General features: G+C 43.7%; 4 protein-coding genes across 4 annotated transcripts; 1 reads left to right on the top strand and 3 right to left on the bottom strand.

Annotated features, from left to right (window-relative positions):
- Positions 1 to 732: 732 nt before the first annotated feature.
- Positions 733 to 2,519, bottom strand: nkx2.9 (NK2 transcription factor related, locus 9 (Drosophila)). The gene is made up of 2 exons (XM_037487366.2): positions 1,953 to 2,519; positions 733 to 1,643 (listed from the first exon to the last, which is right to left on the bottom strand). The coding sequence occupies exons 1-2, from the start codon at positions 2,110 to 2,112 to the stop codon at positions 1,075 to 1,077; spliced, it is 729 nt and encodes a 242-aa protein (XP_037343263.2). The 5' UTR covers positions 2,113 to 2,519; the 3' UTR covers positions 733 to 1,074.
- An 11,860-nt stretch (positions 2,520 to 14,379) lies between these two features.
- Positions 14,380 to 21,215, top strand: pax9 (paired box 9). Its single transcript, XM_037485748.2, has 3 exons — positions 14,380 to 14,510; positions 15,131 to 15,745; positions 20,947 to 21,215. The coding sequence occupies exons 1-3, from the start codon at positions 14,507 to 14,509 to the stop codon at positions 21,123 to 21,125; spliced, it is 798 nt and encodes a 265-aa protein (XP_037341645.1). The 5' UTR covers positions 14,380 to 14,506; the 3' UTR covers positions 21,126 to 21,215.
- Positions 21,216 to 24,672: 3,457 nt separating this feature from the next.
- slc25a21 (solute carrier family 25 member 21) lies at positions 24,673 to 98,775 on the bottom strand. The gene is made up of 11 exons (XM_037486270.2): positions 98,622 to 98,775; positions 98,443 to 98,533; positions 48,722 to 48,770; positions 38,500 to 38,583; positions 32,768 to 32,834; positions 32,052 to 32,111; positions 29,403 to 29,510; positions 29,140 to 29,304; positions 27,408 to 27,589; positions 26,390 to 26,442; positions 24,673 to 25,915 (listed from the first exon to the last, which is right to left on the bottom strand). Exons 2-11 carry the CDS (start codon positions 98,510 to 98,512, stop codon positions 25,854 to 25,856), a joined length of 900 nt encoding a protein of 299 aa, XP_037342167.1. The 5' UTR covers positions 98,513 to 98,533; positions 98,622 to 98,775; the 3' UTR covers positions 24,673 to 25,853.
- A 1,891-nt stretch (positions 98,776 to 100,666) lies between these two features.
- On the bottom strand, positions 100,667 to 127,206 carry plekhh1 (pleckstrin homology domain containing, family H (with MyTH4 domain) member 1). The gene is made up of 30 exons (XM_037486269.2): positions 126,853 to 127,206; positions 122,837 to 123,014; positions 117,274 to 117,336; positions 116,713 to 116,862; positions 116,536 to 116,619; positions 116,213 to 116,294; positions 115,732 to 115,905; positions 114,322 to 115,061; positions 113,763 to 113,841; positions 112,648 to 112,739; positions 112,399 to 112,546; positions 111,911 to 112,047; positions 111,647 to 111,757; positions 111,336 to 111,422; positions 110,789 to 110,947; positions 109,543 to 109,623; positions 109,165 to 109,344; positions 108,963 to 109,074; positions 108,209 to 108,321; positions 106,861 to 107,037; positions 106,635 to 106,732; positions 106,351 to 106,528; positions 105,577 to 105,732; positions 105,013 to 105,110; positions 104,639 to 104,780; positions 104,379 to 104,521; positions 104,138 to 104,267; positions 103,811 to 103,894; positions 103,134 to 103,280; positions 100,667 to 102,324 (listed from the first exon to the last, which is right to left on the bottom strand). Exons 2-30 carry the CDS (start codon positions 122,981 to 122,983, stop codon positions 102,172 to 102,174), a joined length of 4,245 nt encoding a protein of 1,414 aa, XP_037342166.1. The 5' UTR covers positions 122,984 to 123,014; positions 126,853 to 127,206; the 3' UTR covers positions 100,667 to 102,171.
- Between the last annotated feature and the right edge of the window lie 6,547 nt (positions 127,207 to 133,753).

Genomic DNA, 133,753 nt, shown 5'->3' with positions numbered 1-133,753 from the left:
TTGGGGACATTTATCAGCACAAATACTGTATGTTTCAAAGAAACTTTTTCAAATCAAAACTCATTATAAAATAAAATGCATCTTGCAAGACACTGTGTCGATCATACTAATTTAATGAGCCTGTTTTGCCCCCTAAAAATATCGTATTCTCTTCAAACCTACAGTACACAAACCAAAGGCCGAGTGTAACCGCTGTATTCATCCCACTAGCTTTAGAATAACAAAAGTTAATTGTATAAAGTGAAAAGCGGCCCAGACAACAACAGGGTGCTGTAGTGAAAGAGGCTGTAATGTTTACTGGGCATTCTTATGCTTAATCAAACCCAGTCCTTTTTAGAAGTGATGTTTGCTCAGCTTTTGGGTGCATAATTAGTTTTTTAACATTAGAAAGGCCTCCAAGCTCCTGTCATGACCTCCTACATATTTTACATTCAACAATCAAAATATGTTATGGACCGGAAAATCCCAGATGTAGAACCTTTGTTGAGTGTGTTAAAAGAAGTAAAAATATATGAACGTAACTTAAAGGAGAAGAATTAGAATGATATATATATATGTCTTTGTTTGCTTTCAGGAATTGATGCAGACGTAACAGTCGTTGAGGGGCTACACTTAAAAATAAGCACATTACCAAGTTAAAAGTATCATTCAAAATATGAGAAACTTTTTATTAATAATTTCGTTTACAAAAAGAAAGTTTTAACAGTTAAAACCTTTAAACAAAGCTTCCTCACAGACAACAAATAACATCATTTTTCCTTCAAACATTCAGGCTAATTGTGGCTTCTTATAGGCCTAAAGCCTATACATCACGTATACAATTATTGTGTAACAATTTCTATTACAAATACTTCATCACATGGTATAATTAAAAACCTACAGGCTACACCAATAAGCCCGAATTTGAGAAAATATTACCAGCATTTGTAAAAATAGTAAATTATCAAAATAAAATGTGCAAAATATCCATCGTTTTACAGTGAAAACTAAAAAATGTAAGTTGCTCGAAAATTGGCAAAAACATTCAGAAAACATTTGATGCAATTCTAAATGAGTTTGTGCATTGAAATGAGTTCATTTGAAAGAACTAAAGTGGACCGAGTCGCTCCAAAAGTCTCTCCAAGCGTATCTGGAGGCCGCCGCGGTGGGAAAGTGCTGGTGGTACCTTGGAGGAAGAGCTACGGCGGACGGGTGCTGAAGAGACGGGTAGGCTAAGGGGAAGTGGATCGCTTGAGAGGAAGGCAAGCAGCCCGCTTTCTCCGTGTCAAGTAAGCAGGTGTGAAAAGGTTTACCATCCCGGACTAAGATCGGAACAACGACCCGGCGCAGCACCGGAGGCTGCGGTATCTCCAAGTCGTGCAGCAACCCCTCTGCCCGGCCTCTCTTCATCTTGTAGCGGTGGTTCTGAAACCAGATCTTAACCTGGGTCGGGGTCAAACTCAGGATCCGGGCCAGCTGCTCCCTCTCCGGGCCGGACAGGTAGCGCTGCTGGCGGAAGCGCCTCTCCAGCTCCAGGGTCTGGGTCTTGGAGAACAGAACCCGACGCTTCTTACTCTTCTTGCTCTTGTCGGGCTCTGAGTCCAGAGACGAATCATCCGGCTTGGTGGAGTCGGGGGAGGCATCGAGGCTACCTTCGTCAGAAGCTGCAGGGGAAAATAAAGCTGGTTAGACCAAATTCTCGTTTTAATAAACCTCTAAATCTAGTAAGTAACAACTGTTGATTAGTGTGCATTGTCCCTGCAAAATAAATGTATACATAAAAATAAATACACCCCCATAAATCCATCTTTCTGCTTTTAAATTTAAACAACACACATTGAAAAGATTGCAAAGCCTTAATAGTCTATTCATATATTAATGGTCAATTTTTTTAAATAAGCTGCAATCTTAAAAAACTAAAGAAATATATATTTTTTAGGTAAGGATTAGACGCCTGATATGCATGCACTCACATATGCAAGGACTCCGGTCGCAGTCCATCCAGGAGTTGTATGGCGAGCTGGAGGAGCAGGTGGAGTAACGCGGGGAGGACCGCGACGCTGCCTCCGCATCCCGCTCTGGCAAATCCAGGATGCTCCTGACGGAAAAACTGAACTTGGTCGGGGTGGCCATCGCGTCCGAGTGTGCAGTCCTAGGTTTGTTTTGCGTTAGAATTAGGATAGATTTATCCAAGGAGGAGGAGAAAAAAGCAACGGATCCTCTTCACTTTACGCGCAGTCCAAACACCGACTCGGAAACCAATGTGTGCACTGGGCTCAGTGTTTACACAAACAGCACTCCATAAGCTGCAAACACAAGGCTGTCGTTTATAAAGACCCCTCCCACCGATGAGTACCTGAATGGCCGGGGTGTTGTCACCCAATGATGGTAGGTGCCGAAGAAGAAGAAGAAAAAAAACGTCAACAATGATCGAAGGAAACACTCGTCATCATTACAGATTCGTCCCGTATCGTCAAACTGGGAAACAGATAATGGGAATTGTTGGAGCTGAATCACGTCTTGGGTGGCAACTGACAACAGAGCCCGTCCCATCATCAACCCCCCCCCCCCCCTCCCCTCCTCCCCCCTTGTTCTCGCCCAAACAACGTGTCCAGCATTTGCATACAAAGTGAGCAATTAGCGAGATGCCCGCGAGTTGGTTTAACTAATACCTCCATTAGAGGCGTATTAATTGCTGCCGTGAGACGGTCTGACGTTTATGGATGGCGGAGATATACGGGATGCTCAACGGGAAATGCCTTTCTTCGGATTTCTGTGGATGATTTATGCTTAAACGTGTGTGGCTGTCAACGGCTACAACCAACTTCTGTATAAGTGAAGGCCTCTTTACAAACAATACGATATAATATGTGATAGTTAACCACAGTTGTGATGACACAAAGTACGGGTTCATGGGGGAAGTTTACAGCACAAGTAAAGTGCGAAAGTTTTTTAAAGTGTTACAGACAAACCTCCAAACACAGTGAAACTGTATTGATGGGTAATGACGTTAAATGGTTGGTGATTCCTCAGGCTTCACGCGCAGAAGGAATGAATATATGTGCCTCCTCGTGCGTTGGACGGCTTCAGAATGCGAAATTGTCATATTGGCGATCGTTCTCCGCCCAGCGGGACGCAGACGGGCTGATATCTCGGCTCCTTTTGTCGCTCCACAAATATAAAACGCATTAAATGCAAAACGTGGATCCAGCATTATGTGGGGGGCCTCTCCAGCCCGGTATTTGATATTGATATCGGCCCTCAAGCACTTCAGCGAGGCGCACAAGGCCGAGGAGGAGACTCGCGGCGGTGGACAAGGCCTCCCCAGTCGTCCTGGGTGGTCGGACGACAGGGAACACAAATACATGCCAACCAGAGGAGGGGAACAAAGGGGGGAAAATGTTGCCCCGCGTCCGAGACCCGTTGGAAGCATTTGTTCCAGTCAAGATTTTGCATTTGTTCAGTCCCGCAATAATGGCTGATTGACGCCCCGGCACAATGTCCTTTAACTTTGCAGGATAAATCCGAGCTTGTTCCGTGTTGTCATGGTTTTGAATGGAGCTGAATGGGATCTGGGATACTATCTACTGCTCTGCGTCCACTGCTGCCAAGTCTATAGTAAGAAGCAATAGTGCATCTTTGATTCCGGGCCTATTAGATTCCTGTTAGATTTTACAGTTGGACAAAGTCAGTGACCTGTACATTTATCTACATATTTTACGCACAGGTTGCAAAAACAAACCCATGTAAAGCAGCCTTTAAGATGAAATGGGATTTCAAGGACACTTCACGTCTGTTTGCACCAACCTCCCAGCGGTTGACAAACACCAGCGGATTACAGTAGCGCCGCTTTGCCTCTGGAGTGGACAGTTTACAGAAGGCACTCGATTGGAGAGCGAAAACACGCAGAGGCAAAGACAAGTCATGTCCAAAGAGCGGGCATTTCTCTGTCCACAATGACCCAGCAGCCACTTCATCTATTTAACACCAACAGGCTTCAAGCAGAGAGGGTCCTCTGCTGCTCCCAAGAGCTCTCCACTGCCAAATATTGACTCTCTCCATTCCCAATCCCCTTCTCAGCCAAATGGAGATTTTTGGTCACATGGTTCTGGATTAAGCATCAGAACTGGACTTTTAGAGTATGGGACTTTCAATGAATTTTCTGCAGACGGACGAACTAGTAATTCAACACTGATTTAGTTTCTTAAAATAATAAATGCAGCCAGAGATTCAATCTCCCTTCATTGAAAAATGTTCTTAATTCAGTTGGATCTTAAATTTGATTTCAAAACGTGTACTTTTGAAATCCACGGCTCACTTTGGGAAGAGGAGCACAAGAAGTTTAACTTTAAAAACTAAGAATATTTGCATTTGTAGTCTCTAAATGTTGTTATGTCTGAAAGTGTGTGTGATTGTAGAAATCTGTAACATCATAATTGTTCTATTTCTCCAAACAGGGACTCACAATCGTGTTATTTCTAAGCTGTTTATTCATAATAAAATATCTAGATGTTGACTGAAAACTGTTCACGTTCTGGTAGATTTGGTCAGATCAAAACGAGAGAAGCTCAGCACACTTTTATTGCTTTGGATTTGAATTCCTTTTGAAGATTTATAAAAATAATATACTTTGTGTCCTTTGTGGTGCAGGAAAACAGCATAAAAGACAATCCCACAAATCTAAAATAAAGTATAAAAATAATCCTTTACCTAAAAGGTCAACAACATTTAACCAATCTGTGTAGCTTAAATCAAATATTACCGATCATCTAAGTCAGTGTCCTTTAACCAAACATGCACAACGGCCCCAGAGTGTCCTCTATTTGCATGTTGTTATCCAGCTCTAAACACCATGTTAAAGGATCAAATGAAAGCCTAAAGCCCGGGACTTTATCTGATCTCAGCATGGTTATCCATCACATAAACACTCACAATGACCCCTCTGTTTACTCCTCAGAGCAGTCATGTATAAGCTCTGTGTAGCATGATGCTCCAGCAGCTGCACCTGCCGCTGGTGTCCTCTCCGTCTCCCGGTCTTGTAAATACCATTAGCATTTTGGAGAGGGGCAACAGGGGGATAATTACTTGGCAGCCACATCTTTATCTCTCTGTAAACTGGGGTCTCGTGAGGCTGCTTGATCATGTAGCAGCTGTGTGTGCTGCTTAGGCAAAGTGTGTCCAAAAAAAAAGTCAGGTTTGTTCATCCGGTGCTTTAAGACACAAAACTTAGTGTGTACCAACGAGATTGTCAACGAAGGAGCTACAAAACAGGAAAAAGTGGGACATCAAGAGAAGAGTAGACGTTAAGAGGAATGGCACTTGAAACAATACGTCACACAAATAGAAAAGACAATTATGTCCTTTGTCAAATTTAGTTTGATATTTGGGAATTTTAGGAATTGTATTTCAGACCAGTTTAAGAAAATCAATTATATTCCACTTGTTCTAGGAATAAAGCAAGAAATGAGATACAATAACCCAACTGGTTTACTCTAAGTTTGCAACAGTTATTTTTACATAATCGCCAAATAATAAAGTAAACAGTGATCAAACATGTCTCCAATTAGTGACATGATGTGTGTGATTAAATATATATTTATTTTTTAATTTTTAAACTTTATTTGGATATGGACATCCCAGCGGCATTAGAATTGTAAAATAAATTATGCACAACAACTACATGCACGGTGGTTAGTATTTGTAGCAAAACGCTCATTTACAACATCTGTCCATTAAGACTCTTTTTCAGAAAAACACAAAAAACATGTAACTGAATGAAATGCATCTTACCTATGAGCCATTGTCTCAGTCTTGTATGATGGCCATGAAACAAAGTTCTGGATTGTTTCAAACAACTACTGCATCAGGGGGTCAGTGAACAAGAAGTCTCTACAACGCTTTGATGTAAATACATTTCTGATCACTTACATGCTCCGTTAGAAGATCGGCAGCCCCGAGATGATGATCAGTGTTGAAATCAATTTATACAGGTTGTTGTTGTTGTTAGCAAAACGGCTTCAATAATAATCTGTCACATTCCATCTGCAGACATTTGATCAAGAGGATGAATCAGATATATTTGTTCAAATACGAGGGCATTAAGGAAAAAGTAGCTGTTACTTCATGTCTCCCAGATTCACCATGGAAACAACAGATGCATCCAATATAGCACCTATCCAGAAATGTAAAACATCTGTTTGTGTCTGACTCCCTGAACACCAAACATGAAACTTCTGATGGCCAACACCAGACTTCAGACCGTGTTTCTTCTGACTTGTTGGACTTGTGTGACACTTGGTTGCCCTCTAGAGGACACAGAGTCACACCGATGGGCCGACTGGGACCATCCACACCCAGGGATTGCTGCATTCATCTCTGTTGGCAAATAGATCCTCAGAGGTTTGAGAGTCGTTGGAGATGTGTGTGCTGCTCTCCATCCTCGGGCGGCTTGCTGCATCACTAAGGGAAGAGCAGAGAATATGAGGCTGATGATCCTACAGGAGGAAACAGGGTCCCTCATAGCTTCTGCAGTCAGTGTTCAATGCTTCAACAAATGGGGAAATTCTTGTTTACCGTCCAGACATCGACGACCAAAGGCTATCAAGGCCTCTATGTTGGAAAAATATATTCGATGTGACATTGGCAGACCTTTTATTTGGGTTGATGCATTTCAATGGGCCTAACAGGTGTAGTTAAAGTAAAAAATAAAACTCCAATATCCAACACAATAAAGTAAGATGCTGCTTGTTAAATCGTCATTTATAGTATACTAATATGACCGAATCTAATAGTTTTGTACCTGTACTTAAGAAAAGGATAAATACTTCAAGTTAAGATTCATACCGGTAAAGACAGGTGTTCTTTTTTGAAGAAATGATGAATACTCCAGTGAAAAGTGACTGGCCGTACACTCAAAAAAATAAGTCATTAGAAGAACTCCATTAATTTGTGTGCAGGATTTCCATCCAATGCATATGTGTAGACATAGCTTAATTCAAGAACATCCATAAAATAGGATTAAATTAAATTAGTCCAACTCATTTTGATCAAATGCTTCTAAATCATAATTTTTATTACAAACAGTTTTTATTTAACCCCTTGTTAAGACACATGAAACATAACATAGTTCAGGCGTATTTATTGCAAATGCTCACAGAAGTCAGAACTGAACATCCAATACAACAAATACATTGTACAGTGCATTGAGTGTTTCAATTATTGACAATGTAAATGAATATCAACCTCGAATCCGGATCCAAACCGCATTCCGTACACTTCCACAATACTATGAAGAAGAATAAGGATAATTAGCACACATCTCACTAAACAAATGACAGTGAAAAACATAAGATTGTGTAACCATTGAGCCTTTTACTTACTATCATTAAGAGGTTGCCTCAAGAGCCTTGGTGATGCTGAGAAAACTATAAAAGAGGAGATAAATGTGTTAGAGAAGTGAAATGCTGGAATACTCCAAATGTTTGCTTGAACTGCTCTCTGGTCTGCAACCGTAGCTAACGCTAGTTAACGCTAGTTAGCCAGTGTTAGTTAACCTTAGTTAACATTAGCTAGTGTTAGCTAACGATAGTCATCGTTAGCCAGCGTTAGCTAAAGCTACCCTGTCGATATCGGCAGGGATTGACCCCCCTCGCTAACCCATGCTCAGCTAACTAACGTTAGCTTGAATGCTGCCAAATAGGACATCAGTCAAATAGAGCAGAATTTCCCTGGTTTCACTTATTAAGAACGTTTCACAAGTTGTGTGCAAGCGTTATTTAACAGAGAGTTACATTATACACTACAACAAAAAACATTACCAACAACACTTACCAAATAACGGATTTCCACCCGTCCCAGAGATGATGATGACGTTGCAGCCAGTTTCAGTCAGAACAAAAGGCAAAACGACGCTAAAAGCGCAAAATGTGGCACATGCACAAACGGTAGTCCTCGTGTAATTAGTTTATTCGAGTTGACACATACACGTTTCAACACAAATAAATCTCACGAGTGAAACTTTTAAAACCATTGTATGTTGCTGCTACTGATTACATATATGTTTACCCTTTAATACATATATTCACATAAAGCAAACACCATTTAAACTTGTCACATCTAAGAAGGGCTTGAATTGAGTGTATGATCCCTAAATGTCCACCAGAGGACGCCACTGTACTTCCGACTGAACGTGCCGTCCGGTCGCAGGAAATCATTGACCCCCCGACTATTGAGGACTTGCAGAGACTTCACACAAAGCAAGGAGAAACCTTTAACATTTCTACTTGATTAAAAGTGGGATTTCAGTGGCGTCTGTTGATCAACATGTACTGAATGTTCCTCCTGGGTTTATTTCAGGGAAATCAACTCATCTATTTGTTATCCGCCCGGCAATGTACTGTGTCATGTTCCACTAAAGCTCTTATCAAAACCTTAAAACGCGAACACCTCTCTTACTTTCCGTGATGGGAGTGTCACCACGCTGCACCAGGCCTCAGTGCTGCTTCAATCCCGCGAATTCTGCTTTATTATTTTTAACAGAAATAGGAAAAGAAGCGATGAAGGCTCTTTTCTCTCATTCAATTTGTAAGTTGTATTCATTCATTTGTCCTGACTGTCGTCTTATTAAAACCAAAACTATATCAGTGGACACAGATATCACTGACATTATACTCTTTGTTTGTATTGAACTCTCCGTTAGCAATCTAATAACATTGTGTAAAAAATCATATGCTTGTGTACCGGACTAATTGCAGGAATGTTTCTGCGCTGACGCTGTCATCTTAATGGATGAGGAAATTTAATATAAATCCAATCCAGGTATGACTCAACCCTTCCTCAGGTTTGCCACATAACGCAGTGGTGGCCTGCATCAACACCCCATTTGCTGATTTTTTTGCATAAAGGAAACGCCGCGTAAAAGCGCACTAAAGGTACAATACTCATATTTTCCCCAGTGTCCATGGTTCGGGACAAAGAGCGCTCCAAATTAGGGCGGAATGAAATATCTAATACTAATGGATGCCAGCTGCCATACGAACAGATGTCAAGGTGATGTATGCTTAAAAGTGTCATAAATATTGTTTCTTTTTGTCCGTCTGCGCTGAAACCCGGACCTGGCCTCTGAAACACGACTACATAGTCGTTAACCCGCGTTCGTCCTCATTAAGGCCGCACTAAAGTTACCGGGAGAAGTGCTAACCTGCAGCGAGATTTTAATGGTGTCACCGTGGTTTTGGGCTGCAAAGGTTAGAGTCATCAATGCAGGTTATTTTAAAGGCGCTCGAGTGATGGCGAAGTCTTAAAAAAAAGTCACGTGGTCTTATATTATTTGCATCAACCAGCAAGAGGCCACTTATATATGCGCCTTCATAAATCAGATTAGTGGTGCTATTGGGTGACAAACTGCTGGGCCTTGAAAGCAGAGCATGCGCACACACACACACACACACACACACACACACACACACACGCGCGCGCGCGAGAACGCGTGTGTCTTATTGCAGATGTCAGTTTGCGGACACTTAGTAGCTTTCCTTCAGCGATCACCTGAACTGCTGTGAGGGCGCATGTATCAAATATGAAGGTCGATCCTAAAACAACGTGTTCAATTGTTTTAAACCACAAAGAAGAATGACTTGACATGATCCTGCATGATGCCACCCAGTCATTTATTTTTCTCAGTTCTCATCGCTGTATAATATGATAATAGTAATAGTGTAATTTTCAATATATTATTTATAATAGGGATGAGACTGACACAATTAAATACAGATAATTGAAATGACATAACTCGAAATACTGAGCTTTCTTTTCAAGCTATGGCTTTATTTAACTTGTTAGAGGCTCTTTTCTAAATCGTAAACTTATTGTCATTATTATTAAATGACAGCCGAGAAACTTGTTTTCCTTGAAAATCCCAAATGACTAACCATTATGTGTTTGAAAAAAACAAAATCGTATCAGCTCAGGAGTAATTGCTATTCATCATGTTTTTGATCTTAATGTAGGTTTGATGATCAATTAATCGTTAAGGTTATGCCTTAGATTGCCATAATTCAACTCCCCGCAGACGTGATGAATAAAGATAATATATAATTGATTGAGAGATTCAAAGTCAAAGACGAGATGTTTACTTCCTATTACTTATTACAAACTAATGAAGGAATACTTGTGAGCTGCATCTGATCAGAGCGTTTAACGGTTTGCTGAAACACTTAGATGGTCGATTGCGGATGGAGGAAGTTGAGACATAGACCCCCCTCCTCCCTTCCACATCATCAAATAATCATAATTATTCAGAGAAATTAATACATTTGACAGGTGCCGAATGGAAACAGCTTTAGGTTTTGAATTCTGACTGAGATTACTTTAGGTTTCAACATGAGAAAGCTGCTTATTTGCATCGTATTGAGTTATTTGCAGCGATGCAATAATCCGCTCCACAGATAGATGAAGAATACATCTTGTTAGGATTCATTTTCATGAAGTGAAAAGAAATGTATTTTCGATCCAAGATCCAACGATCCGCTTACGTTTGTTTTTTAGACTGTTTTTTATTTACCAGAACATTGCAAGATACAATCTCTACTGACCCGCTTGACGTTTTAGATGTATTCGTTCAGAATTGAACGAAATCCTCTTTTCAGTTTCTAATTCTACTCGATGGAAACAGCTTTGAGCCTCATTAAAGGTATTTTTGTACACATCTAAAGCCGCACTGCATCACTCGTTATAAACGTAACAAACAAAACGTTCCTCGAGTCCTTACTTGTTGGAAAATATGCAAATTCAAGACAAAAAAAGCAGTGACGTTTGTTCTCACATGAAATAAATAGTTGAGGTGTGAGAGAACGTTTCACCATAACCACAATGTATGTTGATTTTTTCGTTTTGGGAGTGTACTCTTCTCTCCTCGGGTCACATCTTTTACACTGAAGTCAATGTAGTATTTAGAAATGTGGATGTGGGCAACGCAGCACGAGCGCCACCATCCTTGGTGTCTATAACGTGTCATCTTTGAGATCGCTTCATTTGAGATGAACTATGACATCCGCTCACAGTTGAGCACAATTAGAAGAGCCTTTACTCATTATTTATGTCACGATGGATTCATCCTACTGGTGGGCATCTTCTCGATTCTTTTCAGCGTTTGGGACCAGCAGCACCTTAAAGACAGGAATGTAAAGAAAGAAAAAGGACACAAGCAGCAAAATCGCTTCAGCCAACGCGCTTCGTCCGTCATCTTGAGTCAATAAAGACCTTCTCTTGCGCATGAAATCAATCATGAGCAAAGCAAACACTTTCCCATGAAAGAAAGCTGTGATACAAACAGGTACGAGGTGAAGAAGTGAGAAAACAGCTGTTTGTGGAATACATTCCACAAAAGATAAATAGAATAAGAAATGTTCTGTAAACAAAATAAAACCCCCAAGATTCATTATTTAGAATAATTAAAACAATTATCCAGATATACATATTGACCCTGTTCAATGCTTATTTTCTACATCTACACTTCACATCTTCCTTTTCTCAGTTTTATCCTTTTATCTGTGCGGTGAGGTGCGTTTAATCTGAATCTATAATATCTATAATAGTTAAATTAATAGTTAATTTTCATGTTTTCGGAATAGAATCGGAAATTCTACTTTAAATATACATTAAATATAGAGATTAAATATACATTTTTGCAGAAAAAAAACAAACTCACGTGAGAGGATATTACATCATTCACAAACTGTCTATCAAGTATTAAAATAAAGATGATGGAGGCCCAATGAAACTCACTGCGTCAAGATCTCCATTGCTAAGATGCTAAGGACACAAACCCAAAACGCTCCAGTGGATAATTGCAGTAGTTCAATGATTCAAACATCCTTTAGCTAAAAATAAAATGTAGCTAGATTATTGTTTGCACTCAATTACCGTGCCTTTATGGAATACAACTAATCACATTTGTAGCAATTGTAAGCTAACATATGCACCAAATGTGATTATTAGTAAGTAAAGGCCTCAAGCAGCATATTCCAGAAGGATAAATCTGCAGCCAAATCCACAGAAACAGTATGAGCGGAGGAATAAATCTCCGCGTTTGTCTCCTGCAGAGAGCTATAAGCATCGAGTCCATCGTTACACAATTTGTTTGACAAGGTATGCGCTGCCTTCACAGGCAGTTTGAACAATTCAATTCGACATGGACGGGTTTGGGCTTGTGAGTTGCACAGTGTGACAGCCATGCAGAGTCTGGATATCATTATAAACAAACTCTGGCAATGCCCTCAACTCTAACGCATAATAACAATAATAATATAATGGCCTATAATATAATAATAATGATCGCTCTGCAACGATTCGTTCGAGTGCAATAATCACATCATTTGTCAAACTTTTGTTCAATAATTTCAATTACTTTTATGTCAACTGAATTTCCAAGGTGCGATGTCAAAGATGAAGACGTGTGGGAGTCGGCTATGTGGCCGCAGCGTCCTCATGTGGACTCTCATGTATAATAGCTCAGGTGTCCGTTCAGTCAAAAAAAAAAAAATCAGCTGAAGATGGAGCAGTTTGCTGAGACCTTTGATCTTTCACCAATGACCTTTTGTTATTTCAGCGCGCAGAGGAACCTCACTGGAAACAAGTCCAGCACGTTCCCCCCACGGTAAACATTATCCTTGACGCATTAGTGGCCTGGGAGCGGAGCCTGGTGGGCAGGTGGGGGCGGAAGCGGCGATAAATAAGACCCGAGAACCTCAGCCGATTTTTTTTGTTGTTGACTAAAATACAGCGGCGTATAAATACAACCACTTCCAGGAAAAACGCCTCTTATGAAGACCGGGCTGCTAATTTGTTTTGTGTTAAAAGGCGCGCGTTGTAATCTGACCACTTTCAGGAGTTGTACGACATCCAGAAAAGGTGCAAAACGCGGGTAGGTTAAACCCCGCTGCATCCACGCCACAGAGCAGAAACAAACACAGGAGCACGCTGCGTGCACGTCGGGCCCTCACGGCCGCTTCGGCGTGTAACAATATTCCTAATTGCACGGCTACACAGGAGCGCCCGTTTGATGTTTCCATGCACGTTGATCCCCTTAGCTTGCACAGAGATGAAGGTCAGTCATGCACCGCGGCCTTTTTAAAATATGACACGACAAAAACCCAAAGCATGTGTCCAAAATGTTGGGTGGGGGGGGAGTGAAGGCGCAAAATTATGGCGCGCGTTTGTTTCTTGTGTCGGGAAGCAACAAATCTTTTTGTTATTGCTCGCAAGTGGGGGTTCTGTACAAAAACAGCATGTAGGCAGAGTAAAGGTAGAACAAAATGATATTGGTCTGCACACTTTTAACCTGAAGGATAATTAGCTATAGGTTGGGAAAGAATTAAGGCGATTTCTTTATCACACACGAGCCTTGTGCCTGCAGAGCGTAATTTGATTTAAAAGAAGGGCAAAGAATTGCGACATTTGGCCTGTTCTCTGCGAAAACTTAATCCTGATGAACTAGACGTTTAGAAAATAGGAAAACTCGTGAGCGTTGTTCAATATTTACTTCAAACCTGACCCAAGATATTAAACTAACATCTGCCATGTATTTTCAAAATGCATGACCTGGGGTTATTTGAAAGGTTAAACATTTTGACCGCCTCGTTTTCTGTCGGGTTTTCGGCGTGTTTTACAAAGTGTCGCAGTCAGAGAGAAAGAAATAGGGCAACAAACTAAGGAAAAGTGTGATAATCACCGAAGACACCGAGATACAATTTGAAAACATCACGTAATTCATTCAAAACCAAATATTCATTTCCTCCAATTTACTAAATGAATCAATGTAAAGGGTGGCGGTGTAGAGGAGCCTAAAAGCCACCCAGGCTCAGGTGTGGCACCTTTTGGTTTTTGTTATAGAGCTTGGAGCATTTTTTAATGGTTAGGAAACGTTTAATTCCCGCCATAAAAATATATATTTTGGTATTAAAAAAAAATGTGTAGAGCATTCATTAACAAAATATGTTTCTTCTGATGTTTCCTTGTGATCTTCCCCCACTGGAGCTTTGACACGTTTTATTTAGCGCTTTAACTTTTTAAAAAGATCTCATCCAAAATCTCGATATTTTTTTACTTACCATATCTGTTTCAATAATAAACGCATTCATGGTGGTATGTCCCCAGTTTTCCCTTCTAATGGGTGCAGGACGAATAGGAGGACAGAGGGAGGGGGGGGCTCATCGGACTTGTCATTTCAAACTTTTGGACCAATAACAACGCAGTTTGGGAAAAATGTGAAAGTCCATCGGAAGAGTGAGCCAATCAGCGGACGAGGAGCGCTGGAAGTCCTGCCTCCTAATTTCCACAGATTGAAATGTAAGCCTGTCTACAGCGCCGTGAATAAACAGATCGCGCGTTTTGTCCCTCTTGTTCCTTATCGCGCAAGAAGCTTTTCTTGGACGCGGGTTTGGACACAGCGGACACGCTGGACGCGGAGCAGGATCCACGCAGGAGGCACAAACCGGACACCGTGTTCTTCGTTTGCGGCTTTAACACGATGGGTGAGTTCGATGCGGAATCTTTTTTATTAGTTTTTTTTCTTGCCAGGGATGCATGCGGCGCGGTTGGGCAAGTTTGTAATGTGTACACACTCAAAAATAGAGGTACCAGTTTGTACCTAAATCGGTACAAATGCTTGTCGCAGGGGAGGTACCTTTTTGAGAGACAATTGTGTGTAGCGAGATACCAACTGTCTGGAGTTTTGGTGGAGTCGGTTTATCAGATAGTCCAGTGGGAGGACACCAGCAGAACTATGACATTTACGCACGAGTTAAGTCTCTGCGCGCAACATCTCTGTCAGCATTTCACCGACACATTACTCATAACTAAAAGTTACACATGTGAGTTTTAGCGAATATTCATTTGCCTGCAAACACTTTAAAAAATGAGATTTTGTGCACTGATTTTTAAATGAACAAATGAAACGCGTTAAGATCGTATCAATGACAAACCTTTAAATAAGTAGATGAAACCACTTTTTGCCATACTTGAACCCAATAATGCGATTATTGTTTAAATACCAGGCCATTTAAATGTGTGGTTTAACCCGGGTTAAAGCAGTCTGTGGTCGGACAGTCAGTCTCATTGTTCCGTCGGTTTGTGTATTTGTTTTTAACACCAGAGCCAGCCTTCGGTGAGGTGAACCAACTCGGCGGTGTTTTCGTGAACGGCAGGCCGCTGCCAAACGCGATCCGGCTCAGGATAGTAGAGCTGGCCCAGCTCGGGATTCGACCCTGTGACATCAGCAGGCAGCTACGCGTCTCCCATGGCTGCGTCAGCAAGATCCTGGCCCGCTACAACGAGACCGGCTCCATCCTCCCGGGGGCCATCGGGGGCAGCAAGCCGCGGGTCACCACGCCCACGGTGGTCAAGCACATACGGACATACAAGCAGAGAGACCCGGGGATTTTTGCCTGGGAGATCCGGGACAGGCTACTCGCCGACGGGGTTTGCGATAAATTCAACCTCCCCTCCGTCAGCTCCATCAGTCGGATCCTCCGAAACAAGATCGGGAATCTGTCCCAGCAGAGTCAATATGAGTCGGGCAAGCAGGCACCTCACCACCCGCCCCAACCAACGATACCCTACAACCACTTGTACTCATACCCGACGTCCAAAGTGCCAACTCCCCCTGGCATGCCCACCATTCCTGGACACATGGCCATGCACAGGATATGGCCCTCCTCGCACTCTGTGACAGATATTCTGGGGATACGGTCTATTACAGAGCAACAAAGTAAGCACGGCTGCATGGAGGGCGGTTGCATTTGTTTATTGCACTACATTTAAGCTACGTTTGAAGAGGGTTTTGCGCACCAGAGTGCGAATATGTGTTTTCGGGGAGAAAGCGGATGCTGTGTTTCCATTGGAGTTGCTCTGTTTTTATAGGCCTTCGAAAGTAACGAGTGCGACTTTATAAACGCCAAGGTCTCAAAGAAGAGAACGAGCTTAAATACCAGTTGATCCGGTTGATATTCAAGCAAGTCAGTGCAGAAACAGATGGTCCGGTTTGCAGTAATAATTAAGAGGCGGATGTGGAATATTAAAGGGACAGCGGAGGGAAAGGCGGGGAGATGAAGTGCATCAAAATGAGGTGTTCTGAATGTTTGCCATGACTTGAAGGCAGACATCTTTTTTTTTTTGCAGTATTGCGTATTCAGGAGGTTAAACATTCGGGCCCAGAACCGCAAATCCGACTCACGTTAAGACGCGTTTTTTTTTGTGCCGCAAGTGTTGCGATTGTCGCTTACGTGTCACATGCAAATGTGGGCCCAGACAACGTTGGCTCGCGCGCAGCAAGACCACAACTGTTTTGGAAACAGTGAAACGGGATCGGGGCGAAATCAGCGTTAATGGTCGGCTCGGTGTTGTGGAAAGGGGGATTTTTTCTCAGAGCTGCTTTTTTTTCAGTGGCAGGAAGCGACTTGCTGTCATTTCCTTGCAAGCCGCCCTGCTGTCAGGCTACGATGCACACGAGCACGGCCGGGCTCCTCTCCACCTCCACCGCCACGCGAGAATGAACTCGGGCAATCCAAACGAATGCAAGGCAGATATTTTGCGAGAAATCACAAGAGGGAGGAAGCCGTTTTGAAAAGAGGAGCTTTTTTTTCTTCTTTCATTTCCAAATTATTAGCAGATGTTTGGGGCAGTTTTTTTTTCCAATGCTTAGTTTTAAGGTAGGCCCATACGCTTGGTGGGGTGAGAGCTCATGTGTAGCAAAGGGACTTCACCAGTCAGACTATTAAAAACACTTCCATAATCTCTATATTTAATGGGGAATAGCAGGTAATAATAAGGAACATACATGCATGGTTACTAATGAGGCCTAGGGATTTATGTTACTATTGCTATTCCATTTGACGCGCGGTGACACACCAGAATGCACATCTATAAGATATTGAATTCGGTTAAACACAACCAAAAGAAAAGTCAACATCCACAAAACGTCTATGTTTGAAAAGAAATATCTTTATCGAATTATGACTTTGGTGGGTTGCCTTTTCCCAGCGTAAACGTCGGGGGTCTGTGTTTAACAGAATATCCACGACGCACAAAGGAAGGAGACGGTGAATGTAAATCTAATTTGTCGCCCGACAGGAAGACGCTTTGGTGGGCTAAAATGTCCCTGACCCACCAGAGTCAGGGCCTCACCTCTCAGCTCAATCTGAACCAAACATTTGGTATCATTCACCTTCAAACGCACGTGGAACAAAACACTAAATCGCGAGGTTTTAGGTCAAAATGCAGAGCAGAGAAACTATAGGTCCGATCGCGTTTATTGTTTTGTTGGAACAAGGTTAGGTGTTTTATATTATCTCAAATGCGGATGATTAGAACGTGTTTCTATAGATAATATTTAAATTAATATTGTTTAAATGGTCCAAAATACAACCATTTCATTAACACTTTTACGCACACAAAACCCCATTTGACATTTGAGCTATTTGTGCATTAAATGACAAGTAATCGTGTTTCGGATCAAACTGTCTCAGGGTTTAAGGTCCAAAGCACCCTGGCTAACCTGAACCTGATGGATGCATGAGAGGCAGCAGCCGATGCGGGTCATCTCCCAATCTTAAAATCTCCTCTTCCTCTCCTCTCTCCCTCTCTCTCTCGTTTGGCCCCCGCCCCGACAACCTCTTTCGGGTGCAGAACAAAAAGAATGCAGCGCTAAACGGAATTAACTTCCTTCCAGCGGGCTGTCAATGCAATAGATAAGCAGCATTTACAACACTTAATACGTAGGTGTTTTTGTTTTTTAAAATATAGCGAAGAGACTAAATCCAATTTAATGGCACGATCTTTTAATTTAACGGATAAACTTCAGTCTTGAGTATTTCACAATATTTTAATTATTACGTGGGTTGAATGTTTCACAGCCTTAATGCTGCTTAGTCGGTAATGGTCCTTTATAAAGTATCTTATTATTGTTTCACTTCCTGTACAGCTTGCTGCATGGCCAGTGCTTGTATGAATTATCGGAGTGCATCTCTTTTAATATTTTGCAGGTTGAATATATTTAGATTAGCTCAGTTATTCTCTTGATTCTATTTTCCAAGCTTGATGTGTTTATTTTATTTTAATAGTTTTAGAAACTGGCTGGAGTCCAAAATGGTTTCCTGCTAAATTCTTCTAACATAGGCCTTCATCATTTGAATAGTTCTGCAAATATTGAACCGAGACATATAGCTTCATAGAATGAACATTGACTTATGCATCATTTTTCTTGTTCTGGTTTATTGCAAAATAAATGTAGCAGTTATATTTAGCCTAAAATGAACTGTGGTGCAGTTCTAAACTTTCTGCACATTAATGAGAATTATCCAAAACTCCACCAAACAAAGATTATAACACCAATCAACGCTGAATTTCCCACATTCACGTTCATTTCCCATTTTAAGTTTTCCTTTTTATAATTCGAATTAAAACAATGGATAACACTCGAAATATAATACGCAAACCTATATAGATTTACCTTTTTCTTTCAGAAAAGAATCTAGTCGTTTTCTTGGTTTTATTTGTGGTTTCCTTGAATAGGTGACAAAGAGGGGACTAGAAGTTTCCCATGTTTGCCTGCGCATGCGTCCTTGTTTCTCTTATTGTGACAGGGCGTGATTCTCGTTACATACCGAAATTATAATAAAACCTGAAAAAATGTCATTCCGCATAATTTATTTTGCCACTTTAAGTCGAGGGTGGGGGGGGTTCAAATGCTTTTACGCGTAAAACGGGCCGATGCTGTGACATCAGCAGCCCTCACGAGTTCTCTCCCAACGAGACACACTGAGTGTCTGAGGGGTTACAAAACCAACCGTACAAATGATCCATTAAATTAAGAAAATAACTATAAATTGCAGATTTTATTGCAGGAAAAACCAAAGGAAGCAGTTTTCGACCATAATTCTGGAGGATTACCTTTGTGCAGGCTGCTAGTGACCATTTGACGTTAATGTGAAATACATCTGCATTTGTAGGAACGCTGTAAGAGAGAGATGTCATGCACGAGCGTGCGGGGAAGTGTTCACACTGCTGTTCATTTCTTTCGAAATTCCCAAACAAAAGAACGTATTTTCCTCCCTTTTCATATTTTTTTCCGTAAAATTGACTGTATATTTCATTCAAATGAGACCCTGAACGCATCATCGCTGTGAATCACATGCACTGATTTCTTTGTGAGCCCAGAGGCTGCGGCTTGTAACATGTGGGCCCGTAGGTGCTGTTTGGAGGACAGACGCACCCATGGGACTCACAGGTTTTTTCTCTGAAAGAAAGAGGAGCATCATTAAAATAGATTTAAGGTTTAGTCACGCGGCGGCACAGACTGGAAGCGGTCGAAACTTTCAGTAAGATGGATTCCTCTTGAAAACAACCAGTTATACAGCGTTTTTCACAAGCTAAATAAAAATGAATTTTATAGTTTTAATAATTTATTTGAAGTATAAACAAGGGTATTAGAGTGACAGAGTAAAGAAGCTGGAGATGTAATTATGTGGACGAATGACGTCAAGGGTTTGATTTAATTTTCACCTCGGATTTCACTTGGTATTAATAAGCCTACTTGAAAAAAAATCAAAACACTAACACGTGTATTTATTTAGAAATATGTATTGTTATTAAATAAGACAAGATTAAAATAAAGGTAACGTTTTAGGTAACGTTTAATATTGAATTAATACCGATATATAACTTATAAGATATAGAACATATACCAAAAATACTAAATGCTGTTGACTTTGTGTCCGGTGTTGAGTCATCTCTGCATTTGTGTGTATAGTGCCTACATTAGTGGAAGATGTGATCATCCTTTAAAATTAAGAATGTTTCCAACCATTTTAATTGAGAAAAGAACTCCCATTATGTTTAGCTCGAAGCCTGTGTGTCTGCTTCTGAAATTAGCTTTAGTATCATTGAGCAAACTGAAGACACACAATGACCCACAAACACCAACAGACACACACACACACACACACACACAGATACACAGGCCCCCAACAGAGACCCACAGGCGTGTACACACACACACACACACACACACACAACTAGGTATCTCTATCGTTATGTTTTATAATTGCCACCGACGTCCCCTTAGGAGTAGCATTTATTTTATATCTATTTTAAAATAACAGCCAGTGACTCAGGTTCCCAATTTTAGAAATAATTCTCAGTAGTCGCGGACCACCCAGCGACAGAAATTCGGCCTCCCTGTTGAAATGCTTTGGTGAATTCCTCAAGTTAAGTCCTGTCGCTGTGCCAAAAAAGCAAGGCCCATTCATGCTCTGGATCCCATGTTTGCCTCATTCTCTATCATGTTTCGCCTCTTCCTGCCCTTTCACTCTCAATCTCTCATGACATCTGTTTTGTGGCGCCCCCCCCCCCCCCCCCCAACCAACCACCCAGCCTCCCACCGTCTGACATGGTATATCAACGCAGCCGGAGTAAACGTCCACTTTTGAGGATAGAAAACAAGTCTCATAGACAGACGGGCAATCACGCATGTATGGTTTTTATCCATCTTTAATATGTCCCAGGGGCACGAGAGCGCAAAATTGATTGTTCATGCTTTCATCAAAATTGGGAAAATGGTTTTTTTATGTGGTGGCTGTGAAGTTAGAATTATAGTTTCTGCTGTTTTTAATTCAATCACTATTCCTTTCACTTTCCTGCAGTTTACTTCAGCTTTTTTCCATTATAACTCAGCAGCTTTGTGTGTGTCTACCTGGGTCGTGGTTCACCAAACAGTATAGCCAGTCTTGCTTCTCCATCCGGTATAGACTGGTTTTTGTGGCCGATCATTTCAGGTTTCCAATTCTGAGGTAAACCACGGACTAAAAATCCCAGTCTTCTAAATTTCTAAACCGAGCCGGGAGCCTAAAAGACAAGTCGTCAGTGACATCTCAGACATTTAATGCTGACTTTTCTTTCTTTTATTGTTCCTAGACGCTGAATGGCTTGCCCACAGTGAGCAGCTATGCCACAGCACCCAGCATCCCTCCCTACCACCCTCCCACCACCCGAGTGTCACCCTGCACGGGGTACAGCGCCACCACGTCGGCCTGTGCGACCGGTCCCACATGGCAGCCGGTCAGTGGCAGTGCTCCATCTCCCCACAACTGTGACGTCGACACATCTCTGGCCTTCAGGAGCGCGGCGGCCAACCGTGACGCCCGTCGACCCCGTCCACCGGGTCGGCACCGTGAAGTCAGACTGACGAGAGCGAGGTGGGAGGGGGGAGGGAGAGAGGGAGGGGGGGGGGGGGTTGGGTGAGAGACAGCGAGGACAGGAGACAACAAGTCTGTCCCCTGTGGCTTCATTTCTTTCCCGCTGCCTCCTTTCCACGAAGGACCTGCCCCCAGGACCCATATTTGTACCCCTTGCTCCTCCTGCTCCTGCTACACAAAGTCAGACCAAAAGGAATAAACTTTTTTTCCTTGTTTGAAAAACACAGACAGGTGTACTAAAGGACTGATGTATGACTGCTTCTCCATCCATCCATCAACACATTTCCTCTGAGATACTTCGTTGCACACTTCTGCAAATGTCTTTGGGCAAAAGGGGGTAACGTATAACTTCACGAGTATGCAATCCAAGAGGGGGGGAACTTTGCATTAGTGTTTCAGGGTGCTTAATAATTCCTATTGTTTTTTTAAAAATATATATATATATGTTTGTATGCTAATTTTGTGTTATGTTTTGATAAAAGCAACCGTTGTACGGAGCGTTGTTTTCTCACTTTTCTAAAAATGTAGCTGTACGCAAGAGCTCCAGGGAGAAGTTTATTTATTAGCTAAAGGTACGTTGAATGAACAGTGCAATTAGTCTTGCAGACAGCATGGGGATCTCCACGTACGTTTAGACGAAATTGGCATTGGTCTTATGTTGGAGTCTAGAGCATTAACAATTGACAAATGTTGCACAATGAAATTGAATGTATCTTAAATAAATTGTTCGGCTGTTATTGGTCTTCATGGAGTTCGACGGTTGTTTTGTCAGGATCCTCAAGAGATTTTTTTCTGAGAACAATAGACATATATAATATATTCATTTTGTCAGGTTTTAACTTCAGGGAAACTGTAGCCTTGAGTATTGTAGCCTGCCGGCCCGTTTTACATGAGCAGGAAACTGCTTTTCATAAAAAGTATATGTCCACACTCACACAGGGCCTAAAACCATTCTTTAAAATGTTCACCTACTATGGCCCTTCCTATGTTCATAAACATTTACGCCATCTCATTATTATTAAAGAAATGAAATTTGAATAATTTATTCATTTATTCAATTTATTAAATACTTTTAAACACATTTTTTCTTGAATAAACCTAAGGTCTTGCACATATTTTATCTACACCAAAAAATATATAAACCACAGTAAGTACGATTAGAAAGTAGTAGATGTAGATGAAGAGAGGGAAATCAATATAATCTCACTTTTTTTATTTATAGAAGAGAGTTACTAAATATCTCACAAGTGAGAAGGCCATAAAAATTAAGTGTGCTACTGGATACTATATTTAGTAAACAATTATCACGCATTACACAGACAAAGAATTTATTAGATGCATCTAGGAGTGTGCAAGACACAGTAAATCAGAAAGTCACTGTTTAAATGAACATCTCTGAGTCGAGGTGGAGTCTGGGTGTGTTCAGAGAGCCACAAATAGGCTCATTGGCTGCGGTGTCCAAGGTCATCAGACATCTGACCTTCAGCAGCCACAAAAAGGCCACTTAAACGCATTCATTTACAACAACAAAAAAAAGCTACCACGTTGACAAATGACATGTTTGCAAAAATTATGGCAAAATACTTTTTTTTAAGTTTTGAGGGCAGGGCAAAGTGTAGTGTAATAAATTTAAGCAAGTGTTTCTGGCAAGTTCTGTCAAGCCTTGCCGTGGAAATTTGATATTTAAACAATCTGGGCTTCGGCGAGGACATGAAATCACAGACTAATAACTCGATAAAACTGCTCACCTCTTCTTTTACATAGCATTGCCTGCCACTAATGGTTCAGATGGTGGTTGCTTTAGTTATGTTTCCAAACCTCCTGTGTTACAGTGTAAACAGTCACCCCCCATGTGACAGTGTCTACATTCTCCCCCATGCTGGGGCTGATTTGACTTGGAAAGCACTCTTCCCCGCATCCAGTGGTCACGGACCGTTGCTCAGGGATCGTAGTGTTTCTTTGACCGTATGTGAACCACATCACAGGGACGTGATGATCATAGACTCGCTGCACCGGCCAGCCCTCACGGCCGCCCCTTTGCCATCCATCAGGTACACTAAATGATGGTTGGGTGGTAAAAAGTCGTTACAGGTTTCTTTTTTTCTCTGTTTACCTCAGCCTACACACAACAAGGCCAAAAAACTTTCAACTTAGCTTCACGATCTGAGCACAGCCTTGTTAGTGTCCTCTGACTCATGCACTAAAATTACAGTGTGGTTGTCTTAATTAAAAAAAGAAATCGGAACAGTATGTTTTCTAGAAGGGAGGAATAGCTTCTCGAAGTCTAATAATCTCTGCTCTTTTAGTCTAATGTTAGTCAGCTATGTGCAGCCGTTTTAAAAATAGGAGCAGGCACATGTTTATAATTAATTATGTTGGGTCTGACTGCAGTGTCATATGGTTATCTTTACTTCTCCACATGCAATCAGAAACAAGACAGCCATGCAGAGTAACACAGAGCAGAGTGCTGGGAGAACACAGTGCCTCGTGCGTGCGCCTGCTCAAAGAACTTTTCCAAAGGAAGCTGACAACAGCCAGAGTGTTTTCTTAATGCCTTAAAACAGCAGCGTTGAGCACACAGGTGAGCAAAATAGAATCACGACATGTCTGGTTCTGTGTCTTTAGTATGCACACACTAGACTGCCGTATCCAATCGCATTTGCATGAATCGCTGCTTCTGACATGTAGTGTAAATCCTGGACATTTTAATCTCTATTAATCATTAGCTCGTCTAACCGGAGCCGCTGAATTGAGATGTTGCCGTGGATCTTGAGGAGCCTACACGGACAGGGTGTGGAGAAGATGAAGACAAGGGGGTCTTTGCTACAGAAGATTTATGATGAGTGCGGTGTGGTGGAGGGTGGGTCCGTTGCTTAGTTATCAGCAATGCACGCGGCACACGTTGCACGCTGTCGGAAACAAACATAGACATTCAGGGCAGGTCAAGCGCATCAGTCTGAAAGCCGCGGTTGTTACTCTCTCAACACAGGCCCCTGGGCAAAAAACCAGGAGCCGCTCCATTTTGCCTGAGAGAAACATTAATGACGACTGTAAAATGCCAACGTGGCTCAATGAGAGCTACTGCCAGATGAGGTTGAGATGAGTCTCTCACAGAGCAGCCATTACCCCAAAGGCTGTGCAACAGGTGTGTGTGTGTGTGTGTTTGTTTGTTTGCATATTTGCGTAAGAGATAGAATGGCAGAGGGAGAATGTGTGCGGTAACCCCACACCACCATTCCTGCAGCCACGTTTGCATTTTTTGAGCTTGTTGTTTTTGCTCGAACTAAAGCTACACGCAGGCACCTAATGCAACTTCTGCAGCCGACAGGTTCTCAAACAACTAAGTGCTGTGATCGGGGTGTGTGGAGGGGGGGGGGGAGCTGAGACTGAGACACACACACAAGTGCTTGACCCATCACACAAACAGTGAGGAGCCCAATGAGGAGTTTTGAATGCTTCTTCTTTTATTTGTTACTGATACATACAAGTAACGTTTCACAGAAGCTACATTGAGATAAAAGTCCAATTAACAATTTTCTTACCACTAAAAGGTTTCATATTCCAATTCAAAGGAGGTCCATAAAAAAATCCCTCATGCAAAAAGATCTTAATAAAAAAATGTCTAATAGGCCATAACAATATCAGTTTATAAAAATTCTTATAGTAATTCTTATCAAGAAATGTCAGGCACTATTGCAGGTATTTGGTTCGTTGAAGATAGAAAGTAAGTCTTATTGGTGTGATCACCCTTTATTTAAGATGTATACGATGATGTGTACATCCACACATGCCTGAGAGTCTATAGGCCGTGTTCTGCTGTAACTTTAAATGCAGTTTGTATTCCTGTTACATAATAGTAAAAGTAATATATCTTAATATGATTAAGATTCAAGTTATGTTTCATAGATATGAATGATCCACCAAATCCAGAAGAGCTCAAAGTGAGACTCATCTTAACTTTGTGTTAGTATCTTCATATACCCCACGATGCATCTACACAATCATTATGTGTAGAAGATGCATACCTTTATACCTTCACTGTGACACTGTTTTGGTATTTTGTAATCATGGCTTTAATCCATTCTTTGAAACTTTACATTATGACCATTGGAAACTTAAAATATTTAACATGATGAAATTAAGTATTTATGACACAAGAAGCGACTTCATAAAAGCATTCTTAGTTATTATCCTTTAAAAGTTTAATTCAAAGATATCATTTGATTAAAGAGCTCTTTAGGTCCCCCTCTAATCAGTGAGAGCAGCACAAAATGCATAAATCTCTCACTGAAATATCCCAAAATGTTCTCAATTTGGAAGACAATTCTGAAAAGAAGTAGCACCGTGTTAAAAAAAAGTTTTATATTGTAAAAAAGTACTGGTCAATTTTCATATATTACGGCTGTTTTTAATTCCTTAAAAAATGACTTTTAGAGTAGAACATGACAGTTATTAAGTAAGGCTGATGTGTTTCTTTGCAGAGCAGTGTGGTAAATTCAAGGTAAAAATAAAGGACGTATTTGGTCTGAGGTCACTTGAAATCAGTCAACGATATTGGAAATGAGGCTCAAGCCATAAGGCACTTTCTTGGTTTTTTTATGCTGTGATTTCTTTTAGTTTTTTGGGCTACCAGTTCCTCTGTAGCCATCCGGACACATATTCATAGACCAGCAGCATCACAGCTCCACCTGTAACCAAACACAACACAGAGCAGCCGAATGAATATAACCTGCGTTTTAGTGTCATGCGTCAGCTGTCTGGGAAACACAAAGGAATAAATTGTATTGCAGATAAGAGTGGGATGGGCACATTAGATGTAGATTAGATGGGTATGCAGTGGTTGTAGCTAACAATATTTCCATTTAAACTGTACAGATATCAGAAAAAAAACAACTTAGATATTTTTGTTATTGATGACAATGGAAAATGATAAGAATTGATATATCTGAGCCGGAAAATGTACTTGCTCCTGACACATTTAATTGGTAACTCTCAAGTTGAACTTCAGATGGGAAGCTCGGTCTAGATTAATTATTTGTGTGATCCCAGATGGAACAAAAAGAGACATCTCAGTTATCTCAACCAATCTCAATATAATATAATATATTAACATTTTTGATTATATCGACCATTTAAATACTAGCATCAAAACTTGTTATTACCTGGTCCAAGCCTCATTATCTTGGGCACCAACCCCTTGTATAGTGCCAAGTACCTATAGAAAAAATTGGATGTTAATTACGTGCAAATTCAAAATAGTTAAACCTCAAACGCAAGTAGTTTTAATCGATGTATGCCTTCCCGGTGTGTACCTGTGAACGTGTATAGGCTAAAGCATGGCGGTGACTTCTTGCCCAGTCTGTCTCTCACCCTGTCGTCAGGTACATAGCTGGGGTCTAGCGGCCAGCGGGGGGCGAGTACCTGCCCCTTAATGCATTCAAGGTGATCAGTGGCTGCCTGCCTCCGCCTCGTGCTCCCTGTCCCGCTCCCGGGCCCCCGCCACTGATGGCGTTAATAAGGCTCAACCCACTTCCTCCCTGGCCCTCTGTCTGATTAGATTGACCCGTGGAGCGCCGTGCGGCTCGTTAGGGTTTGCTTAACGACGTCTCCCATAGGGACCACTAATTAGCTGGGACTGTGTTGTGTTAGAGCAGGGGACTTGATGTGGCGCAGGGGGCACCCTCCATGCACCCCTGCGACGACGACGTTTCAGTGCCGTTTCTGCAGCGGCCCCTGAGGCTCCTGGCTCGACTAACTACAAACATCTCCCTGGCTCTTGTCTAGTGGAGCTGCATGGGGGAAAGTGGAAAGCTAAAATAACATACACCTTTTCCCCAAAGCCTCCATTTCGTCCGACAGACTGCAGAAATGTATGTATACATGCGTGGGCACTACAGCCCGGAGTGTAACGTCACTATTTAGCTTTCAACCCAGCTTTGTATAAAGCTATTTGTGCACTTCTCCCAGAGTTAGTGCAGGAAACTCGTTGCACAATCAAACCGTGCTAACTTGTAGCTGCAGCTGGTACATTTGTCTTTTCTGACATCTAGTTTGGCGGTCAACCAGCTATCAATAGCTAAAAAAAAAAACCAGACAAACTGCCTCATTACTTCTTGGCCGCATCAGTGCCAGTGTTTCATTTTTTTTCTTTTAACTCATGATCCCCAACTTGTTTCTTACCCTTCCTCCCGGTACACTAGTGCCATGGACTGGAAGCAGGTGCGGTACTTGATCTCTCCGGGCACAGGCTGGGGACCCTGGATGCGGCTCTTGGCCACGTCGAAGGGGATGTTCACGCAGGAGGAAATGGTGCCTGACACAAGGCCAATAGCAAACTTCCTCATGAACTCCAGGGTGGGGTCCTTTTAAAAAAGGGGGGAAACCGGACAAAAACGAGGGAGGGTCATTCAACGAGTACCGCTTCATTCGCATCATTTCTGATGTGGTCACCAGAAATATAGCTATATCGTTGACCAAAATATAACAAGTAAATAAAATGATAGCGATAGAGAAAAGGAAGTGCCATGGAGTCGTTATGTATGGGAGCTGAAGAGGGGGGGGGGGGGGGGGGGGGGGGGGGGGAGCATGAGGCGGCTTGTGCATATGACTGCAAAGCTGGCATAAAAGCTCTGATCATTTTATGGTAGCAGGGGGGCAGATTAGTGCTTCCTGGCTGTGGCGCAGCCTTCTGATTGGCTGAACAGAAGCACATGTTCTTTGGGGAGCCAAGACAGAGGATTTATAAACAGGGTGCATGCAGGCAGACTGGGGAGGCATATGGGTACAATTTGGGTAATTGGGCTGTGACTCTGTACAGGGGTATTACTGTACCAAAGAAGCCCAGACTGAGAGAGCTCTGACAGCTAATTGGCCGGGATATTTTTACAAATGACAGCAACCTCTCTGGTCCAGGCCTTTCTCAAGTGGCTGGACACCCTGAGAGTTGAGGTAAATCAACATCTAATCCCACTTGTTTTTTTTTTTTTGTAAGTGGGATGTTGGGAAGGGGGTAACATACCCTCAGCCTAAGTACACCCATCAACCCACTTCCTAACAGCCTTAAGCAAACATCGCCTCACACATTTACTCGTGAATGATGCCAGTGTGCTATCTGCCTCCTCTGTACCATTCAAATTGAGATAGAAGAGAAGCCCGAGCTCTGCCAGCTCAATTTGACTACGGTCATGTTTGAGTTGCAAGCTCATCGCTCATGTTGCTGACAAATGGGCTTTGGAGATACGCCTCTATCAGCTCCGCCTGTAAGCTGTTCGGAGCCCACAATATTTATCCTTTTCTCCGTGGACAATAGCCGTTGTTAGCCTTTCACAAACAGGATCACATCATCAACGTACATGCTGGTGGGTAATTCCAAAAAGCGACAGCCAAAATCTAAGAAGAGAGCTATTTGGGTCATCCACATAATCATCACACAGAGGATGACCACTTGCTTCTCTTTATATGCCTCAATGGAAAAATGTTGAAAATTAAGCAGGACTTTGGCTCCCACTGTTACCGTTTTTTGAAAATAGTACCGTTGCCTGCTTCCAATTAGTTCATTGGAGTTAATCTAATGCCCCGGTTTGTACATATGGAACTGCCTTATGGTAACGTTTCCATTAAACAAAATTAACTTTTGTTTGGGCCATCAGGCCCTGCCGGATGTGTAATCTGAAACTTGGAGGATGTTATGACGAGCAAACAGCCGAGGTATTAGCGGTCATGCTCCTCTCTGATTTTGGCTTCCTCCCTTCTGTGGCCGTCAGGCTGACTAATCAATCTATCAAACACTTGCAATTGCCAGCTAGCCAGAGGGGACACGTGTGTACCTTATAGCCTGAAGTCATTTGGCGTGGACTTCATGTGTCCCAAAAAACAGCACTCGTGCGATTATTGATTTTGATTGGCACATTACCGGGCTGCTAGGAATCGCATCCTTGACATTGAAGTAGAAGCCGAAGTAGATCATGTTGAAAACCCCATGGCGTCCCAGGGTCGATGTCAGTCCTTTATTCAGGCCTCTCAGTCCGAATCCTTCCGAATTAATGATGCGCCTTGCTTGAGCGAATGAAGAGGGTTGCTGTATTGGGGAGAGCGATTCCAAAATGAAGGTCATGTAACGGCGAAAAGCCACCGGGCATGGAGAGAAACACATGGCGGTATTCTATATTCATGAACCTCGGCCAAGGAGTCTCTGTTGGCCTGGAGACTGACTTTCACAACTTCGAACGGATTGACGACAACAGCCTCGGTCAAGCCTGCGCCAAGCCCCGCCACAGACAGCGCCTGCAGGGGAGACGGACACGTTTAGGATGGAGAAGGTGCATGCAACATTGGTGTAGAGACAGTGCAGAATACACAATTGTCATTGTGCCCGAGCTACAAGAGCTTAATAGCAAATGGTAGTTTCGCTTTTACAAACATGTTCCCCAAGTTAGTTTTGTCTCTTCTGAAATGGACATTTCTGGCGAGCTTGTCAATGTTGTCGTGGGACAAATGTTTGAAGACACATGGGTCTGTTATCCTCCGACGAAATGTCAGATGATGGACAGGAGGGAGAGGAAGGTTAAGGAAAGCAATGTGAGCAAAGTAGCAAGCTGTGTAAGAATCATCTTTATTTTTCTCTAATAACCAAAACACTATTTTGTGACACAGGAAGAGTCCCTTACCCATTTATAGACGACTCTAAAATGTAATTAAGTGAGGATGTTGCAACAGTGGACGTATTTTATCTGGGCAGCATACGTTCGCATGCAAGTGAGTGAGTGTGCGTGTGTGTGTGTGTGTGTGTGTGTCTGCACGTGCGTATGCTCAGAGAAGTGTAATGGGAACATGTCAAGAACGTGTCTATAGCTCATTACTCTTCCTGCCTCTTTATCCTGCTGTCAGGGCCCCAGGACCCATCCTCTCAGACATGGCTCGCAATGTTTACACAGCCAGTCAGCCACATTTTAATTCCTTATTTGTATTATTGCTGTGTGTGTCCTCATTAATCAGAGTGAAGGCATTCAGCTGTGCCACGCTGGAAAGGGGCAGGGGGGGGGGGGGGGACCACCACCAATCTTTAATTGACTCACACAGGGGCCTCTGGGGGGGAAATGGGGTTTGGAGGCGCTCGAGGAAGAGTAAGATGAAGAAAGAGAGAAGGAGGTGGATAGCATGATGGATGGGACAGGTAAACGTTCCTCCACCATTGGCTGTGAAAACAAAACGAGGAAACTCGCCGTGCCGGGGCGGCCTCCACGTTGAGTTACAGGTAAGCCATCCATCACACCTGACACTTTGCTGCCTCCTGAATACATTGCGTGTGTGCGTGTGTGTGCGTGTGTGTGTGTGTGGTGACCGCACCCCAGCAACGCAGATCTGTCGAGCTCAAAACTCTGACTGTAACAGGAACCAGATCGGTCAAGAAGGAGGAAATCACTTTGTGCCGGACGCGTCTCCAGAACTAATGACCACCAAGCAAACATACGTAAGGGACTGCAGGGGTTCACGTCATTGTTCATTTTACACTGGGCACTACCCACTTTTTTGATGTCAGTGTGTCAAGACAAAGTCTAAATGAATGAATGGGGGGAAATATCTGAAGGCTGTCTTTCTGACCTTGTAATTTACTTCAGGAACATAAACTGTACGTCAGCCTATGCTTTCAAGTAAAACATCTCAGCCACAGCAGGGATAATAAACAAGGTGGTTCTTTGAAGATTAAAGACGCCATACTGGGTGTCAGTAACAAAAAGAAGTGATACATTATAATGGTAAAGATAATGATTATTGCCGACAAACAACACAGAAAGAAATGTCGCAAACACAATAATTTTTCTACAATACAGTGTGAACCAGGACATAAAAAAAATGTCATGCATGTTGCATCCTTAAAGGGACAGTGTGAAGCATCGGGTGGCATCTCGTGGTGTGGTTGCAAATTGCCCCCGGCTCACTCCTGCCTTTCCAAGACGTGAGGAGCCACCTGCAAATCTCGGTTCAGAGGCCATCCTTACAACACACGCGCTTTGGGAGTAAAGGAAGTCCAACAGCGGCTCCCATGATTTCACTCTGTGGCCCAGGCTAAACAAGTTTGTTGAACCAGAGACTATGGTGGCCTTTAAGTAAAAGGGAAAAATCAAAAGGCGCAGGCTATAGTTGTCAGTCCCTTCTGGGCTGCCAACTATAGATAACTGAGATTTAAATTCCCTTTTTGAGAATAGATCACCCAAAAAGCTACAGACTGTTTAATTTAGACTTAACTAAAGTTGATTATAGGGTTTCAAAAGTAAAAGTAGCATCAATTCTGACACCTCAGTATCTAATTAGGAGCGTTTGCATTAAGTGTACCATTTTTAAGTGCAGATTTCAGACAAGAAACAGACTTTGTGAATGTACATATGGTCATTAATGCTTTTCTGATCAGCTGATTTTAAAATAATACACTTAATTAATCCCTAAATCTAAATGGAACTGGAACTTTCCAGGTGGATAAAAACAATCTTAAACTACAACAATAGTAAACTAACAAAACCAAGCAAATTTCAGGTTATGGTCGCCAGGTAAAGACAAAGAAAAAAAAAATTAAGGATTTTCTCTTAATGTAGCCATGCATTGGCCATATGTGTACATGAAACAATATTGCAAACTGTGTGTTCACTCACTCACTCTGCATTGACAGGTAAATTAACATCTTTGGCCAGTCAAATTATTCTTGGCATTTGGCAGGTAAATGGAAATGTTGGATTTTTGACACTGGGTATAACGCTTTTCCTAGTCATGTGCGTGTGTTTATTTTCCAGGTGAGCGTGTATTCAGGTGTCTCTGCGTGTGAAGACTCACCAAACCAGGAGACAAAGGGGTCAGATTCAGCACCTTCTTGTATTGCTCAAAGGTGAAAAACTGCAGAGGGAGGATCAGGATAAACAAACCGTCAGAAAGTCACAGTGCATTCATGAAACCGACATCTGGCAACGCATGCACGCACACACACACACACACACACAGATACACGCCGCTAAACAGCAGCTACTTTAAAAACCGGATCCCGGATTTGTTTTCCGAGCAAAGGGACAGAACGACAGCAGAGGCCTTTTAATCAGAGCTTAAATTTGCTTTAATTCTTGGCTGCAGACATTTCTCACCATCAGCCAGCTTTGTTGGGTGTGCGAGCGATTAACCCGTCTTTTCAAGTGTGAGCGTTTATTTGTAAAGTTCACACATCCTCGTCTCCAGTATGTCATTACGGAGCAGCTCCAGGAGCGGCATCAAGCCCTCTTTGTGTCACCCCAATTACGTGTTGTAAGTCTACCTATAAACGCATAGGAAGAGACGGAGGCTTTAACAGCTGGACTGGTAAGATGCTCGTAAGTCAATATTTAGCAGACCAGGTGTACAAATGGAGAGGCTGGGGTCGAGGCAGACCTGACGGAGGACGTCACGTGTTTAATAAGCACGTGTGTAACACATTAGAGTGTTTTTCATACAGGAGCAGCAGCGTTGCATCATGGCGCAGGAAGCTGTGCGGGTCTCTAATTAACACGAAGATTGTTTCTCACCTTGACGGCTCTCTTCGGCGTCTCCGCCACAATCGGAGGAAGGATCCCTTTGTAGAAGCCAGAGATTCTGCAGAGAGAGGAATTGTTTGTTTATTTTATGATGAGGGTAACATTTATATAGACTTTAGACTTGTCAAATTCCACCTCGGTGTAGTCAAGAACTGAAACCCTTATCCGTCGGGGTTGATCAACAGAAATTTGATCAGCAAATACTTGGATGATTGATTCATTGCTTCAGTATTTTCTGAAGCAACATTGCAAAACTTGACCAAGTTCTAACTTGTTAGACGAGAAGATTTAGTTTTTCGTTGTCATGCGTGATGGTAAACTCATTATTCTGAGGTTTAAGACTGTTAATTAAACAAATCCAATCTATTTGAAGACAATATACTGAACAGATAATTGATAATGAAAATAGTTGTGTGTAGTTGTAAAGTAGTGGGTGAATTCAAAAAAGTTGGCTTTATCCATTCATACCAGTTGTTAAGCATGTTTTATTCTGTTTACATTAAAGACAACGTTTTAGATTTCTATCTGTATCAAGGCAGCCGTTGATTTCCAGTCATATCCGTCACATGTTAAAATCAATTAGCAGTGAAAAAATTCACAAATTAGGTATTTTTGTGAGTTACTATTGTCCAAAGCGATGCAAACATAAAGATTGAAAATCAAGTCTACGTCCATTTTTTTAATGAATATTATCGCAGAGTCTTTCAAGTTCATTTACACTTAAACCTAATGAGCATGCAACAATAACATCTGTTACAATGGTGCATTCAACAGTCAGTTCAGCAAAATGACAAAACATATACATGTTGAGATACTTTGTTGTATATTTATTAAGGTACCGATTAGGAAGTATGAGTCTAACAGAATCAAATCCCACCTCCTTAGAGGTTATCGTGCTCAAATAGTGAATACAGACAGCAACTAACAGACCAACACCGAGCTCAGAAAATGGCAACAGAAAGTATATTGCAGCCGTTCAGGAAAATAACTACTAAGATATATTTTCAAACCACAAACCCTGGCAACAAGCTCCCCAGGAATCTGCAGAGAAAATGATTTAAGAGTTTACTTCATCCGTTGATGTACTGAAGGCTTCAAAAGACGGCAGCAGTATAATTCTACATAATTTGGTAGTTTGCCTTAGCTCAATCATACGTGCAGCCATGATTTAAAACGTACTTGAGGGCAGAAACAATAATAAAATGATACAGTGAGTTATGTATGTGAAGATCTATGCCTACATTTTACACGGACTGCATTTTGTAAGCAGTCCATTTCATTGAGTGTATTTACAGTAAACTAAACGGTCAGTCCGGCAAGATTCTTACACGTAGACACAAAGTTAACTGAAGGGTTAAAGTATACAATGTATCTAAAAATAGATCAAATGTCATGCTACAAAACTATAATATTTAAACCTACCTTTTCCATTTTTGTTTCTATTCTCATTATTGTGGGTTAATCATGGAAATATCATGAGAAGTGGTTATAATTTCGCCTTCTAAAAGCTCTTGGTTGACATTGATCAACATTACGCCGGAGGCTCCCCACAAAATACGCTTGACCTGTCGCTCATGTTTACGTGACAGAAGTTGCAGTGTGTTTCCTGTTTTGCAAAGAGAGCACAAAGCATGTTTCGTATACATTCAGAAGTGCATACACATGCATGTTAGAAAATAGGTGCGATAAGTTCATTTGCTTGAAACTTTCAGTTGACACCGGCAGGGCCAGGCATGAGATGTCAATCACATCAAATTATACAGAAGCTTCTTGGCTTGGGCCCAAGTTTTGAATGGCAGCGCACCTGAAGCATCAGATAGCACTGAGTGATTAGCTGTTGTGTTGATAACAAACTGTTGCTGGGAGCAGCAAACTACTTTTCTCATTCCTGGTTGTTGTTTTAAGGGGTTAGCCTCATGGGGAAACCGGTGAAGCCGGTCCAAACATTCAAACAAGAACAATCACCACGTCGTCATCTTACGTTCGGGAACTGATAGAAATGTTCCGTATCGGACCATCGGTGCAATGATTATATGCAACTGTGTATTACATGTGATCAGTAGTGTGACGTGAGTTGACTTGAATGCATTGTGGTATATATTTTTTTTGTATTACATTATTTGTGTACTTGTTGCCTCAAGATGTTTCCTTCCTTTGCCATGATTGATGAGCTCAATGTAGTAGATTTCTGTTGCAATACCTTTTGGAGACATCTTATTTTAAATATAGAGACAACTCTACTCAATTCTAGCCACATAAAAAGGTATGAAAGCTCTTGGCTTGACCGTTGTGAATGCTCACTGGAACTGCAAATGAATATAAACATGCAGCTAAATGTAGATCCATTGGCATTGCATGGTCTTGTGGGTCAAAGCGACAGATAGCATGGGAAGTCGGAAAGAAGTGAGGGACCGGCTAACACACGATGAGATGTGTATGAGAGGAACAAAAATACAAACAATTTAACCAATTAAACCGATTTACAACATTCAAAATGAAAAGCAGAGCGGCAAAATCTGCAGACCTTTCCACTTAGCTGCTTGCAGGCTACAGGGAGAGAGAGCGAGTTCATATTGATACTGAACACAACTCTGAGGACAAAGAGGACAACGCGGCGTGACCAACTGTATCTTGTGAACTAGCAGCCCAAACTCTGTTGTGGCAACATTCTCTACAAGTCATCTTAGATGCTTTTGTTGGATCGGGTCCGAGAAGCACCAGCTATTACACACAGAAAAACACCACTAATATCAAAACACTTCTGATCAGGTGACAGAGCCCACACCTGAAGTCGCACACCTTGTACTGGCTCTGCTACGCCAAGCCATTGATATCATAGCAACGTTGGAGTAAGGGATTAAGGATAAGGAAAAAGCCTCCTCTAAATAAAGAATGAATCGTTTGTATTGTTTGTGTAAAGAAGTTATTTCAGTCAGACGGAAGACCCTTTCCTCGGCTCTCTTTGTCCATGCAAATGGTGGCCACAGATTTCCCGGGTGTGGTCAGGCTGGCGAGCCACCAGGTCAGGACCAGGAGTGAAATTTGTTACAGAACAAATACGGCCCCCTACTGAGTGGCCATCATTTGAATCCTCATTTGATTTCCAATGTAAAGTACACACTAAGTCCCTTTTGGGCTTTCCTAACCAAATGACCTCCTGACACGGAGCGAGGAAAGGTGTGTGTGTGTGTGTCTGTGTGTACTGGTGCGTTTGATTTGTCTTTCATTTTCATAAACCTTTCCTTTTTTAACAGCCTACATCCGTTTGGACAGGAGCGCAGCAAACACCGGAGCAATAAAATAAACTGACATCTGTCGACATTTTTTGGGGACTTCTTAACGGATGAAAGAATAGAATGGAAGACAATCATTTCCATCAGCAGACGGATTTGTTTTCGCACCACTTCAGTGTCGTAACATGAGCCACCCCAGGCAGTATTTTAACACGTAAACAACCGGCATGCTTCATCTGCAAATATTTTCTCTTTCCCAGAATTTAGGTAACCTTGACATTGTCACTAACCGACAAAAAGGCAAGGAGATGAGGTTTTCAAAACATATAAAGGCACAACACTAAGAAATGTATACAAAAATAAATATGATATTGATATATTTACATATAAAGTCAGCACACAAAAGGTTAAACAATTGCATGACTTTCTCATTCAATTGAAGGAGAAAGTGTGTACAAACTGACTGGACTGTATATAAAAACATGTGCTATTTATAGACAGGGAAATTGTATTTTCATAAATAATGAACTTACATCTTTTGCTTTAAGGATCAACTGTTCTTAGTATCATATTTTATGGTATGATGCGAGTTATACCATTTTTAAATTCCTACTTTTGCACTGAAGTAAATAAATTGTTTAGAATTACTTAAGCAGACATGGCCTTGTTTTATCATTTTTAAAGTGAGAAAATGTTGTTAAAATAAAGGTCTGGAATCTTGAAAAATACACTTCTATTACCCTGATGTCTGTGTGATATATATATATATATATATACAGTATATGATTAACATCTGGTTAGCTTCAGCATAGAGACTGGAAGCAGCCAGCATGGTTCTCTCCAGAATAAAACTATCGGCACCTGCTAAACTGAAATTATATAACGTGTTTAATCCATATAAGGAATTGTCTCCTGGCAAAGACACCCATAGCTAAACGCATATAATCTGATGGACCCCATTGACTGCACTTCTTCACATGAAAATGAAAATACATATTCTTGTATGGGTGGTCCCAGCTGCAAGGCCCCGCTCAACCCCGCACTGTCAGCTCCAGGCATTAGTCATTGATCTACTGTCCACGGGCCAACGCGCTCTGCTGTAAACCCAGGACCCTTTTAATGTTCCTGTGGCCGCGCTTTGGGTCCCGACCCATTCCCTGGATACCACACTGGTAAAGAATGCTCGAGAATAGAGTCTTTTTGTTTCCCTCCAGACGGAAACATTTAACACATGCTCTCAGTGGCTGCAGGAGAAACAGGAACGCGGCCTGTAAGGCAATACACCGACCAATAGCCAGGGAGCACAGTTCACACCGTCACACGCTTATGACCACAGCTACAGCATTTCATGCTAGATTTTCCAGTTTAGAGAACAACTTATTACATAATGAGTTTTTAACCAAAATAATACCCCATTAACCGCCCATTTACCAACGGGAAGCGTTTAATTCTATTCTGTATGAAAAGTAAAGTCTTTTGTGTTCAGGCTTCAAACTGTTTAAATATCTTATAACACATTTCCATGTCCTTCTTCAGTGAAATCACAGTGCTCAGGTTTCCCCCTTCATCACCTCAAAGAGAGAGAGAGAGAAAGAGAGAGAAGCCTGGTGTAAGCTGTGTCCTGCCATGAGCTGACGGGAAATGTTTATTTTTAATAATAATTCAAAACAGTGGGGCGTAACGCTATTTGTATAAATTATAACTAAGTGGTTTGGCCTGGAGGTAATCCGCAATGTGCTACCGGGGAGTCATTACAGCCTCAGCAAAAATATACCGTCAGTGATAATTGTTCAACAGGAAAGTGGATCTTCTGTCTGCAGGGACTCCTTGATAACCATGTTGTTGCGTCATGTAGCTCTCCTTCTCCGAAAGGAAGACACACCCAAAAGGCATTCACTTGCTCCATGGGAGCTTTAGTTTTTGCGTGTGTGTGTGTGTGTGTGTGTGTGTGTGTGTGTGTGTGTGTGTGTGTGTGTAGGGTTGAGGGCTCAGCTGCTGTAGCAGGGTAGCTGTGTCTGTTGGACTGCGGCCAGTGTGCGATACCCCACCATCCAGACGGCCTTTCACCTTGCGCTCACTCACACCTCGCAGCAGATCAACTTTATATCCGCCGTAAAGCTGTCGGCTCGCCGTAAACAGAGCGAGTGACACCTTCGCCCGCACCGTCTCACCGTGCTGTCCCAGGGCGGGCACAGGAGGAGGGAGCACAGCACGATGGCTGTCTCTAGTTAGTCGGGAAACACTATAACACAATCAGCGTTTGAGTCTGTAAAATTAGATCATACATCATATTTTATGGATGTATTCCAATCTTTTCCTCTGAAGATTATTTTTGATGATGTCTGAATATACTTATATGGAAGCTACAGCATATAAAATAAATCATTCCATGATGAATTATGAATTCATTGTTCCATTGTGTTTGCAGGTGTAAATTTCCCCTCGCCTGGTGACCTTTGTAGTTGCAAACGACTTTCAAGGATAACTTACCCCTCGTTGCGGATGACGGTCCGGAAGCAATCCCCGAGGCTCTTGTAGCTGTTGGGGTCACTGGTTCCCCTTTGGATCTGGAACCTGCAAGGACCAAAATTTCATTAAAGCTTCCAAAGTTTTAAAAGTAGTAAATACTACAGAGTCACATTGCTGTTACTTTGTTTTATTTCCCATATCGGGTAAATTACATTGGGACACCTGTCTGAAATATATACTAAGCTAATTTGACCTTTTGATACATGAGATCATCACCCTTCGTCCGCCGTGTTATTCTGCTTTGCCAAGATGAGAGGCTCCTTCTACCACTCCTCCCAGAGCAGGGGAGAACTAAAACATTTATTTAACCCAACCGATCCAATTAGCCCCCCAACTCCCCGTGACCAGGCCTTTTGCAGCAAGCCTTTTGACTACTAACATGCTAGTAAGCCAATTGTAACAGCTCTTTAGTTACGTGTACATTTTTAATATGATGGAGCCAGTCAAAGGAACCTTTTTCTTGTGTAGAGAACACGCTGGTAACTACCTAATAAAGGGTTGTGAGATGTGTGTAAATCTTTTACATGAGCGAACATTTGGGTTTGAAAGAATTAATACAAAAGGTTGCCTTTTGGAGATAAAGAGTTTCGGGTATTGCGAGTACAAGAAAGGATCTCATTATAATCCTGCCACATGGTTGAGACACGCAAACAACATTATTGAATTGAACGTTGCACAAAATAGTCTTTTGAGAGTACGATGTGACTATACACCCAATGATTTGAGCAATTAACAATAATAAACTAAAGCATGTTTCCAAACGTGATCAATGATAAACTTTAGTAAACATAATTAATGGAATCAATTTTCCTCAAATAGTGAAGGAACGTCACGCATTCTGAGCGTAGAAACCAAATCAGAAGTGAAAACAAGATTCCCTCCTCATATGGCTTCAACTGCTAGGTCACAAGGTCAGCAGCGAGTCGTCCATGCGGGTGCCTGGATCGGCCATAAAGGGCCCTGAGGTTCCAGTGGACGGGGGGTTTAGTGGGGTGAGCAGCCTTTCATATCGCTAACAGATTAACATCTTAGCGGGGTGTCCCTCGAATCCTATTTGGTGGATTCCCAAATCGCTTGTAACCCATTCCTGAAAACTAGTTAAAACAGCATAATAAATAGATGTCTGACACCATATTAAAAAAGAGGACGAAAAAGAAGGTCTTGAGGTATGAGACGATGGCAGAATACAGGGTACAGGGGGGGGCAATAACCCAAAGATTTAAGACTACTCGGGCTTGTAAACATATTCAAATCGGGCTTAATTAAAGGCACATGATGCCGGGGTCAAGGATGGAAGGGATTCTTTCCACACTCTGCCCTGGTCTCCTTTGCTTCGCCTGCCTCAACCCGAAACCGGCCCCGAGAGAGAGAGAGTGGGGTTGGCGGGGCCGTGGTCCGGTACCAGCCCCCTGACTCCACTCGTGACCCCGAGGGTCACCTCATTTCCTCATGGCCCTCTCTTACCCTGCCATAAAAGGCGAGGACCAAACCGCAAGGCCAAGGGAGTGGGAGATAATAGGGAGGAGCAGGAGATGTTGGGGTAGCACGGGGACCGTCACGCCCCCCCGGCTCGGAAGCTGCTCGTTTTGCTCGCCATAGCAACCGATGGTGGAAAATAAGACACAGATTTCAGTCCAGCTCGAATGTTCTGTTTTAGAGGATTTGTACAGACAAGTGGCTCTAGTTTCTGTTTATAAAACCTCAGTGACAAAGAAGATGTGCTGGTTGGCTGAAGAGGAGCACAAGATGGCCTCTATGGCGGAGCCATTTGGCCTTGGACTCAGCCATCCGGATTGTTTGATTGTTTTGTCCGCAGCGTTTACAAAGTGGGGCTTCCCCGTAAACACATTGTACAGCGGAAAGCTAGCAAAGATACAGCTCGGGTAATGCTCGGAGGCGATGTGATTTGTGAGTTCATCAAGAGTACTCCTTCCCAATCCATATCCAGCCCTGTGCTTGTGCTTTACAAGCCCGGAGCCGCCCAGGTGAGGGTGAGGGCGAGGGCAGGGTGGTGCTTCTGGGAACGAGACAAGCAAGTAAATAATCCCAAAGAACTTGCCCACCTGACCTCCACTGCCTTTAAAATTACAAATTCTAGGCGTCCACAAAGAAGTCAAAAAGGTAAATGATGGGGGAGTGCCAGGCAAGCCCCCCGTTCTTTATATTTTTATGGACCGGAGTGCTGCGTTTGAGGGTCTTACAAAGCCGTGTCCGCTCCCAGACCCCGGTGGTAATGGGCTTGACCCGGGGCCCAACAAGACGGGCTGTCACCCAACAGAGGACGAGATGTTGAGGTGGGGCTCATTAATGGTGGTGTTAAAATATATATGTATATATGGAAAAGGTGTAAAGGGGTTTGATCAAAAGGCAGAGGTTTGATGGGTCCAATTTTAAAAAGGGACCGGCCATGCTTTTTAGGAGATCTCTTAAAAATGTGCCCTGTTAAATTAGGGGTATTCCCTCGGTGCCATGTTTTGATGACTCGCTCACTTTAAATGTAGGATCTAATAAGGCTGATCATATTTATAGCCATTCAGACAGATTGATACGTCAACTAACACTCTATATAAACAAGTAATCACCCAACCCACAACAGGTAAGTATCCTATGACATTTTGCTGTAATAATTTAAATTGTGTGCCATTTACTTTTAGCTTTTTAGTTTGGACGTTCTGATTTATGTGTGCTGCTGTGTATTTGGACTGGTTGCTACAGTGAGAGCCTTGATCTACTCATGCCTTCACTCCAGGAATGCCAAGTGCTTTGACAACAAAATATAGTGAATCACCATGTGGAACGGCTGAAAGTATAGCAATTTCTCATGTTAGATCTAAAGTGCATAAGACAATCTAGAGGGCAACATAAAAGGGAAATCTATTTTTACAGCCACACAATTAATTTTAATGAGCAGGATCATAAAGATGGTAGAAGTCCATTGCATTTGCACATGAGGTTAAGAACCCTTTTTTCTATCCTAAACGGTCCAACGTGGCAAATGCGGCCGATCGTGTCGGTGTCCATCCATTGTGTTACGGGGTTAAAGAGTGAACCATAAATAAGGATCCCTTATGGATCCAATGGCGGCTACTTCTTGACACAGTGGCCGTCGGTGGTGACTGACACTCAGTGGGAGAAAAAGTGTTTCATGACAAAAAGGTAAATAACAAGTAAGACATATGAAGTCTGAGCACGGAGCATGCTTTTGTTTACAAAAATAAATAAAAGGAATACACTGCACTCCAAATGTTTGATTACATCCAGCCTTCCTCTGTGTGGTTTGCACTTATTGCAAGCTGCTAAATATGATGTAATAATGGTAATTTCATCAGACGTCCATCCTTCCATCCAACAACAACATGAAAAGAAGCAAGTTAGGAAAACATACATCGCTCAATGGAATCAATGGCAAAACAGTTTGAAGGCAACGTGTTTGAGCAGGTCAGGAGGATGCCAATAAAGGCCGACCCGCCTTGGAGAGAGGAAAGAAAAAATAAAGTTTAGGGAAAGAAGATGAAGATGAAGAAGAGGAAGTTGGGAGCAGAGGGGATAAACCTTTGGGTGCTTGTGACACGCCAGGCTGCCAGAGCTTGATCTGGATCAGGCCGGGTTGGGTTTCACCAGCACCCCAAACCTACAGAACCGCCAATGTCATAAAGCAGGTTGTGGTGTGGATGCTCTGTTGGAAGCGCTGCGACGTCGCTCTTCCACTGTGGATTCGTTCTCGCTCTGATCCAACGGACTCCCCTGAATCCCTATGGTGACGTTGGGACCAGTTTGTGGGTCCAGATGTGTGCTCATATAGTGTGACCTCTGTGACCCGAGATCAGGCTGTGTTAGTGTGCTGCAGCAGGAAAAGAGCCGCATAAAACAGCGTGAGGACAGGCTAGGAAGGCCCGGGACTCAGATGTTTTTAGCATTACAAACTTCTGGTTGACTGACAGATCCCTCTACGTGTTAAGAGAGGACTGTAGCAAATTAAGAAAGCTCCTAATGCAGGGGAGCAGATGGCAAAAATAAGTACTTAATCTGACATTTCCAGTAAGTGGTTGCAAAACAGAAAGGGTTTCTTGGGTGTTTAATCTGGGGTCTCTTAACCTCTGCCAAATGCTGTTAACTGAAACGATGGTGCTAATGTTGGAGAAATTGTTTTAGAAGTATATTTATGCTGTTTATTAACATTACCGCTCAACAGATTTAACAGTACATTCAATATTACACAACTTGTTCATCCAAATTTCTGCAAGTTTTCCCCATAGAACCAAATCAGCTTCAAAGTAGGAGACAAAAGCCGTCAGGACTACCCGGTGATAGACTGGTCCGGGCCAGCCACAGTAACGGCCACTTTGATGTGAGGACAGGCTGCAGGATTTTTGGAGACCACTGGCTATAACACAGTGAGCTCCAGACAGAAGACAACTGCCCTGCATGCTTCCAGAGAGAAACCTGAGAATCACCGCCACTTTGCTGCATTCAGCACCTTGTAATAGTTTTAAATCCATAAAAACGTTTGTAGCTTGATGTGTTAAAGTATTTGGTCAGACTTATATAGACTGGAGCCACATCATTTGGTTTTGTTAAAGCAGACTGTTGGGCAGGATGTAGTGAATCTCGCAACTATTATGGATAAAGAGGTCTCCAAGTGAAAGGCTACTACTACGGTTAGTTCCGTATTCTTTCTCCTTTTAACTTCCCATTCGTAGTTTATCCGACATATTCATCTTTCTCGGACAAATACAAATACTCTCTCGTCAACTAGTATTACTGGGGAAGAACAGAATGAATGCTGAAGGCCAGTTCAGATAGTACCCAAGCGGATCTTGTACCCTCGATCCAGTTATTTTAAGTGCATCATGAGTGACATTAAGTATTATGGTTCCAGTTAGTGATGAAGACTTGAACGCCATGACACAAAAATCCCTCTGGGAACGCATCGGCCACTGGTACAACCATGAGCACCCTGTTGCATTCTGTATCTGAATGTAGAACCTTTTTATAGAGAGTGTAGCAAGCGGAAAACATGGAACGTGGAATTATGGAACAAGTGATATTTCTTGTCCCTGTCTTTGCAATCTTCGCATGCAAGCCAACCTCAGCAATTACATGAGTAATTGTGGCGGGAATGTGGTACATCAGAGCCAATCATCCTCTATCCCACCATCTGAGAAAAAAAAATACACCAGCAACCAGATAGCCACGCCATTATAAAAAGACAAAAAAGAACAAAGAGGCAAGGAAAAGAAAGCAACACATGTGACTGAGTACGCCACGAGAGGCAATCTATGCGACAGTTTGAGTCTATGAAAGATCAGAGGTATTCCACTGACCACTGAGTTGTGCCATTTGAGATTGCCGAGCAACTGTGAGTCCTGCATCCAATGCAGCTTGCTCACACTGTGTTCAAGTAGCAATGCCCCAGTGACAAAAAAATGTTTTGCCAAGTTTTAAAGTGCCTTTATGAATGACTCAAAAGTCCAAAAAGCTGCATGCAAGAGGAGCAGCACTGTGGTTGCAGCACAGTCAGGGTCTAGAGAAATCAAAGCAGACAATGCCTCCACTCTGTAATTAGTATACTGGAATGTGAAGCCCTTCACTGATAATGATTACAGGTGCTCTCGTAGGAAGCTCACACAAACATTGAAATGCACATCTGCTCTTTATGTGCACCTCAATCCATTGGGGAAATCTCTCATTTAGTCGTCCAGTTGTGACAGCAGAAACATCTGTCACAACATTCAAATATATAGGTTGAGTTTTTAAAGTGTATTTTTATGGCATTTTGCTTTTATTAGATAGATCACTCTAGAAAGGTGAATAGGTAGTCCGTAAACAATTGCACTCACAATATGATCAAATATGGAAACACAAAAGAGTTGTCGGAGAGCAGTAGACAGAAGGGTCTACGATAGTTGTGTGAAGGATAAATCCAGGACATCAACGTTTATCCAAAGGAGCCCGTTAGCTGGTTGGAGCCGGCTGAAACCTTTATCTACACTGACTTTAAATGTTTTTAAACTCCACAGACACAGATAGCATTTGACTGTAAGTTTTTATAATGTCCAGGCCACGTGGAGCTGAAACCCGGAGTTACAGTGAACAACATTTTCATTTTCTAATATGGGATATGAACATGAACATGGTGACTGTGGGTGAGGGGGGAGCACGGCCGTCTTCCAACCAGAGGGTTGGCGGCTCGATCCCAGGCCCAGCTAACCCGCATGTCAATGTGCCCTTGGGCAAGACACTTAACCCCAGCATTGCACCTGTAGCTGTGGCTACAATCCCCCAACTCTTCCCCTCTTACTTTCTGTCTTCCTGCAGAGTCTACACTGCTTCCCGCATTGGCATTAAATGTAAATCAAATTGGATGTAACTCTTGGTGACAGTGGGCAGGTGGGTAGATACATAAGCCTATTCATTCATTCATCTTTCCCATGATCAAATATTCCCGTTTATCAATGTTATTGGACAAATAAACAAAGTCACACAATTTATACAGAAGACTGAGTTATCTTTTCAGAGAGTATACTCCAATGCCACGGCATCCTTTTTAATCCTGCCAACAATGTCTCCCTCTCCACCCTGTGCACCGGACTCGCCCCCCCACTAACGCTCGTGCAATGAAGCGCTGCACGGGCCGAGCTCGCTTCCTCCTAGATGTACGTGAAGCATGTGTTCTGGGCTGACCGCTGTGAGCCCAGTCTGTTGGGCTGCAGTCTCTTCAGAGCCGGAGGGGATTATGAGCCTGCCTGACAACCGCTGACCTGCCTGCTCCTTTACAAGGCAGGATCCGCCATCAGGCTGCTGCCGCTTTGTGGCCTGCTGTTTGAGGGTTTTGTTAGGGATTCCTCCATAAGTGCACTGGGGTTCACCGAGCAGTTGGGGGCAAACGGAGGTGGGAGGTGGGGAGGAGGGGTGAAGCCTTTGGGCCATCCTCAGCGCTGTCACGCGCTCCCCAAAATGACTGCACGTCATCTGTCAAAGCCCTCATCAAAGATCACTTTCAAGCCCCCCAAGTGGGACACACTTTCATGCATGCTGGGACCAAATGGAGGTAGTGTTGCCATGGATACTGCAGTGGCCAAGGCCCTGTACCAGGTTTTTCTAATCAGGCTTGAAACCGGCTACTGGCAGGCTTAGTGGTTTGCTATGACTCCGACAGCCATGTCATACAATACGATTACATAATTCAATACAAATCTTCTAAAAGCGCATGTAGAACAGGGATTTAAAACAACGTAACACAATCGCTCAACAAACTACAAATTCAGATGGAATGAGGGCAGACTGAACATTGCACTCGACAGGATGTTGTTACACAGTATTGTTCATATTAGCTGAAGTAGTGGCTAATTCAACCACAGGTGAATGAAGCTACGTGGGGACTGGATAACTGAGGGAGAGAAAAGGAATCAGAATGGGAAAGCATTAGAGAGAAAAAAAAGTGTGTGTGCACAGGAAGAGGCAGGGGATACGATTTATTAAAAAAAAAAAATCTGAAAACACATCGGATCAAGTGCACCACAAAAAAAGAATAACAGCAAAAGAAGTTTCACAATGCCAGGAGAAATGGCTCAGGGAGCCGCGGCCCACGAGGAAGGTCTCACTCCTCGGGCCGGAAGTAAAATGGGTGATGGGGAGATGAGCGCGAGTTTGTTTGCACATGCATGTGTAGAAGGGTGGAGCTCCATGTAATAGGATCTCGACATGAAGGGAAATGCAGGCTCAGTGCAACTCTCTAATGAGAGGGAGAACCTGATCAGAGTCAGATGGGGTGCCCCGAGCGCGCAGCCCCCTGCAGAAAGTGCCGCCCGACACCCTTTGTTACCTCCAAGTGAGCTGAGACCAGCCCATGAACCATGTAACTAGGTGGTTTCCAGGTTAATGAAAAGCTGTAACTCTGCTCTCTCTCCCTCTCTCTCTCTCTCTCCAACCCCACATTCCTGCCCAAAACCAATGAAGAAGAGGTGTGGGGGAAGGGGGCGGGGGGTGGGGGGGGCAATTAACGGTTTACTTTTCTGAGGAATGCTACATTGACATGTAGGGCTGATTATTAAATATTAGAAAACATTTTGGCCATTTGACTTCGATCCGACCAGGTGTGCTTTTACTGGTCCAGTTTGCTCAGAATCTCACTGTGTGTGTGCGTTGTCAATGAATAAATACTGAAGAATCAAATAGCTCTCTCTGATTTGACCTCTCTGCATTTGATGCAGCAAACAATTGGTTTACAAATGAAAACACTTGTCGAAGTTGTAATCCTACTACTTCTGTCATCTGTAATAAAAAAAGAGAGGACGCTTCACACTACACCTGATGCGGACACGGAGCCTCAACCAGCCTGTTTAATGCACCCCTGAATTATGAAACATAAATTTGTTCATGTTCCACTCTTTCACAACGATGAAAGAGGTACTAAGTCACACTGATGGAACGTGGGCTCTGCAGGAGTCCCTCAGATGTAAGATAGATAGACTTGTTAGCAAAGGTGAGTTACAGGGGTCATGGCTCAACTGGTCAGTGAGCCCACAGTAAAAGTGCTACAACAAAGGCAAAAAGTGTTTACTTTACATCTAAGGTAATGTCCAGTGACATGCATTCATTCATTCATTCATTATCCCTAATATCAAACAGTAGTTTTAATAAATATCTTAAGCTTAAGCAGTTTTAGCAGTATTCAGCTAGTGGCCTTGCCTCTGTACCAACTACTGCAGCTCAGTCTCAAAATGCACTGCCCCCACTCATCTCCCTCAAAGGAATAGGAGAAAGATAAACCCTCATTTGAAAAAAACATCAGCTCCCAGCCAGGTAGGCATTTAGTCAAGTTTACCATGCAAAAAAAAAAAAAGAATGTAAAAGGGGAAAAAAGAAAGGGGGAAAAAATCCCTTTGATTCTAAGTTGGTGGAAAAAAGTAAATTTACTCCAGTTGCTGTTCAATTTGGACCGGTGGACATTAAAGCAGGAGCCGGTGCCTAATAAGAGCCATGCCTGAGCGAGCGAGCGAGCGAGCGATAGAAAGAGAGAGACCCAGTGAAGGTGTGTCTGTGTCTGACTCTTGGCTCCAAGGTTCCTGCTAATAGATTTCCGCTCCCTCAGTGTCCTAATTAGCTGGTATGTATGCTCGCTTTATGAATTCACGTGTGTTAAAGTGTGCAAACATGCATGTTCGGTATGATTGCATGTACACACGGCTGCGCTGCGTCCGTGTCTGCCATCAAAACAATAAACCTCCTGCCGCTTGGACACTTTAATGATGTCATCAAAAGCTCCCAATTAAAAAAGAAGAAAGACCATTCTGTTTGTTCGCTTTGTTAAAAAACAAACAAACCCTGATCATGAGCAAAAGGAATCCATTTACACAGACGCGCTCTCAGCAGCAGAGAGCCTATCAAACTGAACACATGGCGACAAAAAACAGAAAATAAACAGATAAACCTGTCGAATTTTAAAGCGCCTTTTACCGCTTTTTAAGGAAGAGCGTTACAAAGAAAATAGTGGATGCACTTTTAACCCTGACCCCGTGTGAGGACGGACAGGCAGAGCGCCGGCCGTACCTGTAATAAACCCCCATGGTTTCTACATGGGACAATAAATCACACCGTGTGCCTTCAAAGTATCACGTATCGACTAATACGCCACTGCTTTTATCCCTGCGCTTCGCTCTCTGTGTTCAGGTGGTGGCACGGCCTTCAAAGTGCAACCATCTCACTTTCTTTTTTCTTTTTTAAAAGGCACGCCAAGCAATTTATTTACCAAGGAACCGTTGCCGTAAATGACAGAAAAAGCAGCACAATTTACTGACGAGTAGCGAACGGGGCAGGGAGGTGGTAAAAGCGAAGCCAGAGGTCTTGGCTGGGCCTGTGAATGACTATAAAGCTTTAGTAGAAGCCCACGACCTGTTTATGGCCGGCTGAGACACTGTGGTGTGCAGGCTCCTGATCACTCAGCGGCTCGACGCGGCTGCCACCCTCGCATGACACGCAAGAAAAGAGATGCTGACGCAACACCAGATATTACCCACAGTGAGTTCATTAAGCGGCAGACAATTGATCCCGCGAGTCCCTTTCTTATAATGAGGTTAAAATGTGATTTGCTGAGATAAAAAACGTCTAAAGTTAACATTGCGGAGGAAATGAAAAGGTCCATGATGCATTTCATCTCTACGGCTCTGGATGGGTGACTTACCTCGTCTTCACTACGTCGAGGGGATGCATCAAGCAGATCTCTACCAGACCTGAGGGACAGAAACAGTCAGGTTAAGTCACTTTAATGACCATGAACATTGAGGGGAATGCTGGTTGTTGTGTTCTCACATTTCATTGTCTCAAGGGAGCGCACTGGTGCTGATGCAATTCTAACTAACAAATCGTAGCACTTGAATTGTACTTATAATGGGACTTATCTATAACATGTTTTGAAACTGCTTATTTGATGAAAATTGTACTTTCTTGTTACTTGTTCTTCTGAGTTTGTATCTCTACGGTTGAAATGCAAGTCTCTTTGGATAAAAGCGTCTTATATTAGAGATACAGTATTAGATTCTTTTTTTTTTCAAAGGGCTTTAGTAGATCTTGTGGATTCATACATACAAGGTTATGATACATACTGTAGGTACCAGCAGTAAATTACCATGGGAGCTGTAGTTTGTCTGCGCTCACAAGGTAATCATTGTTCACTCATGAGGTTTACATTTGTAAGTGCTGCAGTGGATGCTGTTTGTCTTAGAAAATAAACAGGAAACCCCAGGAACATGTTAAATTATTTTCAGAAAGCCAGATGAAAGTAACACTAAATGGGAGAAGGGATATTAGTTACTCGCTTGGAGGTGACGCCGCGACTTTGTCTTTCTGTGAAGCATTATTTAAAGTTGGGATTTAAGTTTTAAGCCACTTCTCAAGCAAAAATCTAGTCGCTCATTCCAACATTTGAGGGTTATTGTGCAAATCTCTGGCTTAAATCATGTGAGGTGAATATTGTAGGATTTTGAACTTTTGGCAAGCAATATGCCAATGTTTTACTACAATAAACAACATATTTACACAATTGACAGATTCATTGATATTGACAATAATGAGTTGCATTCATTGGTTGTAAAGCGTCCTCCTGAAAAGTACTTGTCTGCATTCTGTTAGTGGCGGTGACAACTACCAGAGACCCAATATGTACAACTGAACAGTTCTTATCTTTTAAAGCCGTTCTGGATCAGAAAGCAAATAATCATGATGTTTTATGTCAAGTGTGACGGTTCCACTTAAGTAATCCTGGAAGTTGACTGACTGCTTATACGGACAGACGTCAGCCAAAGGAATCTTCAGGAGATTCTTTTTCCTTTACAAGTGGTTTCTAAAGGTTTAGTGTTTGGCAGTCTCAACTCATTTTGCTACCAACATCCAGTGCTTGCCAACCTTCTAACAAACCCCATCATCACGCTAATTGTCACTCTGCCCGACTTGAATGCCAACCACCAGTTTTGATCATTGGGCCATTTTTGCAAGAACATGGGTCTGAAAGCGTGACCCAGCGAGATGTTTTTACTAAATTCCCGTTGAATGACTATAATTTTTTTCAGCATTTGGGAACTAACTAACTATGTGCATCTGTGTTGAAAAAGCCACTGCTTTGGCACGGAAGCCTTCCAACTCAATCAAGGTTCTTTTTTAACTCAAAATTCTTACTAAATCCATTTCCTGATGCCGTGCAGATTCCACTGTGTGTGTACACAGCTGCTCGGTAATATGGAGTCTTTCTAATTAGCTCAATTAAATATATTGTCTATAAAAAGGGTGCATGCTTTTTTTTCTCCCTCCCCAGAGAAGTAATTATTAAGTAAAATACAACAGATAAAAAAAACTAACATTGTCTACAGATGCATCTTAATGTATGAAGAGAAAAACCACGAAGCATCCAGCAGACCAGAGTCAGACAACATTCCAGCTCTTACGGCTCAGTTGACGTGACTCCGGTTGCTTAATGACACTGTATTGAATAGCCAGCAGGACGGCTTTGGACGCATCACTTTCTGGCCCTGCAGTGAGGATGAGGCGCATCAGATCTTTCAGCAGGTAATCAAATTACACGATGAAACCAAAGCCGCTCAATCAGCCTGTGCAAACACAAAGATCCTGGGAAGTGACCAAACATGCTCCTACAGGTGATGGGGGCGGGGTCTGGTGGGGAGGTAAAGTCTGGGGAAAAGAAGAAAACCTCAAACTAATAGAAACACTTCTAAGGGGCGAGTCTCTGAAGACTAAGATAGCTTGTGTTTATAAACGTTTACGGATTACTTTTTTAGTCAAGTAAAAGTATTTGCAATAAAACTACTAAGGAGTCGAAAGTAAAAGTACTATTTAGGCAGCATTGAAATGCTGCTGATTCAAGCAATTATTTTTTCAAACATTACTATGAATGATGTGTCCGGTGGAGGCCGAGACATTTCAACTACGATACTTTACATTACTACTTGACACTTGACAACATATCCCCAACTTTACTGTGAAAAATGATCTAGAATAAAGAATAATAACAGCTCTCGGATAAAAGTAGAAAAGTAATGGAGTAAAGCTTTGAATGGAAACACTCAAGTATAAATATGTCAACATTGTAAATATATTTAGTTACATTCCACCAATGAGATTTACAATTGCTGCTATTACTGTAAGTGATTATTTGCAGTTTCTTTAATCCCTCTTGATCTATTATGATTAGACTACTTGGCTGGCTAACTAAGACCTGCAGGCAATGGCAGGCAAATTGTTAAATCACCTTAACGACAAACTGTTTTGTTTTTATTCAAAGGCCCATATTTCATCAAGAAAACGTTTCCAGTTTGATATAGATAGGATCATGATTTATTACATTTAGAAACATTGACTAAATTGTTTCTTGTCCTTTAATTGCAGCATTTCCTTTTCAGCCACTGGGTGAAGGGTCTCAGCAGGACATTTACAACACACCACACACATGATAATGAAATGGATCACAACTTCCTGCCCTTCTATTAATGATAATCTGCCATGAATTAGTAGTTATATTGGCCATTGAGGCTACTTTCCGTATAGTGCGAGTCTCAAGTTTGTTACATAGAAAAGCTATACAATAGGTAAGAAGATGGAAAGTAATGATAATACAGTTAATATAAATAATATAGTTTGAAATGATAGCAGCAGTAAAAAGAAACATAAGCAAGGTTAAGGTTATAGTCACATGTCTGCGTTTCCATCGTCAACAAGCTATAAAACAAGTTCAATATTATTTTCATCAAATATCAAAAGGTGTGCAGTGCCAGAGGCTTACTTTTACCTGCAAGTGACCAGAGCAGCTGTGCACATCTGGATACTTCACTTAACTTGATTCACACTGGATTTTGGGCCTCATCGTAAAACCTCAGAGTACAGGAACTCTAAAGCGTACAGGTTAGCAAATGCTTCATTAACTTAGAACGGTAACCGTAGTTAACACTCTTTACTAATTAACAGGCCTGCCCTGCAGCGCCATTCACATACGGTGATTAGTTCAGCGTGTCGACTCCCCGACTTCTCAGGCTGTCAAGAGTTTGTGTCTCTGGGTGCACGCCGCAGGTTTCCCAGGTCGACGTCAGTTACTAATGCATGTTGTATTTCCAGGATGTCAGATGCAGAAGGATTAAGTGATGACACGCACGCTAAGGAACTAGGTTGGGTTTATTTTGGCGTCAGACTAACGATCTTCCTCCTGAAGAACAGCTTATGGCAGATGAGCCGACGGGCCGAAGGGGGAAACTAAAAAGAACAGAAAGTGCAACCAAGATTGGGCGTTTTAAGTGTTGTAGTGTTCCAGAAGGCATTCTGACACCAGGCACAAAGATCCTCTCTGTTGTATGTAAATGTGCCAAAAGCAACAGTTCAATGTTTTTCCAGTCGAGAAAAGGTGCAAACAAATGCTTTTGTGTGCGTCGTCAATCATACGACGGAGAAACCTGCAGAGGAGGGCGTTGCATTTATTGAACTGATGAAAGATCAACAAAGTATGCGACCTGACGCTGCATTACAACTTGAACGTTTGGGGCTATTGTTAGTGAAGCAATTCACTAGCAGCCGGCCCAGCGACTCGAGAGAAAGACGCCTGACTTCAGCTGGAGCTTCCAAAGAAGCCATTTGACTACTTTGCCAGGTGTGTCTCGGTCTGTGTCGGAGTGTACTGACAGTTTATGTCATCGCAACACACCCACGAGCACACACACACACACACACACACACACACACACACACACACACACACACACACACACACACGTTTGCTGCTCAAGTTTTGCTAGAAATGTGGATGGTTCCGCAAAAAGTAATGTCACCCTTTATATTGATTCGGCCGTGGCGATGTGGAGAGGACGATAGCATTATATGCAGGTAATGGTGTCCATTAAATAAAAGGTGTGGGCAATGAAACATTTATTTCTTAACTAAATGCAAGGTCGTAAATGTAATATCTACTTCTGTTTTAATGCCAATTTGAGGGTTCTAATTAAATTGCTTAATTTGATTATTTGGATAAAATCCTGAACCCCAGGGTTGTGGAGGATAATCGCGCCATTAAGCGTCCCCATCGCGCCGTGTGTTGTTAACATGTCACGGAAACTGCATCACGGCTCTCGGGACACCAAAGGTGTCATTTCCTCGACACTCGGCGAGAGGCTGCTTCTCTGTGCACCCAGTGCGTCACGCTCTTCCACTCCAGCTGTCGGCACGTACTGCCGTTTAATCACAGAGCGCGGCGGCAGTGGAGCCGCACACTCGCGGGAGCACTTCACACCCCTCTACTGCCCCTCTACTGCCCCTGGTGCAGTGAGCACGGTGAAGGGCCAACCAATGACGATGATGATGCTGATGCTGCTGCTGCTGTGGCTACAGCTTCATCTGTAGTCACCCTTCCATGCCACCTTGGTGCCCTGCCATCTGGCCGTCATGCATACCTTTTTAAGGTTTAAGTGAGTGACATACTGGGAGGTTCCAGTATTTCCAGTCAGGCGCATGAGCTTCACACAAAAGAGAGTCTGCAGCAAAGCTGTTACGATTCCCAGGTACACTGAGACAAAGACGTTTTGTGCCAAGTCACCGCGGAAACATTTCAGTTACAAGAATGCAGTGAGCTTTCTGTAGCCTCATTTAGTGTTGACTGGACGCCCGGTTTTATTCTTATTGCTGACGTCATATTCAGGGTGTTATCGGCAGTGGAATTTCCCTTTTGCTTTGTTGTTTTGCTTGTTTTTTTATTGTGCTGCATCACTGCTTGTTCAGCTGGAGTGACTTTTGCAGTCGCTGCGAACGGATCCTAAGAGCGAAGCCTCACTAGTAGCACTGCCGAGGTACTGGCAAGACGATCCGATCCTCGTCTTCCAAGAGAAATGAGATCAAACCTGAAGCAGATGAGAAGATTATGGCGGTCGGTTTTATTCCAGGGAACGTGCACAGTTTGCTCCCACGCAAACGTAAGATAAAACAATGATACTGTTCCAGGAAGCCGATTGCTCAACGGGTGCAGGTGTCATCCATCACACGGAGACACACACTGAATGACTGTAATTCCCAGCAGCCACAGGGAGAAGGTCACTGCCACAGGAAGCACAGCCCCCCCCCCCCCAGTTAAATGGGCTAACACATGAGAGACATACTGGTCACTCGTTTCACACGCTTACTTCTCCCGTCTCATGTGATAGCTTAAACTCTTGCATTACACACTACGTGTCTCGGTTCATCGGGCAGAAAACAACCGTCTTGCTTGGTGCTGCAAGCCGTGAGATGAAGCTCCAGTGTGTCAGTGTCATGATGACAAAGCTTCACCTCACAGGCCCACTGCGGTTTTGCAAGGAGCTCCTGACTGAACCTGCAGGTGATAAGTCATGCCTGCATCTCCTCCATTAATACTTTTCGATGTGGAATGCTAAACAAACCCTGCGAGCTGCTGCTCCCCCGCAATTTGTCATCGGTGGAAACAAAGCCGACAGGATATCCATCAGCGACGCTGCAGCGATATAGAAACGCTGATTCATTATTTTTAAAGTTGAGGTGGAAGCACAGAAGAAGTAAAAAAATGAAGAATGGCGGGGTGAAGTATGAACGATGGACAGGATTAAAAAGTCTGGGGCTGTTTACACACAGAACCAACAAGAAGAAACAAAAACTCTGATTGCAAAACTTTGATTGCAAAGAGCAGATTTTTACCTGCAGACTTGAGTCTGTTATACAAGCCCAGCCAACCCCCCAAACATTATAACAAACTGTGTTGTTTTTAGTTTATCAAACAATTACCGCCTGTCTGACTACATGTTTATAGGATATTCATTGGGTTTCATACAAAATGAATGGACTGTGACAATATGACAAACACTGTATTTAACCCTTTAGTTGGCAAGGAGACAGATCGGCGACGTGGGTGTAACAAAATGTAACATACAGAGGTAATCCAAATAACAACAAGCTTGGGTGAGCCCAATAAACTACCTACTACCAAGTTAGGAAACTATACATATGAAATATGTCCTTAATCCCTATTAGTTTATAAAGCAATGGGCACTAGGAAGCAATTATATTATTACCTATTTTGTAAAATAACGGCACAAAAAAGAAATAGTTCTATTAGTCCTATGAATATTTGCAGTTCTACTAAAAATAAAACAAATTTAAAACGTTTTTAAAAAGTAAGTAAAAGTAAAAAAATGACAATATATTAGTGCAGAAGCAGGCGATCATTAACAAACGTGATTTATGGCCTCTGCTGTCCTAAACACTGCAGAAAGGGGAATGATTTTGTTGGAATTTACATATTTAAAAAAACCCATAGCTCAAGACATCTGGGAGGTAGCAGGGAGGGAGGGAGGGAGGGAGCGCTATTATTCACAGATATCACCAACATCAGGCTTCCTGTCCTGGGAGTGCAGAAGCGTCTTGGTTGACTCCCTAAACAGTCCCTAATTCTGTCCTTGGATAAGCTCAAAGGGTGCTTAAAAAAACAAGCGGGGCCATCTCCAATGACAGCAGGGGGGGGGGGGGGGGGTTAAACTGAGGGCCCCCGAAGTGAAGTGCAGGCACCCGGCGAGCCTGCATCGGCTGCTAGTGCTGCCGCTTCATCCGCTACCCCCTCTGAGGGCTCACGGAGCCACAGCATCACGGCATAGGGAGGACCGATTCTCACCCAGTTTGTATCAACATTGAAGGTTATTTCAGGTGCAGAGGATTTAAAGTTTCCGCCACATAATGAAAGTAAATGGAATGCTGCTTGAAAAAAATAAAAAAAGGGCTCTCCGTTAAGAAGAATGTATTGGTCAGGAGGAGATTATCACAAAAATACAAGCAGAACTTGATATATTGACTCGTATATCTTACGTGTATCCTGAAAAAAGGGTTGCAGAAGAGGGTTTATGAGTTTACGTCGTCTGATCGATAACAGTTGGTCAACACTTTTAAACATCTCCTTATTTGATAATCTTCCCAAAAAATCTGCAGATACAAATGCTATTTTTCTCATATAATAAGTGTACTAATATATGATAGATTCTAATCTATGGATTTGACAGGTGAGCGTGATGTACGCAGAGATTGCCCAGGTATGTCCCTGTCTGTCAAACTGGAGATGAACTGTGATGTTGATGGATGGAGTAAAGGTGTGTGACTGGGTCACGGCCCGAGCACACCGTGCTGATGGGCCAACGATAAACTAGTGACGGATTGACAGGCCGACCCCTTCATTACTGTCACTGTTTTCCTTAACACCTGTGGTCACATTTATTTTTGTATTTCTCACACATGCACATACTTATTATATAAATTGTATATATATATATATATATATATTACATTCATACATTGTTCAAATCAAATACAAACTCTTCAATTTAACCTTTCATTAATTGTTCGACGCTGGTTCTCCACCTACAATATGCAATGTGAGCTAAAAATAGTACGTGGAGGTGGAGGGCTGCCTCCAAGGGGCCAGGTGAGGTTCATGGTGGATGGAGGGGTTACACCAACACTTGACTTTTAGCCAGGAGACTGCTTTTAGTGTATTGTGTTCAAGCAAATGTCAACGTTGACCTATTTTACCTTAGTTTCAGTAAGGTACACACTTATAATACCCCCCAACCACAATCTTGGTGGTGCACGGGCATTTTCAGCAGCACTGATTGCTTCTGTTTGTAGGAAAATGCACAAATAATTAGAAAAAAACACTTTTAAAAAAAAGGTATAGAAACTGTAGTGTGAGGGATAAAGAACCCTGTGAGGGGGGATTCAGAAGTATGAATACCTTGGAACTGTAGTATTAATGATTGATGCTTTCACTAAATAAGTTAAGTGGATATAAGGAATAAGAGGGTAAACTAACTGAGATGGTTAAAGTAAAATAAAAAATAAAAACAGGTTACTCTAATGCAGCTTTTCTTCAAATCTAAGAAAATACTTTGCCATGTTACTATTTATCAGTATACAATTCTATCCTTATACTGACAGCAGCCCTAATATTGGCAAATAGTAATTTTCTGAAAGTTCACAAACATATATAATAATATAATAATAATAATATTAATAATAATATTTTCAAGATGAAATTACAAGAAAAAATATGGACATTTTCAAGAAGATACTAAAGGCAGGCTACTTGATTTCTTTATTAGCCTGAATGCGGACACATTTAAATATACTACACGGCACATGTAATTAGACTATAAAGTACCTGTATCTTAGCCTCTAAAATAGTAGAATGCAACTTCCAATCTCTATAGTCAGTTTAAAAATGTAATGGTATGGAAACACAGTATTGAAACGTCTATTTAATTAAAAAATGTATTTATTAAAAACTCAAAATGCACCCGTTTCTACGTAATTAGTCAATTTAAAAGGGATTATTCAACAGTGTTGGTAGACACAAATTGGAGGACCTGGACAAGAAAGTGTGACCTGTCACCTAACTGCAAAGTAGATGACCTGAATTTCCCAGTGCTTTACATCACCGACACAGCAAAGGTCTTAATGAAACACTTTTCAGGAGTGCTAAAGGGATTTCTCAGGCAGCGTCAGCCAGCCACACATTTAACACGGTGCCCCACAAGTCCTCACAACATTTCCTAAATCAGCAGTTGTAAACCACTTAGTAATTCAATTCACTTTTTATTCAAATAAAAAAACAGGAAAATCACCAAGACACCAAGGCATGTTTATTTCTCCCCCATGACAAGATACAACTACGTTATTTCATACGTCTACAAGTCAAATCCAGCTTGAAAAAAAAGACTCCTTCCCAAACTTCTTGGCCGCTGACAATAAAGCTGTGATTGCCAGACGCTAATTACGGGTGCATGATTCGCTTCATGGAATAAATCTCCCTGAGTGTTTATTTTGCCGCATCAAATTTATGGAAACACAAGGAACAGAAATGACACAGACGTGTAAAACGCTCAATGCGTCACAACTTTTTACATGTCAAAATGTTGTCTATTCATCCCAACAACAACTCAACTTGTCTCAAGTGTGTGTGTGTATGTGTGTGCGTGCTGTCACACATTAGACATCACATTGTGGTTATGAGCCCACACTGTTCTAGTTTGCACATGTTTGATGATTACATCACGTCATACGGAAAAGCAGAACAATCCACGGGCTCAAGAGGAAACACTAGTACCAATTCTCTATGGCATCGGGCAATCAACTATTGGGATGTAAACCTGCTCAATAGAGCATCAGAGGAAAATTGAACTTGAGCTACCATTACAACTTTATTTATAGACACCAATAAAGTTGGAAATAAGCCCAAGTGCAATTCAAAAATCTAAATATATCTATTATCTATATTATCATGTTATATTTTATTAGTATATTCAGTATATGTCAGCCCCCCTGTTCTAATGGTAGGGGAATAAATACTTGAAGTGTTAATCAAGCTATTTCAAATCATGAAACGTTACTTATTAAACGGATGTCTCGGATTCTGTGATAATAAGGCAAAGTGTGACCACAAACTGTTGTGGGGAGAAATGTGAATAGAAAAAAGATGAACAGTCTGCAGCCTGAAACAGCTCGCTTTGGACTTATGCGTCGGTTCTTGGCGAATTTAGCAACATGCAATAAATGGTTGAGATGTCTTGAGATAACTCAAACCTCACCAATGACTACTCACTATGTATTATATGGAAGTAACATTACAACATCCACTTGATGTTGGGAGGTGCAACTATTGCTGCTGCTAAAATAAGCGTAACATCTCTGTCCTGAGAGAACACATCACATGGGTTATCATGGTGAGCCTTTAAATGCTGCTGAGTAATGTGAAGCAGCATTGTTAACGGGTAGTAAGGGAAGTTCCCACTGAAGACGCCACCTTCATCAACTTCTCCACCACATCACCAGGACAAGACCTCTGCTGCTGCCACACCCGCCCAACTCACCTCAAAGAATGGACCTCTTCTCATCCCGAACCCCCCATTTTTGGGAGAACTGTGTCACTACTGTCACCTAGTGGTCGGGGGGCGGGGCGGACTGAGCTTGATTAACACACAAAGGAGTGAGGTTCTGTGTGTGTGTGTCTGAAGGAGACAGAGTGATTGAGTGAATGTGTGAGAGAGTGAGGGAGGAACACAAAGGAGGTCTCTGCCCGAGAGAGAGGGGGAAAGGCAGTTGTGAAAGCACATTGTGTTTGCTGTGAGAAGAAAATACTGTTGCAAACTATCAGTATGTGATATATCAGTATATTGTGTCACTTCAGAAACAATACTGTCTCTTTGTCACAGAAAACACACAGAGATTCAATCCTCTGAGCTCCATCCGGTGATTTTCAAACTGCTCGGGCCAAAACAAGCACGACTTTCTCCGGATGCTCACCTGAGTCCATAAAAGCTGATAATATAGGCAATAATTGGGAGGGAACAGCAATAATGATTTTTAGTGAGGCAGTAAATGATTTAATTAGTTGTTAACACCCTGTGTCTATATGAATAGTTGGAGGCTTTACAGCTGCTGCTAGGGGAGGCTGGATGGACATTCGGGCTGAGGGAAAGTGACTCGTCTTTAAAAAGGAGGGAACAGAGATTCAACTTTACTGTAAACAAGTTGACGAGCACCTGCATGTCATCACAGCGAGCTGCCGGGAGACATTTTCTACTACAAAAGCAGTCGTGTGCAAGCTCAGTTGTAACTTTGCAATTCAGGGGGTTGAAATCTGGCTTGAAGGTTGAAGACATTAGACACTGGAAGAGGTCTGATGTGGGCCCACGCTGGCTCAGATTTCGGGATGCATCGTGGCAGGGACCTTCTCCAAACATACAATCTTTGTGGGCAAAAGAAGAAAAGAAAAAACAAGGCTGCAAGGTAGATAAACGCAAGTGATGCAGGGATTGGAAAAACCAGCGGACATTTCAGACGAGTGACACCATCGTTCAGCTTGCAAACTGTCCGTGGCACAAGCGAATAATAATCGGCCCCCGGTGGTCCATGCTTTCTGTACCGGGATGGCGGACCGGCTTGGAGGGGGGGGGGGGGGGGGGGGGCTGCAGGAGTAGCAGAGGCGGGACCGGGGGCGGCAGCAGCAAAAGGGAAGTCCCCGCGTGGTTCTCTCTCGCCTTAAGCTGGGAGAGTTAAAGGCAGGAAGCCATTAGCAAAGTGAAAATGCGCTCAGCCATCACTGCTTAAACACAGTAGAAAGAAGTAGGCCTCTCTGGTCCCCCTTTAAACAACAGACTCCAAGACAAGTTAAGGCCCTACACGAGGGCCCCAGCTTCTCGCGTGCTGTTAAGAAGCTCGCCGGGTCTCTCTCTCTCTCCAAACATTGCATAATGCCGCTCCAGATGCACACCGGCGGTTGCAGCCTGATGAAAGGCTGATTATGTTACATACGCCGGGGGTTTGATGCAATAATTATGCAATCAGCAGCACAGCTTTGTGTTATGTCTATGATTTATAAACATTATTTGGGGGTCATTAATTGTCGCGGGCGGGCGGGCTCAATGGCTCACTGTGTGACGGGGCGTCTCTGACGGCTTTTGTTTTGGCAGATGGCCCCGTGCCACGGTGCTCACCCAGGGAAACCATACTGTGGCGTGGTCACAATAGAGGCCTTACCCTGCGTCTATCAGTGCTTTGTAAGACACACACACACACACAAACAGACAGAAACTGGTTCTTAACTTCCGGTTTGAGTGAAATGCAGAGGGGGGAAAAAAATCCAACAGAAACCTGCCCAAACAGGGCATTATTCCTGCAAAGGGTTAGAGACGGTTAAGCCGGCAGTCGTTTACATCAGGCTGGAGATGAGAGGCAGCGCTCTGTTGTTGTCAGAGACGAGCCCTGTAGCCGCTTCACTGCCACTGAATGACGGACGGACGTTCTGGAGCGTCTCATTGGCCGAGGTGATGCGGAGAAAGGGTCAAGCAAACATTCTTTGAGTCCATAAGTCTCCGATTCATCGTCAGTGGAGCAGATCCACGTTTTGTCTCGCGATGGCGTCAGATAATAGTCTTGGTTCTCTGGTTTCTGGCTTGTAGTTGGAGGTGGCGGAAGGGACTAGATATCACAGACCTTTAGGAATATGGCGCTGCGTTTAGACGGAACAAGTTAGAAACACGCAACAGTTGGCATATTTCAGCCAACAAATCCAAAGCTCCACCAGAGTTCATTCCACATGTGTGGATGCAGAATTCTTAATAAATTCAACCACACGCAAAAGAAAGAGCTCCATCATCCTGTAATTGAGGAGGTCAAGATCTGCACGTCCAACTGATCCGTGCGCGGGTGTGGTGGTCGCTTTTATCCTGCTTTTTGTCAGAAAAGCTGAAATAACTCCAAACTGTCAGCAGATAATTATCAATGGGAACATTGTATCACACAGTAACCAGATCATGAAAATCACAAGGAGGCTTTTGAGTTCCAAAACATACAACGCAACACACCTCATTTGAAATAAAATAAAAAGATTGGAAGGATCAAATTTGATGGAATTTTTATGACGTTTTAACTATTCATTCAATAACAAAAAGTAGTAAAAAAAATTTTTTTGCTTCAAATGGAAATACAGTGTTTTTTATATTTGGATATGTGAAGGTTCCTCAAACAGATGACACCATGGCTCTTGTGGGGGCTTGTGGAGGAGCCAAGTGGGACCTCGGGACGGATCCCAACACGTCCTGAAAGGATCCGTCAGTTTGCTTACGTTAAGCCGTCGCTGAGGCCGGTTTGGCGACGGTCGTTGCGTGGCCTGTGTACATTCGCAGCGCGAGCGCGAGGCGCTGCGGCGTGCGAGCAGCGAAGGCTTCTTGGGCGCTGGCTTTGCTATGACAGATGCTGGCGCTGAACTCTTGACACTGGCTCAACCGGTTTATGTTCAACATGTGTGTCTCTGTTACTGTCTCTGGTTTCCAGGAGGGCTGCCCTGGCCGGCTCACCGCGGACGTAGGTATGTGTGTGTGTGTGTGTGTGCGTGGGTTTGAGAGAGGCCTGGGGAGAGATGAGAGGAGCAGCAGGATCTGTTGCTATCTGGGAGGTTGAGCGTAATGACACACGGGGGACAGATTAGGTTCCCGTCCATCAGGGTTCCATCAGGGATACTCTGATTTACAGCCGTGCTGACCAGCCAGCTTGCCCTCCACCCAAAGCAAACACACACACACACACACACACACACACACACATGGAAAACACCGCCGCCTCTGTGTGGTGGCAGCTGGCCGGCTTGCACACATTTCGCCTTTGGCTTCCGCGGTCAGTTTTTCAAATTCAACATCAGCGACGGAGTGCGCTTTGGAGGAAAAAAGACCAGATTGAAACTACAATGAAGTCAATTTTGATATAAGTTTCTTCAAGTGAGTACATATGTGTACCTGTATATACAATTCTATGCATGCTGCCGGCTCCCTACCCCCCCCAGAACAGTGCAACAAGGGAGATGGACAGATCCATTAAACAAGATGTCACCCCAAAACACAACAGTGATTAATCACACACGGCAAATTATAAGCACCTGTATGTATGGACGGCAAAGCAAAGCCACTCCCACTGTCTGACTGCATGCTTTCACTCTCTCAGACAGTCACGGCACCACCTCCGCCCCCGCAACCCCCCCCCAAGCCCATTCTCTCATCACCAGCGCCCTGCCCCCCCTCCCCACCCCCCCGCCGCCGCCTCTCACTCCGGCAAAGAGGAAGTCGTCCTGAAAAGGAATAACTCGGCACGTACACAAAAGGCCATTTTGACTCCTCTCCATGACATGAAAGATCGATTTTGCCGCTTTTGTGGGGGGGTTTCTGAAGGAGCTTTGAAGCACCAAGTAAATACGGGGCGCTTAGACGTGGGGGGGGGTGGGGGGGGGATTTTCTATCAAAGATGTGAACCATTGACATTAGTTCAATAGCTTTGTTGCTTTCAGGGTAAGTGTAAAGGGACTCTCAATTTAAAAACCGGAAATGGAAAATTCAGCTTTGATGCTAAAATAAACCTAACCCCCCCCCCCAATCTTGATTTATTCACACCCAACATACTGAATTCACTTTGAGAAGACTGTGGCCCTCTGTGTGAGACCAACTGAATTCATTATGCTAACAAACTAGCCCTTCTGATCAGAACAGAGGCTGATGTGAGGAAATGTGAGTTTGATTAATGTGGGCAAAATTGAGCTGTGCAGACCGCTCCCCAGCTCCAGTTAAAGGAGTCGCCTGCCATCAGGCTCAAAAAAGGGCTCTCCGGCTCGCGCTGCTGCCCGACACTTCACAGCAAACCTGCAGCAGACTTTCCCTCCCCTGCCACACTAAACAAAAGTGGCCCCTGCCTGGACCTGCATAAATCATGCTGGAGCACAAAGCCCTAAATGAAAGCCATATTTTCGATATCCATCGATACACAATGAGGGAGATGTGCGTTGGGTTTTCTGTCCACTACATATTTCCAGTAGACCTGGGCCTAGCTTGTCTCTGCCTGCGACCCACCACTGTTTCTGAACTAGCCAGACCACAGCGGGCCTCGGGGGACGCACCATCTCACGGAGCCCGGTCGGATCCAAAAGCAGCAACTCTGGCAATCTGTAACCTTAGGGGAGCGAGGCCCACCGCAGAGCACGGAGACAGCATAGAGCTGGAGAGGGAGGGGGGGGGCGGGGCTGAGCAACTAACAGAGCCCCCAGGTACCTGCCTGTACACTCGCCTCTCTACAAATGTTTACTTTGGACCAGACCGGCGGCCAACTGGTTGCAATTGACCCTCTACCAGGACGAGTTAGAGAGTGAATATGAGACTTTTCCTTCCGGGGGAAAAAAAAAGATGGAGGAAAGCCACACACGTACACAGACTGTGGAGTGCGCGCATGCATATAAATGCATGTCAAAAGATGAAGAGACAAATCATTTTAAATCCCACACACAGACACAGGTAAAAAAAAAAAGTGTTACAAGAGGAACCAGCAAAAAGCAATAGTCGAAAGTGAGGACAAATAGGACTGAGCTGGAGAGAGGCCGATGTCAACAGCAGACCCAAGAACCTACACAAGTCCACCTGCCACAGGTGTTAAAGCTCAGGCATGCTGCCTCTCGCTCAGTCTGCTGGAGAACATACATGGGGGGGAGGGGGGGGGGGGAATCGGATGCGATGGAGGAGGGTCGCAGAGAACCTCCTCACACACTGCTCCAAGGGGGAGTGTTACATCCCCGACTCCACGAGGCGAGGGGTGGGATTCATTTCTCCTCCCGTTGCCGCCTGGCTCCCATAATACATCCATAATACATTGCGTGTTCTGTCCCCCTGCCTGCAAATATCGATGACAGAACGTGCTTATGATGAAAAATGCCCTGGAAAATGCAAACAGGGAGAATGGGAGGAGGTGGGTGGTGCGATGAAATGACTGCTGCTTATAAGTGAGCGTGCTTTCGGACAGGAAAAGCACGCTGCCCGTCATGTATACAGCATATATGTGCTCAAGACCTTTTGGGACTTGTTGCAGCAAAGAGGAAAGAGAAAACAAAAAAACAACCAAAGCAGAGACGCCAGCCGGCTCGGCCGACGTGATCGTACAGGCCAGAGTTACGATACGATCCATCAATACAAATCACATTTAAAATAAACACGCCGATGTAATCATTTCCCTTGTCAGCCGCTCTATTCATGCTCAGCACCCGAACCCCTCTCAGCGTACACCTGAGCAGTGTAAGCAAGCGTCGGGCCGGGCAGGAAACAAGGCAGGGGGGTGTGGGGGGGGGGGGGGGGGGGGGGGGCAGGTTGGCATTTGACTCCAGGCCAGTCATTTGTCACAATTGTCACTGAATGCACAAACAGCAATTACTGAATTATAACTGCGGATGTGTGTGTCCTGCTTTGGCCGAATCAAGACAGCGCTGGGAGCTGTCACAACACGGAGGGGTGTCTGGACCACCGTTTGGAGGAGAGTCCATTTCGGTGACTCCTGTTTTAGCCGTTTTGGTGTTTGAACACAATGCGAGTGCATGGCTGACTCACAGGGGAGAGGGAGGACAAAAGGGAAAATAATAGTGTAGTGGCAAAGTCTGGCAAGCGAGATTCAGATTTAAACCCACATCAAAAAGTATTGTTTTTTTGTATTGAGATTGGAATTTAAAATTACATTTTAAAATAGCAATGGCTCATTGTAACTTTGTGATATGCTACTTATTGGGATATATTGATGCAATCCATGAGAAAAAATAATCTCTAAAGATCTAAAAGCTTAGAAGTGAGGGACAGCGCTTATCTCTACTTGATGTGATTAAGCAATAGATTTCCCACATTACGCCTGCAATGCGTTGGGTATAACGCAATGACCATCCATCCTCTCAGCAATGTAGCCACAATTACTGCTAATTCCTTGAAGCTAAAGTGTAATGCTGCTGAAATACTACAACATAGTAAAGCCACAATAAGCATATTAGTTGATGACGGCACAGGACAAACCGTCTCAGCGTTACTGGTTTACAGCGTGCCGGGTGAACCTCACAGGTAGGGTGGGCCAGACACAGGAAACGTATTAACATGGACCACCGTTTACTCTCCTGACCACACTGCGTCCCACAGGGACGTGGATAACAAGCCGAAACCAAAGCCTCTTCACACACACACACGCACTCACGCAGACACACACACACGCGCAACCAAATCCAAACAAATAAATCCAGATGCATTAGGCAGTTGCCTGACAAACAATAATTTTAATATGTCCTTAAAATATTGAGACATAAAAAAGCTCACAGGCAGGCACTCGCAAATGAAATGTAGCTACATATAAATGCAAAAACAAAAACTAAGCCAAGCACAGACTAATTCAAATACAAATTCAAATAAGTAAATATATATATCTCTATACACATACATTTCTATACACACACACATTCAGACGTAAAAACGAAATACCACACACACACACACACACACACACACACACACACATTGTTTTTTTTCCCTCCCCTCCATGTTAACACCTGTCCACAAAGTGTCCATTATCACCGACATCAAACACCTACTGACACCCGTATTCAATTAGAGGTCAGCGGCGAGCTCCTCAATTTCATGGCCCATGCATGAGGACAGCGAAGGTGAAAGTAACGACAGGAGCGGCAGGCGAGCTGCACCGGAGCAGGCGTACACACACTGAAAGGGCACATTGGTGCATGGCCTTTACAGCTCTAATAAATATGGCTTTTACACAGAACACTAACGTAAGACTTGGATTCTCTCATCAATGTAATCCGGTGAGAATAAAATGTGGAAATGTATTATTTTGATGCCACTGGCCAATTGATTCATCAACTCCTTCTTATTCTTTAAATGGCGACCTCTGGTTTCCATTGTGCAGAGCGCGCTCTCTCTCTCTCTCTCTCTCTCTCTCTCTCTCTCTCTCTCTCTCTCTCTCTCTCTCTCTCTCTCTCTCATCTCCTCTCTCTCTCTCTCTCTCTCTCTCTCTCTCTCTCTCTCTCTCTCTCTCTCTCTCTCTCTCTCTCTCTCTCTCTCTCTCTCTCTCTCTCTCTCTCTCTCTCTCTCTCTCTCTCTCTCTCTCTCTCTCTCTCTCTCTCTCTCTCTCTCTCTCTCTCTCTCTCTCTCTCTCTCTCTCTCTCTCTCTCTCTCTCTCTCCGATCCCTCCTGCTCCTTTTCTCTCCCCCTCACCCCCTCCGTCTCACTCAGGAACTACGTCTCTTCCATGGCTGGGAGGTTGTAATTTGTTACAGGCGGCTGGGCCGGCATAGAGGTCTCCTTCTTATCTGGACGGGGGATCACCGGGAAAATCATATCAGAGGAAAGGCGTGTTTGAATATAGCCGTAATTGCAGCAATCATTTCTCGCTGTCTCTTCAACCTCCTCCCACCTCCCCGGTTTTGAAAAGGCTCCACCCTACGTTACCCAAACTTTCTCTTTTTTCCCCCCACCGAAATTCCCAGACGTTTTTTACCCCTGGCTTTTCAGAAGAGCCTCTCTCTTCAAGTGTTTCCTCCTCCAGTATAGAGTTAATCCTGGCGTGTGGTGTGGGCTCAGGGGCTGACAGTTGCATGACAAGGAATGTTTCCCTTTGTAAGAGCCTACTTCCTCCTTGCGCAGTTTTAGCCTAATTGAAATGTTTCCTATTGAGCTCAATCAAGGAGGCAATTACCTAATTATTCGCTTGTGCCTAACCCAACCCTGTGGAGAGAGCCAGGGAGAAGGATGGAAAGAGGGGCTAGAAGAGGAGGAGGCAAATAGAAATATTGAGATAAATGCAGAAAAAAAGGGAAGAGAACGATATGTGTTGATATCACTTGAGGGAGGAGTACAGATATAGTTTATGTTAAGTATTGAAATGGCCACACTGCAACAGCGTTAATACAACAGCGACTTTATAGATGCATAAAGTTAGTGATAGGAGCAATTTGAAGATATTGCCCTTAAGAAAATCATGAAAAACAAAGTGAAATCCAAGACTAACTCAAGATGCACATTTATTGCAGGGCACAAAGGGGAAAAAGGTGGTTCTCTGAGAAAGCTTCTCTTTTTATGGGCTCATAAGGAAAAGTATTATCAAAGAGAGGAGCGAGGGGGACGAGAGGGAGACATTAAAGGAGCTGGAATGTTTTGTCCCAGCTCCGCTGGTCTCCAACACATTTAATAATGAGACAGGTAATAAAACACACTGGCGGGCACGCAAACACACACACACACACACACACACACACACACACACACACACACACACACACACTTTCTTCCATACATTCCATGACATTAAAATAGATTGCCTATGTCATGTTCTGGACCATAATAAACAAGACTTTATAGCTCATTTGAAAATAGAGTATGTTAAAAAGCAATCAGTACATCATTAAAAGTATCCATCTTGTGTCAAGTAAAGCTTTACTTATGAATAATTTACTTCAGTTCCGTGAATAATGTCCCTCGGCAGCGCGATGGATGGTGTAAATATCACTGCCTGTGTGAGAGAGTCTGTGTGTGCGCTCGGATTTGAATTCTGTCCTTCTTCACTCTCGCCCTCTCATCTCAGTGAGCCCACCTCCATCTGCAGCTTCAACAAGTGTTGGCTGGATGACTCTTAAATCAATCATTTAAATATATGGATAAATCAGCGAGCCGTCTGGGTTTAAGCACACATGCCGTAGCTTAATTCACCCGAGCAAGCGAGCACAGCGACCATATTTCAGCCAACATGTGCACCACTGTTGTCTAAACAAGCGCTTCGAGGCAGGCTGCGGAGGAGGGTCCTGGCTGGAGGTCATGGAAAGCAGTTATAATGCATGCACACAAACACACACAAATATATACACACACACACACACAGGCCGTGAAGGGAGTGAAGGCCCTGGCTTGAGGTCATGGAAATCAGTCATAATGCTGCCTTTCACCAGAGAAAATGAGAGGAGCAGGGATCACAGGCAGAAGTTGCTGTCCTGTGACACATACTAGCGTGTGCGTGCACACGCTAACACGTGGGCGCGCGCACACACACACACACGCTCTGTGAAGTTTGAACACAAGCAAAAAAAAAGGAGCAAACATACGATGCTCTGATATGCTCATGCACACACTCACAGTCACACTGACCTCTACAGTCTGCAGAGAGAAGAAAAATGGAAGCCCACTCTCTCACGGGCTGGGTGGGCTGGTCAGCTGGACTTAGAGGGGTAGTGCGTTTGGGAATTCTGTTAAAACGCTGTACACAAAAATGCGGGCAATTTCTTCGAAGCTTGGTTAATGGCCATTCACTTCCTATGAGTGCAGAAAACAAAACCAAGAGGTGAAAAAAGGCTGAAAAGAGGTTTTAAAAAATATTTTAAATTAATTTGTCAACTTCTTAGTCAGACAACAAAGCATCAGAAGCTGTGCAAAGAAAAAAAAAAAGCAGTCTGTGCATCGCCCAGGTGGTCCTTACCCCCGGAGCCTGCACGGGCACTACACCGACATGAAGGGCAAAAACCTGAAACCCATGCAAATGTGATCACCAGAGCCGGCCTTGATTGGAGCGGCCGCATATAATTAAGTATAATTGCAAGGAACCTCTTCCAAATGCTTAGAAAAAGTAGGAAGGAAGGATTCAAAACCAATTCCAGGCTTTTCTTACTGAAACGAGATGGGAGGGATGAGGCCCGTGTCCTTGTGAGAAAAAAAGTGCATTTTTGGAAGACGGCGGAAGACACACGCAGAGACAAAAAAAAAACAACAAAAAAAAATACAGCGTCCGTTTGCTTCTTCCAGATCGGGCTGGTTTTTACACGCACACGCCGAGCGGGGAGGCTTTGCCGGCTGATAAAGTACGCTGGGGTTCAGGGGCACACCCGTCACACACGCATGATTGATGGCTCAGTCTGAATGCTTAAGTCAACAGAGCACGAGCACGTCTCAGCGGCCCGGGCCCTGCACTCAGCACCTATTTAAGGGTCAGGTGCTTCAGAACACGCTCACTGTGCAACTGCTCCCATTATCTTCTCAAAGCAGCACACTAAAGGAGGACTAAAGCAACCGATTGAAAGCTATATGAGAATTATAAGTGTTAGGTCGCACTTTTTACATCCTCTGGCAAAGCGATACACAATGGATCTCCAAGTCAGAAATAAACGGACAAGTTCACATTTTAGCTTTAAATGACTGTTGAAGAGCAAATTCCTCTAACAACAATTTAAACGTACATGATGGAGGAAAGATACTCTCAGTCTTGTTTCTGATCAGACAGTTATTCTAAATTTAGCCAAAGCCAATTTGACATTGCAGAGTTTTAACAAATTAGCCATGCGATTTATATTCATACTTTTACTTGGTCATTGCATTGTGCCTTGTTGGGCCATGAGCTTTTGTCTGTGCTTCACTGGCTGCTCATTTAAAGTGTCATCACTTCCAGCACAGGATTGTGGGTCGGAATGGACAGAAAAGCACGTTGGCTTGACAGAAAAAATAAATAAATGTTTTTGCTATTTTTAGTGGTTTTGCCATGACTTTTGGAACAAGGTGTCGTAACTCTGTGGATGAATCAGAATTTAGTAACATTTGATTCAAAATCTGGCGGCAGTTCTTTGAGTTCATCTTCATAAGTGATCGTTATGTTTTGTTCCCTGATGCTGTTTGGCATTCATGAAAAGACATCCTTGAGAGATTGGAAGCAACTCTTTCGGGAGCTCTGATCTCTCTGCAGCAGCAGAGAAAGAGGATATTGTGTCTGTGAATGTGCATGCATTGTGTGGGGAAGGTTCCGGCTCATTGGTTCCAGGGGGCAGGTGTCCACCCTGCTGATCTGTGGGCTGTTCCACTTCAACACCTTGTCATCAATCCCCCAAAAACCTCCTCCACCCACTGTCCGCTCTGTCATGTCATAAAGGAATCCAGGTGAGAAATATGTCTCTTTTCCAAAGAATTTAAAAGTACTTCAACCCCCGTGTCAGACAGGTTGTAATTACAGAGCTGTATTTCCTCCTCTGCATCTGGGAAGATGAACATGTTACAGTTTGGCTTCTCATTGTAAAAACCTGCATTTGCTTTCTTTTATGAAATTTCACTTACCACACACACACACACACACACACGCACACACACACACTTTACAACGGACTCAGGATGCATTCGGGAAAGTAACAGGATTGGTCAGACAAACAGATGATAATTTGATTTGTATAATAACGTTAAACTGGGGATTTGTTTACAACCTCTCTGGTCGTCTGTCCGCTTGTTCAATTGAACTTTAATGCTCTTTAGTTTAGGTTGAAGGCAAAGTCAATTGGTACTTTTTTTTAAATGACTGAAAAAATATAAAATCTATATGAACAAGACCGGAGAAATACAAATCTAACCTGACTTTCATTGAAGGGTGTTGAGAGGATTCAACCTTGGCTTTTCCAAATCCATCCTGATCTCTTGAACCCAGAAGTCAGGCTGCCATGTCAGAAGCATGTTGTGCAAAATATTTCACAGTAAAGGTTTCTGAACATTTTTATAGATGACGGACAATAACGAACGAGTTCCAGAAAGTCACCGATAAATGCCTCAGAGTTGCATGGGGATATTTACCCCTTCAGTTTCCACATGTCAAACCTACAAAAATGTAACGCAGATGCACCACACACACACACACACACACACACACACACACACACACACACACACACACTCGCATGCATCTGATTCTTCAGTGGCCTCGCTGCGGACTGGCGACATCGCCGAGGCAGCAATGCCAGTGTGTTTAAACAAAGTAAAATTCAATTGCTGGAGCTCAAAATTTAGTCCATGTGTTGTGCAAACATGTGTTTGGACTGCAGTAGATTTGCACTTGCACAATGGAGTAACCCTCAGAAAGAGAGAAGAAACAGAAAGAGAGACGGCAAAAGAAGCAGTCAGGAAGGGAAGAGGGCACGGATGGTCCTGTGGTCTGAGTCATTTTCATCAGTGTGTTTGTCTTCCACTCCAAATGAATGGCAGATGCTGCGAGGTACAGCGGCGAGGCCGCTAAAGCAAACAGCGCGCGCACACTCGTCCAGCCACAGTGGAGATTCGCCGCCGCGCTGCCTTTTGATTAGGAGCCGATCCTGGGTCAGCTGCGAGGAGATAAGCTTTGAGGGACGGAAGGACGAGGAAGCGGAGACAGCTTTGACGTGCTGTAGGTCTTGGCCGGAGCAAAGGCCAATAAATCGCCTGGATTTCAGGCTCCGTTGTGGTTCCGCCCCTCTCCTGTATGTGGGCATGTGTGTGAGTGTATGTCGGGGCCGATTTGCAGATGTCTCCCCAATAGGCTTACATGTCTGACAGGACCTACACACGCCTGCATGTGTGTCCGTATGTGTGTGTGTGTGTGTCTTCCTGTGAGGCCTGCAGCTGTGACAGGACCTACATCACAACACAAACATCAGGAAAACAGCTCAGAACACAATCACTGGATCACACAAGATCAGATTCGGTGACTCAGCGGGGGCCTGGGGAGCACTAACGAAACAATCACATGTAGACAAAACACACACACACACACACACACAGACCAACATACACGCACGTGACAGGAACAGCATTTAACCTTCACTCTACGGGGGGAAGTCTCAACTCTGATTTCCTCAATTTCCCCCCCGTTGATTCCCTCCCTGTTGGAACCAGATGAGGACGAGGATGGCACAACAAAGTACTGCGCTCTTGATCTTCCTCCTGGTCATCAGTGTCCACATCGTCATCGGGACAAAACACTCACACCCCCCCGAGGCCTCTCTCACTCATCCACCCACTCACCCGCTGCCACCCCGCACCGCCATGGGTTGGGTGCCTCCCAGCTGCAGCCCGGCTCGTCCTGATTGCGCCTGATTTGGGTTAAGTGATTATTACCCTGCTGCGGTTCGGGTAGGGTCTCCCCCACAGGCTGGAAACAAGGAGGGAGGGAGACCTCTCTATACAGCACACACACACACAGACACACATGCACACGCACGCACACCCTGTCTGTTTAGGTGTGTATTTAAGAAAGGAAGAGAAACACAGAAACTGCCCGAAGGGAAAAGATGACTGAAAACACACACGACAAGAGATCAGAGAAATGTGTCTGTGTGCGAGTCTGTCCAAATTAAACAAAAAAAAAAAAAAAGATTGAGATTGCACAGAAGACAAGATGAAATAATAAATATAAAAAATATCAAACGGTGAAAAAATGATAAATGATGGAACTATGAATGGAAAATGTATCGTTTTTGTTGGAATGTTGAATTCCACTTTCATCCACCACCATATTAGAGCATTTAACATTTAATTTTTGGACACCTATATTAAAACAGGTGGATGGATAAAGAGAGAGACGTAGGGAGAGACTAAAAGATGCAGGGAGAAGAATAGTCCGAAACTTGGACATCAAGAAAAAAAAGACATGCATCGACAAAATATAGCGACACAGACATGCACACACAATGTGCCGTGCAGCACGGTGACGAGGACACTACAGGAGAAGCGTGGAGAGGGAAAAAAGGGAAAACGTTCCAAACACATATTTATGACCCGTAGTTAAACTGTCTCTCACTCTGTAATTCTCAGAGCTTTTTACTGCGGGCTGGGGGTGAACAAAGTGCACGTTCTGTTATTGTACCGTCCGTCTCGGCTTACATCCACCCATCAGATTTAGGGCTGAGGTTTCAGAGGCTCGGGCCTTCGCTGCAATAGGAACACCCTGAAAATTGGGTTGAGTTCAGGATGGGTCTCTATTCATATTCTCGTCTTTTCTGATTTGCTTTTTTTGGAAAGACAGTGCCGTTTCCATGGAGAATTTCTGTCAGCACCTCGGCTATTTTCCGATACATATTCGGTTGAAAATCGTTTAGACTTTGAGTAATGACTCATGTTAGTATAATGACAGAATGGTGACTTTGGTTTATTGTGCACTTATAAAGGTGACTTGACCTCTCAAAAAGCTAAAAACAAATGTTTAACCACTCAACTGGTTTTAAAAAAAAAGAATTAACTGGATACTAGATTTTCTTTTCATATATTTCCCATTATTTTTCAAGGCTTGCAACACAATACAGAAATGTATCAGACACATTTAAACAGCAGTAGGATCCATCTATTAATCACTTTCCCATTTATCTGTGGTTATTTATGGATACTATGCCTTTCCATTCCTAAGACTCCCAAAATATTCCCATGTTTCCAGAAATCAAAAGCTGAATTTGGGGTACACCTACGATTTCTATCAGATGTTCCTTTTATTATGAATTCATGATGTCCCGAGTTCACATTGGAGATAATGAGTGGGCAGCTGCGGTCCAGCTTTGGCTCTCTAAGCCGAGCCTTTTTTCAAGATCGTCGGCGCAGCAGCATGTGAACAGAGAATCAGCAGCGAGTTCAAAATGAATCCACACAGAATCTCAAAGCGGCAGGGAGCCAAAAAACACATTATAATCTAAAACGTGTGGTGGGAAAGATTCCACAAGGCATGCACACCTGCTCCGCCGAGCGTTTCCACCCGCCGGGGATATTTCACAAGCCCGACAATGAATTTTAATCATGTGTCTGTAGAGGACAAAATGCAAAGTAACTGTCAAAACCAAAAATAGTTTAATGTATGGAAATATGTATGAAATACCAAAAATGAGTTTAAACGCAGCTGATGAGTGGAACAGATGGTGTTATTTTAAAACACAACATCTCGAACAGAAGAACCTCAGTAGAGTACGTGGGCCGCCGTGCTACCTTATTACACTCTGCAAAGTAACATGAAGCAAACATATTTCATCAACAGTGTATGCAAACTGACTTTAACATTATATAAGCCTGCACCAATATTGTATGACAAATTACATATAAAAAAAACAAACGGTGCATTGAAAATTTCCACACAGTTCAATCCAAATTAAGCTGCACTGCTCTTTTGCATACTTCCTGCCACAAACAATTTAATGTATACCCCCAATACATGTCTTATAATCTACCTCCCACAACTAAAAACATTTGGGATATGTAGTATAGCACATTGGAGAAAAGCAATTTCAAATTATTTAATTTTAATCAGAAAAAACAACAATAAACTTGATCAAAACATAAAATGTAGGTCGTCATATTTCATGTTACATTCTTTTACTTTTCACCTGCTGTAGCTCTGACTGTGTGATACGTACAGTATTTAATGATTAAAGACGGACTTCATATTCCATCAAATTTCACCACAGGTCAACCTGTCACACCAAGGAAATGCATAAGGAAGGAATCATTAAAAGTAGCGTACTTATTAGAAATCATCCATTAAGAGTAGGGAATGTAGAATGAATGCATTTAAAAACTACTGATTAGTAGTAGATAGTTACTGCCTGAAAAAGGTGCAACTCCTCCGAGTCACTTTAATCCATCATTAAATCTGTGGCATTTGCGGTGACACTGCTCAAATACTCGCTCACATAGCCGCTAAAAAACATGGAAACATGAAACGTGCAGCGGCGTAACGGAACAACAAGCCTCAACGAAGCACTAATGAGAGAGATGGGGATGCTTGAGAGGTGGAGCACGGCCACAGATCCCAAGGCCCAATTACACACACTAAAACATGGTGTGAAGTTTTTTAGGAAGCCCGATGGTCTGCTTTTAATTATGTAGAAAAGCAGTTGGACATTAAGGCTGGAATGCAGGGTGTGAATAGATTCTTCAGCGGCAACTAATTTCAGATGTTTACCACGCATGGGCTGCGTTAAAAGTTGAAAAAAGTGCATCTAAGTGGAAAACACAACACGTTTTCTTTTCCGTGGGGATATTGAGAAATTAATTATATTTGACACTGATCATTTGGCATACAGCTATAAACATATAAAACCATACAATAGCTTTTTAAACGTGCATTAGTTTAATATTATACGGCTTTCACTCATCAGACACCAAGTCCCACATCATGACAGGGTGAATTAAAAGTTACGCAAAAATATATTCATTTTAGATGACCATGGAAACGGGTGTTAGTATCCATAGCAACTTGCGACAGCATGAAACTAGACTGAACTAACACCAGTGGACTGTGAATATACAGTAGTGTATTCAAAGCAAACTACGAGACTGGGCCACTGGGGAAATCGCACAACACTGCACACTGTTGTCCAAACAAGAGCCCAGGAGAGAGAGAAAACATAAACTGAGAGGGGGGGGGACCCAGACCACCAGGATTATCCCCCCCCCCCTTTACATATTTACTTAAACTTTCATGGTTTGGCTCGGGTCCTATGGGGCCATCTTTCACCCCACGTTTTCCCTCCTTCACACCCAAACACAGGAGGTTTCCTGCAGGGCATGTACATCGTTCACGCAGCGACCGACCTACACACACACCAGCGCACGCACACACACACACACACACACACACACACGCTAATAGTCCTCCTTGGTCAGTCTGATCTGCAAATGGGAATGTTTCCCATCGAGGGCTTCACGGGGTGAAAGATGCTCTTGAAATGTTATTTTAGAGGATCTACTCCTTGTCGTTTGAAGTGGATAAAAGTAGTAGGACTATCTAGTATTTTATTTCATATTGAAAGCAGAACTGATCTGGTCAGGTACTAAATATTGCGTTTTATATTATTTTCAGAATGAATAAGCCACCATCGCCGTGAACAACTACGAGAGTGGAGAGGATGCGACGTGATGAAGAAGTGCGGGGAAATGAATCATCTGCAAAGTGCAGGTTGATATTACTACGCACTGGAGGAGAGATCTTAGTGTGTCTTTATATGGAACAGTTATTTCATAGCGCACCTTTTTGTTTTCAAAGTACTCGGGATCAACACCAAAATATTTGTCAGTGTTATTCCAGAGTTGTGAAACCCGATGTTCACATAGCGATTGGCGAGAGATCATGCAGGACTTCAAGATCTCACATTGTCCAAATATCTACTTTCAACTGCTTTTTTTTAACTGAGCATGAAATCTCGAATTCTTCAGACAGAAGACCGTTGGGTGGGTGGGTGCCGTTTTTTGCAGATTGCTGCGTGCTCCCCACCCCTCAGGAGACCCGAGACCAGGACGGCTGCTTGTTGTTCTATTCCCATCACTGCTTATGACAGCACCAGAACGACTAGACTCACCGAGGGGGATTCAGATCATGACATCACGCCAGAAACCACCAGTCTGTGTTTTCTTGTTTCCAGTCTGAAGTAACAACTGTCTGTGTGTGTGTGTGTGTGTGTGTGTGTGTGTGCACATCTTCACTACACATGCCTTCCGTTCGATACAGACTTCCAACAAAGGTCTTGTGCTTTGACAGGGACGACTTTTTGTTTTTTCTTCTTCTTCTTCGGTCTGTGGAAAATGGTGGCAAATTTTATGACCCATGTTCCCTATCCTCCTGTAAAAATCACACCACCCGCTTTGCAGCGTTGCAGCATCATTGGTTGCGTAGCCAATGAAAACAATGGGAGCGTGTGGAGAGGAAACAAGGCAAACAAAGAGAGAGAGAGGGGAAAAAAAGACATCTTGGAAGGAAATACCTGCAGGTTTATTTTATACATATCCATCACCCTTTCCCTCTGTGAAGACTGTGAGGTAGACCCCTCACCTCCTCACACACATGTAGAAATCTTTAAGACTCATAGCCTTAGAGAGGTTCTCATGGGGTTTCAGGCACAATCCAACGTGGCAATCTTCCAACACTCTGCAGGCAGTTATGCGGAAGGGGGTCTTTTGGGTCAAACCCAACCAAGATGCATCACTGCATGGGCCCACCACGTGTGGGCACGGTTTCGTAATTCCATTTTACGAAGGGGAAAGCTGCCCGCCTACTCTGCCTTCGCACTAATTGCGATTTTTAAACCTACTATTGAATTATGCGAAGAGAAGCAGAGTGCATGTCTCTACTAAGCCTTGAAGATGAGAGAGCAGGAAATGCCAAAGTGGCGGTCCTGTGAGGTCCTGTCTGTAGAGGTCGGACGAAGACATGCATTGTGTGTATGATTCACGTGCCACTTTGTGTTAGCGCACAACAAGGGCTGAGAGGAGGCAGATTGGCTCGGAGCGCTAGAGGAGCAGGGACAAGGCATTTGTATCCTCCCGTGCCGGTAATACATGGTAACAAGGGTGATTTGCACAGCTAAATCAAAACCACGGTGGGTGACGTTCAAGTCCAAGTCAAAAGCTCGGGGCGATGGAGCGCTTTGCTGCGTTTTGGATTGAAGGCCCGTCTCAGGAGACTCAGGAACACGAGGAGTCGTGTTGACCTGCGAGAGCGTTCTCCAACCCTAACGCCCTGCAGATGTGTCCATCTTAGAAGCCACACGATCTAATGAAGGCTCGCTGCCGCCGCTACGCCGTCTCTTCGAAGGATATGTTACAGGATGACAATTTATTTGGGGGGGGCGGGGGGGAGAGGTGTGAGGAATCACGCTGCAAGCACTTTGATTCAAAACGCACACGTTTCGCGTTACGCCGACATGACTTTTGGGTTACTTGAGCGCATGTAAGTGAGAACAGGCCGCAAGGCGCTAAGGGGCGGCGCAAATGCAGGATAGGCGCAAGATGGAGGCGTGATAGGGGGACTTCGGTCGAGGCTTCCAATGGACATGCCTGCCAAGCAGCCACATTACTCATCTAGTCCGACGGTCTATTGTGGAATTGGGCAATGCGTTAGAGGGACCTAACACGGGCTCCTGGCAGTGGTGCACACTGCCTGCGGTGAGGTTATCCAACACAGTCAGTGGGATTTATCTGCCGCTTCGATCAGACCCACAGCAGACCTGCCTAAACACAGCTTATCTGTCCCCCCCCCCTACCCCCTCCCCTCGTGCCCCAAATCACATCCAGACGAGGGGAAAGGAAAGAGTGAGGATGTGCTAACGGGTCCCCCAATCGGACGACTCACTCTTAAGTCACAAGAGAAAGAAAAATCTAGACCCGGCGAACACCCTTTTTCTCCATTGAACCCTCCCTCCTTAGAGGCTCCACCTCATCCCCCCCCCCCCCCCGCCTTCCCTCATCGAGAGCCCCCCCCCCCCCTCCCCGGCTCCATTGCTCCAGGAGATCCTATCATTTCTCCCGCAGTCTAGATTTCTTGGGTGACTTCAAAGAGTGTTCACTAAGTGTTTAGAAAAATGCAATGGAAACAGGAAAATAAAGTTCTGATTTCTGTAAACTTTATAACATCTGCTTTTGCTTAGTGCTGGTGCAGCGTGAAGCGGGGGCTCCGTACTGTATTCACTTTGGGACATTTCTTTTCCCACACAGTTGAAGCGGCATCTTGCACACTGTGCACAATGGAAAGGGTAGAAGTGCAATGAGTTAAAAAAAAAAATTGATATAATGCACTAAAGAGATTATTTTTATTCCCGATGGCGGGCGGTTTTATTTGCCGCCATTTTCAACCACGTGACAGTCCATTTGAAATGCAGGTGAGGATGAATACCACAAACAAAGGTAATAGCTTAACCCTCTAAGACCCAATTTCCATCAGTGTTTGTATAACCTTCATCTTCTGAGAATTCAGAGGATGCAATGAGTACATTTCCACTGAGAGGGGAAAGGAACCAGGCGAGGCTTTGCTCGTGTCCCAAAAGGCCTGTGAGTAATGTTGCTGGCACCGTACAAGCATACACACAGACTAACGCTACCTCCCTGTGTATACACAAGATGACAAGCCATTCTCAGGGCCAGGCCAGATAACTCCATCACAATCTCCCATGCTAACAGGGCAGCATTTTAAGAGCACACACACACACACACACACACACACACACACACACACACACACACACAGCATCCGACTGGCAGCCTTGGGGCTCCTGTCTCCTTTCCCCTTAACTCAATCATGCTCAGGTTTCACTCTCGCCCATCCGAGGCTAACTCGCTTCCTCTCTCTATTCCCTCACACCCCCACTCCCCCCTTAAAATCCTTAATCCACATCCCACCCGTACAGTATCTGTTCCAAGTCCAATGTTAAGTAGAGGAAAGTTTCCCAAGAAATTATTTTTTTGATATTTTGTCCCCGAAATTGTTGATATTTCTTGAATATTTTTGTTCTCAAGCCAACGAGGACAAGCGAGTGGCTTCACAGACTGCAGCGCTAAACACGGAATTCTTCAAAAGGGAATTATCCTCCCTAAATCACTCAGACACTACTGAGGACATTCATTTTGGCGATACACCTTGCACTTCTCAGTTTCATTGATTCCTTGTATATATCTTATATTCCAGTGAAAGTGCCAAAATAGTGAAAGTGACAACGTTGAGCTACTCCCAGTGGGGCTGCAAAGCCCGAGTCTGCAAGCAAGTGGTTTCAAACCACAGATTTTGGTGTCCATTCCTCACAATGAGGAGGATGGAGCTGGAGCATCTTTCTGCAGGCCTCATTTTTGCTCTGATGTATAACAATGGAACCTGGATGAGGAGAAATCCCCACTGACAGTCGCCTCCGTTAACCACAATGCATTGCAGTCAAAAGAGATACAGACACGTCTCTCTGATCAGTGTTGGAATCCTTTCACACAAGTCTCTCCCTCAGTGAGAACATTCATCAGGTGTGCTGGACGTTGATTGCCTTTTCACAATGACACACAAAACACAAAATGCTATAACTCACAGCCGAATGCCAGTCCAGGCAAGCCCCCCTCTCGGACTCGTCATTGCCAATTTGCAAAAGACACTGCTGACAGTTGTTTTTAGGCGTGTTACGGACATTTCCATCATACCAAATATTATTTCATGATTGCTGTAGGAACCTTTCAATTAAATCAACAATAGCTATAAATATGCAAAGAAGATACTTCCTGGAAGGAAGGAAGGAAGGAAGGAAGGACACACAGGACCCTAAACAGGACAAGCAATAGATACAAGAAGTGTCTTATGAAAAACAAGCTAAAATAACTCACTAAATGCATTGGAAAGTGTAGACGGGACCACTGGAGGTGTGTGTGTGTGTTTGAGTTTGTTTTTTCTTAGGAAAACGGTACAAAAAATAAAGCTTAACGGCGACTTTCTCGGTGGTGGTTGGGGGGGGGGGGGGGGGGACGTGGGGTTGAAAGGGGGGGGCAGGCAAGTTCATGACAAGTTCCTGTGTGAGGTTGAACATGTACTGCTCGGACCTGCTCTGTTCTCTGTTAGCAAAGACTTCACACATTCACTTGTAGAATCTGTGACAATGTCATTCTGTGTGCAGCATTGTTGTACTGCACGTGTTGAAGGGTTAAGGACTTGCAGATGCAGTGTCAGGTTTGTTTCTAAGACGAGGAACTAACAGGGTGAGGGTGTTAACCATCAGGACGGGTCAAAGGGTTAAGCATGTTGTGTTGTAAGACTGGAGGTCCAACTGCAGGCGATAGGTTGGGGTCCAATGAGGAATACCTACAAGTGTTCCAAAAAAAAGAAAATAATCACCTGTAAATCCCCAGTATTCGGGTAACTGTTTGTTTAATATAGCATGTACACCATGTTTCCGCGATCCTGTTGCATTGAAACAAAAGAAGTTTAACATGTCATAACTCAAAAATATCCTTCAAACAATGGTTTTGTTTCTCTCTCAAAAATGAATTCTGCAAGATTACACTAGAACTAAAATGTACCTTTCGCAATACTCATTATACCGAATGGAGATTAAACGCATCATCGTGCAAGTGAAGGCAGCTTCCATTGACAGCTGCTCGCCCTGTGAATTAGCCTAGCAGTACTGCTAAAAGCTAATGCTATCTCTGGAGGATTTGAACATTGAACATTTTATAGCTAATTGCCCAAGAAAGAGCAAAGTGTAGTTTACCACTGTGCACAGTTCTTTGTTGGAATGCACATCCAGTGTCACTTTCCTGAAAGCCGACTGCGAGGGAGCTGCTAATCATCCCTGGTCAAGACTCGCTGGGCAGACATTCATTTCCTGGCCATTTGGATGCAGGTTATGTCCTTTCTAATTGGCCAGGAGGAAGGAAAAAAAAAAGTTGACATCTTTCCTCTCCAACCGACGGCTCTACATCTGTCCCCCCCCCCCCCCCCCCCCCAAGGCATCCAGGTCCAGCCGCTTGTCTCCTGGCCTAGACGCCCACTTCTATGATGAATAGGCCCAAGCTCCATTCAATTACGCCCAAAGTGCGAAGACGCAGGAACAATGGGAACTGCCCTCAGCCGTGCGGTGCAGACCTTCGGCATTCTCCGCAACAATTTAGTCTAATTAGCATCAACTCCTGCACCATCCATCATGCTCCTCAAGAAACATAAACAAACTGTCAGCTCTAGCGTAACAAACAGATCGCCCAGCTACTTAGCACAAATTATTCTTACATGAAACGCAGCTTCTCAGGCAACGTCCCCCCCCCCCCTTCAGGCCATCTGGGGGAATGGAGAGCTATTAAAATTGAAGACATATGTTTCAGTCAAGTTCAACTCTCCAGAGTGCCACAGTGGACACAGTGACAGTTTCCTCTGTTGGCTGGGCTCTGGTGGGCGGGGGCTGCAGGACTGACTGAACAGTGGGATGATCGGGATCAGTGTGTGTAAAGGCGTGTATGCTTGCATAGATGTATGTGCAAGCATGTCACCATTGTGTGGGTTTGTAAAATATCTATGCATGCATGTGCAACTAAAGGCGTTACCAAAACGTTATGTATTTGCTTTGAAAGAATGAATGTTTTTTCTGACCGCAGATTAGAATGTTTGGAATATACTATAATGTCAAATAGATATTAAACATCAAGACCACACCATGAACAAACTGTTGATGTGTTTCATTTTTTAATAAACTTCATCTAAGCAATGATAACAAGGATGATATAGCCCATTACTTTTCGTTTGAGACTGTAGGCCTATATACACTGTATATTCCAACTTCAACTGAGTCACATTCAGTAGTTTTTATGAGTTCTTTTCAATTTTCAAGTAATGCTGTAAATTTGAGAAAAAGAAAATCTGTACATATTATATATATAAACAATGATCTCTCTCTATATATGTTATATACATAGATATATAGCTTTGTATAGGTATATATAGCTATAGATAGATATGCAACATCTAGATATATAAATTAGGGCTGACAAAGCTCGTTAATCCATGAGATCTATGAGATTTTACGCAGTTAACGCTTCTTTGTTTACTTCCAGAGTGCGTTGACCCCTGACCCCTGAAACCGCAGTGTGCTGCAGTCGGTTAGATCGGAGAGACCGAGAGCTTTTTGCATTTAAAGTAAAAACAAACAAACAAAGGTGCAACATACAGCAGAGAACTGTGCAGAGGAATTCCTCCCCGTGTCAAACAGAAGGGGGACGAGTGGCACGGGGCCACTATGGGACTGATAGTAACTGGAACATGTTGGTAGCTTCTAGGCTAAGCTAGCTGCTAGACTACTTCCATCTCAACATTTGCCCACAGTATCACATCACACGGTCTGCAGAGGACCACCACTCCTCCCCTAAAAGACAGCGTTTTGGAAAACGTCGCTGCTCTATGTGGGAGATTGTGGGCAGCTGGTCTGTCAAATGATGGACAGATGAGAGCAAACTGCACGAGGACAGCAGGAAGAGTCGCTAGTTCCACCAAATTCTGCCTGTGAGATGAACAAATGTGTGTAGTTTTGTGTTTAAAAAATATAATCAAACATCTACACGCTGTCTAAAGTGATCACTCATTAATTTGTAAGAGTTAGTCTTTAGAAGAAAAAAAACCTTTTGATTGCAATTAATGGGTTTCAAACTGTGAGATTGTTCGTTTTTCTTTTTGATTTATTGACAGTCCGAATATAAACATATCTATAAAGCCAAGTATTGCAAAAACTAAGTTCTTAAGTATTTGCTGAGATGGAAAATAAAATAATGTCAACAGTGTCAATGAAACATAATAATACAAAATATTTGGATGAAAACTCCTGAGTGATGCTATGAATTCCATGTTATCATGCTGAGTATCCAGTACCCCTTTAAATACTTGATTTATTACCTGCTGAGGATTGCAATCATTATGAAGGAGGCCATAATCAGAGTGTTAATTACCCACACAGGCACAGACTACACAAACGAGTAGGTCGAACACTTAACAATACTAAAGATCAGGCTTTATGTTTGATTGGGTTAAAGAGGCAATCCGACCCAATCTGGAAATACAGTAACCACGTTTAAAAACACATGAGCAACTCACAACGTTCACATCACACTTAACTTAGAGCTTATAATCTTTTAAGATATTATGCAACTGTAAATAAATTGAGATTTTAAAAAAAAGGTTTTTGAGTAGTAAACATTTGGACATTTAAAAACCCCACTGACTGCTGTAAATTGGACTGAGTTATACAGCGAGCCTGCTTTAGAGTGACCATGTGCGGCATTGGAGCTCCACCAACCCTACGCTTTAGAAAACCAACTCGCTACAAACAGACCATGCCTAATTTGTCAATTTTCCATTTCCTTTTTGATGTCCTGCACAGTGTGAAATGTTTCACTAATTATCTAGGAAGTTTGGCAGGCGAGGCACTTGCTGTTTTTAGAGAGCCGATGTTAAGCCTCACTCATCCCAGCGAAGGCGGAGCTCTGTAAACTCACCGCGACAAATAAACCAGACCTCCCCCTGCCTTTCTGTTAAAGGCAAAAAATGTCCAACAAAATAACATAATGGAGCTAAACAAAACGTCGGCGTTCATTTTTCATTCCTCCCTTTAAACGATGTCATTAAACGCACCACAAGCATCGGGGCGGAGGGAGGCTGTGACGGACAGATTGCAGAGGAGTTGGATGCCTGACCTAAGGTGAGGTGGAGGGTTATTCTAATCAAGCTAATTCCCCCCTGAACCTCAAAATGAAGTCATCCAGGGGTTTGCTCATTAGAGACTGTTGTCAGGAGGCCAACACCAATTCTCATTCAGTCGTAAATGCTTCTTCTACTTCTTCTTTAAAGACCTACACACTGCATGAAATAATGAAAGGGAGGGTATCGGCTCCACTAGAAGGACCGATAATCGGATTGAATTTGTCACATGATCACCTCACAGAGCCTCGGATGAAATGCCACTTGATTCGCCTTCATGCGAAGACGCCCATTTCCCGCAAAGCTCCGTTCTTCATGTACGTGGTTTTAAAAAGCGCAGCTTTCTGCCCCGTTTGTTTCCTGACGGACATCACAAGCCGTTAAGCTTCGGATCTGCTTGCTGGCCCGAGCTGTGACTCAGCTCAGTGGGGGGGAGGGGGTCTTGAATGGAGCAGAAGGAGAGTCGGATCATGCCAGAGCTCGCTCGCGCTTTCTCTTTCTTTCCACTGTTGCCACTCCCGACTCTTTCCGCTCTCTCATTTCTCGTCTCCTCTCCTCTGCTTGTCTTTTGTAGGCACTTTCCCATGAACGCACCAGGTCATCTGCTCTCATGGCAGCCGCAGCACTGGTGGGGGAAAGAGGGTAGGCCCACTCAGCTCTAAACTAACTGATCCATCCAACGGATGATTGATCCGTCAACGGTTTGGGCCGAGAAATCGTTTGTTAGTGGGCAGCCTGGTGAACATTATTCACATTTTATTTTTCTGAGATTCTGCTGCCGCCCCCGTATTTGGTTTCCTTGATGTCACCTTTTCATCTTGACTCCGGTTTGTGATCATCCAGGTGCACAAATGATTGTCTTGTCGGCTTCTGAAGTGGTTCTCCATCTCCTAAATGACTATTAAATTAAGATTCTTTTCACTTTCACTCTAGGAATAGGCCATTTAGATTTCATTGTGTAGAAACACAAATTGTTGGAATAGTGGGAAAAATAGCCTTGAAGAATAATGAAAGAATAATTTTACCGGTTAATAATATGGCAAAATAAGCAGAAGAATAACACTCAACTACCAACAATCTCCCTCCTCCCGGACCCGCCGTGCTGCTTGGTTATGGAGCGGCTCCGGTAAATCACTCCCTCTGCTGACGGGGGTGGTGGAGAGCGGCTGCGTTTTTGGGCGCTGTTCATCTGGCAGAAGTTTCCGAGGCCTGCGTCCGGAGTAAGAAAACAAACCCTGATCCACTTCCCCACCAGCGGCTCCCCGCGAGCCCACCAGCGGCCTCCAGGAGGCTGTCCAGCCGCTCCGGCCCCTCGGACCAGGATGTTTGGGTTAGAAAATGACTTTCCTACTCCCTCAGCCCCTTTCTCTAATTGCCCCACGGGTAATTACCATGTCTCCTTCCCACTTAAGAAGAGCCAAGAGCTTTACTGTTATTGTTTCAAGTAGAAAGTAGAGTTGTGAAATTAGCATGGCTAATATTTTTATGATCATCATTATAGTTAAGAATAATAAATGAATTCATTTAGAGAGCGTAGGTGATGTAAATATCAGTGAACTATAAAAATAAAGTGTACCGACATTTTGTGGTCTAATTGATGAACTTACGTTCTCTTTTTGTTTATCCAGCAGTTCATAAAATGAGTGAAGAACTCAAATTAAATAATCCTACAATTATTTATCTATTTTTTACTAACATTATTTCTTCAAGTAATCACAATAAAAACATCTGCAAAATTGCCACAGTCTGTGCGTGATCACTCATGACATTTCCTTCATGGAGAAAAAGAAAAACATACCAGTAATTCAAAGTCAATTGTGAATATGAAGGGTTCGGGGGAGGGGAGGGGGGGGGGGGGGGGCATAATGGCAGAGGCCTAAAATGTGTCATTCTGCCTTCCTCCGGCGGGGTACTGATAGATTGTTGCAGGGTGCAAAAGTCCCAGGGGTGCGATACATCAGGCTGCAACGGGCCGACACACCTGAGGGTACCGCAGTCAGGAAACACAAGGACACCAAGGGAGCCTCGAAAAGATTTCTACTTGTGCGGTTTAGACAAATATAGAGAAAAAAAAACAAAGAAAGTCAAACTGATAACTCCCCTCTAAACCACGTGCAATCCAGGGAAACCGTGGGGGGGGGGGGGGGGGGGGGGGGGGGGGGGGGGGGGGAGACCAGATCAGCTGCTGGGGCACAAATGCACCAGACTAAAGGGAGACTTGAAAAGAGCCGTGCTCTGCTGCAGTTGTTGTTGGACTCCCGTTCTCCTCTTGAAGATCTCAACATCAATACCTCGCTATGGAAACAGCTGGCTGCCTGTGTGTTCCTCCGAAGCTTCTGGGGGATTCTTCCAATTGAGAGAGCATCTGTTGGGAGCCTCTGATTACAGAGCGGGCCCAGCTGAGCGCTCGCCCCTGTCGGGCTGTGGAGACCTCGACCCTCCTCCCCAGGTCTCCAGTACCTGCTTCAGGACGCTGCAGAGCCGGCGCCCTGTGTGGCCTCCGTTCTACTACACGCATCTCAGCTTGGACTCCCGTCAAACAGGCCATAGAAAACACAGTGAGGATCTGGATCTCCATTGTGGGATAAAACTATCTGAAGAATCAGTGTGCTGAATAAAAGCCTGGAACCGTTCAGAATAAATACGCACTTGGTACTGGTAATGTTAACATTTCCAATGGTACCTGCAGCTAACTAAACACAGATGTGAGGGGATCATCTCATATTTTGAGAGCTGCAAGTCTCGGTGAAGTGAAATAATTTGTGCACACATGAGAGAGCATCAGCACAGTTATCCGTCTTTGTATTACCTTAAATCTACAATTTAAGGTGGATTACTCCTAAACGGGCTACTGGGACAAGTAGACATTTACAACTCAATACATTAAAAAGCACCAACATGGCTCTCTTCTGCCCTCTAGTCAAGTCGTCTCCGTTTCATGTTCACAAAAAACTTGGATCAGAATCTCCACTTAAGGCATTACACATTAACCCTCATTGTATAACTGTGCAGAAATGAATGCCAAACCAGATGAACGTTGAACATACTGCATCACTCCTGGGATCACAAAGCGATGGACTCGCTCTGGCAGCTTCCTCCACGTCACTGCTTTCAAAATAAAACGAGAACTGGTGCATCAGCTCCCACTGCTCTTCAGAAGCTCTTTGCAGACTTTGCAGACATCTGCTTTGGTTGTAAAATGACAATGAAGTAGTATACACATTTCCAACATGACCTTTCACTCAGTTTTGTTTGTCATTATCAAAATGCACCTCATTCTCTGCCAGCTCCCCTCCCTCTTAAGTGTGTCGTCCTCCCACCACTCAAAATCAGAAATAACACAAAGTGTCTAAAAATGTGAACTTCCCTAATTAAAACCTCACCCGGGGCCATGCTCTCCCACGACCACCAGGCACGCCATATTCCTCTCAAACGACACAAATTGGCGCATGAGCCCAACAAATTACATTATGATTACCGCGCTGGCCCAAATGCTGTTCATCTTGATAGAGTTAAAGTGGGCAGGCCTGTCTCCCAACTGTGCAGCTAAAAGGGGACCAAAAAATTACAGTTTTTGGCCGGGGCTTACTGTAAAAAACCTGTGTTATAAATTTCCAGCTCATCCAGAGAATCACAGGGCAGACACATGTGTACACACACACACACACACCCACGCACACACACACACGCACACCCGATTCAAAAATATGGACATGAACGGACAGGAACAGCAATATAATTCAGGGTTTTTTAGTTTGTCCGGTTTTGCTTTTGTTTTTACGACAGTACTTATGTTTATTTATACTTCAGCGCTTACAGTAGCACGGAGGCTTTGTAATTATTGTACCTAAAGTCCCGAAACATGCATCGCATTCACTTGAAATAACGCAAGAGTTGTCTCGGCCTTGACTTTTTCTTGTGAAGATTTCCAAAAAAAGAAAATAAAAACTATTAAATAAAAATGATGATGAAAAAAATGTTGAGGCTGAAAAAAAAAGAAAAGGAATGAGCGCTATGAAGCATCCGGTGGCGTCTTGCACCGCAGTGCAGCCGGCCCACATGTCTGACCTCCTTCCAACTGCGGCTAGGAGCTACAGGGCACGAGGTTAAATGCCCAATTCGAGACTTTTCAACACACATGTCAGTGCTCATGAGGAACAAGGTGGTAGAGGACAAACAGAGCATGTTGCAAACTTTTTCAACATCTCATATTTTTGCAATTCATATTTACTGGCATTTCAAAAAAAAAAAAAAAAACTTGACTTCCCATCAAAGATGTACGGCGGAGAGAAATGATGCGTCTGCTGGGATGACGGACGGTAAGCGCTTGTTCTTCATGGGATTTAATTACGAGGTTCAAGACAGACTGGCTCAAAAATATACACTGAAAACATAATCCAGACGCACGCATAGCTCACACACACACACACATACACACACGCTTAAAGTATATACATTTCCTTGCACAAAACACATAATGATAACCAATTTGCCGGCATAAATTTGTCACTGGCGCGCACACGCACGCAAGTACACAAAAACAAACGTGCACTCTTGACCACTTGGAGATTGCCGAGGCACGCACTCCGCCATTTTCATTTTGCACGCATACACAACCCAGATGCATGCAAAAACACACACGAAGTTCAGTCGCACAACTGTAAACTCTCATTTTCTTCCGGGGTCACTCTCTTTTTGCTCCTTGGCTACTTAGTCTGAGTGGTCAATTAAGCAAAGCTTGTTTAGCTGATTCTCCTCTCGGTTTTATTATTGTTGCCATGTGCCTGACCACGCATGCCTTCACTTTTCACTTCCACGGGATTTGTGAGTGATCTCAGAGCCTATACTGTACATCCTCCTCCATGTCTGACATGCGGCTGCCATTCCAATCACTCATATTACTATAATGCCCACTGGTGTCATGACCTTTGTCATCTCTTGTTCGCGGTATGAAATCTAAAGTGTCTTCATGAAATACTGTTTAAAAGTCAGCTTTCTTTCCCGGTTGTAATAACTAGTACCTCGAAATAGACCGCAATGAACCAGGGGAAGCCTCCCATACAGAGAAATCATAATCATCTGACTGAATGTGTGCTTACCATAACAGTATAATTATTATTATTATTATTATAGGATGCATGATAAATGGCCTGTGTGTGACAATTATATTCTCCATAAGCTGCTACAAAAACTAAGTGGTTCTTAGATCTGACAAACGGACTGTAAATTACCAAAATAAACGCTGCCAATGCTCAAAAACCATATCGCTGTTCTTACTGACAGTTATACTTCACTTCTTGGTGGCCACAAATCCTTCTTATAAAACATTTTCAAGTTAACCATTAACTGAAATTGAGAGTATTGGTCCCGCTCTTTTTGCCAGATCTATACGTGTGATTGGCCCAATAAGTGATCGGTTCCGTCACATCACCATCCTCATCCATGTGATCACATGTTCAATACGTCCACTTATTATCAACTAAAATCAAAGCCGTATGTACATTTGTAGGCCAAGTAGCATGCCAATGACATTAGACGTGATGCTACGAGGTCATCGGGTCATTAATCATTGAATCAAAAACCCACCAACCCACTCCGAGGCTCTCCTGCCGACCCGGTATGTTGAGCTTGGCTGGACGACAACAACAACAACAACAACAGAGCAGCCCCCCCCCCCCCCCCCACAGTAAACGGTTTGCCTTAAATCACGTCGTGAGTGTGACTGGGCCTCGTTGGTCTCGCTGAGCGGGGACCCCGTTTCTTCTTTTATTTCGGTCTGGACTTTCAAAGCGTCAACGTGTGCAATTATACGCCTATAACAGGCCATCGTCGTAAAAATACTACTACTGAAATACTAACTTGTTTTATTTTGGTTTGGCCTGACGTGTTAAGAAAAACAGACAAAAAACCCACGGTGGTTGTGGAATAGATTTGTTTCATTAGGAATCAGGCAGGTTAAAGGGATTCAGCTCTCTTGTTTGTTCCAACATTTGACACAGACAGATCTTCGTCCCAGGCAGCCGTAATTTAAGGGAAAATTGATGGCCCCTGTCAAATCAGGATGAGTCACACATGCAGCCTAAAGCCTGTAAAGAGGCCTCACCTGTAGACACAGCTGAAACTCAAATAAGATTCTCATGCGAGTTCCTGATGGTGCAGCCGGCGTGACATGAGATACACACTTAAATCAATAAATCATATCCAGGCTCGGTGTTTGCTGTAATATTCTCCCTTTTTGGGGGGCCTCAACATAGATTTTTTGTTATTTTCTTTTATTGGAGGAGGGCTTAACGGAGACTGCTGATCCAACAGGCAGCCGTTAGAGACTTGTTGTTTGACTGTATCCGACCTGGATGAATGAGAACCTTCGTCGGCACTTTGCTGTCAAAACGACGTCCTCAGCTACGCTGAGTGTAGCGCAGGAGATCAGCCAAATGGCCCACGAGTGCCTTTACCCGAAGCGTGAGCTGAGGGGCATCTGCCCCAAACCAAATAATGCTCCTCCGGGCCTGGTAATACTGGGAGTTTAGTGCCACAGGTGGAAGAAACGTACTCAGAACTTTTACTGAAGTAAAAAAGTAGCAATCCCAAAGTTTAGGAATATACTTTACAAGTAAAGTCCTCCAAAATGTCATTTCAGCACAAGCAGATTAGGATGGAAATATACTTTTACTTAAAGTAGTGCATTATGAACATTTTTAAAATGTATCCTATTGATAAATTAATTAATTAGCAGCTGAAGTTCTTACAAAAGTTGTTATAGTTTATTCCATCATGGTGCGTCAGGATGTATTGGATCTATTTAATTTTTAAATATTTTTTTTAAGTGAAATATATTTAAGTACAAATATAGTGGGGAAAAAATAAGTTGAGTACAAGTACTTGATTTAAAGTACTTGTCTGTTCATTTAACTGCACATTAGCAGTGAACCACTTGCATTGCTGCAAAAAGATTTTCTATCCTTATAAACCAGGAACATATTTCAGCTACAATGAAAATTCAGAACTATTCATTTAAATATGTCACTCATTTAAATATCTTAGCCAAGCCTCAGAAGTTGTGCCAACACATTCATCATTTTATTATTTTAGTGCCAATTAACATTTTGGGTCCACACAATCGATTTTTGGATGCCAGAGATTTGCAATACAATGAGAACACCACAAAACTCAACGCCTGTCTGCACTCAACTCATTTCTCATGACATTGTGATCATTTGCCGGGGACTGTATTTAGCTCAGAGATGATAAATCTCTTCTGTTGGTTTTAGAAATGTTGGTGTGTTGTAATTTAAATGAGGGCTTACTTTCATTGTAGTGCCTGATGAACCGTGCAGCATGCGATTCATTCATGAAGACACATCATGAGAAATCCACTCAAATAATGTCTGTGATTGAGTTAGCGTCACAAAGCTTCAAATCAACACATTTGATGACTAAAAGTTGGTGTAAAACACCTCGGGCCTTGACGGTACATCCACCTTATTCTGAAAACCGACACGTATAAAGAGAAGCATTGATAACAAAAGACAGATGTGTCCGGTTAAGTAGCCGTCCCTCAGCACCATCACGGCTCATTTTAACCAAGCCATCCACGACCCCCACGCGTGGACAGCTGTCTGTCAAGGGCGGAAAAGAAAAATGGAAATGGATGCCATTTAATGCGAGGCTAAGCGCACATTAAATATGAAGGGCGCGCCGTTCCGCATGCCCTCCCAGACTTTAACAAAAAAAATGTAAAAGATGGGAGGCAGCGGGAGCAGGTTTAAAAGAAACAGGCCCAAAATCACCCCATCCAGAATCAACATTTCTTCAAACATGAGCTCATCTAAACATCTGTCTTCAACATGTCCACCGGGAGTTCAATCAAAGCCCCACTGAAACACGCACAACTGTTTCTGGAAATAAATAGTAGGCCTAATCCGGCTGTGATTGTTGCAGCCACTCGGGAATATGTCCACTGCTAAGCGCAGTTTCTGTCAATGGTGCACACACACACACACACACACACACACACACACACACACACACACTTTGATTATATTTATTTGATTTCCCCCTCTCCTCTTTTCCTCCTCTCCTTCATTTGGGTTAAATGGCTTAATCTGTTCTTTCCCGACTGATTTCAGGTTCCCTGTTTTAAACCAATCAGATGAGCAGAGCAGCGGTGCAGTGGAAGGAGGCTCTGACTGGAGGCCGAGCGGCAGTAATCACATGCCGGCTCATGTCGTCACACTCCATTTGCTGGAGACGGATCGATTTACTCAAGGAGTGCAATGCGTCTACCGAGGAAATGACAAAGGATTTAGAGAAAACATTACAGCACTGAGCATGGGAATACATGTATTTTCAGTTAAAAAACGGTTTGCTGGGTGTTTAATCTGGCCATTATTTTAATGACTTTTTATTGCCTCTATGACGATCGATAAATGGACCATTATTTTCAGATAAGAGAACATACATTTAAATGAGTGTTTCCGAGCACACACACAACACTTTCAGCTAAAAGCTATGACTGTAACATGAACATGTTGTAACATCCCTTTACTATGGAAGGAAATAAAGCATGCAACTACTGCCCCCTTGAGGACCAAATAAGAAGGCAAGTTAAGGTTAAGTTTTAGTAGCCTACCCATCATGCACACATCCGCCGCAGAACGAAATGTTATTCTAGACGCTTTCGATTTTGTGTAAATACAATGTAAACAAATTCAACACATTCCCTGAAGACGATGTAATCATTTCGTAATTGAGAAGCCTTCCTGAGCAAAAATAGACCAAATTCCAGTGTCGCCCTTTGGGCCTCAAACCTGAACCCTTAGAGACTTATGGACGTCACCTGGTCAATGGTGGAGGGTGAGAGTCTGTTCGGGTTTGTAATGGTGTGAATACGAATGGGAAAGCACTTTGCACCATAACAACGTAAAAATATTTGAATTGTGGGTATTTATTGAATACTTCTGATTTCCTGATTTCAACGTCATCCATGCTGTGACAAGAGGTAGTAATTTCAGGTAGTGAATTCAGTATTTAATTTCAAGGCAAAATGATTTGATGAATAAATATCATCTTATTTCTTTATAATATGACAAAGTGAACACATGTGCCATTCCTGGTTATCCTGTTTTTAGCGCTACATTTGTTCATCAAATATTGTATTTCGTTGAAAAACATTTAAAGCGCGATTTGAAATCTCTCAACTTGTGAGGGAACAGCCTGGAAAATGTTCATATTCGGGAGCAAAACATATCAGATAAATATCCACAATTGTACATATTTTTCGACGTTGTCATGGTGACGTGACGTCACCATGACAACGTGCTGTCCCACAGTCCGTGGTGTCCCACAGTCCGTGAGGGTTGAGTCCAAGCATCCAAAGCTCAGGTGCTTCACAGCTCTCTCGCAGACATCTTGACCGCTTGATTCACACTCTCCTTAAAACACTTCTACAGCCTTTGCTTGAGGATATTAACCACCGTTGATAGCTTTGTGCCGTACAAACACAGGTCACTATGGGATGCCTGGAGGCTTAAAAAAAATTAAAAGTAAACAAAGAGGACGGCACCTTTGTATTACCACTGGCCCAATTTACACAGAAATCATAGCATGGTACATATGAACAGATTTATTACACACCTGGTTTAATTTATGACCCATTTACTTTAATTTTGCTGAAGGATGCCGTTTTGAAAAAAACAAACTATTAAATCATTTATTTGAACAATACCTCTTGTCTCGTGAGGAAGGAGCCTGGAAGACATTCAAATTGGGCAGTAAAAATACCTCAAATAAACCCCACAAGTGCACACATTTTGGCAGCGTCAACGGGGACGTGATGTCTCGCTGCCCCATTTGTATTTATTCCATTTCAAGCCTTTCACACACAATGCAAATGACGTCAGCTAAATCCCAAGAACCACTAATCGTGCTGTCAGAAAAATACATATGACAAATATAATATGTACATTATTCCCCCCCCCAACAGGTTGAAAAAATAACTGGTGCTGGCTAGCTGTGCTCAAACGCTGCTTCTGAATTCCCATTTGATTTACAGGCCCAAAGCTGGCATGCAAATGAACACCCGTCTGTCTGTCTGTCTCCATCCGCATGAACGCTGAATCAGGAGGAGAAAACACAAATGTCTGGAGGAAAGCTAGCGCGGAGGCTTGTAAAGACACTGAGGTCATTCTGCAGAGCGTTGAAAGCTTCTGTCCCATCACTCTTGGCGAGGACAGACGAGAGCCCCTTGAGGTTCAGGACCCACGGGCCTTGTGAGTTGGGACAGGGGACACTGCCGGAGTCCATACCACACCTTGCTTCTCATAAACACATCGTCTGAGACAGCTGGTGCCCTCAGAGCTCCTTAGTGAGTTGACCAGCCTGTGAAGAGGTGTCCTGAGAAGGCCATGAGCCCGGCACACGGACCCAGCCTTCAGCAGCTGATGAAGACAATGCAGCCTCCCCCCCACGCTGCCGCGGGACAAGAAGCGCCAGAACACCGCGCTTACATAAACCAGCCCATGAGAGCTAAAGTGTTGGAGTAAATCAGGTAAATATTGGACTTTTGGATCCAAAATCCTTAAAAGAAATCCATCCATAGCTGTAACTTCATGAGAGTGTCACTGTAACGCGGGATAGATGTAGACAGTGACATTTTTTTCTCTGAGGTAGGCTTTCTGTGCATCGCCGTGGTAATGCCTACGGTCGATGGCGGTTGGCACGTCCACCAGCGTGGAGGCTAGGCAATATGCTGCGGGACATATTTCAGCTGTGCTGCTAAAAAGAAAAGCTCACCTAGAAGAAAAGTTCACTGAATAACTAAACCCAGCAGAGTCCTTTTAACAGGAACATTCATTGTCCCTGGGGGAACATAAAGTGACAGCTGCGACGCTGGGTCGAGTCATGGCGAGGTTTGTTGGTCGCTGTGCAACTTTGTTGAATACGAATCGACCCGTTTAAAAAAAAAAAACACGCCTAGGTCACACAATAACACAAACAAACCCGCCAATCGAGTCGGCGGTAGACCAGAAACTCTTCTGTCAAAGGAGTCCGTTGGCTTTAAAGAGAGCGCCGATGGCAGCAGCTTCAGTTCCCCATCGGAGAGAGAGAGAGAGAGAGAGAGAGAGAGAGAGAGAGAGAGAGAGAGCGAAGCTACGCGCTGACGGTCCTGTAAGGCGCACACTTTGCAAATTGATGTCTAACGTTCCGCTCCGTAGCAGTACCTTGCTTAGCTCCCATTAGTCCCTTAGTTTGTCCAAAGTGGAGGCGTGGTGTGCAGGCCATAGGCCGACTGTACCTCAGACAACCACACGTCAAAAAACTATCACAAGTGAAACAGTCATTAAAGTCATAAAGGAACCTGCAACTACTAAATGTCCCAGTTACAGCGGACTGCAACTATCGGCAACATTTTAAAAAGTAGAAACAAGTAAGCAAGCAAAAGAAGAAACCAATAGAAGGGAAGTTAGTATAATATAACAAAATAACTGTTGTACTGCAGAAAGGTTTAAAGAGGAGAGAACACAGCGTGGAGGAGATATGCATTTCTTGAGTCATTATCACTGAATATGATTTTATAACACCCATTTTACACCCAAGTGAAATCAAATTCTATCACTAAGTCTATTTTGGACATTCTTGGAAAATGTATCATTTTGGCAACTCTATTGTAAGAGTAATGTATTACAATGTTAAACTGCAATATATAAACATGAACCAATACATAGTTAACAGAGACAGACTTTGCTGAAGACCTTGGACCTTGAAAAGCCCGAATGTGGCGATAACCTTGAGCGAGTGAGCACAGCGGCGGATACTAACACGAGGAAAGGGTTTAGTGGGCCTTATTGCTTCCAGCTGTTGGAGGCAGAACTACAGCAGAAAGTCTCTGCACCGCTACTCCCTTCACAGGCCCGTTAGACACGTCACATCCTCGCTGGCTCACAAAGAAGATTAAAGCAACCTAGATGTAACCTGTGTCATGCTTTGTCCAGTCCACAAACGAGCAGCACCAGAGGGACCGGACGGAGGAACAGCCGAACACACACTTAACAATTTAGTGGATGAAAAGAAATAATAAAATTATTTGGGGAAAAAAGGACTAACCGAAAGACTTGAGTTTGTGTTGTTGTAGAACGCACAACAGCTGTGCACTAAAACACTTTTTACTGAGCAACCACAATGTGTCATTAGCACACACACACACACACACACACACACACACACACACACACACACACACACACACACACACACACACACACACACACACACACGAAGCAAAGGAGAACCGAGGAGACACTAATGAAGGGAAGTGACCTGCTGTCCTTCACGGTCAGTATGAAGGGGGTTCAACAAGCGACGCCTTCCTACCACCGTTCTGTTCTCAACAATTATTACAACCCTCCTCAATGACTTGAGGATTGTGTAATGATTAACTCACAACCTTGACTGTGGTTTGGACTTCACAATGCATGCACGATAAAAGAAACATCCTTATCTTTTAATGCAACATTTTGCCTCCTGTAGACATTTACTTGAACTGTGCAACTGAAATGTCTTTAATGTGGGACTTAGTGGAGCGAACACAATAACGCAACAACGAGATGTAATATTTTATCCCAAATCTGTCCACGGCTCCTTCACTTAACTTAATATGACGATATCTTATAACTCTTTTCACATTTTTGGTATTTCGGGTCTTGCTAGTGGTTTCATTACTGCTCAGTAGGTGGGATCATTTGGGTGTTTTGTAGGTTATGCTGGTTTGTACTAGTTATGTGGAGGACGTAACCTCTCAAAAACATGTTTCCAAATGAAAGAAATTCTGCAGAAATGTGTGTCCTTCCTGTTTTTCCAGTCTGAAAGCCAGCAGTCTCTGTAAAGACACTAAACCGAGGTTTTTGGCGCGTTTCTTGCTTCACAACATCTGTTATCGGGGCTGAGCTGCCGGCACATTCTTTCCTCTTAGGTCGGCCGTCTCTGCTTTCACTCGGCACGAGTGTTGCTTCAGTCAAACACGAGTGGACAACGTGTCCTCCTTCGTGTTACGACATCTCGCTACAGCCCCGCCTGGAAGGTGAAGCGGGACGAAAGGAGGTTTTCATGTGAAAGTTGACAGCAGATAAGTGAGAGGGATGCCCTCGCTTCACTTCCTGGTTGGTTAGATGAAGCGTCACTTCCTGGTTGGTTAGATGAAGCGTCACTTCCTGGCAACTAACCCGGAAGATGCCGGGTTGATTCCATGCCGTTTACTGTCTGATTTGAATATCTTTGAATATCACTAAATCGACAAAAGCAGGTTCACCGTTTACCGTTTGCTTGATTTTAAAATATAGTTAAAAAAGAACAACTATGGTGCGGGATTTCTTTCTCATTTAGCGACTTGGTGCCACTTGCTTAGTGCTGCCACTGGTGGTAGGAATGTGAAGAGCAACAATAGTATCATATTATCACGACCACTAGTTGCCACATTCCATTCTCTCACGGTTTAATTCTACTCTAAAATAGACACATCTAACGTTGCCAACATTAACATCTCTCCAATAATGCTTTTGTAAATGCCTAACAAACCCACTGTTTGTTAGGCACTGCACTCAGTTACTTTCTTCTGAGAACCTACCTTACCTGTTCTCAGAAGAAAGCAACGGAGTGCATTTGGTCACGTATTTGTACTTAAAGTTCCATTTTAATTTAATAGATAAAAGAGACTTTTTGAAGTTTAAGAAGTAGAATAATTTTCTCAACCCATAAAAGGAACACATCCTCCCTTAGTGAATCATAAATGTTCAAATGTCTAAATGGGGAGATTTTCACCAGAGAGGAAAGGTAGGAACAATTGTCACGCAAATGTAGGAGTCTTTAATATTTTCCTGAAAATACTCAAGTAAAGTATACGTCTACCCCAATCTGGACTAAAGTGTACTATTCAAATGAATGTAGTCTTCCTATTTATATGTATTCATTCAAAGAAAAAGAACAACGCCCTCGTTGGATGGCTATACGCATGCGCAAACTGGCTCTTCCGCTTCACACAGTGTGTGAACTATCTTGGTAACACAGGTATCATCTTTGATCACCTAAAGAGGAGAATAAAAGAGTATACTGTTGATGATTATCTACGCATGTGCCTAAAGTTACCGCGATCCATCGAGGCGGACGTCACGGCACTGCTTTGTTTTACCGGTTACTGTTGCAACATGCACTCAGCATCATGCACGCTGCCAAAAAAAAAACGGTTGCGCAATGCGACCGGGTGGATTGAAGCAGCAGAAGTGAAGACTTTTAACTCACCAGCTGATCCACCGGCGATAATCTGATGAGACGCTTCCCGCAGCATGCTGCGCGGCTCTTTGGTTGTCATGTTTCCTCGAACAACTCTTCCCTATCAAAACAAAAGCACGTAAGAAACCCGTCACGTGGAAGGCTGCGTGTTTTTTTTCTTTTTCTCGTCCCGTAGCGTGTGTTCGTACGTCGAAAGGCTGGTTCTGCAGTGGTTGTCCCGCGCGGTGGAGGGCGGCGCTGTTATCGCGTCCCGCAGCCGTTCGGTGGGGTTTCTGTGCTGTGGCCGCAGCCCACGCAGGAGAACAAGTAGAGCCGTGAGTGCTCTCGCGCTAGGCTAACATGGGATCAATTACCAGCACACCCACACAAAAAATGAAGAAGAAGAAGAAAGAAAAAAAAAATAGAAACCCACTGTTTTAAATCGACCCTCCCATTGCACTCCGAGCCGAGGAGTATGAATGGTGTAAGGACACATTGGATGGACCCTGACCGGCTTCTGCAGATCAATATGAGGCAAACAAACAATCACAAGTGCATACAAGGTCATTTGGCTGTCATAATGTATATCATTTACTGCTGAGCTTACTGTACACGTTAAGGTCAAGGGCATTATTTTGATATTGTTGTGTTCACGTGGAAGCTGAAACAGTCTTTGTCTGAATGGATACTACACCCAAAATGTATCTTAGACAAAAGACAACTTAAAGCATTAAACACATTACACTTAGTTGTAGTTTGCAGGCCTCGACTAATGATCGCTTTCATTACGGATTAATATTTGGATGAACTGGTTAAATATTTGTTGTATCCAATCAGAAAATAGTGTTCTGATGGCCCAGAGTCCACAGGGATATCGGGAAATTGATCTTTTATTTTAACAAACAGTTTTAAACCCAGATTGCAACCACACAAACAAGAATTGAGCAGACGATTCTTCTAGCCGAGTGACTTGATGACCAACTAATCAACTCATTGATTCATTTCCAAAAAGCTGATTAAGAGTTTGATACCAATATATGATGGACAATGGACATGTCATAGCCCATGGCTTATACAGATTACATAAAACAATTACAAGGATCTGAATATTTACTTCATATGTAACTGGTATTTGCTCCTGAACAAAATCTACAAAAAACAGGGTCGTCAGGTTGTTCCGTCCGGTATGAGACCCCCGACGCACACCAGAGACACACATGGTCCCCGTCTTGCTAGATCATGCCACGTGAGTACCGTGTTAAAAAGACACACATTGTGGCGGAGCGGTATGAAGTAAGCGTGTCCCTCCATGTAAGACGGCCATGCTGTACTTTGACATGTGACCCCACAAACGGCTTATATAAGTAACTTTTCCAACCCTAAACAAAGAGCCCATCCATCCAACAACAGTGGAATATTTTACCCAAAGTTACATTTGGTTTAAGCTTTTTAAAGCATGTGGCTTGAACCTTTTAGTGCACCACAGAAAAGTAAGGAGTTATTTTCTTTTTTGACGAGCAATGAAGGGATGCAAAAATCTAGCAGCGAGCCCGATAACAGGCATTTCAACCCTACGAAGCAACAATGGCTTCAGACGAACTGTACAAATGTTGGATTTACGGCATGTATTTTGGCAGGAAAATGCCGTTACCACTTTGACCCCCTTTGGATAAGAAGCAGAACAGCTTCCACCCAAACGACCTCAGCTCCAGTAAAACACGGTGAACAAGCAGCACACACTGCAGTTCATGGATGTGTTGCATGACGGACGAAGGTTCATAGCGAAGAATACACGGTTCTTCTTTTCCAAGAGGAGCTTTGACTGAAGTATGGATTGTGTCACTGAATCCTGTGTTTGCTGAATGGATTTCAGGCAAAGCGTGTTTTGTGAAGGGAAAGCACACTCCAGCACAACAAAGATGATTGATGCATTAAAGCACAGCTGTTATTTAAAGGACTACAAAAAACACTGTGTTGTATCAGCGTTTTGGATTCTGTATTCACGGCATGGGTTGATTTCTGTATTCTTTATTTTTCTATATTCTAGTTAGTAATAAATACCTAAACAAATGCGTTTGTGATACTTTGGATTTCTCATAAGGGCTTAATCCACCAATTTCCACCACACTTATGATGCATTATGATGCATGTTGAAATTTGAGTTGAAGATCTTCATTTATTTCTGTATTGTATTTTGGTTGTTTTGTATTGTATATGTATTCTTTGTTTATAGATATAAGGAGACACACAGGAACACAGGATTATCCAGTTTATTCTATAACCACACACAACATTTAATACACATAAACACCTTCTAGTACAGATAACCAGGAGTATTCAGGTTTTAAATTACTCTGCTACACGAAGGAAACTAAGTTTTCCCATATGAACATAACAGTTGAGGAAATCCATTTAAGCAAAAAATAAAGCAGTAAAAAATAAATAACTAATATGGACACAAGTAAGAAAGTGGTTTAATCCAAAACAGTTCAAGTCCTTTTCATTTCATTTGTCCTCTTCCTTTTGTATGATGATTAAAACACTGGAGGACCTGATTATGAATACGCTGTATGTCTAATGACCATCAGCACAATGAACACAGCGACCTGTTGCACTGCTCGGCCCTTCAGACACACATCACTGTCTGTGGGCCTTTCATTCCCCATCGGGGTATTGTGTACCTCAGTCACATCACTTCAATAACCAACCACAATCGCTTTTTTTATTTTATTTAACTTGCATTCCGGTAGATAAGTGAGCTAAACAACAAAAGCAAAACAATAGAAAAGGATTAAAAAGGGCTTCTTAGATAGGGCCTTAATTTATATGGGGTAAAAACTGCCCCCGTTTAGAAGAAGAAAATCCAAATTGAATCAAGGTAAGAGTTGTCGGTTAATTAATTAGTTGAGAGAAAATAATTCTGCATCTCATCTGATAATCGCTTAATAACGCAAGTCATTTTAAACACAACCTATTGGTTTCAGGCTTCCCACATGCAGATATTTGCTCTTTTTCTGAAAGCCACTGACATCAAAGTTAAAGTTACTGTAAGAAACATTTTTTTAGTGATGAATTTAGCACTCCTTGTGGCCAAAATATTTAGAAACCTGATTTCCCTGCAGCAGGGTGGGACAGTCTTCCCCGCTCAGGTTCTCCAGAGCCTCATACACAGTAAGACGGCTTCATAACAAGTCAACAGCAACTTAAATGGCTTCAGGATTTGGACAACCTTTGTATTTCCTGACGTGCATTTCCTAATGTTATTCACAAATTAATCATCAGATGAATCTAAAATGCAAATAGTTTTTCATTAGATCTAGAGAACATTGCATGCTTATACCAGCCCCTTTCTAACTGCACAGCACCTCACGAAGGAGCGGAAATGAAACTCATGCACTGTTAAGAATGAGTGACCCTTTGTGGTATAAAAGGCAGCGACACACTACGCTGTGTTCCAGTGCACCCAGCTGGCAGGAGGCAACAGCCTACCACAGCAAAGAGGTCTGAAAAAATGGGAACTGTTAGAATGAAGGCAAGTAACGGCAGGAGATTACATGGATCCCGCTGCGGGGAGTAAATAGGTCCTCAGACCCCTGACGCATTTCAACATTAATTTCAACATTCAAATCTTAAATCTAAATAAACACTTGTTGCAGTAATAAATAGTCTAATAAGACCTGATCTCGTGTCCTCGTCGTCCCCTCCACATGAAAAGCGCCTGGCCTCCCTGTAGTTAAACGGCGTGTTGTCTTGCAGCGCTCACAGTAGCGTGGGGCCCTTGGTGGTGTAGTTCATGGCAGGGAAGTGTTTGCTGTCCACGTCCCAGTGGCCCGGGGGCTGCAGCGAGGCCGGCGGGAGGCTGTGGTTCCAGTGGTTGATGTAGCTGGCCATGAGCAGAGTCAGCTCCAGGATCTGAGAGAGGGGAGCACGCTTTAACGTGAAGCTATGACGTTTTCTTTTCATTCTGCGCAGCTGGACGCTCGATCCAGCCGGCATCATTTCCTCTACACCACAGCTGCTGGTGTTTTACAGACATTTAGTGTCAGGTGAAACCCACCACGCCTGCATCAACACCCCCTGCTGTGTGTATTTTAAACCACATGTTTTAATACACAAAAATCTATTTACAATATATTTTTCAGACAAACTGAACTTAGTGCTACTAGTGGCAGAAGCGGATGGTTTGAACCGTTCACAAGCTCTAAATTGCAATGTCCTGATAAGGTTCCAGCTGATTGTCTTCTAGTCTAATGGTGATTCTTCCTTCTTTGAAATCAGTCACTCAGTGGCAGGTGAGGGAGTCTCACAAGGAGGGAGAGCGGAAACTGAACATGTGTGCAGATGTAGGTGGACATTTATTAGAGCTTTTTGAAATTCACAAACTGAGGTTCAATCACTTTTCTTACAGTTTGTTCAGTGGGGCGATTCTTCTTAAACACAGTTACACTGACTGGACTTTTGTGTGATTTCGTCACTTTACTATTACTAGATTTTTATTTGTAGATTTGACAAAAATGTGTTTACTATGTTTGTTCCTGTATTTATTTCCCGTTTTATTTTTATTGTATGGACTGTTTTGATTGTAGCTTCATCCATTGTTATCCAGGTCTAACTCGGGCCCTGTGTTGACCTTTCTATCGTTATTATGTCTGTCAGCACTTTGCAAGCACTAAAGCACTAAAGCACTAAATAGGCGATGTGTACGTACTCGTGACCCTTACCTTTGGTTTGGCCATCGCAAAGAGCAGCTTCTCCACGCTCTTCTTCCCGACTCCAGGGTCCCTCTGCTGGCTCGTCACCACCATAAAATCATCACGGCAGCCGCCGAAGGTAATCACAGAGCTGTAGGAGTGTGTGACCAGCGTGTGCTGAAGAACAAAGGCATTGCCAGTGTGACATAAACAGGGAGCATGTTACGATTTTAGTGCCGCTCCCAAAATAGAGTGTGGAATTCTTTTAAGGAAATCGTTTTGGTTTGGGATTTTTTTAAATTGAGTGTAAAGAAGCGTGACATTACATCCAGCGACATCTTGTAATTTTCTCTTTTTCCCTCCGTGACTTTCATGAAAGCGAACGCCAGCCGCCAGAGAGTGAAATGGATCTACACGGGCCGCTGAAAATGACAGAGCTCAAGCTCACGTGGTTTACGCGTTGGAACGGCTGCCTGTCAGGGTCAAGAGCGGTAAGTCGGAGGCATTTTATTCTCCTGTGGTTTTCTGGTGTTTGAAACACAACGAAATGAAAAATCATTGCAGACCGGCGGCCCCGCAAAGCTCCTCAGCTGTGTGCCAGTTTTAAAGAGGGACGTCAGCTTTTAAAATGTTCTCTCTTTCCACGTTATGTGTAACAACACAGGGGCAGAGACTGTTGATGATGGAGCTATCTGTCTGAAACTCACCATTGCATAGTCCAGCACACATAATCCATCTTCATTGACTGCCAGCCACACCTGGCTCTGCTCAACGGGGGAGGGGGGGAGCGGCTGTGGACAGGGGAAACAAAGCCAGGTTATGTTACAGGTGAGCGGTAAACATTGCAGCCAAAACGGGTCCAGTCTGGGCTGGAAAGCTTGATGGATGGGACGCGTTAGGGTTCAGGCGCTCATGACTGAAGAGGACGCTTGTTTTCAACAAGACTTCAAATCAAGGACTGAATATGCACGACGTTGTGCAGAGTGTGACATCACATGCAGCAAAAAAGAGAGAAGTGGACTTTTTCTTCTTACTTTTGCACTGAAGAGTTTGGCTCCAAATAGCGGCCATTTGCGAGCCACGGTCAGGTATATTCTCACACACTCAGGCGCACTGCACCCACGCAGCAAAGACCACTTGGTGGCCAGACGCTCCGTGAGATCTCTGAGAGGAGACGGGGGAGCATTGGTGCAAGTTTAAATCTCACCTGACTCGTTAAACATTCAACAAATCTGTATAATAAAAAAAAAGAGTCAGTAGTTATCTTTGTTTTACCTGAGCTGCTCTGAGCTGCAGTCTTGTTTGTATCGTTTGGGGTAGAAACGCTCCAAGGCCTGAAGGAGAATCAGCTGAGATTTCGGCTGAGGAGAGCCAGTGGGAGAGGAGGACGCTGGTCTCTCCAAGTCCCCATGTTCCACCTGGAGGTCAGATCAAAGAAGAGAGATAGATTGAAATAGAGATGAGTTAAAAACATAAGAATTCCAGCTGACAGTAAGTATTTTCTGATCATGTTAATTGACACAAGCTCTGCAGACCTGTGCCATGAGGGCGGCCACCTCAAGAGCCAGCTCTTTGTTGACCGGGAAGTGGCCTTGCTGAACTTCGTCATTCAGCTGGTACGCCAGCAGGAGGCGCTCTCGGTCCGTCTCTCCTTTCACCTGAGATCTGAAACACAACCTGTGTATGCACAAATAAAAAATAAATAGTCGTCGTCATCATCGTCTTATAAGGGGCTGTAATCATGCGCACACACACACACACACACACACACACTCCTGGAAAATACGGATCACATCCCCATCTACTATTGTTTGATGCAAGTTTAGACAAGTGTCTGTGACCACGTCATGACAGATAATGAGGTAATGTGTGTTTTTGCTAAGCACAGATGTGACAATCGAAATCCTACCTGCTTTTGTATGTAAGACGAACTATCCGCGTCCCCTCATTCTTCCCAGGATGCAGCTCCTTTAGGGCCTGCTCCCACTTGGAAATGACATCACAGATCTGTCAAAAGAAAGACAAGTCAGTGTCCACGCAGACGTGTGCTTATTATTGTATCTACAGCAACAGAGAAAGACACAAGTCTGCCCTAAAATGGCCTGCATGCTGTTGGACAGAGTTATAAATGCCGTGGATCCACTTTCAGGCTGTTGAAACATAAGGATTTCAGTTTCAGTAACCAGAATGAAAACAAAGTGGAAGCACCACTTTCATCATGATTGAGGGGAATTGTATTACAGAGTAAAGCTTTGCTTCGCTGGCCTGTGACTGCACACACACATACACACATCCAAAAGTCACCACAAGGGACAAACTTAATTTGTCAAAATAATCTTTAACTATCAACTGCTGATCCTCTCAAATATTCAGCAACATGAGACAAATGATAGGAATCAATGCACCACAAAAGCCTCGGTGGTGTGGGGAGGTTTTCCTCCCTCCACTTATGTCTAGTGACCCAGACTTTTACCTTGGCAGACGGCTGCAGGCAGTGCTCCAGGTCCTTGCCAGACGGGTCGTCAGTGAAGAGAGCAAACCCAGAGAGCTGAGGCTTCCTCAGGCCGATCCTCTGATTCAGCGTATTGAGGAACTCCTCCACCGTGGTGGAGCCGTCGAAACCCACCACCTACATGGGAACGAAAAGGAGATGAGAAGCGTCGGAAACCAGAGCCAGCAGGGGGCGGCCTGTGGTTTTTAGTCCAAACTGCGCCGCCTATTAGTGAGCAAAGTAACCACAGCAGCAGGATAAAACTGCAGAGAGGAGTTGAGTCAGAAAACAGCCTTATAAAAATAAAAAGTTGTATAGTCTCAAGTTCCAGTGAGATGATAAAATGTGATCTAGGAAGTCCAGTTTGTTAAAACAGATCCATGAGTTTCAGGTGCCAAAAAATCTTGGAACAGGATGTTTGCAATTCTAGAAAGTTACAACAGTGATTTTTGTTGTCTAATCAGTTCTATCAGCAAACTAGGCTAAACTAAGAAATACAGAGTTGCAAAGTACAAAGTAATCGATTGGATAGATTAGATTAGAAAATCACGGCCCAAACACAAATATTGTGGCAGCAACATCAGCACGTCTCCTCACATCAGCAGAAATGTGCTGATGCTGCTGTTCGTTTAGTTTGTTGGAGATTCTTTGATTTGCTTCTAAAAGGGGGCCGATGTAACGGAGCCCACGAGAGGTCAATGAGACGCGATTACAAGGAAGCTGCAGCGTGGGTCAGGGATTGCGCTTCGTTGTTACCTGGTAGGTGTTGTTCATGAAGTGCACAGGGATGCTGAATGGCAGGGAATGGTGGTAGGGGTTCCTCAGCAGGATGGAGACGATCTCCATACGGGACGGCTTGGCCTCCCGCTCTCCGTTCTGCAGCGTTCGCTGCACAGACCTCTCGCAGTACACTGCATACTTCCCCACCTCACTCCTTGTGTGACGAGACAATGGGATGGAAATATAGACAATGCACCCGGATGTGGTTGTAGTTACTGTGGATAGAGTCACGTGTCAGCTACAAGCTTCGGGCGTCTCACCTGGGGTCAGCATTGCGTTGCAGGTACTGTCTTAGATACCAAAGGAAATGTTGTTGAGGAAGGAACAGAGCCACACACAGAGACAACAGCTGCCAGCACTACAGGAAGAAAGATTGCATTTTATGGATACATCTTTTAAATCTGCAGCTCAGAGTTAAGCCCTTTGTTTCATTTGTGTGTTTAACCACTTCCCCATTTCTCATGGAATTGATTGGTCCTGGCTGACCTGCGTGAGGGAGTAGTTGTGTGGCGTTCGGCGGTTGGTCTGCTTGATCAGCTGACAGTACACCTCGTTCTGCAGCTCCGGGTGGGTCAGGCACACTTGCAAAGCATTCTGGGCCAGCGAGGTGTGGTAGTCGACAGACGGGGACTCCACCAGCACGTTGATGAAGAGCTGACAGGACTGCAGAGAAGGAAGAAGAAAGACTTCTTGCATTTCATTCCACTGCATTGCAAAGTCCAAATTATTAAAACCAACCAAATCCTAGAATGAGGTCAGCAAATATCTTAACTTAAATATAATAACTCGGGGATTTCTCATCCCCCATTTGTAATCTTCTGCGTGAAATTATAGACTGTATCTAAGACGATGTCCAAGGGATTTTGCACGGATGATTTGAACCCTTGAGTTTGGCCTTTTGGTCGTCACCTTTATGGTTTTTGGGTCGCCACTAGCATTCCCGGCTCCATGGTTTATTTGACTGTAAATGGAACCATCATTTACAAAACTGAACATCATGCTTGTATTAAAGTAAACTGTAAAATCTGCCAGACGACGCCTCCCCTTATGGCCATGACAAAGAATGCAGGGTTAGGGCACCTTCTCTTCAGACTCCTTAGTCTTCAACCGATTGAGAGTTTTCATCAGCCTTGTCAGATTCATTAAAATTTCAAAGGCATGAAGTGGAGCATGGACTTGAAAAGCGTGTGCCTTCCATTCATTCTGTTTCTTTGTGTGTTTGTGACTGTTTGTTAAGGCTAGCTGGTCAAAGAGAGGGCCGATCCATTCAACTTTCAATCCCTTAGAGCGGGGATTGTTGTGGAGGGGGCCTCTGGGTGGGCGCACTGAAGGGCCACAGGGCTGAAAAGAGAGGAAAGGGATCTTCCTGCAAGATCCCCGTTCTGCTCTGATCCCATTTCTCCTCCCCCATCTCGTGGCATCCATTTCCATTGGTGCCACTCTCTGAAGGCCCTGACCTCCCATGTCTCGTCTTTACAGGGGTCGCCTTTCACACTGGCTGTAAACCAGAGGAATGGTTAGCCTCAATCAGAGCAGATAATCAAGGCCATTATCGCTCTTCCACACTTTTAATGAGTTGGGGCCCTCATGCTCGAGTCTTTGATCTGGTCTAGAGACAAGAGGGAAGCGGGGAAGAGGGGAAGAGGGCCACAGAGCGTATCCAGGAGTGGGAAGGGATAATGGGAGGGACAAACTGGAGTGGGACGGATGAAGCCTTGAACAGGCCCTCGCAGCAAGGGCCACACAGAAAAGGTAAGATTTAGAGAAAGGGATGAAAGGAAGAGGAGGGAAGGAAGTGGAATAGAGGTAGAGGGACGGAAAGAGAGAGACTGACCTTGAAGAGCTTGATAGCTTCGGTCTGCAGAGCTTCGGAGGGCAGAGTGGTGAGAGGCGAACGCAGACCCTCCTTGCAGAAGCTCAAGGCCCCGCTCCTCCACAAAGCAGATTCTGGGAAAAGAAAAAGCGTGCACACACACACGCACACACACAGCAACCCACGCAAACACATGCACGCACGCACACACAAACAAGATAGAGTTTCGAAGCCACAATGACAACAGCTGACAGTTATTCACACTCAGTGCTACCGTCGTAAACACAGTCTGCAGAGTGGATTAGGGTTGTCAGACACAGTGGATCAAAATAACATGTAGCATGCTACTGAGTGCATTTCTATCCACTTATAGGATGACTTTGGCCTTTCAGTCAACGGTGCATGGACTGTGCTACAAGTACATTTACAACACATAGTAAGCAGTGCTCATGCACTTTGTGTCATCAGCCGTAGCTACTGCTGAGGGCACTGAGGTTACTAGAAGGTATTCTTTGTGTATATTTGAGGGACTTTTAAGCCAACACAAAATTGCTTTTAATCAAAAAGGAATAAAGCTGTGCTTTTACTTTACATTTTTACTAAATATTCAAAAACAACTCAATGCATAAGTGTTAACTTGGTAGAAACATTCTCAGTTTAAGTTAGACATTATTTGATTTTTATTATTTTATTAACATCCATTTCTGATTAACACAAATCATAATAATAGAGTAACTAATGACACATCTTTGCTGTCGAACAGGGATTTCCTAACCTGGGTCTCCCTCTGCATCCAGGAGTTTACCAATGAGCTGCTCGCTCTCTGTGCCCACTCTGAAGGTCGCACAGCTGCCCGCTGCCACAGTCAGGTGATACAGCCACGCATCCTGTGCAGAAGAATGTGCAAACACACATAAATGAATCCAGAACCTAAGGATGGACGTTGAAACGTGCACTACATTCATTCGTCACATCACCTTCTCCTGCTTGGTGCCAATGAGCATGTAGGTCGGACTCTGGTCTCTTGGTTGGACCACCAGGGTGCAGTGGGAGGAGAGGAAACCTCGACTGCCTGCCTCGTAGTCCTCATCTGAATCGCAGGAACGATCCACTTCCTTCACAGAGGCCTCGCGCATCTTCAGCTGACCCAGAGGCAACTGAGAAAAAGGATGTAAATCAGCAAATAAGTAGTCAAAAAGATGGAGATATCAAGTTCAAGATTTGAGAGTGTTCAATGACATAAAAACTACATCATTTACATAATTACACCATCTTTTTCTGGCCTTAGCAACATCTGTAAGCACCTCTCCTCTTTTTGTGGAACATTACAAGCATTAGTGGGAAGTCTTGCTAACCTTGTCTTCCTGATTACGATAGTAGGACAACACTTTTCCAACAAGGGAACACCACACCAGCTTAGAGTGTCCATGTTTGACCTGAAACCAGAAGACAATGGAATAGACAAATTTAAGACTGAAAAAACAGTAAATGCAAGACTATGATTTGTGTTCTTTGTGTTTTAAAAGCTTGACTGATTTCCTGAATCATTCATTTAACTAACTTTTGTCAAACAGTCCATTCGGCCTCTGCTGATAATTAGCCATTACTTTCTGCGACAGACTTCTTTCAGATAGATTTGAATGGAGCAACGATTTCACTGAAGAATATCGTCAACACAAACCAGCTGTGCATCCCTTTAAAAGGGGTCACAGGGGTTAACAGCCCTTGTCTGGACTGACATCACGACATAACCAGCAGATCAAAGACGACGCTCAGGAGGGGATTTGGCGTTTGGTGAGAGGACACGGGCTGTCAGTCATCTGTCAGAGACCCATCACACACACCTGTCAGATGTTGAAGTGTTTTTTTTTAACTCTAGCACCAGACGACATGGCTAAGGAAAGGGAGGAAATAGAGGAGGGTCTGAAAGGGAAGGAGCTCTCAAGCATTGCAGCAGCTCGGCCCCACAGTCGTGTCCCAACCTGAAGGTTTTCAAGGATCTGCTTCAGGTTCGTCTCTATTTTTCACAAAGAGGAAGAATTGTCTTAAAAGGTGTAAATTCTGGCATCCACTTCAGGGGGAAAGCCTGATGAAAGGCTCTTGCATTATTGCAAGAGGTTTAGGGGCAAGGCTTCTTCACATACAAGTTCAAAAGCTACAGAATATGTTTCATTAAACATGTTAATACTGTTTGTGAGACTGATGTCATGGAAAAGTTATAGTATAGTTATAGTCGGTGGGCAGAAAAACAATATTAATAATCCATGAATTATTTTAGTAAGCTTCTTCAAGCTTCTTGAGTAAAATGTCTATTGTTACTTCTGTTTTGGTTTGCTAATACAAAAAAAACGCCCTTAGAACATATGAAAGAAGAACATACGAGCATCATACTGCTGTAAAAGCAACAACTGTGAAGGTTTTAATTGTTTTATCTGTAAATTCCTGGAATATTCCGATACACAAATACTTTATTACGTTTGATGAGGAGTATAGCTTCACATTTAGCTAACAAACATAGGTATCGATGTAGTCGGGTAATTCAGATTTTTTAGGTTATTTTACTGATGAACCACTTATATTTCTTCGACTTCTGTTGCTGACCTTAGTAAGCCAACCCCTCACGGTGGGCTTGGCGGTGGTCTCCATGGTAACCGGGCTACTGGCCTGGACCTTGAGTATGTTCTGCAGAACCCTGATCCACTCCTCCAGGATGTTGGGAGAGTCGGCGGTCAGATAGAAGGTCTTCTTCTCTGTAATCAGCTGATTAGACAAAAAGGGAGAAATATGGGAAAAATGCTAAGCCAGGCCCGATTGAGATAGGTTCATTGTGTCACAGGAGATCAGAATCAGCCGCCAAAGAGCCAGGAAAACATTCCAGACCAATGCTATACCTGACGTCATTTTAAGCTGCTTCTCTGGTATGCAGAAGTAATGCTCTACGGTGATGCAGAGCTAGTAGAAGTGTGTAGCTGCCCTGTAACAAGTGATTTCCAACTGTAGATCTTCTTTAAAAGCATGTGTTACCATTTCAATTCTTTACATAGCCTGTAGTAGAAACAAATTATATTGTTGCACTACAAGTTATACTCTGCTAACACAAAGTAAATCGCTTTTTGAATCCTCGATACGGGACATGTTTTCCACTCACTTGAAAGGTCTGTGCTCCCTCTCCACGAACTATGCGGCAGGAAGAGTTCAGCTCAATCTCACCCTGAGGTTTCCTGATCACATCACTCTGAGAAAAGCAAACACCATCAAAAATGATTATCATAATTGCCGTCACAAGGTTTTTGAATCTAAACTACCAACATCGCTATGGATGAGCTGCAAGACGGTGCTCGCGCTGTCGACTGAAGGCCTCTCGCACGGAAACACACAAACTCTGGAAATATTTGTGCAATGTTTTCTGCGCAGAGAGCAAAACCTTAGAAGGAAGCGGGCAGGCAGGCTCGCACTCACGGGAGATTTGTAGTAGAGGATCTCTCCATTCCTCAGGATAAACCAGCGGCGCTTCCAGGCTTTCACCTGACTGCCCATCTTCAGCAGGTACCCCGACTTCTCCAGCATCTCCTAAACCAAACAAACAGCCCGGGAGTCATTTAAACACAATCGACTGCTCATACGGGCTTTGACTAATGGTTTCTTTATCATATCATCACTCTTGTCAGTAAGCTGGTGTTTTGGTAGAGTAACGCTGTGGAAGTGACACAGGGCTCCACTCACAGGCCCCGTGCTCTCGCAGGAATAGGAGGAGGTGCGCTGGACTTTATGTTCTGGTTCAGAGTAGTCGCTGTCCAGGGAGTAGGCGTCAGGAGGAATGGCATAATCACTCTCTGAGCTGATGGATGACATGGACACGCCTAGGAAGAGCAGATGATTGAGAGCAAGCAAGCAAGACCGAAGGCTCCAACAAGGGAATCAGTGCGCTGCAGTGTTCAATGCTGGAGCTGCATTCCTTTCCTCTCCTTTAGTTAATGATTTCTTATGTATCTTGGTACTTTCTGCACTTAGAATGCAGCTTTTGCAGCTGCATATGGTTCTGGTGCGCAGACCGGCTGATGCCTTTGTATCCCTGTACTTCTCCCCGTATGAATGATAAACTTCAGGATCAATGGGGGTCATTGTGACATTTGATATGAAGGGTTTTTTTTATTAAATTAAAACTGGTGCTAACTTTAGGCTGATAAAACCCTATTGTGTGTAAACCTCACCCCTCTTGGCGGCACGCGGGCTCCCGGGGACGCTGCCCTTCTTGTCCGGCAACAGGATGGAGGTCCGTAAACTGGCCAGAGAGCTGCTGTCGTCCTCAGACCCGGAGTCGTCATCAAGGAGAGGCACACTGCTGATCTGAGTGGCTTTCTAACAAAACACACATTTGAGAATGATTTAAAAAAAGCCCTGGTGTTTTAAATGCAGAAAGTATCTGACAAGCTACGTAAAAAAAGTACAATTTGACTCACCCCTTTGAGTGTGGTATAGACTGGTACATTGATATTCTTATAGATCAACTGGGAGAACGGACCTGCCGCTGGGTATTGGGGTAAGTTCGACCCTGCAACATACACGCAAAAACATTATTTCCGACTAAAAGTTTATCTACATGTAAATGGAGGTCCAGTGGTAACTAATTACTTTACAGCTTCCATAAATTAAATGTTAGAAAAATGATAAAACATGCTGTAACATCCGCTTAATGACTCAAGAGTGACAGTCTCATAACTCCCTCTGCAATGTAAGTCAGACAAAAATATAATTTAACTAACATTAGCCACAATGAATATGGTGCATTCATTGCTTAGGAATTCAAGTTTTTATTTGAGATCCGTGGTTTCTTTTTTCATTTGTAATACTCTGCTGTTTTAAACTTAGCAACGTAAGCTGGAAACACCCATCGCTACAGATATAAACATTACATGATACATAATCTTTCCTATGTAATTTGACGCAAGACCATATGCATCTCAAGGACCATGATATCCAATCTGCCTGAAATCTAAATGCGCCAACAACAGATGCACCTTAAGGAGCAAAGGATGAGAGAAAGCTGAAGAGCCACAACAGCCACTCGGCAGTCAGCGTCCTCTCCCTGGATGGCAAGAAACTCAATAGTCAGAGTGCTGTCAAACCTAGCGGCCTGCATCCTGACAAAATGGATGATATCGGGACAGAAAGCAAAGCAGTAATCACGCCCAAACTGCAGCCGTCCTTTCATCCTAGCTGATTCAAAAGCAACCCCTCTAAATCTCACCACTGTTATGCTCACTTCATCGGCTCTTTAAAAAAAAAAAGAACAGGGTGTGTGGAGCCCTTGGGCCAGAGGAAGTGTCATCAAAGGCAGCAATGGCATATTCTAATCACCAGCAATCCTCCTTGGCAGCTTGAGCATCACCTGAGTGACATGTCACCTCACAGTGATGACTCGTCTTCTACACCAGCCAAGCACAGGCACACAGTACCACACACAGGGTTAGACTGTTGCTGTAATGCCCTCTGTGTCACAAGTGAAATGAAATGGACGTAATAGAAGGAAAGTCGAGAGGAAGAAGACGATTGCTAGTTTTGGCAGGGTGCTCACCTCGTCCGGGGCCCCTGGCTCCAGGACAGGCCTCCGATACTCTCATTCCTGACTTTGCCACAGCGTAGATCCGACTCTCCTGCAGGGAGAACGAAATTCACTTCACTCAAACATTCATTACGCACCTTTAGAAAGAAATCTCTGTTGACATTAATATAGGAATAGTTTGACATTTTGAGAAATACCCCAATTTGCCTTAACGTTACAAAAGAGGATCAACAAAGCCCTTCTAGCAGCTGGTTAGCTTAGCTTAGCACAAAGACTTAACACAGGGAATCATCTGTCCAAAGATAACACCTCTAAAGCTCACTAATTAACTTTTTTATGTCTTGTTTGTTTCATTTGTACAAGAGTAAAACTAATAATCTTTCTATTAACAGTGGGATGAACTATTTCTTGGCCGTGAACACCAACTTTGTTGAGCGTTCTCTGGTTGCCGGGCAACAGATCAAGACAAACGTCACACAAGTAGCCCACCATATAATGGCTAACTGATTTCTACACTTAAGTTTGTTTGTGTGCAGATTTCAGCTAACGGGGGGGAGGAGGTCTCTCATACCCATGAAGGGAAGCGGTGTAAGGGGGGCGTTGGCGGCGGATCGGGCTGCTCCTGCTCCTCTGGGAGTCCCACAAAGGAGACTCCGTTGCGTCGCGGCTCCTCCGCCCCCGACCCCTCCACCACGCCGTCCATGCCGACGGGAAGCCCGTCGTCAATGTCCGTTTCCTCCACAACCTGCGAGAAGGGCGAGCTGGCCGCGCCCGCGCTCTTGAGCGGGGAGGAAGCGGAGGACGGGGTCATGATGTCGATGTTAACGTTGAGGTGGTGCAGTCGGTCCAGGCTGGGCTGCGGCTGGCTGTAGTGCTTCTTGACCAGCTGGATGCTGTCTCGGGGGGTGAGCGGAGTCCGTACTTTGGGGAGCGTCATGCTGGCGCCCGACTGGTGGACTGGAGCGTTGGGGAAAGGGTTGTTAGTGGAGGGGGAGCGCGACAGGAGCGGACTTTTGGGTGTTATCCTGAGGACTGGCGACTCCAGGGGGCTCGGCCCTTGGGCCATCTCGTAGGCCGAGGAGGAAGAGGAAGAGGAGGAGGACGAGTGGAGGCACTGGGAGCGGAACTTGCTGCTGAGCTCATCGGAGGAGTTGTCGGAGCACCCTGCCAGCGCCACTGGGAGCTCTGGTCCACTTATGGGAACTGGGCAGCTGGGTCCCTCCCTGCTCCGACCCTGAGAGAGAACATCATGGGCTCTCAGGTCTCCAAGAGAAATCCCCTTACTGGACTGTTCGGGGGCCCTTTTCACATCTGAGGAGGCAAATCGTTCAAATTTGAGGACCCCTTCACACATAGGAATGATGTCCAAAGAAAAACGTATCATATAATTCTAACTTATATTTGTTTAAAACAGCTTTTAAAGATGACACTTTTAAGCTTCGAGTAGGTATTTCACCGGAATGACGATTTACTAACTATAAATAAAATAGATTTTCTTTTCGGCAGGAGCATTACTTTATGCAGGAAACGGGTATAATGATAACAAAAGTTAATTTGCAAAGTAAATATGAAACAAGGATTCCAGCAGCATTTTCCTTACAGATGAACATTCCATTACACTATAGAGTGAAAAAACAAATGTCATTTTGTAACTTTGAAAACAATTAATTACATTTAAACAAATATCTGCAATTCCCCTGAGATGTTTCCACATGACTGCCACTTTCTGTAAGTTTGCCACTTATTAAAACGAATACCAACATGTCAGATAATTAGCAGAAGCTACAAGTCACCAAAAACCAATCCCACCATCCCAATAGTGTTGCACACAATGGCCGCAGACTGAATGCTGAGGCTGGCGATCCGTCCAACATCCGGCCAAATATGCCCCCTGTCATCAGCCAGACTTAAGTTAAAGAACACGCTCTTTGCTTCAAAGGCTTCCTGCTTCCCATCCAAAGATAATACAAATCAGGCTCACCTGTCTTGCTATTACAAGCGGCCCCTCTAGCCCCCGCCTGCCTCCAGCTGTCATCCTGGGCAGGTGGAGTGCCGGGGCAGCTGGGAGGAAACAGCGGACTGCTGGGCACTAGGTGTGTATCCATCATTGGGGAGGTGGCAGGAGATCCAGAGGACGCAGGTTTCTCTAAGAGGGCTGGAGCAGAAAGACGGAATCCAGCTCTTAAAGTATTTTCTAGCAGATACGTTCATTCCCTACGTGTCTACACAACCTTCGACTGCTGACGAAATACTGATAATATAACCAAGAAATACTAGGGAGTGCAATTCACACATATATATTATATATATCCCAAACTAATGTAAGTTCAATCATTTGATTTACTTTATGAATGTCAGTGAGTGTTTATGTATAAACTGTGGCAATTATTGTTTTTTGGAATAAAAAAAATCAGCCAAAAAATACATTAAATAAGACATTAGAGCTTTCTGTTGTTTTTCACCTTGTAGTTTGTCCTGCAGCAACATAATCTGTTCTGTCTGCTTCAAATTGGCCATTTTCAGCAGCTGGTTTTCCTGCTCCATCTTCAACAAACCACATGCATGCATACATCTTAAATCACAACGGTAGTTGTACAACTGTAAAACAAATTAAATAATGGCGTTGGACTATCTGATTTTAAAGCTTACAGTGATGCGTTTAATAAATAAGCACTTTTCAAATGATCCGGCTGTCACAATTATCTCCTGTCGCCACGGGAGACGTCTTTCGGCAGAGGGAGGACTTGCTGAAATGAGCGTTGTATCCCTACTTGTGTGAGCTTACCTCTTTAAGCTTAAAAGTGACCCAATCTTTAATCTTGGCTGCCTTCTCCTCAATAATTTTAGCCTCCTGGGCTCTGACGAAGATCTGTAGTCCGGGAAAAGAAGAATTATTTCAACCAACACTTTATGAACATAAATGGACTTTTCTGGTCTTTATCTGATGGCTTCGTCCATATACCTGTTTTTCCAGCTGCACCTCTAATCTCTTTATCACAGCATCTTTTTCTTGAACCCGATTGGTCAGGTCTTGATACCTCCTGTAGGACGAGCTCTCCGTTTCGCTGGTTTGTATGTTTGCAGACTTCAGCTTTTCTTCCATGACGTGGATCTAAAAATGCATAATTAGCGGAGTGAGAAAAGAAAGCTTTTGTTTTGATGGGCACCAGAAGGAAACACTCTTGCCAACGCTGACAAGAAAAATCTGTCTAAGCCCTCAGGTATTTTCTTGTTTTAAAAACAGGGCACCATTAAATTACCACCAACAGAAAACACCTGGAAGACCAGTAATGAAGCATAAGAGACGGACTAAGGGATGTGTGGTGTTGGAAGCTTCCTGTCCTTTGGTGAAGAACCATCAAAGGTCAACTCCTTCTTACTGGTTAAGAATTCATCTTTAAAACCCATTTCTGAAAGTGGTACCCAGTGGCAACGGTTAGTGCCGAGCACGGATGCGTTTCTTGCCCATGTTTAGCTGGTGATGTTGTGGAATTATCCTTTAATATTTCACAAGGTGTAAAACCTGTTTCTCTGCACTCTCCGCCCGCTGGTCGGCCTCCGTCACCCTCTGCTCCAGCTCCTGCATCTACAATAGAGACAAAAGAGTTTGACGGCGTTTTGATTAACATCAAACATAAACATAACGTGTTCAGGAGTTACATCTAAATAAGGTCAGAAAACTCCCCACAGAGCAGAACAACAGCGAGACGCATCAAATGATCTGCCACAAAAGGCCCTGTTAGATCACCAAGCCAGACGACCATACACTCCCTGACACAATTGATTCTCGTTTGCCGTAGGAAAGACATATTAAAAATTCATATAATGGGAGGCTTTAACAAGGAACCCGTTCCTGATTATTATTCCGTCACAATGAAAGCTGTTGCGAGAGAAAGATGAAGGTACACATTCGGGGAGGAGGAAAGATGATCACGCATCAGCGTGAGCAGAGGCCGAACATCTTCTTACCGCTGGAAGAATTCTGCTGTGCATGTGTGCACAAGCTTGCGTCACCTCTTGTGCAAGCATGCATACTCATGGTTTCAAAAGGCAAACACACACTCCAAGTGCCCTCTCTCTCTCAGCAACACGCACACACAGGTCTCCCAGGACTCCCTTTTTTCTGCGGTCAGTGACCCAAGTGAAAGGAGAACAAACGTACTGATGCATTCACTCTGCTTGAGAGATGAATTCAAATTCCTCCCGTCATCTTTGTTTCCCCTGCCTTTTGTTTCTTTTCTGTCTTTCTTTCTTTCTCGCCTCTCGTCACCCTCACAATAAGGCCCCCGGATTCCCAGAATCCACCAGTCGCAGCATTTGAACGCTTTGGCTCGGCCAGGTTTACACTCACTGAAGCCTGAGCGCATGTGGATGGTTGGTGGTTGGGCGACTCCTCGCCTCAAGGTCAAAAGCCTTCATCGTGGGTCCAAGGCTCGACCGAGCTTCAGCGAGAACAAACAGCACTTTGACCTCCACTCAAAAACAATAAATAGGAGATGAAGACAAGCACTTCAGGTGAGTAGAAAGTAAGTAAGAAGTCACAATGTAGAAAAGAGAGGTCAGGAGGGAGGTAATACAGAGAACATCTTCATCAGTACAAAGGGGGTTCATTTGGTACGGGGACGATTTTATAATAAAACATAACACTTTATAAATTGTTGTAGTGTACGACAGGATGTATACAGCGAGTAAAGCCGTTGCCTAGCGATGCAATTTCTTCAAAAACGTCTAAAAGATTAGCACGTCTTTTAGGACGTAACCACGCAGAAGACCACAATCTGTCATGTTCCAAATCCAAACATATCATGTTACAGCATAATACATTCTTACATTTATTTGGTGAAATCTGCATTTGTACATCTAGTAGCAGAAACTTCTAGTTAATCTTTGAGCCATTTTAAGTGTTTATCCATTACTTTGGCTAACTACTTTAATGCATCACTTTTAGTTCAATATTTGACCTGTATAATATGCAGTGTATATTGTTTCCTTGAGCTAACCCGACCAAAAATCCAATAACTTTTCATATTTCAAGTCCATTATTTGTAACTCTTCCAACCTTTCAGTTCTTTTTAATTATTTATGTTCATCTATTACTGTTGGCTAAGTATTAGCGATATGAACTGTATATGTGTTAGCATTCTTTTGAACCATCTATTTAAATGGCTTTCTTCCATTATGTTTTATTGATTACTACCGCTACATTTAGCTTAATGGCTATTTCAAGCCGTTTAGACTTCTTTGCTTGCTTGCAAACATATCTTTAGTAACTAAGTGCGAGACTGTGGATCTGTTTACAGCGGAGTCCAACTGTTGCGCCGCTGAGCAGGCGGGAGACAAATATGTCTGCAATCCAGCATCTGTCAGTCGTAGTGCAACACATTAGCTGCTGCTGCTGAGAGGGCTGCAAATGGACGAGGAGGGACTCGTGTTTCATCAAGCTTTGTCTTGGCAGTGTTAAGTCAGCAGACTTAAAGATCTCACCACGGTGGTCAGTATTTTTCTCATTGCCAACAAATCCCCTGCTTTTGTTGGGTTTCCTTTTCATTTATACATATTGTATTGATACGTATTAATTATTTATGCATTGTGCCACATTTTATTACTGGAAAATCATGAAAGAATATAGAATACCAGTCTCATCCTCTACTAAAGTTTAATTCATGCCATTTAACTCAAAAATATAGTTGATATAATATAATAATAATAATATGACGGGAGCTGGCTGCAGACAACGGATCATCACAAACTAAACAACTGTTTACTGAAATCCTGGAGATCCCGGAGGCTTGACTATTATGAATACATTTATTATTATTATATTATTATTATTGAAATTTATTTGCATTTTTCTCACTTTACCGTCCGTTTTGTCACATTCATTTGATCACGATCCCAATGTGTGCTAACAACACTGATCACAAAGGGTGTTATTTTAAACATAGGAGGTGGTTTGAGTGTGAAATAGTATGTAACTGAGTGCTCTGACTGTTAATCATTAACTTTTGAGCACAGCTAATGGTCAGCAATGAAAACAGCTCAATCGTTAAATCTTAAAACCTCTGTTCAACGGCTTGGAGGATGAGCAGGTCAAGCAAAAAAGAAAGACGACACTGCTAGAGAAAGAGTTTGATGATATTATGATGATCAAACAACTTCATTAGATACAGAGACAAATAACCGGGGTTTCCATCAGTTAGAAAGCTAACAAAGTTGGTGTAGAAAATGAAACCCTCCTGTTCGTTCTGCTGGAAGTTCCTTGTCTTTTTTTGTCCATCAGCTGAGAGACGTTGTTTTGGGGTTTTCTAGTCCACACTAAAAACTTGACCCTTTGTACTCCTCGCAGGGCATTTGGGACATCTCCTTCCTCTCTTCTCACTCACTTGCAGTCGGCCCCTGGGGGGGGGGGGGGGGGGGGTGGAGGCCACGTCGCAGGCACCCACCTACACTATTTCCTTTTTTTCCCTCCGTGTCTTTCCATAGCAAAGTGGGTCAATCCGTTACACACTCCTAACTTGGCAAAGGGGGAGATGAAGAGCGCAAAGCAGACTTTCCAAACAGTAATAACATGACGCCATCGTAGTCATTCAGCACCCCCCCCCCCCCCCCTTTAAAAAGGACACAGTCAGCAGCACGGGGCTCCACTTAAACCTCGCTCAGCGGCGTGTGTGTTTATGTGTGTGTGACAGTGTGTATGCATGAGTGTTTATGAAAGGAGGGGAAGAAAAACGTTGAGATTAATTAGCCTGTTTTGTAGCAAAATGCCCAAAGAGAACATTTCCCAATAAATACTGTGAATGCTGGAGATCGACTGGATATGAATTTATCCTGTATAAGAAAGATTTAACTACGTTTTTGGCATTGAGGCTGAGACGAAAAGCTAAGATATACTTTCAAACACTGTGTTTGTACAAGTGTGCAAATGTTTGAATGCTGGTAGCACTTTCGAGGCAAACTGTAACTACGTCTTTATTTGGGGTTAATGCATCAGGCTGGTATCATTTTGGTATTTTCTTACTGTCAGAGATCCTGGAAAAAAAGATCATAACCAGAAATACGTTGATACGCAATCAATCCAACTAATGTATCATTACATGCTGACACACACTAAGCCTCCAAATCATTTTGTCTTTTGGCATATTGTGGTTTTTTCTCAACAACAGAGAAGATAGTGAAGTTGGCGTGTTTCCTGCTGCAGATGAAGACACATTTGGTGGTCTGGTATCATTAGGCAGCCAGTCTCTGAACACGTGGTATAGCGGTCTGGCGATGCAGAAGCGTCTGGGGTTGGGGGGTGGGGGGGGGGTTATATTCCTGAGGTTCTGGTGCAGCCAGCGGAGATCTAGGCTATGGCTTCTTCTCCGTGCACTGGTTATTTTTACAGTTCGGATTAGCAACTTCAGATACAGGAATGGAGTTGGAGATGGTTTGGAGATTATTTCAAAAGCAGCCAGTTTATTGGACGACTGGTTGAGACGAGTTGGACTACTAACCGAAACCAGAACACTTTGGTTACAGAAACCTTTTCAAAGTTGGCAGATTGTACGCTGAATCTGGGTAAAGAGATTATTTAGCACCACAGCGATGTTTGAAAGGCAGATCCAAATGAACTAGTGTTCATTAGCCTCATTAGTAGTTTTGCTTTCATCTGACGTATTTCCAACTAATCGATCGATAGCGTTTACTCCGGCTTGACTGGACAAACAGAAATATGATGCTTTCAGAGTTGTTTTTTCAGATCCAAAGTTTGATTCTGTTGATTATGTATTTGATCACGAGACGTATCCTTAAAAAAAATACATTTGTAATGTTTCGCAATAAGATTCTTATGCGGTTTGAAGACCTCAACAAGTTATTAATGTCAGTGTGTGTGTGTGTGTGTGTGTGTGTGTTGGACGTCTCACAGAACCTGAGCGAGGACACAGCAGGGAGTCGTCCCGCTCTTATCGGACACATGGGTTTGAATTGTAAACATCCTGTTGTGTTGACAGACTGAACGAACCAGTCTCACGCTTCACGGTTAGAGACGATGCACACAAACAAAAAAGCAGCTTCGAGCCATTTTTGTCCATAAAGAGCTGCCCTCTAACCCTCACTGTAAAGCTGCAAAGAAAACCATGTGAAAACTGCACAAAGGTGCAGACAGGAGAACCGTTCTTCATGGTAGCTGATAACGTTCAGAAGTGTCTTCTTCACAGCAGCTGTAACTGTAGGAGCGTTTGTCCGGCGGTTATTTCCCTTTAACTGGAGAGGAAGCCTCAGAAGTGGTGAGTTAGATGGTAAATATTCATCTTGGCTCAAACTGTAGCCAACCTCTGATGACACAGAATGGGTTTAGCAACTGTTTACCAAATGAACGCAGTAATCCCATCCGTCTTTACACACACGCGCAAACATACAGTCAGTCATCCACTCCTGACTTTCAAACGGATTCACTTCCATTCTACCTACAGTCTCCTTTTTTCCTTTAGTGGCTGAGTTTCTGACCGGGACACACGCTGGAAAACCACATTTCACATCTCCCTCGGGAATGTACAGAGGAAAATTACATCTTGGCTGATCTTCTTACTCAGAATTGAAAGTTTTGAGGTAAATTATTTGTGTCAGGTTTGAGTTGCAGGCACTTCTAGTGAATCAATCATTTGGTTTCTAACTGGTAAATGACTTTGAGAAGCCCTCGTGGTTTGGACAATGCCTAAACTGCAACATCCTGGTTTGAGTCCTTTGTTTCTTGTCATCTCCCAACTATTCATATGCAATAAAGGATTTTTTTGTTAAAGCAGACAACTTTGTTAACCGTGGTCTCCCAAGTTTCAGTTCTGAGGCAAATGATATTGAGTTTGGATTCATCCAATATTTGGTGCATGTTCCCTGTGGTCCTGTTAGTCTGCCACCGAGTAGTTATGCCTTGCAGGCACAGGGTGCACACATTTTGTAGGTGGAAATACTTAATGTCCCCGTTTTAATTCAAACATTGCTTGTATCTCCACCTGATGAGCGCCTATATTATAATCAGGCTTAGTTCGAAGCACAGTCGTGGAGCTTCTGCCTGCTCTAGTAGCGACCACCATGATTTTCTCTCTTACCTTCTCTGCCAGTAGTTCTCGGATTTTTCCGGCCTGGAGCCGGAACTTCAGCAGCTGCGTCTCCAGGGCGATGCAGCGCTTCTGCCAATCCACGCTGGCCACGCTGACATCCCGGGACCCGCCGGCGCTCTCCAGCACGTCGGCCATGCCGGCGCTCTGCCTGCAGGCTCGGACCGCACTGAAACACAGACGCCACGAGTCTACTTTTATATGACGTACTAATAGCTTTGTCACATAGAACTAATCCAAATAGCTTTCTGCCCGCGATTATGACGGCGGCAAATGACACATAAAGTAATCATGTTTCTGTATTTCCTGGCGTAGCCTTGTCCAGCTCCTGTTATGGTTCACTGAGAAAAGTGATTCAACCTCTAGAAATGCTCATTGTTGACCGCACTTCCGCATGATTCAGGGAGAAAATGCGAGTAAAGCAACGATGGGTCCACGGTGACACAAGTTAAACGAAAGCGTCCTCTCACTTTATGAGTTGCTCTCTGTGACACGGAAACCACAAGGAAGCACACATACAATCATCTGAAACCAACACAGATTCTTTCTTTCCACATGCCCACACACACTGAACAATACCCCAGCAGGGAGGCTGTGTGTCAGTGGGGGAGTTGGGTTCATGCGTGCCGGCTCCCAGGCCTGCCGGTTACAAAGCAGGTCAGCGCTCTGCTTTTTAGCCAAATTACCTACTAACCCATTCCCCCGGTCCCCCCCCCCCCACCCCCCCACCCACAACTCCCTCGCCACGCAATCCCTTCTTAATTACAAGGCAAGAGTGAAACGGGATCCTGAGCAGCACAATAGTGTCTTTCTGCATGACAGTCCCATCACAGCTACAGAAGAGAGGGGAAGGGGGGGGGGGGGGGGGGCGTCAGCTCGCCTCAACAAAGAAAGGAGGAAAGAATGTGTGAGAATGAATGGGCCCGAGTGCTAAATGTGAGGAACTGGGGCGCTGGGGTTATTTTTACCTGAGGAAGATTGACTACTGGTTATTTTTCTCGCGCATTTAACAAAAGGTTACGGCCCGACTGCGTGAACTCAATAAAATAGATGCCTTGAGGTAAAAGTAGGTATAACGTACAGCTTTCACAAGTATTTTGCATTCCATCAAGTAAAAATGAAACCAAAGGAAGTTAAGTAAGTTGAAGGTTGAGTTTGAAGTTAAAAGGTTGAGCAGCATTCACACAGACGGACTCAAAGTGCAGCCAGACACCGGCAGAAGAAACGCAGACGTTCAAAGTCCAGCAACTATAACTGCACCACGGCGCTCCCTACAATTAGGGAGCTCATAAATACAGACTCAGCAAAGCAAATTACAGAAGTCCTGCATTTGGAGGTTTTGCCAGCCGACCGCTGTACCCGGTCTGGACAGTCAAGGTTCATCTACCAACGTCTCTCTCTCTCTCTCCGGGGGAAAAGACTAGCGGTATGAAGGTCAAGTACGCCGGCACGGGGAAGAGGACAAATCAGGCCGCCGGAATAAGCCCTGCTGGGCCAATCAGGGGCCGACGAGTCCAGGCCCTCCTTTAACAGCTGGGTGCAAACAAGCCATTTAACGGTTAAACGCTCTCTGCAACACCATGCTAATTCCACCCGGGACCATTCCCTCAGCACTCTCTGCTTTTTGAACATAATGGGGGTTGTTAAACCTGCGCCACGAACCCAACGGAATAATCAGCGCTAAAGTTAGACTTTCAACGGAGGAGGATGAGGACGAAAGGTAAACAGAGGTCAAAAGTTTCCTCTCCGCAGCGGTGTGCGAGCGGACTGAATCACACCCACATCGAGGCGGAGGCCATTCTGACTGTGAGTGCGTGTGGAAGTTACAGAGCTTTTGGCGTTGCAAACATTCGCACTGAATGGTGGGACGTTTTATAGAAACACAGAAGACAATCTTCCACTGATTCTCTTTTGCAGCCTCTCCTCTGTCTGGAATATTAGGGAAAAGCATTTAATATTCAGGTGAGAGGAGGAATAAAATAACAAAAAGCCACAAATACCAGCTTCCCAGGATCTTGTGTTTGGTAACACTCGGGCCACCCGGAGCGCGACGTAATGTGACGCAACGATCCCCAGTTTCTATGGCCGCCATGGCAGTTATTAGAGGGTTATTAGGATTTCTTGACGAGGGGGGGGGCTAAGGTGTTTCGCTCTGGCATTGGCGACAGCTGATTGCTTGGCTGCACCTTTGCTCAGAGGATGCAAGCAGCACCAGAACAGATCTCAAATCAGACCTTCCACTGCCTTCCAACCTCCTTAAATCACAGCGCATTCAAACACACACACATACAGACACACACACACACACACTCCCCGAGCCAGCCGTGACTCTTCAGCGCTTGCTTACCAAAAAAACTCACAGATACACACAGCAATAGATTAGAAACAGACACATGTGCGCCCGCGCACACACACACACACACACACACACACACACACACACACACACTGCTGAGCATGCAGCTGCGGTGATGTAAGTGATTAGGTGGTTCAGTGATATCATCCCCAACAGACGTTTCAAATCCTCGCTGTTGTTGTCTCTGCCGAGGTCCAACTTGCCCCCCCCCCCGCCCCTCCTCCCATTTTCAGCCCCCACCATCACCACCTCACCTCCAGACCGCCAAATAACTCCTAGCAAACAGGAGCATATGTGTAAATCTGGGTCACTGGCTGCGGATTGGTGTCAGCGTGGCAGATCTCTGCGCGTAGTAAAGCAGACGGAGACAAATGATCTGAGAGCACGAGGCGTCGAGTATGGGGGCGTTAAATATTGCTTTATCTTCTCCTCTGCGGCCCCGTATGTTTAACAAAGAGGGCCCCTGTCGACTCCCGTTCGCTCAAGTAGGCCTCTATAAATTATTACCTCAGCCGAGATCTTAGGAATAAATTGGAGGGGGGAATCTCCAATGCAGCTACATATTTCTCAACATGTGATTCCCTATAGTTAGAAAACAGAGGTTGATGTTATTTGGCGCAAAAGGGGTGTTGATAAATAACAGTATTTGCCCAACTTTTTATTACTATCTTGAAACACTTCACATTTTAAAAGGCAGTCTCAAACACGCAATTTCTCAAAGCCTGACATTCAAAGCACTGCAGAGGCCAACACATGCCTTCAGAATACATCTCAAGTCTTTCCTTCTCCCATCTGTCATTGAACCTCTCTACTCTCACTCCCCCTCTCAGCTTCCATCCCCGTGTCCTCCTGCCCTCTCCTCCTGCAGTACCTTTCCCACCCTCCTCGGCCCTATACGCCCACATCATTTCCTCCCACCTCTGCCGGCGAAGCCAACCTGCAGCGCTGGCCCAGCTCAGGTTAATGACAGGCCTCTGCAAACTGACCACACTCATTATCAGCCTCAGCCTTAAGTACAGACCCTGACATTCTTCTGTGCTGAGGTGTAAACGTCTACCTCTGCAACTCCTCTGTCCTGCACGCACACACACACACAGTTTAAAAGCCTGGAGTCTCCTGCAGCAGTGCAGGGTATGGAGAAACACTTTGTGCGCATGAGTTATAGAGAGAGACAAACCCCCGACCAGGCGCTGGGAGACAGCGTGCTGGAGGTCTGTGAAGTAGGAGGATTCCTCCAAATGCACCTCGAGATGTGAAGAGCCTGCACGTGTGGTTTATCAAAACACACACACACACACAATGCAAGCAACGTGTATTTTGGTCTGGATTCCCATGTAGGGTTAGTATAGATTGAAAACATCTTATTAGAGAAACCCAAAGGGCTAGAATTGGACGAGTTGGTCCCAAAAAAATGCCACAGGGAACAGGTGTGACAGACAGTGCACAACTCGGTAGAGAAGCATTGACCGTAAAACCTTCAGTCAGCAGAAAGAAAAGAGCGAATTCAGCCAGAATTCTCTTAAAATACTATTTTTTTAATCCCAAATACCCTCCTGCGTCCTGTTTAAATGTTTCCTCTGACGACAAAGGGAAACAGCGTGATGCAGAAGAAGCAGGCGGTTGATTCGGTTGTCCTTCGCGGCTACTTTACCTTGTGACTTCGTTGTGTCTCCCCCCTCTCCTCCTCCTCCTTGCCTCCCTTCCTTCCCTCCCCCTTCAGTCGGCTTCCTCCGCTCACGGACACCTTCCCCGGTAATTCGTCGCAATTCGGCTCATAACTTCCTCTCCACTCCGTCGACTTCGCTCTGCGCCCTCACTCCTCATTCATTTCCTCGGAGCGGAGTTTCATGTCCAGAGTCGAGTCCCGGTCTTGGATTTGGTCCCGGTCTGGGTTTTGGTCCCGGTCTTGGTCCTGGTCCCCGGTCTGGGTCCCGCGAGCTGGTGCTGCTGAGCCGCTGGTTGGTCGCTGTTTGCGGAGCGCAGACTTCGGCGGGACTTCACTCTGAGCTCCATTCAACAGACTCATCCCATATTCCTTTAAAGGGCCCAATGCGGGATCAGATTTCTCCAGGAGTCAGGCCCCCCCTTGTGTGCAGGGGCCTGTCAGGATATTGCATTAAGGCTGGCTCGACTTTTTTTCTTTTCTTTTTAGGATGTAAACACAGTCTTGTGAGGAGGGGAAAATAGGGGGTTGCTTGTAGCCTTAAACCAAATCACCCCAGGTCACTATATATTTAATATTCTTGGAGGCTACTATTTTCATACTGAGAACTATTTTGCACATTCCAACACAAAAATGTACAGCTCTTCATTTTTAATATATCCTTTGTTTTCATCATAGGAATTTTATATTATGCCTTTTGCCTTTTGCATTACTATACTTATTATTGCATTAAAAAAAAAAACATTTACGAGCAAAAGTCCTTCTCGTGCGAGACGGCTCGCACATTTCCACGCGCATGGACCTGATTTGCGCTCTGGGGTTTTGACTTTGATTTGCCTTCATATACTCACAGCAGGCGTAGCAGGGCTTGAAGCCAGATGCTAACCCCAGCAAGCTAATATGTTTGCGATGGTGCGCTGATGTGAAGCAGAGAGAACCTTTACTACTGCATGTTTACCGTCTGTGTTCAATAGTAACAGCTATAGTAATATCAACTGGACAAATACAAACGTGGACCCTTGGGTCAATATGATAAGCTTAGACTTACACTAACAACATACTGATTTTGATTAGCTAATGTCAGCACACAAACAAGGTATTTAATACAAATGAGATAGGAATGTCAGTGGAGTTTATATTATTTGGTGCATCCGATGACATGAACGTTTGACCTGATGAAAGTCCTGAATCCTGATGGTGTCACATTTCACTCATGACCATAGCTTTGAGCCTCATGAGGTGGTGTAAATGATTCACAAAATGTGTCAGATGCGTTGTCTAAGAATCGTATGTCTGTAAAACATTTCGTTGAAATCCGACAGTACTCTACTCCATTAGGGGAAAAAAATCCAGAATCAATGAAACTGAAGGAGCAATAAGGGAAACACATTTTGGAGTGGATGGAGTTTTTAAGTAGTCAAATTTGAAGCAATCTGTGTATTACCTCAGATTAAATATGGAGACCACCATGAGGGAGTGTTGAGAGGCCCAACTTTTGGGTTTTAAGTAGCCTAATTACAGTTTGTTTGTTTATGTGCTGGGCTTGCAGGCTGAGCTTTACTGGAATCAAAAGTTGTTAAACAACTGCGTGGAGCTTTGCAACTGCAATGAATCGTCATCTGGGTGGTAAAAGAATTGCGAGGGGATAATTTGGGAAGGTTTGAGACTACACCGACCAAACTGAAGTGCTCTCTGGTCTCTAGAGGTCGGTCCTTTATTCTCCGAATCTCACAAGGGTTCCCCCAGATGTCAGAAATAGTTCACGTGAAGCTGTTTTAATCCGTTTAGAAACACATGGAGCCTGATGAAAAAAGGCCACCAGAAGGTGCGACTGTGAATGTTTGATGGGTTTACTGTCTGTAGTCTTTGCACATCTCCACCTAAGTCCCAGCAGGACAACAGGGCGTAATAACAAGAAAGAACATTTCAAATCGTCTTACAATACTGCCAGAAATGGAACAATGGCGTGTTTTCTTCTCGCGTGTTAATGTAACAAGCATGCAGCGGTGTGACACGCCCTGAAGCAGCATTTCTCAAACGCAGAGTGCTTGCACCAAAAGAGAGACACAGACAGAGGACAAACAAATAAATGGAAGGACTCCTCTCAGCAGTAAAGCTTTAACTTGTCATTACAAGGCGGTTGCTGAGATTACCAAACGGCATCACACTAACTGCTCCCTAATGTGGCCGAGGATGTAGACTGTTTAAGTTAGCGCTTTACACTTCCGACTGCACTCCTGCTTCCTAAAAATCATAAAACGTGGTGTTAATTTGTGGAGATGATCTTGCAGAACAAAATGCATGCAAAAAATATTGGGAAGCGATGGGATTCTGTCTTCATGGGTTGGACTCCAAAAATACTTACACCTGCCATGACATAGTTGTCTCCCCCGGCAATGCCATGCGTCCAGCTGGTTATTTGGGACCAGACTATTTCCATGAATAAAAATCTCTTTTCACAAACTTATGTCACTGGTACCTGAAATTTGAGTTTTCTAAAATGTGACGTATCCAGAATCTCTCTTTCGAATGAACTAAAGCGAGCGTTCAGAGAGCGAGCTGCACCCAGCATGCCGTTCAGCGGTGTAACAGTTCAGAATGACTGAAAACCTGCTGGGAAGATATATGTAAGGGTGCGTTCCTCAGTTCCTCCATGCCAATTCAACACTATGTTGTGCCTTTATTTCATTATTGAATTTTCAGTGAAGGTTTAAGTGCGTTGTTTGCACTTTCGCAGCACCGATACGGCTCTGGATGCCAAACGGACCCATTAATGGATTTCTCTGGAAGACTGCTAGGAAATAAACTTGGCTGTTTGTACCAACATTTTGTGATACATTAACTGTGCCGTTCAAGGGAGTGTGCTCCCAAACTCCGTCCTGGAACAGATCTGCTCTGCGTGAGCTTACAGCTGGGATTTCATCGTTACTAAAGGTTCTGTGTTGCTCAATAAGTCGGTGCCTCAGCGGTCTCAGTCCAAACAAGTGGGGTCAGGCCTACATCGCATACGTGCCTAGGACAGGCCGGAGGCAGGACAGAGGAGAGGGAGTTTAAGGCCAGTTTTATCAAGTGTTTGCAGTTTGGTGTGTGCTCTTCCAGCTATTTAATCTCCAGACTTGTGTGATGACCGGCACTGAAATAAAACCTTTCGCTACGCGTCAGCTGATTCTGTGTTCATGTGTCTTGCTTTGCCTGCCCTGCATTTGTTTTAGAATAAAATAAGAAACAATTCGACCATACACAACTCATTTGGTTCCATATCTTTGATATCAGACTCCTTTCCTGTTAGGAGCTGCTACAATGCACACTCACCCATCAGAGACAGAGGATTCACACTGGCATACAGTACCGGTCAAAAGTTTGACAAAGTACATTTGTCAGAACTGACATATTTTTCAAAGGCTCCTACACACCACTATGAAACTACAAAATATATGCTGTTAAGTTTTCATTCACGTCCAAACAGAAGAGGCTGCAGGGAAATCCCCAAATAGACTCACTCATTTCACTCGCGTTTTAAAGCCATCATTTTAGCAAGCGCAGCAGTTGAAAGTCTGTTTTTATGATGACTTTGCACGCATTGGTTTTATTTGAGCAAAAGTGGTTTATTGAGTTATGTTTTTTTAATTTGTTTACTTTCTTGAATTGTGCATATTTTCATCACTCTGTGTGGGTGTAAAGTGTGGGTTTATTGCCCCATCTTCGGCACAAACATAGACACCGATTAGATGCTTCTCCGCGACCTGTCGTGTGGCCACTTTCTCCTCTCAGCAGCAGTGAAGCGGGGCATCACCCCCTTTCCCTCACATGTTTACTGCCTATTTAACCACTGGAGACTTTGTTAGGGCAACAAATAGGTCTCCTTCTCCCTCTCTGATGTCCTTTGAGCGTTTTACTGCCATTTGGCCAGCCGCGCTGGAACCACAGAGGGAGTGGAGCATGATGGAAAATCCATGTAAAAAGAAAATAAACCAAACTCTGTTTAACGGCAACTTTTTGAGAGAGGACAGAGCAGACGAGATGCGAAGGGACAACACTTTTGACAGTGCACTGAGGGGAGGTGGTGGACATACATTATGCGTTTTTATGGCGGAAAGCACTACTCACTAATTCTCTATTCACCCTCTGTGATAACAAGACCGTTAACTCCTCTCCCCTTTGCCTCCTCATCCTCCGTATTTCTTGTTCAACAGTGTGCTTCCTCCCCTCTCCGTGTGTGGTCCGCTTGATGGGCTGCAGTGTGGCTTCAAGTGAACAAAAGCAAGTGTCGCAGGTGGTCATCGCGCGTTTGGCCACTACTGTGAAAGGGAATCGGAGCAACTCATTTCAGGCTCTACTCTTTGAATCACTGACTATCGGTCTCCTCACCGGCTAAATGCCCCAGCGTGTTCTCTAGCTAGTCTAACGTTGTGTTTGTCTGCGGTTTGGTGCGGAGCAGGTGATGTACAGGGCGTTTTTATAGAAATTTATAGACTGCTGCCCTCTGCTAAAAACAACGCCATGTGACCACTGAGAGCAATTCACAACAGTAAAGTTGCAGCTGTAAAGAAATGGCTCGAAGGAAATTGCTGAAAATCACTATAAAGCTCTGCAAAGCCAAATGGAGCTACACATGCATGTGAAAGCTCTCTGTAGGCTCCTACGAGCAATCCCTCTCATGGTGTTTCTTGCCTTCATGGGAAACTTGGCCTGTGGTGTTGAAGACTAAGTCAAAATAATCCCATTTTCGTTCGGGTAAGTTTTACGAAAAAAGGCGCTTGCTTTAGACAACAAACTGTTACATATAAACCCATAGTGTGTTGGTTCTGTACTGACCCAAACTGGGTCCATTTTTATGTCTTTTATTCTGCAACCTGTGTGACTCAACACGTTGCATGTGGAATAGACATTAAAGGATACTGTCCACATCATCATCGGCTGCTATTGGAAAAGCCGTGTGCGTCGTAAAGAAGCGTGCCAGGTCACAGGGTCGCTGAAGGCGGACTGTGTGAGCGTGGTCACAGGATGATCCTTAAATCACTGGTCCGGGGAGTGATGACTGTTTGGCCACTTCACAATAACACTCATTTCATAAAGCTGCACGCATGTGTGTGTGTGTGTCATTGTAAAAGACATAAGTGGGTCTGTAATGTGTAAACAGTACCCGTCTGTGTGAATAATCCCGCGGTCATGTGACGCGGCGATGTAACGTATAGGTGATCCAGCAAGAGAGTTTTTCAAATCGCAGCCAATCCACAAACCACTGGGACCACAATTGTTGACTACAACTTCCCACCCCAACTAAAGTTGTGAAACTTTAGCCACGTTCGGGTCCTGTGGTCACAAATTCACAGCTAGCGTCAAAAAAGAGTTCACTCCTACAATCCTCCAGTGTCATAACCGATACTTTAAAAGCTCCATCCTCTTATTGGATTAAGCAATTAGGAGTTTGACTTTTGAGTTTATGAAAACAGAAATGCGTGCACCGCAGGGGAGGGTTCAGACGAGGGATCTTCTGACCTCGCAGACTTGGTCTCATTAAACAAAGCCTATCCAAAAAAGATGTTTAGCAGCTGCAACATGGCAGAATGCTAAAAGGAACACTTTTACATTCGGAGAAGTACGCTCGTTCCCTTTCTGGCAGAGGAGTTAAATGATACCTCTCATGTTTGTGAAGTAAAAATGGCTCAACTGCCAGCAGCTGTTTAGCTCCGCTAGACACGAGAAGCGATTAGTGGAAGCTGCTGAACTGTCTAAAGGTAACACATTTAGCCTCCAGATAGCTCTGAGGCACAAAATTAAACATAATAAATTAGAAGTGTTATATGCCAAATTATTCCTTGGTCGGAAATCAGTGACTTTGAAGTGAAATTTCTGCTGGTTGTTGGGCTGTAAAACGACCAATTGTCGCTTTCATAGTTTGCAGAAAATGAAAAAAAAATGTGTTTCTTACAATGTCAAACTTATTTTTAAGTGATCCCGCAAACTGTCCCCACAAAAATGACTTAATCCGAACAGGAGAATAAAACACTGTTAGCAGTAGCGACATATATTGTATATATTGGATCAATGTTCTCATCTTACTTTTCCAAAATGTCCACTTATTCCCTTGATGTTGGGATGCCTAAACAGGAAGTAAATACAACTTTTGCTAGAAAACAAATAAATCTTAAAATGATTTGTCACTTCCCTTACTGTCCTCACTGGAAAGTCACCAACCGGACATTGAAATCAGTATCAAGACTGTTAAAACAGAACGAGGGCGCACCGCGGGCATCGATGGGATCTCAATCCATCATGGTGATTCACACAGACTAAACAGTCAACACCGACAACAGACAAGATCTGTCCGGGCACAATGCGCCGTGTGTTCGCAGTGGGACATCGAGGATTAAGTGGGAAAGAGTGGATGGCGACAAAGAATGATGGAGTGAGAGATAGAATTGGAGTGAAAGCGTGCATGTTGTGTGAAAATAAAAAACTCCCAGTAAAAACAGGGTGAAGGGGGAGAAGCAGGGCGTTTTGCAAACAGAGGATGAGGCAATGTTACATGATCTTTGGAAGCGGACGGGGGGGCTGTGTAAGCTCTGGGACAATGCAGAGTATGAGGACATGAAATGGAGAAACGCAGCGTTGTAAACTGTGACCCTGCAGACCGTCGCTGCTCTGGGGAGGTTTTAGCATGGAGCCGTGACGAAATACTGCTGTACAACTTAAAATCTCACAGGACAAACTTTACTTCAACTAAAGCTTGGTCCATGCCAGGGAATAAGATTGTTAGTAATGATTCATCCATCTTTAAGCCTTACTGTTGTTGCTGGTCCAGGTGGAGATCATTTCTGTAGTAGTCTGTAGAAAGTAATACTGCTTTATTTAGGGTCACGGGATCAATCTGAGAGGGAGTTCTGCA

The sequence above is a fragment of the Pungitius pungitius genome, chromosome 14, assembly GCF_949316345.1.
Source record: "Pungitius pungitius chromosome 14, fPunPun2.1, whole genome shotgun sequence".
NCBI lineage: Eukaryota > Metazoa > Chordata > Actinopteri > Perciformes > Gasterosteidae > Pungitius > Pungitius pungitius.
This window is presented reverse-complemented; position numbering and strand designations above follow the sequence as displayed.

Excerpts from the sequence above, each read along its gene's own strand:
- pax9 (XM_037485748.2), top strand. Across the intron at positions 15,746-20,946 it reads GTCTATTACAGAGCAACAAA|ACGCTGAATGGCTTGCCCAC; the intron begins GTAAGCACGGCT and ends TATTGTTCCTAG.
- plekhh1 (XM_037486269.2), bottom strand. The coding sequence starts at position 122,983 with ATGGCCGACGTGCTGGAGAGCGCCGGCGGGTCCCGGGATGTCAGCGTG. Across the intron at positions 113,842-114,321 it reads TACACCGCTTCCCTTCATGG|GAGAGTCGGATCTACGCTGT; the intron begins GTATGAGAGACC and ends TTCTCCCTGCAG. Across the intron at positions 111,423-111,646 it reads TCCTCTACTACAAATCTCCC|AGTGATGTGATCAGGAAACC; the intron begins GTGAGTGCGAGC and ends TGCTTTTCTCAG.
- slc25a21 (XM_037486270.2), bottom strand. The coding sequence starts at position 98,512 with ATGACAACCAAAGAGCCGCGCAGCATGCTGCGGGAAGCGTCTCATCAG. Across the intron at positions 32,112-32,767 it reads CGCCGAAGAGAGCCGTCAAG|TTTTTCACCTTTGAGCAATA; the intron begins GTGAGAAACAAT and ends CTCCCTCTGCAG. Across the intron at positions 26,443-27,407 it reads CTAGTGTACCGGGAGGAAGG|GTACTTGGCACTATACAAGG; the intron begins GTAAGAAACAAG and ends TTTTTTCTATAG.
- nkx2.9 (XM_037487366.2), bottom strand. The coding sequence starts at position 2,112 with ATGGCCACCCCGACCAAGTTCAGTTTTTCCGTCAGGAGCATCCTGGAT. Across the intron at positions 1,644-1,952 it reads CGACCGGAGTCCTTGCATAT|CTTCTGACGAAGGTAGCCTC; the intron begins GTGAGTGCATGC and ends TTTCCCCTGCAG.